This window comes from Microplitis mediator, chromosome 7 (assembly GCF_029852145.1).
Source record: "Microplitis mediator isolate UGA2020A chromosome 7, iyMicMedi2.1, whole genome shotgun sequence".
NCBI classification, from domain to species: Eukaryota; Metazoa; Arthropoda; class Insecta; order Hymenoptera; family Braconidae; genus Microplitis; species Microplitis mediator.
In genome coordinates, this window is record NC_079975.1 from 7902075 (window position 1) to 8032202 (window position 130128).

Here is a 130128-nt window from a genome sequence, read left to right on the forward strand (position 1 = left end):
CTATATATACATATATGTATGTAATACTTTATCTCAAAATAATTTATTTTAAATGAATTTGAATTGCCACCAAAAATTCCTAACAGTATTTTTTTTTTTAATGAAAAAAAAACATTGAAATATTTTGAAAATTTTTTTTGGAGTGAATCGAAATCCATGGTTACTTATTTTATATCCGTTATTAATTAGAATTTACTCCAAAATAAAAATTTTTTTTCATTAAAAAAAAAATACTTAGAAACTTTATTCATAATGTAAATTTTTTTATAATTACATCGATTCAAATTTTTCTCCGAAATGAAATTTTGGAGAAAAATTAATTTTATCTTTATTAAGGGTGACCACTAGTGTGAAATTTTGAAAAAAGCAATTTTATTTTCATATTTCGATAGTTTATAGCTTAAAAAATAACATAGTAAAATTTCTAGTGCGTATCTCGAATAGTTTTTTTGAGTTACCATCTGAAGAGCAGCCGCTTGTCGGTTCTCGAAATTACATTTTTCAAAATTACTGCAGTTATAACTCGAAGACAAATCATCCGATCGATTTGATTCGAATTGCAGCTTCTTTTATATGTTTCTACAGACCATGAACCTCCAGTTTTCCGATCGAATCAATAATGTAATTTTGCCAGGCCAAAAATCATCAAATTTTCGCGCGAAATTTGAATTTTTTTTAAAAACTGCCATTTTGTTAAATTTCAATTTTTTTCGTCGCCCGAGGGTCATGGTACAGAAAATATCTTTTAGTTTAATAAACTTTTTGGTTTTTTTTTATTTCCGGTACTGCGAAGGTCGTTATCACTGCAGTGGGGGGACTTTTTTTTGGAGCGGGAGATTGTGAATAAATCGGTGAATTTTGAATTTTTTGGTCCAAAAATTTAATCTTGTATTCATTATATATCCACAAATATGTCCTTAAAACATTAAAACATTCCATGCAGCAGTTTTCTTTAAAAAAATTCCCAAAAATCATCTTTTTTTTAGGCGGTACACTAGAGGTCCCATTTAAAAAAATACTTTTAAGAAATTTTATTAATAACTTGGTTTTATTTATTTTATTTTATAAAAATCATCGATTCAAATTTACTCCAAAATATAATTTTTGAAAAATTTGTTTTCTTTACACTAAAAAACTTTTTAATCCTCTTCGCTGTAACTTTAGTGCAACTACCAGTTATTTATATAAAAGAATTGTGTTAGCGATAGTAAAAAAAAATAATAAATAAAAATAATTAACTGGGCTTTTGGACATGGCAACGCGCAGAAATTTACCTGGAATTATATTATTTACTAAAGGCCAAGGTATATAAAAGGTATATTATAAAAAGTTTATGTTTACAGCATAATGGTGTGCAGGATCACAGTAGACGAATAGGGAAATCCTGGGTCTGAGAATTACGTATAGAAAAAAATAAAAAGAAAAAAAAAAGTAACAATAACATCTTGCCGAGACTGTTCGGCGACGACCTGATGTGTTATGTGAGTAGACTATAAGTTAAAATCGTTGAGACGAAAGTTTTCAGATGGATGGAGTGTGACGATTTGAAAGTCGATACTGTAAGAGAAAGATAAAAAGAGTCTAAAGATTTTCGGTTCTCTTCTCTTCTCTTATTATTATTTTTATTTATTTTTTATCCAGACTCTGAAGGTTGTCAAGGCACTCCCTTCTCTAAACGATAACGATTTCTCAGTAAATAAATTGTTAACTACCAAATATAAATCAATGAAATATCAGATACTTTTGGGTACTCTGGAAATTTTATAGCTGGACAATTAATACATCATTACATATGTATACGTTTACTATATTGAAGAGCGAGATATAAAGAAAATAAAATATTGTGTACTACAAGTCAAAGATAAACGTCGTACAGTCGAACTTGTCTGCCGTTTATTGTTATTGTGTCATTAATAATTATCAGTATGACTAATATGTAATAACGATATAAATATTTTTAAATATTATATTGAAAGTGCAACATATGATAAGTAAAAGGATGTACTATATAGAGATAGAGACACAGATGTATACTAGAGCGATTCAAAAAAATCGACTATTTTATTTTTTTCAAGGACGCAAAAGTTTCAGTAGGATAAAAGAAGTCGCCTGTTAAAATTTTAACCCTTAATATTAATATAAAGTACTCCCTGATTGCGATGTTTTATTTACTATTTAAATAACATGGGAAAAAATTAATTTTAAGTTTGGAATTTTATCTCGGTAACGACGTACTGTACAAAAACTAGGCTGTGGTTTTGTAGGGAATTTAACGCTTTACAAAAAAGATCTCTTATGATTTTTTGATAAATTCATCTGTTCAAAAGTTATTGGAGCTTGAAGTCAAATTTTTCGTAAATTTGGAGATCTTCTTTCTTTTCCAGCGGAACTATCAGAGTTATCACAAAATGTCATAGGATCTTTTTTGTAGAAAATTTTATTCCCTATAAATTTTATCTGATAAAATTTTTTAAAATTCCGCGTTCTTTTCTAGTTATTTTCATTTTAATGTCAAGCTTTTAAAAAAAAAAGTTTTGATAGATTTCAAGATCTTGAAATAAAAACTAAAATAACTACAAAACAATGAAGAATTTTTACAAACTTTATCAGAAGTAGTTTGTAGGAAATAAAATTGTCTACAAAAAAGATTCCATGACATTTTGTGATAATTCTGATAGTTTCGCTGGAAAAGTAAGAAGATCTCGAAATTTACTATAAATTTGACTTCAAGCTCCAATAACTTTTGAACAGAATTTATCAAAAAATCATAAGAGACCTTTTTTGTAGAGCATTAAATTCCCTACACAATTACACACTTGTTTTTGTACAATACGCCGTTACCGAGGTACAAAATTCCAAACTTAGAATTAATTTTTTCCCATGTTATTTAAATAGTTAATAGAAAATCGCAATCAGGAATACTTGATATTAATGTTAAGGGCTCAAATTTTAACAGGCAACTTCTTTCATCCTACTGAAACTTTTGCGTGTCCTTGAAAAAAATAAAATAGTCGATTTTTCTGAATCGGTCTAATGTATATGTATATTAATATATAAAAAAGGATTTACAATACGTATAATTGTAAATCATTTGGTGTGGTGAGAGTGGGAGGCTCTCAAAAACGATTCAGAACTGGTTACAGGCATTGGAATGTAGCTTTTAACACGATCCACGGGCTATCCACGTTCGGGAGATCCCGCAGAGTGTTAGATACTCAGTCGGCATCTCATCTACTCATTCTATCTCATCTCTTTCATGCTTAAGTTTAACGAAAATAAGCTAAAGAAATAAAGAAAGGTAGATGTAAATAACAAAAAATACGTTATATATATATTCATACATATATATATATATACTTATACTCGTGTATGGGGGTGAGTAAGAAATGAGAACACATCTGCGAGTCCTAGTTTTGTGGCTCGTTAAATTTTAATCGATGCCCTGATTTATTGCACCTGTAACACAGAAGATACAGTCGAATTCCATTAACCCGGACAGTTAGTCTACAGAGGAGTTAAATTTCCTGGAAATTACGACTTATCGAATGCCCCTTTTCCTTTGAAGAGTAAATTACACGCATGCGCTCTTACATCACGCGAGCGATGCAGATATAAATAAACACGGACACATAGAAATGTATAGCATCGGGTGGGAGACAGCGTAGCTCGTAGTGGGGGTCAAGATTAAGGGGAAGTTCCGAATTAATGGAATTCGTCTGTATTTGGCTAAATTTTTTTATTTAAATTAATTTTCCAGCCATTTTTCTCTTCCCGGGAAAAAATAATTTAGATCTATATATGGGGCATTCCATACCAAATCGGCCACTTTTTGGGGTCACCCCCTCCGATATTTTTGAAAAATTTATATGTTTTGAAGGCTGATAAAAAACGCTCTCATGAATTTTTTCAAATTTTTTTGACTATTTGTTTCCGAGATACCGATTTTTTTCAAAATACGAGGTTTTTTTTTTGAAACGGTTATAACTTCGCGAAAAGTACACCAATCGGATCGTTTTTTTTTTCAAAATCTTCGTTTTTGAATGTTCTTTCAAGAAAAAAACACGTTTTTATTCTTAATCAATTCCTTCATTGTTTATTTTAAGTTTGAAGCAAAAAAAATGTTTTTTGGAAATGTATGCCCCCTCCGATTTTTTTGAAAAAATTCTCAAAAAAACTTGGATGAATTTAGAAAATTTTGAGACCAATCCGATCGTGGGCCAACAATTCGTTCTATTTTTTTTCTTAATTCGAAAAAAGTTTTTTTCCCTAAATATTGTTTTTCGACTTAATTTGACCAATGAACATTCTCAGATCGGTCTATTTAGATGCTATGATTTTTTTCTAAATACTGTGCCGTTCGGAGTATACTATTTTTGGAAGTTTTTCTACTCATTCAATAAATAAATTTTAAAAATCAACCAAGAACTACGTATGAGTTATCTTTATGACCTAGGAGAAGTGGTACGTGGCCTTATTGGGACGATAGCCAATAAGGAACAAAAAATACCCAGGAAAGGATAGTAAATGAAATTGATCCGAATTTAAACCCCAAAGCAATAAACGAAGTTTATTTTTTTTTTTACGCTTAAACAATTTGTGAATTTCAAATTCAGTTGAATTTGAGTATTGATTTACAAGTAAACTTCCATTGTCAATTTGTATCACACAATGAAGTTTTTGAGTTCCTTTTGTAATTGCTGTTCTATTAAACTTCATTGTGTGATACAAATTGACAATGGAAGTTTACTTGTAAAACAATACTCAAATTCAACTGAATTTGAAATTCACAAATTGTTTAAGCGTAAAAAAAAAATAAACTTCGTTTATTACTTTGGGGTTTAAATTCGGATCAATTTCATTTACTATCCTTTCCTGGGTATTTTTTGTTCCTTATTGGCTATCGTCCCAATAAGGCCACGTACCACTTCTCCTAGGTCATAAAGATAACTCATAAGTAGTTCTTAGTTGATTTTTAAAATTTATTTATTGGATGAGTAGAAAAACTTCCAAAAATAGTATACTCCGAACGGCACAGTATTTAGAAAAAAATCATAGCATCTAAATAGACCGATCTGAGAATGTTCATTGGTCAAATTAAGTCGAAAAACAATATTTAGGGAAAAAAACTTTTTTCGAATTAAGAAAAAAAATAGAACGAATTGTTGGCCCACGATCGGATTGGTCTCAAAATTTTTTAAATTCATCCAAGTTTTTTTGAGAATTTTTTCAAAACAATCGGAGGGGGCATACATTTCCAAAAAACATTTTTTTTGCTTCAAACTTAAAATAAACAATGAAGGAATTGATTAAGAATAAAAACGTGTTTTTTTCTTGAAAGAACATTCAAAAACGAAGATTTTGAAAAAAAAAACGATCCGATTGGTGTACTTTTCGCGAAGTTATAACCGTTTCAAAAAAAAAACCTCGTATTTTGAAAAAAATCGGTATCTCGGAAACAAATAGTCAAAAAAATTTGAAAAAATTCATGAGAGCGTTTTTTATCAGCCTCCAAAACATATAAATTTTTCAAAAATATCGGAGGGGGTGACCTCAAAAAGTGGCCGATTTGGTATGGAATGCCCCATATATATCGAAAATAAAGATTTCTTTGCGCAAAAAATTTCTACGAGTCCCAACAAATTTTTTACATGTCTCAAAAAATTATTTGCATTATGAATTGAAAACAAAAATTTTCTTGTAGCGAGAAAATTTTTTTTTTAGACGAGAAAATTTTTTTTTTTTTTTGTGAAGAGATTTATATTTTGGGTTTTGCTTGGATCTATACACTAAAAAATTAGCGGATTGAACGCGGAGTAAATCTAGTGTGAATACGAAGCCGCTGTTTATTTATTTAACCCCCTCGGAGTGAAATTTACTTCAAAGGGGAGCTTGAAAATCCGCTTCGGAGTGGAATTTTTATTAAAACTCCGGAACTCCGATTGGCGGAGTGAATTCGAATTGAAATTAAATCCGCAATCATTCCGAATTCACTCCCAATTTTTTACCGCGTATAGATCAAAGTTAAAAAAAATCAAGCTGTAATAGTTCAAATTAAAAAAAAAAACTTCGAAATCTTATAGAGAAAAAAAAATTAAGATTTGAAAAGATTTACATAAATCTTAACGAGTCTATTGATATCAATATAGATCTAAAATTTAAAAAAATTAGATATATGTTAATACGAAGCTAAATATTTTTGCAATTGTGCAAATAAAATTTACTAGAGCAGTCGATAAGAAAAAGCATATAAAGTTGTTGTTTTTTTATATTTTTTTTTTTTAAATTCTAATGAGCAATTAAATACCGGAATGCTGATTACTTGTAAATTATTTTATTAAGATTGTAATTGTACCGTTAAAAAAAAAAAAAAAAAAAAACTAAATACCATCTGCAATTGCCTCGAATGTTGAATTTGAAAAATTTATTATGAAATAAGAAAAAAAGGAAATACTTCAATTATAATTTAATTAGCGCATTATAAGGAAGAAGTATATAAATATAATTAATGTAAAAAATGTCAATGTGAAACGGCAATGATTGACACGTCCGAGTTACGAGAAAGATTGTAAGAGAATTGACGTAATCGCAATAAAAAAATTGAAAATTGCGGAGCAAGTCTGGTGTGAGTCTCATGTCTGGAGCAGAGTTATGGAGATAGAAAGAGCACGCGGAAATGGGGAAAATACATAAACTGGACATTGGGCCGCGATGATGGTATTTCTGGCCATCGCGCAAAATATACAGAGTAGATATTTTACGTATGTCCACGTGGTTTAGCCCACTACCGATCTAAATTAACTTATAGTTACAGCACGAGATATCCTGCTGCTTAATTTATACGAAATGTGAGAGTACGCACTCGACCTCGCAGAATCATGTGTATATATTTACAAAATAATCTATAGGTATATGCGAAAGGATTAAAATCAGATCTTGGCCATCTTGCGGATCTGTAAAAATATTTAATCAGTTATTTGATTGTTTAAATTTCACATCTATATTTATATATGCACAAAATATATATTGGAGTTGAGATAAAAAATATCGATGTTTAAGGGGGACCACTAGTGCGAAATTTTGAAAAAATCATTTTTTTTTTGTATATTTTGATAGTCTATAGCTTCAAAAATAACCTAGTAAAATTTCTAGTGCGTATCTTGAATAGTTTTTTTGAGTTACAGTCACCTGAAGAGCAGCCGCTTATCGGTTCTCAAAAATACATTTTTCAAAATTGCTGCAGTTATAACTCGAAGACAAATCATCCGATCGATTTGATTCGAATTGCAGCTTCTTTTATACGTTTCTACGTACCATGAACCCCCAGTTTTCCGATCGAATCAAAAATGTAATTTTGCCAGGCCAAAAATCATCAAATTTTCGCGCGAAATTTGAAATTTTTTTTTAAAACTCCGCCGTTTTGTTAAATTTAAATTTTTCTCTTAGACCGAGGGTCCTGGTACGGAAAATACCTTCTAGTTTAATAAAATTTTTGGTTTTTTTTATTTCCGGTACTGCGAAGGTCGCTATCACGGCAGCAGGGGGGACTTTTTTTTGGAGCGGGAGATTGTGAATAACTCAGCGAATTTTGAATTTTTTGGTCCAAAAATTTAATTTTGTATTCATTATATAACCACAAATATGTCCTTAAAACATCAAAACATTCCATGCAGCAGTTTTCTTCAAAAAAAATCCTCAAAAATCATCTTTTTTTCAGGCGGTTACACTAGTGGCCCCCCTTCAATAAAAAAAAAATTATTTATGTTTGTATTTTAATATATATTTAAAATTCGATGATTTAAAATATATGATACAATAAATACGAAGATATCTTTAACAGGGTCTGGTTGTTCATCAATTGGACAGCAAAACCTGGGCACACCTGTTCGGTCAGGTATGCGGAGGGTTTACCGTCGTCCATCGTCCGTCGTGTTTTCATCCAACAAGATTCAGTAGTTTTTTTTTTATTTTGCCAATTTTACGTTCTCAAAAATATATTAAATACAGAGACTTAAAAGTGTCGTAGAAAAAGAGTTTACACGGACTTAACACTCGTTTTCTATTCATAAAAATTGAATATCGTCGGAGTAGAGTTTAAAAAAAAAAATAAAACTCTATATTTAGAGGGAAAAAAAAGTATAACTAAAGTGGAATGAAAGACGGATCATAATGATGAGAACAATAATTTAACAGGGTCCGAACTAAAACGGTTTCGTTTTGTGTTGGAATAAGAAAAACTAAAAAGAATAATAAAAAAAGAATAAAAAAAGATGAGAGGATAGCTGCCGCGACAGGGGTCTGCCCAGGTGGATCCAAGACGGTGAAGATGGAAAGACCCTGGTATACTAGTGAAGCCAGACAATAGGACGCCAGAAGATGTTGCTCTTTCTTTCTTACCTGTATTGTCTTTCTCACTCGACAATTCCCCCTTAAAGTTGTTCAGACCTTTATACTCAACTTCTTCTTCTTCTTCTTGGTCTTGGTTCTTGATTCTTGGACCTTGCCTCGAAAACTTGAGAGCCGCGCCGTGTTCAACTCACCGCGTGAAACCATAATTTACGGGTCGTGTTTACGTACGTGGGCATACACCAACCGATTCCATACGCCATGGGGCTACTTTCCTTCACGTACAAGCTGCCTTATAAGCTAAATCCCGCTTTGTACGGAAAAAGTCTCGTGAGGGTTAAGTTGAGTATCCGTGTGACCTGTTCCCTACTTATGGTCTGCACAGGTGTGCACTGACTATTTTATTTATTTATTTTTTTTATCTATCTTTTTTATCCTTCTCTCATATGCGGCTTTAATCTTTATATCCATCACAATATATATAAATATATATTTCATTTAGTTTGGAGTATTTACATATTTATTTAAAGCGTTGTGCAGTTTACAAAATTTTAAAATATTCATTCGCGTTATCGCAGTGCGAATAAAAAAAATTGAAAAAAGAAATAAACATGAATAGTCATAGAGTTTAATCATTGAGCTCAGTGTTTAGTCTATTTTCCATTTTTACACGAATTGACTTCTTGAAACGCGAATGAAACTGCGTAATTACATTAAGTATTGATTAAGTTAGATTGTGATTTGTATCGATAAACAAATGTTGAGGATACGCTTGTAGTTTTTTTTGCACATGATAATAATCCTAAGATTTGTCATTCGTCTAATTGGACATGTCCTGGTTTTTTAAATTCTATAGGCAACTATTTTTTGTTAAATGTCCGGGTTTTTAATTTGTTATGTCTGGAGTTTAAAAAAATTTACTAGGCGGCCCTAGATTATTTATTTATTTATTTAACGCTTTCCGCAATTTACAAAATTTTGCAAAATTCATTCGCGTCATCACAGTGCGAATAAAAAAAGAAATAAAAAATGATCCAAAAAAAAAAGGAATAAACATGAACAGTCATACAGTTTAATTATTGAGCTCAGTTTTCACTCTATTTTCCATTTCCACTCGAATTTACTTTTTGAATGCATTTAGAGACCCACCAAAAAAATTTACCGATTTTGAGTAGCCATTAATTTATTTAAAAATTATATTTCTGCACAGAAAATAAAGGATTTCTTGGCGCTAAAAATTTTTATTCGCGCCAAGAAAACTTTTACTTGCCCTAAGAAATTTTTTGTATTATGAATTGAAAACGAAAATTTTCTTGATGCGAGAAAAAATTTTTCGGCGTAAAAAATCTTTAATCGTCTTAATAAAATTTTTGTTTTCATTTCATAATGAGAAATTTTTTTGCGCCAAGAAATTTTGTATAAATGACTTATTGGAGTATGAAGTTTCTAAAAGTCTATTTTCCTTACGATTCTTATTCGTGATATTGAACTTGATATCTAACAAAATGTCTGGGAAATCGATCAAATTATTTACTGTCTTAAAAAATAATTATTAATATTTAAAATTTATATTAACTATATAAATATTACTTACAAACTTTGTCCTTAATTTATCAATAAAAAAGTTGTTTTATTTTTACATTTAATTTTACATAATAAATATAAGAAATATATGCTTTTATATAAAAGAATGTGAATTGAGCCTTTAAAATAAAAAACCATTTTTTTTAATTCAATAAAATTTTAAACGAAGCAAAAATTAAAAGAATAAATTAAAGTCTCAGATGAAAAAAACAGAAAATTTACTGAATTATCCCAGACAATGATACTTAATATTTTGTTCAAATATATGAGTGAAAGTATTATAAGAGTATCACCGAATAATTACTAATCAATTAATAATTTTATTATGATACGAATCAGACGGTTATAACTTTCACGGAATTTTTCACTCTTATTATCTCTTAAAATAATCGATTATCTAAATCGGTCATCAAATAAAATATTTTTGATCAGAAAGTAAACCAACTAATTCGTCAAAACACTTATTAACTAAGCTAGTGGATATTTACTCAACAATAATCAAATAAATCTACGATATTGTGATAAAAAATGATTATTTTATTTTTATTTAATTTATAAAATATAAATACTTAATGATAATGAACTTATTGTTAGTGATAACCTGATAAAAAAATTGCTTAGATTAAAACTTAAATTTTTTCAAATCTCTGCTAAAATTTAATTCAGTTAAAAAATATAAATTTAAAAATGTCAACTTTACAGATCAACTCACCTGCGCTGGTATTTTTTAAACTACACGATATCTGTAAACACAATAGATTTTATTTTATTTTAAATATTTTTATTAAAAAGTTATTATACTTTTAAGAATAAAATAAATTATTTCTTAGTGAAACTCGTAATCTTTTAAATTAAATTAACTTTTAAAAAACAATTTATATAATTAACAAGTTTTCGTTTATTTTTTCTATGTATTAATAGTAATAATAATATAGATACAAAAAAATTAGTCATGTACATTCTCTCTTTGAAACTTCTAGTCAAAACACATAATAATTACATGATTATACGTTTTTTTTTTCAGCTGTCATCAAATTCTACGATAGTTTACGTACCTGAAGATCGGAAAGTTCGCGCAACAAAATTAAAAAAATTTATGTAATTTGACGTACAGAGGAAAGAGCTCTGAGATACAAAAAAAGGAAGATATTTTTGTAATCTTTTTTTTTTCAGAGTATTTTCTTTATTAAAATTTTTAAAATTTGTGACATTATTAAGCATCATTCCAAGAATATTCTGCTAAATTTTCATATAAAAATATTGAAAAATAAGCCAGTGGTAGTGGGGAGAGACAAGTCACCTTAAAAAAGTCTCGAAGGAATAAACGAAGTATTCATTTTGGAATTTCTGGTAAAGGTGCAATCAAAAATTCTGATTTTTGCCAAAAATTGTTCCTCTTGTTTAATTAAAAAATAAGTAGTTATTGAAAAAAAAAATCCTTCGTTCAAATCTAAGATATACTTATGTACTAAAAAAATCTTTTTGGTTCTTTGATTTCAGATGAGGCAGTCATGAGTTATCCTGCCTACATGGAGACTTTATTTTGAGGTGACTCGTCTCTCCCCACTACCACTCGTTTATTTTTCAATATTTTTTCATGAAAATTTAGCAGAATATTCTTGAAATGATGCTTAATAATGTCACAAATTTTCCGAATTTTAATAAAGAACATACTCTAAAAATATCCTCTTTTTCTGTATCTCAGACCCCTTTCCCTCTATAAGGAATAGTTTGGGGAAGCCTGCAATTTTCGGCTGACCAGCGGAACACCAAAAATCTAGATCCAGTAGATCCTTTACTTTTCATTTCGTTCCGCGAAAAACCTTCTGATCTTCAGGTATATGACAGCTTAGAACTCATGAGCTTTTAGGATAATATTGCCCCCCTCCGATCTTCACCGGTGGCATAAGAGGAAGAACGAACATTATTCCTGGTGGCATCAGAGCTCGGGATATGCCTTGATACTGCAGTGTTATTTGGATATCGCATTCTTCTAAAAGTATTCATTGGTCTTCTCAACGTATCACTTATCCGCTGAGCAGGTGGTTTTTTTGGGTTACTAGATGGCGTATGTACGGCGCAACATTTTATAAAAAGCCCCATAAAAATAATGAAAGCTATTCCCATTAATAAAACTGCCCACCAGTACTCCGTTACCCACTGGGCTACAGTCAAAAGCGTCTCTTTGTTAAAAAGAAGGTTTTTCAACCGAGCCAACGGACCTTCAGCATCAACAGCACGGCATTTAAGGAACACATCACAGTAGCCTTGAAAATTATCACAGGGAGAGCCTGGACGAAGGCTTATGCCGCCTTCTGGTAACCCAACATTCTGTGCGAATTCACTTGTGCTTTGGCAAGTCGACAAGTCCGTTCCATTTTGGCAGGCTAGTTCACATAGTTTTCTTTTATCAATATTAGGAATAATATTACTGGTCAAAAAGCACTCAGTTAGATTCCATATGAGACAAATTGACCCAGTGCATTCGCCATTTATGCAGAGCTGTGTCCCTTCATTGCATCGCGTCTTGTTAGCTCGAGGTAAAGACGGAGGGCACTCTGATGTCATACCATTGCATGTAGAATTGTAACTACACTCTGATTCCACTTTGCATTCCATTCTAGCAGACAACGGAATGAATTGACAAGTTTCGCTTGAGCAACAAGGACCCTGACTCGGACTGCACTGGGTCCCAACTCTTCGGCTGCATCCTTTCGCGGTCTCATTTTGACTCTTATCGTAATCAGATACCTGACGAGGGTAACAACATTTGTCCGTACACTCGACGTAATCATAACCGCAGTCGCATTCTTCACCTGCTTCGACTATTTTATTTCCACAGAACGCACCTGCGGATGCAGTGAAACAGTTGCGCTTCTGATTGCTTTCCATAGCATCGAGAACGTTACTGATGTTTCCGATACTGCACTTTGAAAATTTGCTATTATTTGGGCGATCGCCGCTGGTAGCTGAGGCAAACATTATGTAGTTTCCATGCAGGCCTCCAGGTCTACATTCTGGAGGAAAGTCGTGCGGTGACCCAAAGTTGTGCCCGATTTCATGAGCCAGAGTTAGTTGGGATACTTTTGGCGGAACCCGACTGTTATAATTAACGAAAGTTATGATTCCGGTATTCAATGACCTTTTGGTAGACTGGTACATCCCTTCAATGGTTTCAGTATAAGTTTTATATTTTTCGCATATTCCTCCAGATGCACCAGATGCGGATGCCACCCAGGCCAGTCCGAGTGTACCGCCAGTAAAATCTCGGTAAGTAAAAACGTATGCGAGACAAAAGTCTTCATGATTGCCCAGGGAATGTTGGTTCAAAAAATTACTGACATCAATATTTTCCATACAAAATACGTTGGGCTTTGACTCAAGCGGATGTGAACATGCGGTATCGTTATCAATCTTTATTCTTTGTACCTCAAATTTGATGTTCCGGTGTTCACTTTTACCATCAAATCTAGTGTCCCTGTAGATATAATTAACGGCAGTGACATGGTGAGCTATCAGAGACAGGATTTCTTCTCGTGTTTTCTCAGCGTCGCGTTGTAGATGTTCGGAAATATGCCGCCAAATAAATGGATCTGTTTGAATAAAGAGAGAACACGTGTTTCTGTTTTCTTCTTTAGGTCGAGTTGCTCGCGTGCTTCGACGATGGTTTAAAATGTTCGCTTCCTTGGTGTATTTGTGACTCGGGCTCTCCCATTTTTCACTGGATCCAATATTGCCGTTGGTATTTTTCGTAAAGTTTTTGTGCGGCACCGAAGCTGATGACTGATACGGAAATACAGTTTCTGCCGAATTCTGTACTTTCGACATCCACTCAGCGATTTCTTCAGTGATACCACAGCCCCTGGAATCTCCCTTTCTTATGTTCGCATACGGGTCGACGACATCGTTCTCGTGGTATATAACTGAATGTAACGATTCATTAATAGCATGATGAGGGAAATAATAGTGAGCTCTTTCAACAAACCAGGCACCCGAATTTGATGAAACGATTTTACCATGAAAAACCCCATCACTGATGCTACCAAAGACGTAACTGTTTGACTCCCCTACAAGATGTCCTTCGTAGATGTGTGACGAATCAATATCTTCGATTTCCCCGGAGGGGCCCTCGATCACGAGGTTGTCACTGAATGTACTCAGGTCTCTCTTGAGACGAATATGAAAATTTCTGCTGTGAGCATTGAACTTAATGCTGATGACATTGTTCTGGGTGACAGATCTTTTGGCACGCAGATGACTTTGGTGAATTTTTTCCGTGGAATATGACAGCGGCTCGTAATGACGGATGTATTCATTAAGATGACGGATACTTTCAATCCATGGTATGAATAATATCAAGTAAATTATCACCTGGAAGGCTTTATTTATCATTATATTAACTTTCATTTTTGAATATCGTTATATTTCACTTCACTACACTTTTAAATAAATAATATAATTAATTATACAGTTATATCATTAAATATATTTTATTATTATTTATCACAGTAAAATTATAAAATTATCAGTCAATTCGTCATACATTTTTAATTTTCATTATCGTAATCCACCAATTTTAATTTTTCACGTCGAATTCCCATTTTGGCGCACAAATTTAAAAAAAAAAGAACACAATTTATATATTAGAATTATTTATATTAATTTTATAAATATATCGATTACTATGGGGCCAGTCGCTGTCATATAGAAACAATATAAAGTATGACACATATCAAAATTACTCGGAGACCATTTACACAGACGTCAATTGCACTTTTTATTTTATTGCACTGATTTTATTATTATTTTATTAGTTTTATAAATATATTTATATCCGATTGGATTTATATATTTACATATAATTGTATTAATGTATTTTCATTTAATTACAATCAATGCAATATATTTATGTATTTAATTGCATCCGTGCAGTGTTTCTGTGTGAGGGGCCGACCTCTACCGTGTAAACAAACAAAGTTCAAAAAATACGGATTTAAAAATTCAAAATTTTAAATTATTTTTGAATTCACTGAATTGAAAACTAAAACTTGAGTAGGTTGGTATTTTTTGTAAACGTTTTTGAAAATTTATATAAACTTTTGTGATGTTTTAGAAAAAGTTTACTCCTGCATTTAAAGTTCGATTTTTGAACGTCGTGTGGCGCGAGTTCACTAGACCTTTCTCTTATAATGGACGAAACTATAGAACTATTCATGAAAAATCAGCTGTTTCTCCATAATTTTACTGTACTGATAAATAATTTGCTATAGAAATCAGGGAGCGACTGTCGTTCACGAGACAGAGATAATTTCTAAGTATCCTCTTATCTCTTTGTTTATATACACGCGCGCATGTAAATAAAAAGTAAACTAAAAAAAAATACTTTGTATTGACTATTAATTTCAAAAATTTATATCACTAAATTTTTATCTAAATGGAATTCATCAATAAATTAAAAAATGAGACACTGAATTTAAAAAAAAAACATAAATTGTTGCACAAATACATTAAATGTTCCCTTGTAAAATTTTGAATTTTTTAGGAAATTTTTTTTTTTGTAATTAAAATTCTCAATTGAATTTTAAATGGAGTCGTTATAAAAAATATTGTTTGACACTTATGATTAAAACGAGAAATTCGGTAACTTGGATTGTCATCACTCCTTAGGTTATGTTACATTATCACTTATATCCGTGTACTTACTCTCGTTGAGAATGCGTCATCCAAAAGTTGAGCGGCCGATTCAAACAAACTGCAAATCTACTCTGATGACAATTTCTATTTTAATTCGTAACAATTTTAAAAAAAAATAATGCGCAGAAAATCTAAAAATGATCTGGGGAAAATTTCTATGACCCTGAAGTTAGTAGACAATTAACAATTTTTGGATTTTTTTTTTTCAACAAATCAATTTAGAAAAAGAAAATGCACATGTAGAAAATTAAGAAAACTATAGATGCAATTTTTTTATAATTTAGTTTTAGAAACAAAACAATAAATTATAAGACGTCGGTTAACTATGATACTGAAGTTAGCCGACGTCCAATAATTTTTGGATTTTTTTTTAAACAATAAATTATAAAAACAAAAATATTTGAAAAAATTGCACCTATAGTTTTTAAAATTTTCTACATGTACATATGTTTATTTATATATTTTTTAAAAATTAAGTCATTGAAAAAAAACTTCGAAAATTTTAAACTGTCTGCTAACTTCGCGATCATGTCTAGCTTCAGTATCATAAAATTTCTGAGTTTAGGAAGTATTCAAAAAATTTTTAGAAAGTTACAAATTTTTTTAACGAAGACAAAATCATTTAAACAAATTTCTTGAAAATTATGTCAAAAATTTCAGATAAAATAAAATGAAAAAAATCAGCAAACTAAAAATTTTTGTTACAAAAACAAATAAATTTATTAAAAATTATCTTAAACCTGGAAATTTAAGCAAAAAATTTTTTAAACTTTCTTATTTACGTTTCAAAAAGTAATTATTTAAAATTTTCCCGGGAATTTAAATCTTCAGCCAATGCATCAATAATTTATTATTAAAGTGTACCAGAAAATGTTTTCAATTACACAGCTCGATAGCAGTAAATATCATGATATTTGTATTGTAACGAAATTGTATATGAATTTATATCAAATGATATGAGTAATTATTTATAAATTTATAAATAAAGTTCTTAGTAAATTTAAATTCGCTGAATCGTCTTGTCATTTCTACTCTATTACTTTTCACTCGTATAAATTTGCTGTAGATAACAAAGTAATTTAATTTTATCAATATTATTTACGACTCTATTATATAAAAATATATATGTACTACTATTACTGCTATTACATTTAAATAAATAAAATAATTCCCCAACAAACTATAAATTTTTATGACCATGATATTAAATATTATTGATGTGTAGATATACTAGCAATATTAATTTAAACCCGGTTTGAAAAACTGGCTCTTGTTGATAAAAAATAATAAAAATAAATAGTAAATATCTTTAAATGATTTTTTTTATTGTAAATACTCGTGTAATTACACAATTATAGGTGTTGGTTGAGGTGCATCTTTAGCAGTTTTAATTTCAGAGCTTGGTTGTTGATGAATGACCTCTTCTTTTGGTTCAACAACATTGACATTATCAGGCAATGGCTTCTTAGGTCCAATTTTGCCATTTGGATCCCATGGCAACATGATTTTAACTTTAATTCCTAACACTCCTTGTCTGAGGAGGACGTGACGAGTGGCGGTATCAACGTAATCGGCGGTTGGTTCACCAGAGTGAATCATCAAACCGTCGACGAATTTCATGCTCTTGGCACGTTGACCTCTCAATTTACCACTGACTACTACTTCGCATCCTTTAGCACCAGATTCCATGATGAAACGAAGGACACCATAGCAGGCTCTGAAATATAAATATAATTAGAATAAAAATAATTCATTTATTTATTTATAATAAATTTTAAAAAAATAGTACCTTCTGACAGCAAGACCTCCAATAAGCTTGTATCGGAGTGACTCAGCTTGAGCGATGGCGCAAAGACCACGGGTGGCAACTTTTTCAGCGTACAATTCAACAGTTTGATCTTTGAAGTTGAATCTTTTTTGAACGACAGAAGTCAATTCACGGATTCTACGTCCTTTTTCACCGAGAACACTCTGGGTGTGAGTTGCCATGAGAATAATCTCAGTACGAGTTGGGGTAACTCGTACTTCAACTCCGGAATAACCATCTTCGGCGAGCTCACGAGTCAAAAACTCGTTCAATTCAGCTTTGAAAACTCCATCTCCAACGAACTGTTGAAAAATAATTTTTGTTTATTTTTTTTATCAAATTTAAGTCACATCTTATAGACTTTTGGAATTTTCATGCTCCAATAAGTCATTTATACAAAACGGTCCTACAGAAAAAATAGATTTCTTGGCGCAAGAAAAATTTTCCATTATGAAATGAAAACAAAAATTTTATTAAGACGAGAAAAGATTTTTTGCGCCGAAAAATTTTTTCTCGCATCAAGAAAATTTTCGTTTTCAATTCATAATATAAAAAATTTCTCAGGGCTAGTAAAAGTTTTCTTGGCGCGAGTAAAAATTTTTAGCGCCAAGAAATCCTTTTTTTTCTGTGCAGAAATATAATTTTTAAATAAATTAATGGCTACTCAAAATCGGTAAATTTTTTTGGTGGGTCTCTAAATGCATGCAAGAAGTAAATCGAGTGGAAATGGAAAATAGAGTGAAAACTGAGCCCAATAATTAAACTGTATGACTGTTCATGTTTATTTCTTTTTTTTTGGATCATTTTTTATTTCTTTTTTTATTCGCACTGTGATGACGCGAATGAATTTTGCAAAATTTTGTAAATTGCGGAAAGCGTTAAATAAATAAATAAATAATCTAGGGCCGCCTAGTAAATTTTTTTAAACTCCAGACATAACAAATTAAAAACCCGGACATTCAACAAAAAATAGTTGCCTGGAGAATTTAAAAAAAACCAGGACATGTCCAATTAGACGGATGACAAATCTTACAATTATTATCACGTGCAAAAAAAACTACAAGCGTAACCTCAAAATTTGTTTATCGATACAAATCACAATTTAACTTAATCAATACTTCATGTAATTACGCAGTTTCATTACGTAATTTAATTAAATTCAATTAAAAATATGATCATGTTTATTGTTTTTTTAAATTATTTTTTAAATAACAAATAATAGTGACACATCAATCACTAACCGAAGACCGAGTAATTAATCACTTGTAATCCGAGTGTATAAACAAATTTTAATAACTTAATTATAAAAAAATTAAAGATTAACGTTTATTAATTATTTATTTAAAAGTATTTTTTAAAAAAATTCACTTAAAACTCCAATATTTTACAAACCTTGCGTTTTTTCGAGATCGACCGTACAGCCGCCATTGTGTAGAAAGAAAGGGCGAGATCGTTCACTCTAGACCTCGAAATTCTACTAAACGACGGAAGTTGTGGAATCTAGAGACATTTTCACAACTAATTTGAATATAAATTTATAAATACATCTACTTTATTATTACTTTAAATTGTTTCAAATATTTACTCAATTTAATTAGCAATGATTACGATATTACTTTCAAAACTTAAACTATTTTTATTAAATATAATTATTGGAAACAGATTAAACGTAAAGTGGCGCGAAAAGTAACCAATCAAAAATTATATTTCAAATTAATGTTTAAATGCATAAAAAATAACTTTACACGTCTAGTTTATGGAAATTAAAGGGGTAACTTACTCTGTAAAATATTTTTAAACATGAATTGAACATAAAATGTATTGAATTCGAATAAAAAAAATTTTACTCAATAGAATTTTTTTTTTATTTTAAACAAGTCAAAGTTCGGTGTCAAAAATAAAAATTAACGAGTCTATGACTTAAGTTTGAGCAAAATCTTATTTTCACTGTAAGAAATTTTATGATATTGAAATTAGCCGACGTCTAATAATTTTCGGAATTTTTTCAAAATGATAAATTAAAAAAAAAATAATTAAAAAAATTATACCTATAGTTTTTTTCATTTTTTATTTGTGCATACTTCTGGTTTGTGTTTTTTTTTTGTAATGCACTTGTTAAAAAAAATCCGGAAATTGTTAATTGTCTGTTAATTTCAGGATGATAAAATTTTAAAGAAACTGAAGTTAGCCGACGTCTTATCATTTTTGGATTTTTTTAAAAACTGTAAATCATAAAAAAGCTGCGTTTTTAGTTTTTTTAATTTTGTAAGAGCGCATTACTAAATGTGCTGCAATTCAGCAGCAGACCGTGCAAGTGCAGCGTAGTAGCAACACGATTTTTGCGGTAACTTTTACGTGTTTTTTTTTTTTTTTTAAATATTTCTATCATATTCTGCCGCCATTTCATTTAGACTCACGACTTTCAATTTTTCTCCCATTGCTAATAAGTCATTTTTCGAATATTTAGATTTACCGCGCAAGTTATAAGAATAATTATTAAATTATTGATGAAAATAAAAAATTTCAAGAATACTTTTCAGTCTAATTAATATAATTATTGACACAAATGAATTTTAATAAAATTATTAAATTTCAATCTTGAAATTTCGAACCAAGAAAGCGCTACTGCGTGTCGCTGTATTCGACGTTCAAATTTTTGATAAAATGGGGGCGGTCGAATGATTGAAAATTCGATTGTTTTGTATCAACTGGCGGTCCAATAGCAGCAGTCAGTATCATCGACAACGGCAGTAGAAGTCCAGATCCTTCTTTACGTTTAAATTGAAGTACAGTATTGCGGTTAATTCGCGGAATTATCCATAAAATTTATTACTCATAGTAATTGTTTAATTAAAATGTGGAGTGTTTGTAAAATTTAAATTGTGCAAAGTGTCTGTGGTGTCGTTAAGTGTTGAGTGTTCAGTGCTAGTGTAAAGTGTTGCGAATTGCTGATGCTGATAACTTCCAAGTTCCTGAGCAAAATCATCTGGCATCGTCTGGTGGGAAATAGCAGTTAAGTGACGTTTTTTTAGCTGCAATGCACTTGGAGCAATTTAAATTAAATCTCCAAGTGTATTAGGACACCCTTCTGCATATTATTTCCCCACCAAGGTTTGTTCAAACACTCGCGTGTTTCTTTTTTTAATTTTTTAAATATTTTTCTATCATATTCTGCCGCCCTTTTATTTTAACGTACGATTTTTAATTTTTCTCCCATTTCTTATAATTTATTTTTCAAATATACGCTACAATTACTCGCAGAAAATTTCAGAATGTACCCTAAATGTGCATATTTTTAGTTTCATTTTATTTTTTAAATTGATTTGTTGGAAAAAAATCGGAAAATTGTTATTTGTCTACTAACTTCAGGATCATAAATTTTTTTTTAAATTAAAAAAAAAATGACTTGAAGTAAACAAATTCAAATCAGGTATAAATATAGTTATAGATGAACTTACTTATATACTTTATTTTTACATGACTTTAGATTTCCAAGTCATTGATGCCTTAAGGGGGTATTTTGATCTAGAAATTAAAATAAACGCGTTTTGCTCGTACGATTGTTTTCGATACAGGACATGATATCCCTGATTAACAGAAACGTTCAATTTTACTACAATATAGATATACATTAATTATTGAGTGAATCGTTTTGTTTAATCAGGGATCAGTTCTAATGTACCGATTTTACCTGAAATTTGGCACAGACCCTCTTAATACTATTAAAATTTATCCGGCGTAGGCATTTTAAGAAAATTTTTTACTATTTTTTAAAAATGTAGTGATAGATTTAGATTCAGAAACAGTTATTTTATTAAGTTCTTATATATTTTGTATAAAATTAATATATTCATAATTTTATAAAAAACTTACTTATTACAAATAAAAAAATATAAGTAGTTGCCAATATAAAATAATAAATAAAATATTTTTCATGATAACATCAACTCATACAGTTTAAAAATTAGTGTTAAATTTAACACAAATCACATGTCCCAAATGGTCCACTCAATTATTGTGTTAATTTAACACATTTTACTTGTGTCAAACAATAATACAGGGTTAAAATTTGTTGAGATCAGATAACACATTCAACTTTAGTTAAATTTACGCTTGATGGTGTCAAATAATTGACACAAAATATTTAACCACTGAATTTTTATGCACAAAGACACAAAATTTTAAACTGGTTATGAACAGAAAATATTTTTAAAAATTTTATAAAAATCTACGTGACTTATGTCAAGTATGTGTTTGATATTTTATGTATTTTTTTATGATCATTATTAACAATATCGCAATTACATGAACATGATTATTTCGAAATTTATTTCAAATAAAAAATTTTTATTTAAAAGATTATATACCTGAAGATCGGAAGGTTTTTCGCGGAACGAAAATAAGAAAAAAAGAAATGAAAAGACAGGCCACCCCCCAACTACCCCTTAAGTCGCCTTTAGACACAAATTTCATGAATTATTTTCATCTTCGTTGCGTGAAAAGCGTTCCGATCTTCAGTTAAATAAAAGATTTTAGTATAATATTTTATGTATAACATTTCTATTAATATTTAAAGTTGAAGAACAATCAGAAGATTGAGAATAAAAAATATTTTAAGGGCTGGCACACAGTAAAAAATTTTTGTATTTGTGTAAAAATTATATGTTAAATACTTAACATTTTTGTGTATTAATTTAACATACTGCGTTTTCGGTGTAAAAAAGATTCGTTTGAAAAAAATTCAAAAACGTTCGATATGTGAAACTTCTAAACTTGAGACAGATTTGAATTTTTATAATTTTGATCGTAAAAAAAAAGTTTACCAAAGAATTTAACTTTTCTAATTACATCTTAAATAATTATGCCACTCGAATGATTAAAATTTCACGAAAAAGTTTGTCTTGGACTTTTTTTCGTAAGCTATAAAAACTGCAGTAACAATTAATTGATAACTTAAAAGAAAAGTAAAATTCAAAAATTCAGTTCGTATGGCCCAGCCTTAAAAGAACAAGTAGTCATTTTTTTTCGGAACTTTATATTATATAATAATAGACGTATTCAAATATCTAATCAAACTCGTTAAAAAAATTAAATTATCTCATAATATCTACCGGGAAATTCAAATTTATAAATGAAAGTTTTCCAATATTTAAATATTATTGATCTTTACAAGTAATTTATACATATGTATTATCTCTTAAAAAACATTAACGGAGTTAATATTTTTTAAGACGATAATTAAATCAGTGAAAATTTTACCGTGTAGATTTAAAAATTTTAAATTTATCCTAAAATTTATAAAATTGTTCGCTTTATCTTTAAAATTAACTTTTATTTTTATTACTGAAGATCCAATGTTGATCACCTCATATCCTTCGAAGGAAACGCATGTACAATATCCCAACTAATTGATGTAGCGTCAGACTTCATACATAAGTCCATTATTATTTGTGCGTATTTATTTGCTCGTTTCACTCCTAAGCATGTACCGGTAGCAATGTTGTAGATGGGAGTACCAGTCTAAAATATAAAAGTTTTAATTAAAGCAAAATAAAAATAAAAATTTTATAGGAAATTTTCATGGAAATGGATATGATTTTCTATGATTATATTATCTACTATCATAGCATTCTTAGCAACAGTAAATATTTATTTTAGTTCAATCGTTTATTTGAAAAACCTCATAAGTCAAGAAAACAAAATTTTTCAGGAAACACAAAAAACATTTTTTTGGAAAAACTTGATATTTAAATAATAAATGAATAATTGAATACAATAATGTTAGCGCCTCTGAAAAAGATTCCAACAAGAAAAATTTAATTTTTTAACTGAAACTACTTAAAAAAATTACTTAAAGTTGATTGACTTATGGGGTTTCTCAACCAAACGGAAAAAAAAAGTTATAAAATCATTGTTTTTTTAGATGTTTCCACTCAAATCATATATTACACTGATAAAATGAAGTATTAAATATGTATTTGAACTCTGAAACTCAGAAATTACAAAAAATTACAATTAATTTAAACATTTTAATTAGTCATATAACAGTCAACAATAAAACAACATTTGAAATTAATTTCCCAAAAAAGCGTGAATTTTAAATAAAAAAAAAAAAAAAATTATTTCTGTAAAACTAAAACTGCATATGTTTATTTAGTCATTGACTTATGGGGTTTCTCAATTAAATGAAATTGCTGTCACCCCGTTAATTTTTTTTTAACGCTGATTTGATGCAAATTTTGATTGATTTCTATGGAGGGACATCCAAAGAACCCAAAAAATGCAAAAAACCCAATTTCGTAAGAAACATGACTTATGGGGTTTCTCAAATAAACGATTCAGTTGTTGAAAATATTAATTTATTTAATGCCGTAAGAAGGATCGGTGAAGTTGAATTTGATATTTGCTATTTGCTACTTGCTATTTGCTATTCCTGGTTTCCATTCCTACTTAAATTTATTTACTTGAATAAATATTGACTGTAAATACTTAATATACTCACTGTTCCTTTATGATGCCATTCTTGATTTCCTCCCATTTCATGGCATTTTCCAAGTTTCGGAATCTTCCCACTACCTTCTAGACACAACATTTGTCCCAGGATCAATTCATTTTTATCCGTTTCATACCACATCTGCAACAGCAATATTATTAATTAAACAAAATGTTTTTTAAAAATATAAATATAAATAATTAAATAAAATTACTTGAGACTTAGCACGTAAACAAGGTACTAGTATTAATTTAGAACCTTTCGTCTTAATATCTTTTTCACTTTGAATACAAAGTCCAGAATTAGTTAATCTTATTTGATACTGAGCAGTATAATTTCTTATTCTTAAATGCCATGGCTGTATAGGTTGTTGATTAGCATTACTCCATTTTTCTTTTAAACTCTGCTTATTACCATCCGGAAGTGACAGTTCTGGATAAACTGTTTCTAAATACCAAGCAAAATCTTTACATTTTAATCGGTCACGTAAAGCCAAACGATCTGAAATGTCACCGTAGTCAACTACTTGGATATTTTTTAAAAAATATTCTTTATATTTGTCCATCCAAACGTAAGCAACACGCAGTGAATTTTTCAACATCGTGTCTACCTCACGATCATTACCATAAGGTCGTCGTCGTCTAAACACATGACCAACTCTTGAACAAGGTATCAATTCAATGCTGCCTCCACACATCCATATTCTGAATGATATTTCTAAATTTTCTCCTCCCCATGTGTCCATTCCTGCATCATATTCCCCCATTTCAATGAAATATTTTCTGTCAATTGCAAATAATCCACCGGCCATCGTTGGTGACTTAATGGGTCTTACAAAATCTTGGTCGTTATTTAAGTCACTTTTTGGTACATTGTCCCATTTGAAATGCAGCCCCCAATTAAAACCTCCTCTGACCAGCGGACTTGCTGTGTATTGAAATGTATCGGAATTAATAATATCGATAACTGGCATTGGCAAAATTGTTTTTGACTCGGCAATCCTTGAAAGTAATGGCTCAATCCACATTTTATTTACTTCGATATGACTATCCAAGAAAATAAGTACGTCACCTGTTGCTTTTCTCGCTCCAAATATTTTAGCTCTTATAAGTCCTTCTCTTTTTTCTGTTTTATATAATTTTACTTTGCCTGAAAAATTATCATTTACGTACTTGTTTATTTTATTGTGTAATTCATCACTGTCACTGTAATCGTCGACCAAAATAATCTCATGTAAAAGATTTTCTGGTGTTCTATTAGTAATAGAATGCAGTGTTCTCAATAAAGTCATGTAGTGTTCGTTATAGAAACAAATTACAATACTGGCATTGGGTAATTTATTTGAGTACTTTATTGATGAGCAAAGTTTATTTCGAGTGTCTGGTATTATTCTATTTATTCCAATATTGTCTGATACTAAACCATTGAAAGCGTATTTTTTGTAGCCATCGTCTCTTTTTTTTTGATCATCTATATTTCGTACTAAGCCTAATTCGTCGAGACCTAAATTCAAATAAAACATTTTTAATTAGAAATGGAAAAATAAAACGAATTAAATGTAATAATAAAAGGAATGATACTGAAGTTAGTCGGAATATGATAACTTTTGAATTTTTTTAAAAACGATAAATTATAAAAACAAAAATTTATAAAAATTGCACCTATAGTTTACGACGTCTTTTTGAAGGCGTATTCAAGAAGTCTTATAATAACTTCTTAAAGGTGTAATTTTTAAGAACTCTTGATTAAAAGTTCTTGAAGACTCCATAAAAAAAAGACGTCAGTTTTGTGACGACTAAATGTATTATTTTTTTTAACTTCTTTATGAAGTCAAAATGAGTAGCTCTTTAAGACATCATGGTAAATTCATACTGAAGTCTTATTTGCGAAGTCAGAAAAAAGAACTCTTTTTAAAGACGTCTTACTGAGTTCACTAGGTCGCTCATTCGACATCTTGAGAGCTGCTTAAAGACTTCTTTAAGATGATGATGGGACATCGAAATCATAAGTAGGAACTCATTCAGAACTTATCAAGACGTCATTTTGCTATCTGGGCATATGAATTTGGCATGATGTCAATTCCCATAGGAACCTATGTGAGAATCTATATCGAGGTCTGTGCTGGATTTCTATAAAAAACCATATGGGAATCCATCCGAAAACGCCATGTGAGAACCCACATAGGAATCTAAGCTGGATTCCCATATAGTTCTTTCTGATAGAGTTTCCATCCGTGCAGCCAGATCGTGCGATATTTTTACCCCCTTGTACCATTACACTCCATGATATTTTACCACGAGAAGGGGTAAAAATATCGCAAGATCTGGTTGCACTGGTTTTCATTCTGGTTATGGCCGGACGGCACTTTTTTTTGTAATTGATTTGTTGAAAAAAAATCCGAAAATTGATAATTATCTGCTAACTTCAGGATCATTAAAAATAAATTATTTATTAAATTAATTAAAAAAAAAATACCATATTCTAATCCCATTGCTGATTTAATTGGTACTGGTTGTAATTGTTGAATAAGTTTATCACTATTTTTTTTTATACCAACTCTTCCATCACCAATACTATGGATTATTTTTTGCTTAAATACTGATTCTTCAAGTGGAATTGTGTATTCCGAAACCAACATCGTAGGATTTACTACATTTGAATTTTGAGTTAATTTTGAATAAAGATAGAGACTGAACGCCCATGTTATTGATGCGATTATAATTCCCGAGATAAACGATGCGTATCTGGTTGAAATCATCTGAAAAAAATAATTTTAAATATATATTACATTATTTAATAAATAATTATTGAATATTTATAATAATAAAAAAATTTTTAATTATTTTTTTTTAATTTTGACATCTGTTAAAATTTAATAAAAAAACGTATTAAATAAATAAATTAATTAATTTCAATTTTTTATACATAATTATTTTTAATCAGAAATAATATTTTACCTGAATTAAATAATTTTGTATTTATAAATAACACTCAATAATACAGTAGTGTATAGTAGAGCACGTGCACCTAAATAGCCCCTGTGGCCTAATGGATAAGGCATCGGTCTCCTAAACCGGGGATTGTGGGTTCGAGTCCCACCAGGGGTAAGCTCATTTTTTTATATGCTTATAAATATTATTATTACTTAAAAATGTTAATTATCTTAATTACAACTCAAATTTAACAAATAATAATAATAATTTTTTTTTTTTTTTAATTCAAAATATATATCTTTGTTAAAACATTTATATTTGTTTTGATCAGTAGTTGTAATTTTCAGCAGATTGTATTTCATTCAAAAAATTTAAAAAATATTTTTAACTTTTATTTAAATTTTAGCATCGAAAATTTTTTTCTTTCGATTTAACTAATTGTAAGTAAAATATTTATAATTAAAAACTTCTTGATAATTATATTTAAAATATTGATTATGTAAAACTTAGCATACATTTTTTAAAAATTGATTACTAAATACATTTTACATTACATATATTTTATCAGTCGACTTTATCTACGATACTGAAATTAGCATGAGTGGGAATGTAGCAGACATCAGACGAATTTAAAATTATAAATAAATAGAGTAAATAATTTAAAAAATAATATTTATAAAAAATGCACTTATTAATTTTTAAATTTTTTAAATGCGTATTTTTTAAAAATTTAATTTTATTAATTATTTACTCTTTTTATTAATAATTTTAAATTTATCCGATGTCTGCTACATTGACACTCAAAAATTAGCCGCGGTCTAATAATTTTTAGATTTTTTTAAAAACGATAAATTATAAAAAAAATAATATTCGAAAAAATTGCACCTATAGTTTTTTTAATTTTCTAGATGTCTATTTTTTTAGTTTTTTTTTTTTTTAATTAAACTGTTAAAAAAAAATTCGAAAATTTTTAATTGTCTACTAACTTCAGGATCATCATTTATTTCGCCCATTTATTATTATTTGACAAAAATTAAAGGCACATCCGATCGAAATCGATAAAAAAATTTTATTTGCATATAAAGTTGTAATAATAAAAAATTATTAAATAATTCATAACGAAAAAAAATAAAAATTCACAATTTCAAATTTTATTAAATAAGTATTGAGATATCATAGTAAAATTTATTAAACTTTAAAAAATGGTATATTTTTTTAAAAATATAATGCATATATTTTTGAACGAAATATTCAATTTATAAAATTTAAATTATTAATTTTAAATATAAATTGCAAACATAATTAATAAATTTGTTATTCGAATATTGTAGATACTTTATATTTTGATACATAAACTTAATTTTAGTAAAGACATAAATTATATATTCATACCTTGAAAAAATAATGATATAGAAAAAAGTATGAATTATTTTCATTTTTTTTTCTAAGAAAACATATTTTTAAATTAAAACATAACTACATAAAAATTTTACAATACTGTTTATTTACGTTATTTTTATGAACAGCTGATCGTGTTCTCTGCATCATGCGTAAATAGTCCTGCCAAAGCTAAGTTGTCTCAGTACCCGTTCCATTCTCATGAATTACCCGATTTTACCCGACAGAGAGTTAAGTTTACCCGAACGTTCCCCACTCTTTAAAAACTCTGTTGTCGACAAATGAAAGGGTTCAATTTTCGCGCGAAATTTAAAAAAAAACCTTTTAGAATATTTTTTTTAATATAGTTAAAAAAAATAAACTTTTAATTATTCAAATAAACAAGACATGAAATAAATAACTATAGGCACTATTTTTTAATTATTTTTTTTAACTTCCCGCTAAGAAAATTGTAAATTTTCAAAAATTCGGGAAGTTATTGTTTTCACCCCGATTTTCGAAAATCGAATTTTCATCAGATGTCAACGTTTTGAGGTCCTAAGAAGCTATTCTGACTATTTTCATAATGATGTCCGATTATCTGTATGTATGTGTGTGTGTGTGTATGTATGGATGTAAACTCTTCATATCTTTTTAATGAATTGACCGGTTGAGATGGTTGACGTGGCAATCGATATAGTTTGTTGGCCGTCAACTTTCCTGAAAATTTTAGATCAATCGATAATATAGATTCTAAGATATTAAAGACATACAAAAAAAAAATTTTTTTTTTTAGTTTTTTTTAGATTTTTTAGAAACGGCTCGATCGATCGATTTCAAAATCTAATAAGCTCTGGAACACAATAAAGCACATCGATTTCCACCTCAACCATCTCAATCGATTAATTCGTTCAAGAGATATCTTTGAAGTGACTTATTCAATCAATTCCTAAATCTAGGCAGCTCTAGAATTCAATAAAATTCGTCGATTGCCAGAGTAAAAGTAAAAATAATTGTCAAGAAAAATAAATACATTTTTAACGCTGAAAACAATAAAAAAAAAAAAATTATCATTTTTTGGAGGGGGGGCCTTTTTTCCCAGAAAATAAATTTTTTTTTTTTCAGACTTTCGGCAAAATGTCTACGAATTTGTCAGATATAGGACAAAAGTAAAGTGATCTGATGGTTGAAAGCCACAAAAAGTAATAATTGGCTTAGAGGGGCCTTCTTGCCCCACCCTCCCCTATTACAGCCGACTACTCGTCATAAGCCTGTTTTATTTTCTATCTTATTAAGCTTAATAAAAGTTTCCTCCCTCTCCTATTTTTTAATCAATGAATGTATGATTTTGACGTAAATATTGCATGGTATACCCACATGAAAAAGCAATATATATTGTTAAAATTTTAGAAAGTATATATTGCGGCAAAAATATGTACATTGATATATAGAGGATGGGGGGAGGTGAAACGGTGTACTTGAAGAAATACTAAATTTTCGGGGACTCAAATACGTTAAAACTCAAAATTTTAAGTCCTCAATGGAATCCTACCTAGAATACCTGAGTAATTACAATTTTTACTCATACTATATGTTCCCTTTATCTTCAGAAATGATACCATTGTTAAGGGGATTGGAGTAGAGAAAGAGTCAAGGTTATTAGATTCTAGTAACCTTGGAAAGAGTATAGTATGGGTAAAAGATGTAATTACTGAGGTGTCTCGTGTAGGATGCCATTAGGGACTTGAATTTGGTCAGCAAAACCCGGAACATTTTCTCGTGCCTCCTTGGTGAAAGAGTATCTATCTTAACACGTGTTTTCAAACTTGATTTTAAATTGTTACTTTATAAATTCAATATTTCAACCAATAATTCATCGCTACACATCTAATAAGGTAAATAGATTTTTGTACCCATTAAGTATTTTCATTCATTAAAAATTTTATAGTTTTTCTATGCACTGGTCTCAACAATTGAAGAATATCTGATAAAAAGGCAAATATATTTTTTAATCAATAAATGTATGATTTTTACGTAGATATTTCAGTGTATCCCATTAATATATAAGGGATAAAGGGGGGAGGGGGCGAATACGTTAAAACTTTTTTTTGTAATGATATTTATAGTAAATAAAAAAAATTTTCATATTGTGCGGACAAAATGCGGTAACCTATAAAAAAGTTAAAAAAAAAAATCTGGATATTAAATAAATTTGATTTAGTTAAATTCTCTTGTAAGTTATTTATATGAAGAAAAATACATTTTCGAAAATCGGGGCAAAAAAATTAACAGTAACAGAATTTTTCGAAAATCGTCGATTTTCATAGCGGGTAGTTAGAAAAAAAGTCTCAATAACTCAATGTTCAAAAAAGTTAAAGCCGATTAAAAAAAAAAAAAACAATTTTTAATAAATTTTTTTAGTGTTATTTAGAAAAATTTTAATAAATTCTGAAAATTTTTTTGGATAGGGTACAAAAAGATAAAAATTTGGAAAATCCAAAAGTGCACGACTCATAATACTCATTTATTATGAAATAATAAAATAATAATAAATAAATGGCGGGAAGCACGAATAAATTTAAAATATATAAAATTTTCTTTCCTTAAAATTTGTTGTTTTTTTTTTTTTTAATTATATTAGTATTTTTTTTATGGTTATAAAAGAACCTACTCAAAATATCTCGATTAATAACAAAAAAAAAAAAAAAATATGTAAATAAAAAAAAATTGAACTGAAAAAATTCAGGCTTACCAATTAGCAAAAAAAAAACAGCTGTACTAGGATGGTAATTCGCAAGCGCCCCTGGTGGGATAAATGTACGTATAATGTATAGGTATAGATATATCGGCACCCATGTTAATTTTACATCGATATATATAGATATAGTTATACAGCCTTTTTATTCTTTTATTAATTGTAATTAAACGACACTGAGTTACCTAGCCATTAGCAATAGGGGATCTACAAATCTTTCAAAGAATTTAAAAAAAAAAAATTTGATTCAATTACTGCATTTTTTCGTAAGTTATTGTGTCTACGGGTTTCATACTTGACGGACAGGAATTTTTTTTAGACTATTTTGATGTTTTTTCCATTTTTATTGAACTAAATAAATTTTTGAAAAGTATGGAACTAATCTCCATTAAATTATCTTCAAAATAGTATGCAATGTATCTCAATTCCGTAAACTAACAAGGGTATAATAATTGAAATAGTTGCCGAAGTGAGGCGAATTAAATTTTTCGATCGTAAAGCACATCTCAGATGCTTCGCATCATGAGTCGTGCAATAAAGTTTCAGCAAAATTAAATAGAGTCAGATTCAAAAGTGGTCGATTGTGCGTGAAATGGGCGCATTATATATTTATGTTGAACTACTCCTATTTTTTTACGTACTTAATAAAAGCTTTTCTAAAATTACACGTAATAATTTATGAGTTGTTTTGATGTCCTTTAATTTCTTCACACAGTGTATGATCTCACTCCAATAATATTTAAAATTTGTAAACTTAATAAATTGCATAGTAAAATTTTTGACATGAAATAAAACTAATCTTGCATCTTTTTTTTTTTTTTTTTTTTTTTAGACTTCATCAGGTAAAAAAAGTTCATTTCTCTATCATGAAATAGATAATCATTAAACGTGTCACAAGTACGCACCACAAATATATAAATCGAAAAGGCTAAAATCAACAAAGCAACAGTCAAGCAAACGACAATCGATAATATCCACGCCATAAAATTTCAAGACAAAGATTACATAGATAATGTAACAACTGAAGATATTTATACTAATGACAATTACTTTGATGAGGGAACTCCTCTATATGTAGCAGCGTGAATCGGAAATTATAAAATATTTCAAAAGTTGATAAAAATCGGTGCTGATATACACAAACGAAATCCAACAACTCAAGAAACAGTACAAGATAGCGCCATGAAATCCTGCAATTTCGATATCGTCAGGTATCTTAAGGGAAAAACTGCATTGCAATTTGCCGCCGATGAAGGAACAAAAGAAGTCATGACGTTATTATTGACTGACATAGCTGACATTAATGCTGAATCTGTTGACGAAATCACTCCTATTAGTAATGCTGTTATAGCTAAAAACTGCGATAACATGCAAATATTAATGAAATATGTGCTTGATCTTTTTGGTACATATAAAAGAGATGATGCCACAAAAACAATTTTTGATGCAGCTCTTGATATTCATAAATATGAATATAAAGCGTTAAAGAATTGGTTACTTTCATTTTCTCGTAAGCTTGGTGTTAATCATAATAATAATGTTAATTTTGACCGTTTCTTTAAATCCTTTACATACCAAATGGAAGCACATTACTTTATCATCTTATTTAAACAAGAAATTAAAGACGAAACTATGTTTTCCATTAATGGCAAGGTTGACGCTAATGCTCAGGAGCATATTAACATGCACATTGAAGAATTGATAGCAGCGGGTTTTTATGTTAGTCAACGAAACATTGAATTTGTTAGTAATACGAACAAATTTTCTGATAGTTCAGCTGAATGTTTTTTAGAAGTTGAAAAAATGAAAAAAAATGTGATAGAAGGCAGTTATATCACATTTATAGAGATTTTACAAAAAAATGTGCGATACTTGGCACATTATTTAAAGTTTGTTGATTTGAACAAAATATTGATACGTGAACCTCAATTTCCAGAGTATCCAAGATATAAAAATAAGATCTTTTTTAAATTGTGGAAAGTTCTGATAAGAGTTAACTACATAAAAGATTCTGAGGAAGTTATTTATAATACTTTTTATGAATTACGGCTTCCGGATATGTTTATCAGAGAATTGTATCTCTACTTGTCAAATGAAGATTTAAAAGAAATAGTTCAACCCTCTAGATAGAAAAAAAAATAGCTAATCACTAGCATCCTATAAATTAAAATTAAATGACATCTGTAATCTATTGTCACACCGCTGTTCTCCTTAAATAAATTAAAAAGAAAATGTAAAATAAACTATACCAAAATGTACAAATATACTTAGAATTTTTTAATAAAATTAATGCATAAAAATTTTAATAAATTTAATTGCCAAAATTGATAGATTTATTTTTCAGCAACTTTATTTTTTGATTTAGAGAACATATGTTACTTTAATTAGAAAAAAATAAAGTAATTTAAATAAAGCCGTTTTGTGATCTTACAAATCAAAATTTCCTGTAAGCTGTAATATCTGCGTAAAAAATTAATACAATAAAATTTATTGAACTGGAAAATCGTTTGAGTGTGTGTGTGTGTGTATGTGTGTGTGTGTGTGTGTGTGTGCGCGCTTTTTATAACTTTTAAACTAATCAACTGATTTGGATGGTTAAGGCGGCAATCGAAAGAGCTTGTTAGCCATCAACTTTCCTGAAAGTTTCAGATCATTTAATTAAGTACACTCGAAAATATTGGCGAATTACGAAAAAACCCCGCAAAAACCTCGCAAAAAAAGGCTTAGAATTCACACAGCAGCAAGTCGGTAGCAATAATAATTCCTTTACCATGAGAAATAATCTTTGTTGAGCGGCCATATTGATCAAAAATGTTGCTGGATCTCCGTTTATTATATAATTTATATCAGTTCCATGCCTGTAAAGAATTAACATAATTCTCAATTTTTTTTCATTTAAACTTATTGGCGTCTCGGCACATCTACACTTGTATATATTCATTTTCACCAAGTAATAGATAGCAGTAAAGCCATCATTATCGCGAGCATTTATATCATCTTTACTCATAAGTTTGGCCAAAGATTCTACAATTTGTTCCTGGTGTTTATGAACAGCACACATCAGTAGTGTTCTCTTCGATCAACTTGTTATTTTAAAATTAGCATTATGTCGGATTAAAAGATCTACTAATTGAATTCTATCGTGAAGAATTGCATATGCCACTAAAGTCATTTTGGACCTAAAATCACAACACCACTCATCTTCTGAAGATGAAAACCAGAGTTGATACTTTATTTGAAGATCATCGTTTATTACCTCATTGGCATCAGCAGCAGCATCCAGGAGTAAATCCACAATTTCATGATGTTGAAATAAAACAGCCAACATGATTGGTCGAGCTCCGTCTAAAGCCATTTTATTAGGGTTGACTCTGAATCCAAATATTAGCGATCTAACAAAATCATAGCAACCTTCTATACAAGCAATATGTTACACAGTGTAACCACCAAGTGGCCCAGAAGATTGCAGAGGAGTATTTGCATACTCTTCTTGTTTTAATAAAAGTTTAATAAGATCAAAGTTTTTTGATTTTATATGGCTTCGTACACACGTACACACATGATCTTAGAGCAAACCACGTTTTTACTATTATTTTTGTCTCCATCACCTGCTCTTACTAAACACTCTAGTTCACTAACTGAATTTGAATAAAATTCTGAATCTTGATCCATTTCAAAAATTAAAATAGAGAAATTGTTTGTTTATTTATTTAAACGTGTTGCGAATTTCTGATGCTGATAACTTCCAAATTCCTGAGCAAAATCACCTGGCATCGTCTGGTGGGAAACAGCAGTTAACTGACGTTTTTTTAGCTGCAATGCACTTGGAGCAACTTAAATTAAATCTCCGAGTGTATTAGGACACCCTTCTGCATATTATTTCCCCACCAAGGTTTGTTTAAACACTTGCGGATTTTTTTCTTTATATTTTAAATATTTTTCTGTCGTATTCTGCCGCCCTTTTATTTTAACGTACGATTTTTAATTTTTCTCCTAATTCTTATAATTTATTTTTCAAATATTCAAATTTACCGCGCAAGTAATAAGAATAATAAATAAGGGTGCATTCCGAAATGCGTTACGCTATAGCTGCTCGCAGCGCATTTCGGAATGCATCCACAGTAACACCAATTTGACACGAAATTAAAAAATGATAATTTTTAAATTAACTCAGCGCTTAATTAAGTGTCAAAAATTATTTTGATTACACCCGAAAACATACTGGGTATTTCTGCTTACATATTAAAATTTTTAAAAGCTTACTGTCCCAATGATCATTTAAATTTACGCGGGAACATTGCAACTACCGCCATGTTGAATTACGCACTGCGCAAAGCGGAATTTAAATTCGCCTTTAGACGTGTCATTAAAATAAGTCTTAAGTATTGAGTATGTGTGTATTGTACGCACTGTAGTGACTGTATTGAGTGGATAACATGACATATGTGTGTGTATAGGGTATAGGTAAAACCGATTTCGGATTCGGAGGCTGGGGTGAAAGTGGACGGTGAATAGAAAATAGTTAATCATTATAATATAAATACTTGGTAGTCATAATTAGTAGGTTTTTTAATACCTTTTTGTACATTTATACTGTTAGTAATTAATAATAATAATAATAATAGTAAGATAAAGAATATTGTGTAATTTAAACGATAAAAATTTTTACGCACATCGTTGTATCCATAACATAATATCCATGACATTGACTTTTTAAAAATAATTATAAAATACAATCGCCAAATAATTATAAATTATTTTTTTTTAATATTTTCTTTAAATAATTATCCAAGTGTTAATTTATTTATTTAAATTTTTAGGCATTTCAATTTTTACAATGGGTGAGTTTATTTTATTTTTTAAATAAAAGTTTTTTTTTTTTTTTTTTTAATTATTTTACTGTTTATTTATTTATTTACTGTGACATTTATTATAATTACTATTCATTTATATTTAATATTTTATGGACACAATAATCATAGAACGGGACATTTTATTTTAGTACCGGCTCCAAAAATATAAGAGGCTGTTTTATAATAGATTTTCATAGAGTTTCTTACGTACTTATATGTATAACAGTGGAAATGAGTGGGTACATTGTATGGTGAATGAATCACGAATGCTTATGGACGAGGTTTTGTGGAAGTAATTATTTGCTGATCAATAAGAAATTACGTTTTGTTAAATTAGCATATTTTTTTTTTTAATGAGTAATTCTTTCAATGAAATACCCGAATTAATTTATTTACTTATTTATTTACGCCAATCGGCTGTATACATAACATTATTTACATATTTTAAAATTTAATTTAAAGAAAAACAAACAGTAACTAGAAACGATTACTGCTTTAATAGATACAAAATTATTGCACTATATGCTAATTAATTAGAACATAAAAATTTTTTATGACAGAAAGTTGCCAGACATCTGACAATTTTTAAAATTTTTAAATAATAACGTAAAATTTTTTTAACAAAAAAATTTAAAAATGGACTTTTAGAAAATTCTAAAAATCAGTTGATGCATTTTTTTTATTTTATCAATTTAATTGTTTAATTTTTTTTTATGTAATTTAAAAATTGTCTTATGTCTGCTACATTTACACTCATAAATTTTTTTGCATTCGCTGAAAACGATGATGGGGATTCACTGAAAAAATTAAGGTTCGAAGAGTGCTGATTTACTAGCTTAGCTATTCTGTTCTGTTAAATAAATTATTTGATTAATAACTTTCACCATCGGTTAATTTAAATAATAGACCTAGCAAACATCCGACAATTTTTTTTTATTTTTAAAAATAAATAACAATATCTACATATTTATTTATTTATTTATTTATGCCAATCGGCTGTATACATAACATTATTTAAATATTTTAAAATTTAATTTAAAGAAAAATAAACAGTAACTAGAAACGATTACTGCTTTAACAGATACAAAATTATTGCACTATATGCTCATTATTTAGAACATAAAAATTTTTTATGACAGAAAGTTGACAGACATCTGACAATTTTTTTAATTTTTTAATAATAATTTTTAAAGTAAAATTTTTTTAACAAAAAAATTTATAAATGGACTTTTAGAAAATTCTAAAAAGTAGTTGATGCATTTTTTTTATTTTATCAATTTAATTATTTAATTTTTTTATATGTAATTTAAAAATTGTCTTATGTCTGCTACATTTACACTCATAAATTTTTTTGCATTCGCTGAAAACGATGCCCGTATGAAAAAACAATACATGGTTAAAATATATAAAATCATATATGTTTGCAACAAAAAAATATATGATATATTATATTGTATATTATAAAAAGTCATATAGAGATTTTCGCCGATTTAATATAAAATTATATACAGTAGTAAATATATGTATTCATATATGTTACTTATATGTTTTTTATATTAAGCTATATATACATTTAAATTTACCTTATAATATATTGTATTGATATATTTCCTTTTATATTTAAAAAATATATAATTTTTATATGAAATGAAATACATGGTAGCATATAATTTATATTATATATGGCACCATAAATTTTCTTTGTTATATTTAAGCATATATTTTATTCGGTGTACGTGTATGTATATGGGTATATATATTCGCATCAAATTAACTAATTTTGAAAATTTTAACTGCAATTTAAAGAGTATATTAAAATTTATATCTAATTTAATTGGAGTTAGTCATACGAATAAGAAAGTTTTCTTTTCCAGACACAATATAAATATATGTTTTTATATATGATCAGAATATATTTTTCGTATATGATAGAAATATATATTTTTATGTATGATAAAAATATAGTTTCCATATATGAAAAAAATATATATTTTCATATATGATAAAAATATATTTTTTGTACATGATTGACATATATATTTTATACATGCTAAACATATACGGACTCGTATATGATGAGTATTATATTTTTTAATATAAAAAAAAATATAGTTAAATTCGCCACATATATTTTCTGATATTTATCATATATTTTTACCATATATGTTTTTTTAATACGGGTGATGGGGATTCACTGAAAAAATTAAGGTTCGAAGAGTGCTGATTTACTAGCCTAGCTATTCTGTTCTGTTAAATAAATTATTTGATTAATAATTTTCACCATCGGTTAATTTAAATAATAGACCTAGCAAACATCCGACAATTTTTTTTTTTATTTTTAAAAATAAATAACAGTATCTATATATTTATTTATTTATTTATTTTTGCCAATCGGCACCATAGTAAAAAATTATTCGTATTTGTATAAAGAAAGTATGTGTTAAATATTTAACACTTTTGTGTGCTAATTTAATATACTGATTTTGTGTTGTTTGATCAGTTCATTTTTCACATAAAAGAATTTTAATTGAAACAGAAGTAACAGTTACTCAGTATTACTATCCAAAAGTGTTAACACGTGAATGTGAATGTAGCAGACATCAGACAAATTTAAAATTATTACTAAATAGAGTAAATAATTAATAAAATAAAATTTGAAAAAATGCGCATTTGAAAATTTTTGATATTAATGAGTGCATTTTTTAAAAATGTTAATTTTTTAATTATTTATTCTATTTATTTATAATTTTGAATTTGTCTGATGTCTGTTACATTCACACTCGTGTTAAAATTTTTGTAATATAACTTTAACATAGACCGCGTGTTAATTCGTTAAACTAACACAGAAAATGTGTTAAATTTACAGTCGTCACTTCCCTGGTAGAAATTTTTCGAAATTTTCTCTGAAAAAGTCTTTAGAACTTTAGAACTGAGTTTTTCAGAGAAAATTCCGAAAAATTTCCACCAGGGTTGCTAAGTTTACGTATACATAAATTATTATAAATATCAAAATAACACATAAACGTGTTAAATCAACACTTTACGTGGGTTGCAGATAACATTTGATGTGTAAAAGTATTAGAACCGGTAACAGAATATCACTTCGAAGAAAAATGAGATGTTAACTTGCTTCAAATTTTTATAAAAACCGATGTTCAAAATTAATTTTTTGAAAACATGCACACGAAGTTTTTAAAAAATTCTTCGTATGAATTTTTTCAGTTTTTTTTTTACTAATGTTTTGTTATTTTTTTTACAATAAAAAAAGTTATGGGTATCTGCTGTTTTCTGGTGATTAATTTAATAATTATTTTGTTGAGGAAATTTTTTTAGTTAAAATTGTTGATTAATAATTAATTTTTAGTCTTCATTACGAAAATCAGAATGTAAATAACTTGGAATAGTTTTAGCTGATGAGTATTTAAAAAAAATTTTGAACGTTTATTATTAAGTAAAGACGTCATGAATAGAGAATGTCGAAGTGAAATTGTTCTACTAAAATAGTTACTTGGAATTCAAAAAGCATATGCATACATAGTAATAGAAATTAAAAATAAATATTCTTTAAGGATTCATTCCACAAGTCTATACGTTATGTGTTCTATTTTTAAAAGTATTTTTTTTTTAACCCAATTGTAGTAAAAAAATGTAGAGGAATAATAATTATGATCCTAAAGTTAGCAGACTATTAACAATTTTTTGATTTTTTTTCAGCAGATACATTTAAAAAAAGAAACTAAAAATATACGCATGTAGAAAATTTAAAAAGCTACAAGTGCAATTTTTTCAAATATTTTTTTTTTGTAATCATTTATTTCTAAAACTAATTCGAAAATTATTAGACGTCGGCTAACTTGAGTATCATAGTTAGCAGACAATTAAAAATTTTCGGATTTTGCTTTTCAACAAATTAATTACAAAAAAAAAAAAAAACTAAAAATATGCACATGTAGAAAATTTAAAAAACTACAGGTGCAATTTTTTCAAATATTTTTTTTTTAATAATTTATCGTTTTAAATGGAATCCAAAAATTATTAGACGTCGGTTAACTTCAGTCTCATAATTCAGTTACTCCGTATATAATTCAAAAAATAAAAATATTAATTATTGTTTACTTTAAATAAATAGAATCCCAAGGAGGACTTTATCGTAACTCAGGCCCAGGATTATACGAATTTCTTATGGAGGCTGAGTTACAACAGTATTACACAGGTATTAAAGGTAAGAATAAAAAAGTATATAAAATAAAACAATTAATTTAAAATAATAAATTAATAAAACTAAAATTATTTAAAGGAGATCTAAAAGTCCAATCAACTGCCCAACTAAAATATGTAACCGAAGAAGATTTGACAGCCATCGGAATGAGCAAACCAGAAATGCGTCGTTTAAAAAAATATTTTCAGAAACATTTTCCCCAAAATTATTTATCTAAATTCAAAAAAATGCTTTTGCCTAAACGTGAAGAGCCGCCTCCTGGAGCGATAAATGTATTGTCCATTGAAAAACAAGACAAGCCGCCAATAAAAGTTCCAAATAAACATATGATACCAGCAGACGCCATAATCGTCAACAAAGAATTGGGAATCGGTGAATTTGGTATCGTACAACAAGGAGTATGGAGTAATGACGGAGAAAGAATTCAAGTGGCTATAAAATGTCTATCCCGTGAACGAATGCAAAATAATCCAATTGAATTTTTAAAAGAAGCGGCAATAATGCATGCAATTGACCATGAACATATTGTCAGATTATACGGAGTTGTATTAGATACCAATTCCCTTATGCTTGTTACGGAATTAGCGCCATTGAGATCACTGTTGGAATGTTTGAAACAGCCAAGTTTACGTGTTAGTTTTCCTGTAATATCACTCTGTGATTTCGCAATTCAAATAGCCGATGGTATGCAATATCTCGAAGCCAAAAGACTGATTCATCGTGATTTAGCGGCAAGAAATATTCTTGTATTTTCGAAAAATAAAGTCAAAATATCGGATTTTGGATTATCCAGAGCTCTAGGCGTTGGTAAAGATTACTATCAAACAAATTTTAATGTAAATTTAAAATTACCCATAGCCTGGTGTGCACCCGAATGTATATCGTACCTCAAGTTCACGTCTTCCAGTGACGTTTGGGCTTACGGTGTAACACTTTGGGAAATGTTTAGTTACGGATTTCAACCGTGGGCTGCTCTGACAGGTCATCAAATTTTAGAAGCTATTGACGAACCGAATTTCCAACGTCTCGAGCAGCCAGACTGTTGTCCCAAAGAGTATTACACACTAATGCAACAATGCTGGCAGCATGAACCCGCAAAACGACCAAAATTTTCTGAGCTCATTGAACTATTGCCGGATTTAAAACCTGAACAGGTACAGGCTGTACAGGATAACAGTGAAATTGGCCAGTTGTCGTATCGTCAAGGCGACGTCATAACAGTACTAAATAAAGGACTCAATAATTTACTGTGGAAAGGTGTCCTGAGTAATGGAAAAACGGGATTATTTAGTCCGGCTCACACTATTGCATATTTAGGATCAAATTTACCGAGCAATAAACCCGGGGAATTTTTACGAGGTGATGGTAAAAATGCATTTTCATCTCATAGACGTAAAATTCGTACTGATATGATTTCATCACCGCAAGGTGATTTACGTCATACTGGACATGTTGGTTTAGATGGAGCATATTTTGGTGATATAAGTTTTCTTGGTGGTAAGTATCCTCATTTACCGCGACAAATAGTAACTCCTTATAAACCACATGAAGATGCGGCTAATAATTCTAGTCAAATTTTTTATCAAGAATCGCTAAATCATGAAAATAGTAATCGTGACAATACAAATGTTAATAATAATAAACATTCGTCTTATGATTCACAAACTAAAAATGGTACTTTTGATTTTTTTTTCTTATCTTAACTTTTATTTACTTATTTTATTTAAGTAAATATATGTCTTAATATTATTTATTTATCTTACAGATAATATGTGGTCTGATGCAGCTTCGGGACTTACACATGTGGACATGAGTCATAAGAATGATGATCAATCGATTATATCAATGAATATCGATAATTCTGGGAATAATGATCATGAGTATCATGAGATAAGTGATGAAGAGAACCAAGATAGCGCGCTGAGGTTTGACAAGCCGCTGGATTTTGACTTCGGTCCGAGTTTATTGGATGAAATGGACCAGATGTTTCGGTCACTAGGTACGTAATTTATGTAGATAAATTATGTAGATATATCAGGGTGACCACAAACTGGGAAAACCGGGAATATCGGGAATTATCAGGGAATTTAATGCAACCGGGAAATATCATGGAAATGTCAGGGAATTTCGAATAGTATCCGGGAATTAAATTGTAATAGTTCAAAATTTAAAAAATTTTAAATTATACACTAGTTATAAAAATTAAGGGACATTAAAACAATTTCAAATTTTAAAGTGATTTTCAACAGGTTGTAACTCGAAGGAAAATGGTCATACGACAAAAACAAAAAAGGCAAATTGTAGCTACAAGTGTCTAGTTTTCTGATCTGGTCTTTAAATTTTTTTATTATGTGCGGTTCCGCAGTAATCTTAAGAAAACTATCGAAAAAGAAATTTACCAAATTTTTGCCCGTCTTAAAAACGGTCTTCGAGCTTCAATAAATTTTTTTCGATAATTATCATTGATTTTTGATTGCTCCGGAACCGTGCATAGTAAAAAAATTTAAAGACCAGATCAGAAAACTAGACACTTGAAGCTGCAGTTTGACTTTTTGTTTTTATTGTACGACCATTTTCCTTCGAGTTACAAACTGTTGAAAATTACTAAAAAATTTGAAATTTTTTTAATATCCCTTAATTTTTGTAACCAGTGTATTTTGAATTTATTTAAATCATAAAATTTCTTATTAAATATTTTAACTTGTACATTTTTAACATCGAATAATCAAAAGTAGACAATATTAATTTATTTTATTGCCATTTTTTCTGGTTTCTCGCATGATTTAATTATAAAATTTAATTATTAAAAATGAAAATATAATAAAAACTTTGAATATCTAAATGATACGAATAAAATTTCTAAATCAGGGAAAAATGTGAAAAATTTTACTGGAAAGCCGGGAAATATCAGGGAATTTTTAAATCCTTTCTTTGTGGCCACCCTGATAATAATTGGTATTTAAAATGGTAATGACACTGAGAAAAAAATTTATATTTTCATGAAAAAATGTTTGATTTAAATATTTTAGTTACTTGAATAGTGCCAAGCAATTATTTTCGTCAATCAAGTAAATAATTAGTTTGTTCGAGTATTTTATTTACTTGCTTAAGGGTATTCTCGGACAGTACCCCGCGTTTTTTAAAAATATGAAATGACTTTCAACTGTCATAAGCGTGTTCAAATTTTAGCAATTAATTTAAAAAAAACTAAAACCTTAATTGATAAAAGGACAATTTCGCCGAGAAATAGAATTTTAAACAAATTATATACAGTTGTTATCAGTTAGAAGTCAAACGAAATTTGTTACATAAATTTTAGCCTACACAATTTGAAAACTCGAATTATAAAATTGACATGAAGATTTTACTGAAATTTATTTAACAGATTTCCTAATTGATATCAATTGTAAGTAATTTTTTTTTAATCTATACCTCGGGGAAATTACTACTACGTTGTCCTTTTTTCAATTATGGTTTTAATTTTTTTTTAATCATTGATAAAATTTTGATACCCTTATCACAATTGAAAGTCATTGAAAATTTTTGAAAAGTGGGGGCACAGTCTGAGAATGGCTTTCATACTAAAAAAAATTTTTCATGATACCAGCATCGAAACTTAGAGTTTCAGTGTCTCTACAGCCAATCGAAACAAGATCATTTCAGTCCAATGCCCTGAATTAATATTAGAAATCGCGTAAATTGCGATGCCTTCAGTCAGCGGGCAGAAAAAAAATTGTTTCGTTCCTTGGGAACAAACAAATAATTTTTCTGCCCGAGACCGAAGGCTTTCGCCATTTAAACTCTGATACTCGACATTTGTTCAATAGTAATTTCAGACCATTAATTTTATTTACGTAAATGACACTTTCGTTTTTTTAATTAAGTTTTATAAAAATTAGTGTCAATAATAAATAGCATTTATAATTTCTGCTTAATTATAAATTGCAAATGACAATTTACGCTTATGCTAATAGTTTATGACACGATTGGTCTTAAATTAACTTGTTTCTGACTGGCTGCTGACACTGAAACTTTAAATTCCAATGCAGGTAATCATGAAAAATGTGTGTAACTCAGAATAAAACAAGATTTCCGACTGCGGGTGATGTCAGCCAACTTCACCCTGGTCTGAAATCGTTTTGTTTCATCCCTTGTCACTCAATATACTATTATTATATTTATTAAATATAGATATACAATTACATGAAGTGATTGAGTACTAGTTCCCTGATCGGACACTTGGTCATTTACCGTAATAGTAAAATTAATAAATTAAATTTATATGACAGGAACATCATCTCCTTCATCACCGCCAGGACATCCGACATCTGCTGAACAGGAATCGAGTAATGTTAAGAATGAACTTCGTGAAATGCAATCAAAGCAGAGTAATAAAAAAAAACAAGCAACTGTAAGTTTTTTATTTTGTAGAAAAAAATAAATTTTCAATTTATATAAAATATATATAATTTTTTGCAACAGGTTAAACCAATATCAGCGGCTGATCAAAAAACACTTTACTCTGCAATAGCGATGGCACAAGAATTAACTGCTCGTTCTATGACAGATCTTGAGTATCCACCGGAGTCACCTGTGACGTCTGCGAGTCCATCGAGGCGAAGAAAATTTTCTTTCAAGTTACCACATCAACACAGTCCTAAACCGGACAGACGACACTTTGCTGAAGAAGCTGCGAGTATACCAGATATCCAGGTATGGTATTGTTTATATTTTTAACAAATCATTTTTTTATATCTGCATATTTAATTTTGCTAATTTGGTCGGTTTATTTTTTAAAAATCGAATTTATTTATTGCAATCATTAATTGACTATAATTAAGTTTTTATTACGGTCAATATAAAATAATTAATTTTTTGGTAATTATGCAGTTTTAGTCTCACACATTTTTTAAAGTTTATAATGACGATTTTTTAGCGGGAAATTTTTTTGAATAATAATAAGAATAAATTTTTGAGATAAAAACATTATTTATTAATAATCAATAATTAAGTAAATTTTTTGTAAAAAATATGTTTGTTGTAAAAAAATATACTTCCGGTATCACATACTTGCTAATAAGAAATTTATTTAAAAGTGATGTGTCATGTATGGGATAGTTGAGTATTAAAAGCATGTGGAGGACTTGCGCATAGATACCAAATTTTTATTTTAATCAGATATAAAATAAAGTTTTTATTAAAACGTAAATTTGATATTGAGCAAACATAAAAAAGATTTTTAATAAAAAAAAATTTGCTTTTTCTATTTTTATAAATACAAAGCTAACGAATAAAGGTGCTTTTATTTTATTTTCTGCATATTAAATATTGCGTTTTTTTCCAATAATAAATGCTTTGACAATTTTTTAAATTAACAAAATATTATTTTTACAAAATATTTAAAATAAATTTGAATTTTAATTAAAAAAAAAAAAAAAATCATAACATGCCCTTTTGTTCGTCAGCAACTTAAATTTGATAAAAATATTTACACAAAAATCAATCAAACTTTATATTTTATTGATATATAAACTATCCCTGATGAAAAACTCCAATTAAATCTGATTGAAAAACTCTGATTGGATAGAATCGGGAACTTCCCATCGAATTTCAATCGCAAAAATGATCGATAAAAAATTATTATTTTCCAATTGATTCTGATTAAAATATTTCAATCGGAAACATAAATTACTATTTTCCAATGCATCCCGATTAAATATTTCAATTGGAAAATGATAATTTATTTTTTTCGATTGAATCTGATTAAAATATTTCAATCGGAAAAATTATCGATGAAAAATTATTATTTTCCAATGAATTCCGATTAAAATATTTCAGTTGGAAAAATAAATTAATATTTTCCGATAAAATCTGATTATAATATTTCAATCGGATTCAATCGGGAATTTCCGGTTGACTTTCAATCGGAAAAATTATCGATAAAAAATTAATATTTTCCAATTGAATTCGATTAAAATATTTCAATCGGAAAACAATCGATAATAAAAATGATTATTTTTCGATTGAATCCGATTGAAATTCAGTTAATCGACTCGATCCCTTGCATTTCGATTGACTGATTGAATCCTATAGAAATCCTTTCGAGTTTAATCAGATTCAAACGGAGTTCTTAATCCAGGATATTCTTAAACTAAAACAATTAAAATAAAAGCGCGAAAAATTTCAAATATTTAAAAGTACTATAGCATTTGGTAGTTAGAAAAAAAAATACTAATAATTACATTTTTTTTTTCCACTTATTCCTTATCCTCATCCATCATTATCTTTTAATTTTACATTACCTATACTTTAAAAATAATTTATTCCTTTATTTTACAACCATAAAAATAAAATAACAATTTTTGTACTGCGCCTTAAATTACATATTTTATTTAAAAAGTGGTTATGTTCAAGTTTGCAATCATTGTCATCGACTGTTTCAAGTCTAGAATCACTTGGAGCACCGTCGACTTTAAAATTACCCTTGTGGGACAAAGCTTCAGCAGAATTTTGTTTTGCTAAATCCCGTGAACTTTTGACGAAATCAAATGCCTGGACGACATACATGGACATGGCATTTGACAACCACATGTTAAACAATAAAGCAATGAAACAAAATCTAGTAAAATCAACAGAATTTTTAGAAGCTAGTAACAGTAACAGTAAATCTACTGGCAATTACGGTAATATCGTGTCAGGTAATTCGCGTAATAATTTAACCCAAGGTATTAATGGTAAAGCATCGCGTTTATCAAGTCCGAATTTAAATATTACCAAAGACGCGCGTAGAATATCCGCCAGTTACATCGATCGTTACTTCGAACAATCGAAAAACTACGATACCGATGACGCGTTAGATTGTGCGACTGATGCATTTAATTGTTACAAAGAAAATGTAACAGACAAAGATTTAAAATCAAGCGGGAGTTTAACCGACAGTAATGACGAATTTTCAAATAATTTTTACAAGTACACGTTAATCGACGAGCCTAAATATACATTGACTGATGATCCTAAATATTTAAATCAAATAATTAATAAGCAAAAATTCGATGACATTAGAAATTTACGAAGAAATTCATATATCGCTGAGAGCTTAAACAAAAATTCGTCATCTAATAGTAGTATTTTATCAAACAAATATCAATCTGATGAAAGATTCAAAAATTCAGTGCCTAATAAACGTACTGTAGACTATGATATATTTGATAAATTTAGTAAAAAAAATCTAAATGGCGATGAAATTAAAAATATAAAAGTTGTCGCTGCTGGCACTTCTGCCGGTGGCTCTACTGCGGGTGCTAGTGCGTTATCTAACCAGGATGCAAATAGTGCAGGTGGATTACCATCAAATAGAATGAGCAATTTGAAACAAATGGCTTCAATATCAGCGGATAATTCAAACGATTTCGTTAACTCAGTTCGCGTTAATTCCCAAAATTACCAGAAAAATGAATTTAAAAAAAAAAGTTGTGATTTACTGCCGTACTCAATCCTACACAATCCCCTTTTTATTTCCGAGCCGATAAAAAAAGATATCGATATCAGCAGCAGCAGTGGCTCGGAAAGTTTGAGATTAAATTTTGAACGATTGAGATTACAGTCGGATATTGAAACTAAAAATCAAATTCAATTGAATAGTAAAATTTCAATTGGGGATAATTATCAGTGTGGAATTTTTAACTCGAAAAATGTTAAACATTATCCGGATGATAAGAAACGTTTAGATGATGGTATTAAATTGACGCAAAATACAGTGACAGCGCAATTTGATAGTAAAAATATGGCGCGTAATTCACGAAATTTAGAATTAATGCCAATAATTAAGTCTGATTTAAATAGCGTCGATGTACCGGCAAATGATAAATTTTTTTTATCCAATGAAAATGGAGTCGCGATACGCGATCCGACAAATCGCGCTAATAATATCGCGCAAAAAAAATTAAATGAACCAACGGCCACGGGATTAGAATTACATTTGAATACTGGGGTACGTAATAAAATGGGTATTAATTCTAAAACACAGCAACGATTACTAGAATTCCCTAGACGATGTCGTAATGAATTAATTAATAGGAATAATAAAATATTAAAACAGTCTGGGTCAATAGACAATAATAAAATAGATATAGATAAAAATCCATGTCGTCCGCGTACTTTTTCATTGTCCGATGCTGTAAAAAATACAACAAGAAAAAGTATACGATCATTTTATTCGAGTAGTCAGTGCAGTGATGATTCAGATTCGATTTTTTACTCAGACACAGACATACGGAGTCGATTGAAATTTCAGCGACGACGTAAAAAAGTATCGGGAAATTCTAAAATTGGTTATAATAAAAAAAATCGTGAATCTATTGGTGTATATCCTAATGATGCGACATCTTACCCGAGTATTCAAAATTCGGAAAAATCACCACTGCCTTCGACGAGTTTTTTAAATTCTTTATCCTCACAATTTTCATTGTGCAATCAGACGGTATCGTGGCCTGAAAGCGCACCGAGTTCTAGTCAAACTTTTACAAGTAATTCGGAATTGGACTCTGATTCTAGTTCGGAATATTCAGAATTTATGAATGACACATGAATTTAGATTTTAAATAATTACTATTGATTACAACGATGACGTAACGATATCCGCAATGCTCTAATTTTAAAATGGCCTGTAAAATATTTTTTTTTTAAACGAAAAATGTGAGATTAGACGAGATAAAATTAAAGTAATTTTGTATTTAAAATTAATATTTTTTTTCCATTTAAGGTAAAAGCCCCTATACTCGTTCACTTTTCATAGGAGTGAGATTAAATCACTCAATATAAATTAATGAATAAAATGAAAAATCATATTTTTTTTTTATAGTTATTTTTTGAAGTTTCGAGTATTAGAATGAAATTTAAGTTTGAAGAATAATCTTGATAATTAATTATTATTAATTTTTTAAATAAGCTCCTTGAGTGTACCCATAGTCGCTCACTGAAAGTTGTGATGTACCATTACTCGATCAGCACATGGCCCTATAGTCGCTCACAGACAATATCTATTAAACTATGATAAGTTTATTGATTTGGATAAATAATTTATAAATTATACTACTTTATTCTTTCATAATATAAATTTTCATGAATTTTAAAAATGTATTTAATAAGATATAGTTATAACAATTCTTAACAAACTTGACGTAGCCTAAATTTAATCTAACGAATGAACGTTAAAGTAAAAAATGCCCGGCTGAGCGGGATTTTGAAAACAGTCATTTAATTTAAATTTATAATCTATTATAAAATAATTTGATACATCATGTTTTAATATATTTAGATTCACAAATAATTATTTATCAATAATAATATTTTTAGTTGTAATTTTTATAAAAATTATAAAAAAACGCCTTAAACAGTTAAAGTGAGCGACTAATGGTACTGAGCGGGTATAGGGGCTTTTACCTTACTATCCCTGGTTGAGAAGTCCGATTCACTTCAATACCCAGACAGCATTCAAGTCGGAATGACTGGTTTACTTGAAGGCGTCCTCAAGAAGTCTTATAATGACTTCTTAAAGGTGTCATTTTTAAGAACTCTTCATTGAGAGATCTTGAAGACTCCACAAATAAGATGTCAGTTTTGTGACGACTAAATGTATTCTTTTTTAAACTTCTTTATGAAGTCAAAATTAGGAGCTCCTTAAGACGTCATAGTAAATTCAGACTGAAGTCTTATTTGCGAAGTCAGAAAAAAGAACTCTTTTTAAAGACGTCTTACTGAGTTCGCTAGGTCGCTCATTCGACATCTTAAAGACTTCTTTAAGATGTTGATAATACGGCCAAATCATAAATAGGAACTCATTCAGAACTCATCAAGATGTCATTTTGCTATCTGGGTAGGATCTGATTGGAAATTTCCGATTGAATCCTATTGGAGTGAATCGGAAATTTCCGAAAAATATATTATTTTCCGATTGAAACCTATTGAATCCCATTCAAAATTTTTATCGGAATGAATCGGTTCCAATCGGAACATAATATTTTTATTTCGTTATTATTTTCCGATTGGAACTGATTTACTCTGATTAAAAATTTTGAATGGAATTCAATCGGAAAATAATATTTTTATTTTTGTGCACTTTTTACGATTAAAACCGATTCATTCCGATTATACTCAATCGGAATTCTTAACCAGGGATGGAATTTTCAATTATTAATTTTAAAATTAATTGCACCTTGCCGCGCTTTCTCTTTAGATATTTCTTATTATTCACAATAATTTGGTTAAAAACAAAAAAGAAACTGAGTAATAATTTAAAAAAATAATCAAAAAAAAAAAAAAAAGAAAAGAAATTTTTAAAATTGACACAAAAAACCTTTCAAAATTTGACAAAATTTTCAATAATCTAATACTTAAATAGAGTTACGTAAAAGCAAAGTGGATTTTTCGATGCTTTGGTGATCAGTGTTATTATATGAGGCATTTTTATTAGTATTATTATTTATATATTTTTAGTTTGAATCACAATAGACAATAAGAAGGATAAATAATAAGTTTAATAGGTGTACTAAGAGAAAGTGAAGCATCGGATCGATCTTCACTGGCTATAAACCCCTCAAGTACTATCAAGTACTGCGTGCGAATGGAACGGAAACTGTATTGAATGTACATACGGTGATCATGTATTAAAGGTCGGTGCGGTTTATCGACCCCGGCTATTCATACTAGACCAACAACCGTAAGAAAATAGAATCAAATTAACAATTATACTTTCGAATGTTAATTTTTAATTTATTTTTATTGTTAACTTTATTTTTTTTTAATGATGACGAAAATATTTTACTATTTCCCGGGTAAAAAAGAAATTTATTACAAAAATATTTATGATGATGAACTTTCAAATTTTGGACAATTTTGAACTTGAAGATTTTAAAAATAAAATAATTTATGATTTTGTTATTTTATGCATATGTTTGATTCTTAGTTGAGCTTCTAAAAGTTCAGATCGAAGAAAAAAAAAGTCTCAAAGATTCAAAATTTTTTTTTGAAGAAAAAAATTAGAAAATTAAATGATCCTGAAGTTAGCAGACAATTAAAAATTTTTGAATTTTTTTTTCAACACTTGAATTAAAAAAAAAATATGAACATGTAGAAAATTAAAAAATCTATGAGTGCAATTTTTTGATATATTTTTTTTTTGATTTATCGTTTTTAAAAAAATCCAAAAATTATTAGACGTTGGCTGACTTCAGTAACTCAAAATTATGATCTTGAAATTAGCAGACAATTACAAATTTTAGAGTTTTTGTTTCAACACTTAAATTAAAAAAAAAAATATGAACATGTAGAAAATTAAAAAAACTATAGGTGCAGTTTTTTAAAATATTTTTTTTTTTTTCATTTATCGTTTTTAAAAAAATCCAAAAATTATTAGACGTTGGCTAACTTCAGTAACTCAAAATTATGATCTTGAAATTAGCAGACAATTAAAAATTTTTTGATTTTTCTTTCAAAAAATTAACAATTAACCCTTCGCGAATAAGTTTACAAATAATTTACGTAAGAGCACATGTGCACAAGTTAATGAAATAAATAATTATTTTTATGTTTAAATTCCAAAAAATTTTGAATCGGCTTAAAATTTAAAGTTCAATCTAGATGAAGATTATTGGAACAAATTTTTTTATACGCGGGTAACTTACTTATTCATTCACATGTGAATGCTTTCGTATGTAATATATTAATTTCTAATAAGTAAATTTCTTTATAATTATTTAAACTATTAAAAATAATATTTTAATATTTATTAATTTATTATTAAATTGAATAAACTCGTAGTAAGACTAGATTAGTGGGTTTTATAAAATAACAATCACTAAAATTAGAATAGGTTTAAAAATAGATTCAAAAAAACGAAAAAAAAATAATTTAAATTTTGTTTGTCTGTTGGAGCCGGTTTTTCGAGACGATATATATTTAAACACAATTACCATACATATACATATATATGTGACCATGTTTTACATATATTTATATACGCTTAGAATGATATTATGCTTGTACTATATCATCGATAGTAATCTGATTATCATGTTATTGTGAAATTTTTTATACAATTTACAACTTTTTTACAATTTAAAAGTTGAGGAACAAATGGGCATAATTGTAATTTTGTAAAAATTTTATAAGAATGAGACAATTTTAAATTGAGTTGCATGGACCATTTATATGATATATTTTTTATTTTTATACGAAAAAATTTTTATACATAACTATTATAATTTTTATAATTAAAAATATATATATTTATTTTTATTATCATCAATTATTGATTGATTGATTGGGAATTATTTATTGCATTGAATTATGCCCTTTTGTTTTTTTTTATTGCTCATAATTTGTATGCTCATTATATATAAATATAAAAGATATTCTACAGTTATATTAAATGCAATAAATATTTATTACTTATATCCTTTTCAATATATACTTAATAGGGTGACCCAAAAAAAACCCAGTACTTTTTTTTTCGAGTTTCATATGAAAATTAGTTAATTTTACTTTTTTTAAGAACCCTCTCCATAAACCAGTTTGATAAAAAATTTTGGGCATCTCATGCCGAAGAATACGCCGGTAACTGAGTAAAGTCAGCCTCATAAAATTTAATATTAAAATACAATTCTTTCTGATTGGTCAAAAGTGTCATTTAATATATATTAAATTACTCACTTTTATATTAAGCCACTGAATTTTAGTGAAATGGGTGGAGTATTTCTCTATAGGGAAAGATTGGAACCCGATTGGTTACTGTTCTGCACCCGACTCAGTACGGCGCTAAAAAAAAATGCTCGATTGTGGTGCAGCACCACACTGATTACTGTGCGTGACCTGACTGAGTGATATGCGCACACGATTTAGTCAGCTTTCGCACAGTAATCAGTGTGGTGCTGCACCACAATCGAGCATTTTTTTCCAACACCGTACTGAGTCGGGTGCAGAACAGTTACCAGTCGGGTTATAATCTTTCCGTGTACTCAATAATTCAAGCCAATGACTAATCTATCACTTTTCTCTCTTATGACGTCACTTTGAATTTAGCTGCCTTATTAACATGACCAAAATCTCTAGACTGCACATGCGCATCTAATTAATCAGCACACGCAGGTGTAGATCAATGCAACGTCAGCTGAATTTTATAATCTTGCATATCTCTATTAACTGATACGACATAACACCGAAGTTGACTTTTTTTATTGAGTTCCGCATTGTTAATTGATTAACATTAAATAAAGTATCCAATTTTATAAAGTATAAATCTTTTTTAATAACAATAAAGTCAACTATTTTTATAACTTGCCCTGACAGATTATAATTACAGTCAATTACTGTAATTTACCGCATTTTGCCATAATTTACCGTAGAATACTGGATTTTTACGGCGAATTTGTCACATTTTAGGTAAAATACGGCAATTTAACGAAATTTGCGTTTACCGTAAGTACCGTATGGTTATTTATTTTTACGGTTTTTTACAGTGCAATACTTTACTTTACGGTAAAATACCGCAGATTTGCCGCAATTTTACGGTAAATTCCCGTTCTTTTGCAGCGTATTTGTGGTAAAAATACCGTACTTTGGCCGTAAAATGTCGTAGGTTCACCGTAAAGTATCGCAGTGACCGTATTTTACCGTAAAATGCAGTAACTTACCGTAAAATACCACGATTTTCCCAAATACCGTAAATTGCGGTGATTACAGTAATTTACCATGTTTCGGATCCGCCAGGGTGAACTGCATGAAGCTGACTTTAGAGATTTAACGGAGTTTTTCTTGTATACACTAGTGTTTTTCTTGTATACACTATTGTATACATCTAGTGAAACAGTTTTTGAAACGTCAAATCAACAAATTTTCATATAAGACTCAAAAAAAAAAATAGTAGGTTTTTTTAGGGCACCCTAAAACATAATAATAATAATAGTCCTATTGATTAAATATATATATAGATATTTTCTTTTATACCTGGAAAAAAAAATTATCCAAATTAAATTTTCTGCTGCTTTGTCCTTTAAATATTCAAATCGCTTATATTTACATTGCATACTCGAACATTATTTATAAATAGATATTAGACTGATTCAAAAAAATCGACTGACAATAATCAGTCGAAAAATATTTTTTTTTTTTTTTAATTATACAGAAAATATTGTTCGGGATAACGAAAAAAACAATTCTGTCAAAGTTTGAGCTCTTATTATTAATATCAACAACCGCGTCATCGCAATTCTCGATTGCCCATTTAAATAACATGGGAAAAAATTTTTTTTAAAGTTTGGAATTTTATTACTCATCATCGAATCAGTGTATCGGAAAAATTGACAGACATTTTTGTCGGAAATTGAACGCTCTACAGAAAAAGTCTCTTATTATTTTTCGATAAATTTAATTTTTAAAAAGTTATTCAAGGTCAAAGTTCAATTCATAATAAATTTTAGTATTATTTGAATTTTCCGACGAAACTGTCAGACTTATCGTAAAATATTATATGACCTTTATTGTAGATCATTTTATTTCCTACAAATCTCTTATCAAGTTTCCAAAATTTTTGAAAGTTCTTTAGTTATTTACAATTAGAAGTAAATAATTAAAATTTGCCAGAATACGATTTCTTGGAACAATTTGACATTTAAATTTAAATAACTAAAGAGCTTACAGGAATTCAGAAAAATGTATATTAAATAAGTCGTAGGAAATGAAATAATCTACAATAAAGGTTTTATAAAATTTCGAGATAAGTCTGATAGTTTCGCCGAAAAAGTCAAATAATACTAAAATTTACTATGAATTCAACTTTGACCTTGAATAACTTTTGAAAAATTAAATTTATCAAAAAATAATAAGAGATCTCTTTTGTAGTGCGTTCAATTTCCAACAAAAACGTCTATAAATTTTTCCGACACACTGATTCGCTGATGAGTGATAAAATTTCAAACTTTAAAAAAAATTTTTCCCATGTTATTTAAGTAGGAACCCAAAAATTGCGACCCGGCAGTTGTTGATATTAATATTAAGAACTCAAACTTTAACAGTATTTTTTTTCATAATCTCAAAGAATATTTTCCGTGTAATAGTCGATTTTTTTTTAATCAGTCTAATCTATACATGTTTTTTTTTTTTTTTAATTTAATTTTATAAAACCTAATCAGTATTTTATTTTATTTTGTTTTATTTTATTTTATCCCAAATCTATTTTTTTATTCCCGCAACTTACTTAGGCGACACTGTCAGAAGAGGCTAAGGAAGTATATAATAGTCTGGTTGAGACACCGACATTAGACAATACGACAGACACAAATCCACTACGAATGTTACGATCTGGATTACCAGTAAGACCTCGTGTACGTGGAAATAAACAACTCAGTTTGGGTCTTACTGCACCGCATATTGACGAAATCGTTGGATTATCTGATAACAATAAATTGTCAACGGATTTTTATCACGTTGGATCGTCAACATTTCCAAAGATGGGTGAAATGTCTGTTAACAATTCATCCGTTTCTATTTTTACTACACAATCTCTAGAGCGACACAACTCATTGATGAATATTGAAAATAGTCAGAGCCAAAGTAATATTGAAGAAAATCCAATTCCATTACCGCCGCGTGACAGATCAAGAACATTGCAATCTAAATCAAATTTACCGCGACACCAACGAAAACATCCGTTAATTATTCCTGGAGGTGGAATTTCTCGAACGTTGGCTAAAGCCATTGCAACATCATCAGCTGAAGATCAAATTGATGGAGTGGCTCCTTCGTTCAATTTATCTAATCCAAATGTGTCTTTCTCCACGCCAATGATTTCGACAACCAGTCCAATGTCGAATGCAGCACCCAATAGGTAATTAAAATATTCATAAATATATGACATAACATACATTTTTTATTATAAAACTCAAATAAGAACTTAAATTACTTAAATTAAAAAATATGTAGATTTTTGATAAAGTAAATATATATTAGGGTGCTTCATTTGAAACGAACGTTTATTTTTTAGTGGACACAAGAAAATTTTGTTGTTTATGTTGAGAGAAAAATTCCCTGAAAATTTCAGCTCTTAATTTTAATTTTAAGTATTTCCCGTCAAGCATCAAAGTTTTCCCATTTAAAAAGCATGTAAATTGAATAACTTTTCTTTTAAATTACTATAACTTAGCATGATTTTAAGCTATCGTTTTGAAACCAGTTTTTATTTGTAGAGTATTTGTTGCTTTTTAAAATTGTATGAAACGGTTTTGGTCTAACTCGATCCATGGCGATTGTATCAGCTCCGAAAGTCAATTTTGCACTTTTTTCATTTATTTTTGTTAATAGTGAAGAAACGGCTTATCTTACGGAAAATATGCAAAGGACCAATCTTTTAGGGAATTTTGTTCTCTACAAAATTGCTTATGACACTTATATTTCTAAAGTGCACTGTTCATGAGATACATGCATTTTAACATTTTACAGTAAAAAAGATTAGTACTATAGTAATTTTACAATTTTTTTTATTGTAAAATGTTAAAATGCATGTATCTCATGAACGGTGCACTTTAGCAATATAAGTGTCATAAGCAATTTTGTAGAGGACAAAATTCCCTAAAAGATTGGTCCTTTGCATACTTTCCGTAAGATGAGCCGTTTCTTCACTATTAAAGAAAATAAATGAAAAAAGTAAAAAATTGACTTTTGGAGCTGATACAATCGACATGGATCGAGTTAGACCAAAACCGTTTTATACAATTTTAAAAAGCAACAAATGCTCTACAAATAAAAACTGGTTTCAAAACGATAGCTTAAAATCGTGCTAAGTTATAGTAATTTAAAAGAAAAGTTATTCAATTTACATGCTCTTTAAATGGGAAAACTTTGATGCTTGACAGGAAGTACTTAAAATTAAAATTAAGAGCTGAAATTTTCAGGGAATTTTTCTCTCAACATAAACAACAAAATTTTCTTGTGTCCGCTAAAAAAAAAAATGTTCGTTTCAAATGAAGCATCCTAATATATATTGAAGGCGTTCTTATTAAATCGTATAGAAAATAGATAAATTTTTAAATTTGAAAAAAAAAAAATTTGTTTTTGTAAGAATTTTTTGTGAAGCTTTTATTTTAAAAAATATAAAAAAATCTAAGATACTGAGAAATAAAATAAATTGTACGCAGAAAAAAAAAGATTTCTTGGCGCGAGAAAAATTTTGAATTATGAAATGAAAACAAAAATTTTCTTAGGATGGGAAAAAATTTTTTGGCGTAAGAAATTTTTTTTTCGCATACAAAAAATTTTTTCTTGACTCAAGAAAATCTTTTCTCGCCCCTCAAAAAGTTTTTCTTGGCTCAATAAAATTTTTTTTCGTCTCAAGAACATTTTCGTTATTAATTCAGTTCAAAAAATTTATTAGGGCAAGTAAAAAATGTTTTCTTGACTCAAGAAAATTTTTTTTCGCTCATAACTTTTTTTTTGGTTCAACAAAATTTTTTATCGCCCTCAAGAAATTTTTTATTGGTTTTTATAAAATTTTTTTTCGCCGTAAGAAAGTTTTCGTTTTCAATTCATAATTCAAAAAATTTATTAGGGCAAGTCAAAATTTTTTTGGCGCGAGTAAAAATTTTTTACACGAAGAAATTATTTTTTTTTTGTGTAGGGAACCGCGGAGTCATTCCAGTAAATTAGAAACAAACCTTTGAAATTTATTTCAAATCTTAATTAAAATTTTAAACCAAAACAAAGGATATACTGACGATTTCCGGTGCTATAATGACTGTAGTTTGCTGTGATTTGATTATTTGTAATCATAATGATAAATACATTAAAAAAATGATATCTAAGTCTCTATTTCCTTCTTCTTATCAAACCTATAACTTTATGTGGGTACAAAGAACGAATTTAAATATATAAATTATTTTACAGCCCAGATGAATTCGAACGACGCATCGATTCCGAATTATCAGCTTTAGACTCATTGTCAATAGAAAATAATTGTTTACATCCCTGTGGAATTATATCCGAAGATTTACTTGAAAATTCCGATTTATCAGATGACAGTTTGAGAGAAAATCAGTCTAACGTTAACTGCGATGCTGTTAAAAATTCAAATTATTTTATAAATTCCGATACTCCTCAGACTTTAAGTGATAGGAAACTATCGTTTGATAAAAAAATTGAAAATAATTCAGACAATATAAATATTGCAGATGATAAAAACAATTCAATGTCGATAAATGGATTAGTTCAAGTATCGAGTTGTTCTTTAGCGGCAGTTAAATCTCAAGCATCTTCAGAATTAAACTATGCCGTAAATAAAACGACAAGTTCATTGAATCCGTTTGATTCTAATATGACAGAGAATGAATCGAACGTTGAAAAAACCAGTGAATTTAAAAGTAATACAACAGGTAATGTATCTAAAATTCAAACTACAGACGATAGGCGAGCACGTGTCAGTGATCTTTGTCGACAATCTGACCACGTATCATGTGAAGATTTACTTGAGTTTGCGTGTGACAGACCAAATGTACGCAGAACTCGTGGTCCCCACAATGGAGCACAATCAGATGAGGTTCGTATAATGTTGAAAGTTTTACAAGATCAATCAACACCTGAATCCTGTGTCAGGGCTCTCGATGTTGCCAATTGGGACATATTAGCGGCTATTAAATTAGAACGTCTTCAAGCGTTACTGAAAAAAGAAAATAAATATTTACCTCTTGAAGAGTGCAAAATTATGCTGAATCAAAGTGATGGGGATATTGTTAAAGCAGCTGCTGCAATTAAAAATACGGATGACAGTACTGCAGTCTGATTAAAAAAAAGTTTACGTTAAAATTTATTCATAAATTTTAATTGTAATATTCGATATTATTTATTTACTTTTGTCGGTTGAAATTTCAACTTTATAATCTGTGTTCATATATATTTATATATATATGTATGTATATATATATTTATAATGTGGAAAGAAATACCATTACCATGATTATAAATTACTTATTTATTAAGTTTATATATTATTATATCCCAGGTAAAAAAAACTTCAAAAACTTGGCCGAAAATTTGAAAATTTTCTGTTCTATATTAAGTCGGTTGAAATTTTTCAGTTCTATATTTTTATTTATAAAAATAAAAATACTGCGGCCGGAAATAGGCCGGCTCTATTTATCGGCCTGATTATTAAGACTAATTAAATTTTGGCCAACTTCGGATATTTCCGATAAAATTTTATGGTTACGTGATTTCGGCCGATTTTTTTACCCGGGATCGTAGCGCATTTATAAGGTTATCACTTATATATGACACACGGTAATATAAATGTGGTCATATATTAATTATTGACTTCCCAGTAGACTAATTTTATTTATAGATATACATATTGGTTGTATTTAAATTGTTGAAAGAAAAAAATATTATTTTGGTTAAAAGTTACATAACCTGTTATGTAAAAGTTACAGGTTCGTTGGAAAATGTCCAACATTTTGAGATTATTAATTTTTTTTAAATACACAGAAGACTTTATGGTGAAAATTACCAAAATATTTTAGGTAACTGTAGGATAATCCAATATTCTAAAGAAGTAAACCACTTATTTAAATGATTTTCCGTACATAAAAAAAGTATATGTACTCCAAAAAAAGTGAAATTTATGATTTATTAGCAACATTCATTAATTTATTTTAATATTCACAATAAAAAAATAGAAGAAGAAAATCCGCGTGCCAGGAAATTAAAAAATTCGAATCGTACTGAAATTTGTACTTCATTGCATAGTAATAAAAAAATTTTAGTTCGAGTGTTTTCGTAAATATTCGGCTCTTTTCGTTTATTCTGGAACTAATAAGCTAGAATGAAGCGATTAACTGACGCATTGATGGATAAACAAACACTACTGTATACTTTTCATTATTATTTCAGAATATATATTCAATTAAATATTCTGAATTAGCACCCTAATTATAAAATCCGAAAGATTCTTATAGCTGTGTGTATAAGACCTACACTTAACCTTTAACCTTTCGTTACTCGCGCTATAAGTGTGACGCCGCCCTTTTGACTAAAATTGCAATAAAAATTACTGTATGGGTATTTGTGACTTTATACTTAACCAATTCTCTTTTTGAAATCTATATTTTTGTTAAATATGATTATAATTGATAAATATACATTTTAAATATAAAAAAAGTATATTTATGTATTGCAAGAATGTGAAAAAGCGGCACAGTGCACATTATGCGAGTTAAATCATCGATTCAATTTTTGTGACCACGTTGCCAAACTTACTGTTGTTACTGTAAAAAATAGTCCCACCAAAAACAGATTCTCTGTTATAAGGTCGCGCCAAGTACACGTTCAACATTTATCCCATACTGCATAAAACATAATTTTTTTACAAAAAATACTGAAATCAAAAAACAAAAATACCAAGTAACTGGGATATTGTAAAGATAAAAAAATTTATTATTTTGAAAATATAGAAATAAAAAAAAAGTTATTCCATTCTTGGAACAAAAACTCTTCCATTCTTGTAAAATTTCTATGGAAATTTATAAGAATCTATTTGATTTCTATGAGATTTTCTAAGCAGGGATAATTAACTTTATGAATATTTTTTTTTTAAATTGTATTCGGTATGAAAAATTTCTACATTATCGGTAATTTTCACCATAATTCCATACTGCCGTTATATTACTATTTGCATAGTAATTTTTTAGTCGATTTTTTTCGTTAAAAATACTTACCGAAAAAAACTGAGTGTATTAAAAATGGCTTTAAGGTTGTAGCAAAGCTTGACGATTAAAAAATCAAAGATACTTTATAATTTAATAATACGAAATAAATTTTTAGTTTATTTTTTAAGGGCCATTAGAGTGAAATTAATTTATTTCACGTAAAGTTTATGGAAATATTTAACTATTAGACTTATTGGAGGAAAAAATCCGATCTTTATGTAGAGAAAAGAAAAATATTCAATACATATCTAAACTGTGAGAAACTTTTTATAAATTAGCTTGTATGTTTTTGATAATTCATTTAAATATTTAAATCAATGACAAACAATTTTATAAAAAAATATAAGTAATTTTATATATTTATATGTTCATTGAAACGACTACTTATTAAAACCAAAAAATTAAAAAACAAAATAACTTCTTCCATACACCCGCGTAAAAAAAAGTCGTTCCAAAAAGATTCTAAAAAAGTTTGACATGCAGAAATTATTGATTTATACACTGAAAAGTTCCAAAATCACCACTTTTGGACCTTTTCCCCATATAAAAATCTTGTTCAAGGTTTGAGTAAGCCTGGTCTCAAGTTCGATAGACGTTAGTGTCTTTTCTTAACTATGTGTCTTGCTGCAGATACTTGTGGTTAGATTTCAATAGCAATTCTAGTGTAAGCCTTACACAAGAAATTCGTGTCAGATTAAAATTGCAGTTGCTACAATAGCAGCTGTCGTTGAGGTTACTACAAGTTGGAGTAAAGAATCGCCAACTTCAACTTGGAATAACCTCAACCCCACGTGTAGTAACACCAACAACAATCATCAATGTTTACTAAAATATTTAGTTGTCAGTACTATTTATGTAGTATCCTTTACTACATTTCGGAGTACCCGCTACTACAATGTAGTTACTACAGTATTTTAGTTTGAAAGAACCACAATTTTTTTTCCGTGTAGTACACAAATTTTTAAAATATTTATTATTTGCAATAATAAGCACCGAAAAAAATTGTGGTTCTTTCAACCTCAATATTGTAGTAAAAAATTGTAGTAGCGGGTACTCTAACATGTAGTAAAGGATATAACGTAAATAATACTAACAACTAAATATTGTAGTAAGCATCAAGACTGTAATTGGCGTTACTACACGTGTAGTTGAGGTTATTCCAAGTTGGAGTTGACATTACTTTACTCTAACCTGTAGTAATCTTCACTACAGCTGCTGTTGTAGTAACTACAATTTCTTTTACACCTTATCACAGTACCCCCCCCCCCCCCCCCATGAATGCCAACGTATTTTATGAACGGCTTCCGTCAAACTTTTTTAGAATCTTTTTGGAAGGAATTTTTTGTTACACGGGCATAAGATATTGTGTTATCTATCGTTTAGTTTTATATATTTATATATATAAATATATATTCTAGTTGTGATTGATGCCATATTGTATAAAATATGGTATTTCTAGTTGTTTACTAATTGCTTATGTAGATTTTTTCTGCATATATTTACTGTTTGGTTACGAAAAAAAAAAAATGAAATATATATTTATTACAATTAAATTTGTTTATAATATTAATTTGACTTTAGTGTGAGTTAACATCAATAAGTTTATTTATATAGTTATTAATTCAATGTATTCATTGATTAATTAAAGTAGATTATAGATTAAAAAAACCGGATTTGCCGTTAATTTATGTTCATTGACATTGAAATAAAATAATTAAAGGCTTCCTCAAAGTGATATATCCAGTGTCATTTAAAATTTATTTATATTTAATATTATATGACGAATCATGTCTTTGGTAAATATAAATTTATATATTTTATAGTGATGTATTTATCACTTTCGATGAGTCTTTTTATAAAATTTTTATAACCATTTTTATTTTTATTTAAAAATTATAAAAAAATTATTATTGTGTATTTTATGTACAAGATTTTATATACAAATATATATATATTGGAAATCATACATGTAATCGTTTGTTTTCTTTTTTATTATTAATTTAAAGCAGCCTGAATTGAAACGCATGTTTCTATCCGCTGTATGCACGTACTTGTGAATTCCAAATTTTCTGGTAGTTGTTTGCAGCAACGGGTTGAAAATCTTTTTCAATTTTTGAGCAAGTCTGCTCTCAAGATCGATAGATGCTAGTGTCTTTTTCTACGTATGTGTCTTGCTGCAGATACTTGTGACCAGATTTAACCCTCGAAGTACACAGCTCTGAACAGACCTTAGGAGTACACACGGGGTCAAATTGACCCCATTTCACTTTTGAAGAGTTATATCTCAAAAACTATGCATTTTCTTGGAATACAGGTCATGACGTTTGTTGTATGTAATACAATGCTCTTTCGAATACAACTATCATTATTTCGAATTAACTAATTTTTAACGGTGAAACAATTAATTCAAATCAAACCTAACTTGAGAAATATTTTAGGATAAAAAAAATTCTTGGGTCAAAATGACCCCCAGTGTACTCCGAAGGTTAAATTGCAAGGTAAGTGCAAGCCTTACACAAAAAATCGTGCAAGATTATATCTCGATTTTGGAGGAAGACTACACTGGAGCAAGAAAAAATTTTTTGAGGCAAAAAAAAAAATAGTATTGCGCCAAGAATTTTTTCCAGTCCTAAGAAAATTTTTGTCGTCAAATCAAATGGCAACATAAGCATGAGCTCAAAAACACCGGGAAGTTTTGGGGTTGGTCCACAGGGTTAACCATTTTTAAGATCTTTTTTATTAAGTTGACACAAAAATGGAGTAATTTAAAATTGCACTGATATTTTTTATCATCTTCAGTAGTATTTCATTATCATCAACCTATTGTACAGAGCTTTATTGTCGGGGTTGTTTTCATATTCCTAAGGAAAGTAATAATTAAAAAAGAAAAAAAGATAATTTAAAAATAAACTTTCTAATTAGTGATATAAACAATTAGAGAATAAAAACAAAGACATTTTATTTTTCATTGACATTTTTCATTGTAAAAAATTAACAGTTAACTTTAAATATAATTCAACTATAGGATTATTTATCTTAAATATTTATAGAAATGATATAAAAAATTTTTGAGTATAAAAAAATCTGTAGTTTACTTTTAAAAAATTCACCTTATTGCCGATTGATCGACTGGAGCATGTAAAAAATTTATTACTCTTACAATATCATTATAAATATTTTACTAATTAATACGCGACTGGACTAATTGCAATGGAAGACCGAGGGAATTTATTTCTTCTTGAGTCATTGATGTCAAGTTTGGATAGTAATGGAAAACAACTTCCCAGTAAATGACCGTGAGTTTAGGAATCCTGAGCCAAGTTGAGTGTAAAGTAGAAATACATTCTCTCTAAATAAATTATAATTACATTATTAATTACTCAAACATTAATGTCTATTTAACAATCTTGTTTAGGGCTTGGCGATGTTACAATTACTACCTGAGTAATTACAATTTTTACTCATACTATATGTTCCCTTTATCTTCAGAAATGATACTATTGTTAAGGGGATTAGAGTAGAGAAAGTATAATTATAGTATGGGTTAAAGATGTAATTACTGAGGCGTCTCGTGTAGGATGCCATTAGGTACTTGAATTTGGTCAGCAAAACCCTGAACATTTTCTCGTGCCTCCTTGGTGAAAGAGTGTCTATCTTAACACGTGTTTTCAAACTGAATTTTAAATTGTTACTTTATAAATTCAATATTTCAACCAATAATTCATCGCTACACATCTAATAAGGTAAATAGATTTTTGTACCCATTAAGTATTTTCATTCATTAAAAATTTTATAGTTTTTCTATGCACTGGTCTCAACAATTGAAGAATATCTGATAAAAAGGCAAATATATTTTTTAATCAATAAATGTATGATTTTTACGTAGATATTGCATTGTATCCCATCGTAAAAGATCGATATATTGTTAAAAATTTATAAAAAAATATATAGCGACAAAAATATGTACATTAATATATAAGGGGTAAAGGGGGGAGGGGGCGAATACGTTAAAACTTTTTTTTGTAATGATATTTATAGTAAATAAAAAAAAATTTCATATTGTGCGGACAAAATGCGGTAACCTATAAAAAAGTTGAAAAAAAAAATTCTGGATATTAACTAAATTTGATTTATTTAAATTCTCTTGTAAGCTATTTACATGAAGAAAAATTACATTTTCGAAAATCGGGGCAAAAAAAGTAACAGTAACAGGATTTTTCGAAAATCGTCGATTTTCATAGCGGGTAGTTAAAAAAAACGTTTTAATAACTCAATGTTTAAAAAAGTTAAAGCCGATTAAAAAAAAAAAAAAAAAAAAAAATTTTTTAAATTTTTTTAGTATTATTTAGAAAAATTTTAATAAATTCTGAAAATTTTTTGAATAGGGTTCAAAAAGATAATAAAGTTTCAGCAAAATTAAATAGAGTCAGATTCAAAAGTGGTCGATTGTGCGTGAAATGGGCGCATTATATATTTATGTTGAACTACTACTATTTTTTTACGTACTTCCCGATGAAAAAAGATTTTATATAATTGTATAAAATTATATACAAAAAATGGCCTGATCCATTTGTATACAAATTGTATACAAGTTTATATAATTATATACAATTTTATACAAATTATATACAATTCTATATAATTATATACAATTCTACACTGTAAAAAGAGCGGTGTTAAAAATGGACTCATTTTAACTCCGCCCGGTGTTAAAATAAAATTTCACCGGTGTAGGAGGAGTTATTCATCGGTGTTAAAAATACCGGTGTTAAATCGGGGTAACCGGTGTCAAAGCTGCGTAAAATCGGAGTAAAGGCGGAGTAACCGGTGTAAAAACGGAGTAATGTCGGTGTAAAAGCGGGGTAAGCGGTGTAAAAGCGGAGTAATACCGGTGTAAAAGCAGGGTAAACTGCGTCCGCTTGGAATATTAACTTTAAAGATTATAAAACACAAAAAATGTCAGTTCTTTATGAAAATTAATGAAAAATATCATTTATTAACAAGTATAGTGATCGAGTAAGTAATAATATTCACAAAGTAAAATATTTTAACACCGGTAAAGAATATCTACACCGGCGGCGGCGTTATTTTAACACCGGTCTAGAATATTTACACCGGTGGCGGCGTTATTTTCACTTCGCTTTCGGGGGTAAATTTAACACCGATAATTTTAACGCCTACACCGCTTGGACTTACCCCGGTGATTTTTTACAGTGTATATAATTGCAATATATAGAATTGTATACAATTTCTATAACAAATTGTATACAATTTCTATAAAAAATTGTATACAATTGGGTCGGTCCATTTTTTCTATCCAATTATATATAGTCTTTGTATAGTCTATATATAATTATATATAGTCTATATATAATTGATATATAATTCTATACAATTGTATAAAATCTTTTTTCATCGGGTTAATAAAAGCTTTTCTAAAATTACACCTAATAATTTATAAGTTGCTTTGATGTCCTTTAATTTCTTCACACATGTGTACACTGCGCAGTGTATGATCCTACTCCAATAATATTTAAAATTTGTAAACTTAATAAATTGCATAGTATAAGTTTTGACATAAAATAAAACTAAACTTGCATTCATTTATTTTTTTTTTTTTTTAGACTTCATCAGGTAAAAAAAGTTCATTTATCTATCAACAACTCAAGAAACAGTACTAGATAGCGCCATGGAATCCTGCAATTACCGTATCGTCAAGTATCTTAAGGGAGAAACTGGATTGAAATTTGCCGCCGATGAAGGAACAAAAGAAGTCATGAAGTTATTATTGACTAACATAGCTGGCATTAATGCTGAATTTGTTGATGAAATCACTCCTATTAGTAATGCTGTTATAGCTAAAAACTGCGATAACATGCAAATATTAATGAAATATGTGCTTGATCTTTTTGGTACATATAAAGGAGATGATGCCACAGATACAATTTTTAATGCAGCTCTAAATGTTCGAGTTTTTCCACATAGAGGGTTAAAGAATTGGTTATTAGCATTTTCTCATAAGCTTGGTGTTAATAATAACAATCATGTTAATTTGGACCGTTTCTTTGAATTCTTTGCATTACAAATGAGAGCACATTTCTATATCATCCGATATGAACAGAAATTTAAAAACGGAATTATGTCTTTAATAGAGGGCCCTATTGACTATAATGCTCAGGAGCATATTAACATGCACATTGAAGAATTGATAGCAGCGGGTTGTTATGTTAGTCAACGAAACATTAAATTTGTTAGTAATACGATCAAATTTTCTGATAGTTCAGCTAAATGTCTTTTAGAAGTTGAAAAAATGAAAAACAATGTGATAGAAGGCAGTTATATCACATTTATAGAGATTTTACATAAAAATGTGCGATACTTGGCACGTTATTTAAAGTTTGTTGATTTGAACAAAATATTGATACGTGAACCTCAATTTCCAGAGTATCCAAGATATGAAAATAAGATCTTTTTTAAATTGTGGAAAGTTCTGATAAGAGTTAACTACATAAAAGATTCAGAGGAAGTTATTTATAATACTTTTTATGAATTACGGCTTCCGGATATTTTTATCAGAGAATTGTATCTCTACTTGTCAAATGAAGATTTAAAAAAAATTGTTCAACCCTCTAGATAGAAAAAAAAATAGCTAATCACTAGCTTCCTATAAATTAAAATTAAATGACATCTGTAATATATTGTCACACCACTGTTCTCCTTAAATAAATTAAAAAGAAAATGTAAAATAAACTATACCAAATTGTACAAATATACTTAGAATTTTTTAATAAAATTAATGCATAAAAATTAAAATAAATTCAATTGCCAAAATTGATAGATTTATTTTTCAGCAACTTTATTTTTTGATTTAGAGAACATATGTTACTTAAATTAGAAAAAAATAAAGAAATTTAAATAAAGCTGTTTTGTGATCTTACTAATCAAAATTTCCTGTAAGCTGTAATATCTGCTTAAAAAATTAATGCAATAAAATTTATTGAACTGGAAAATCAGTTTCATCGGAATATTCAGAAGCTATTTTGCGCCTTATAGTCGATTTCGATGAAAAAATTAATTGAATGAATAAATGTAGGAAACTTTACTAAAAAATACGAGTTATATAATAAAAAAATACGTTTATTACAAAAATCGTTTTGTAATAAATGAAATTTGTTACTAAACCTTTATTTTATATCGGTCGTGAGAGTAACAGATTTGGTGTAAAAACAGTTTGAACGCTGATTCTTAAAAAGTTATTAACTTTAAATATCTGTAACTTTTAAACCGTTTTATTTTAACTTTCGAGCTCCCGAGCAATTTTGTTGAGCATCATATTTTCTAAAAAATTGTTGATGACTCAAATATTATTTAACTTCTAATGGAGTCTGACGCTGTCAATGACACTAAAGAGGCATCTATAGACATTTTTTTAACTTCCCGCTAAGAAAATTGTAAATTTTCTAAAATTCGGGAAGTTATTGTTTTCACCCCGATTTGCGAAAATCGAGTTTTCATCAGATGTCGGCGTTTTGAGGTCCTAGGAAGCTATTCTGACTATTTTCAGAATGATGTCCGAGTGTCTGTGTGTGTGTGTGTAAACCTTTTATAACTTTTAAACTAATCAACCGATTTGGATGGTTAAGGCGGCAATCGAACGAGCTTGTTAGCCATCGACTTTTCTGAAAATTTCAGATCATTTAATTAAGTACACTCGAAAATATTGGCGAATTACGAAAAAAAAATTTTTTTTTTTAGTTTTTTATAGATTTCTCAGAAACGAGTTGAACGATCGACGTCGAAATCTAATCAGCTCTAGAACTTTATAAAACGCGTCGATCGTCGCCTTAACCATCTGAATCGGTTAATTTGTTCGAGAGATATCGTTGGAGAAAGAAATGGTAAATGACGGTTTTTTTCGATTATCTTTGAAGTGACTCATCCGATCAATTCTTAAATCTGATCAGCTCTAGAACCCAATAAAACACGTCGATTATCGTAAAGATACATATGAATTTAGTAACCGTTCATGTCAGAAGAGAACTGAGTACCGTTCTGGATGTTAACAGCGACTATTTTGCCAGTAACCAGTCATATGTTTCATGTACTGTGTAGCACAGCACTGGTTACTGTTTAAAAAGTAATAGCACGTGTTAAGCTATGACTCACTCCTGTTCTAATACGAATCGGTCATGTTAAAATGTATTTTTCCCTATATTGTTAGTCGATTACTGTGCAGAACAGTAACCAGTGAACGGAGAAAAATTTATGGTAACAATTATAATATATTATGGGAATGGTCCGGTAACCGATTTTTTTAAAGTGTTGATCATAGGAACGGCATCCATATATATTATAGTTATCATTAGTATAATATTATAGTAATTGTTACCGTAATATAATGGTAGCCAAGACCATAATATATAGAAACCATTACCACAACATTATAGTAACGTTTACCGTAATATTATGGTGTGGTAATCATTACCATAATTCTTTCACATGTGCTAGGGAAACTGTTACCATAATTATGGGAACTACACCCATACTTATGGAAACTTTTCCCAGAAAGTATGGGCCTATATTTTTCATAATTCCAAGTAATCATTGCTATAACGGTATGGGATGATATTTCATAAACGTGCTAGGAACGGTTACCATAAATTTTTCTCCGTGTACTATCTAATTTTTTCCATGTATAGATATCTTGCGTAAAATACATATCCCTGATTAAACAAAATGATTAAAAATGATTTCACACGTTAAATGTCCATAAGAGACAGGATTAGAAATGATTTGAAGGATTAAAAAGTATTTAAAATGATTAAAAAACAAATCATTTTTAATCATTTTGTTTAATCAGGGATGTAGAAAAAGACACTCGCAGCTAAGGGTCTTGCTCGAGATACTTCAGTATCTTGCTCAAACACGTGTTATTAACGCGAAAATTAAATTTTCGATGATGGTATCATGAAAAAGTTATTTTCTAGTTTAACGACGGATTTACTATAATGAGGTCACTGTAGTCGAGATATTAATGTCCGTTTTCGTATTAATAAATCAAGTTAACCTTTGAAGTGAGACACTCAAAAATAAAATCAGTTACTTCAAATAACAATTTAATTCATAATAAGTAATAAAAATTGTGTCAAGATTTTAATTTTATTTAATATTTTAAAAATTCATAAAAACGTTTCGTAATTATTTAAAAAATGTACGCATTCAAGCCGCATGTTTTTATTGAACATTCTTCGAACAATACTACAAGACCTGAAGAAAGAACGAACTCACATATTCAATGTGATGGTGAAAATGTATATATTTACGGCGGTGAGGATAAAGATAATAACATAATGTATGATATGTGGGTCTACAGTGTAACTCTAAAAGAATGGATAAAAATGACAACTGAAAATAGTTTACCAGCTGATCTTGATGATTTAGTTTTTGGTGCGATTTTTGAAGAAAATTATTTAGTTCTTTGCACAATACAAGAACCTTGTGATGACGAACTGCCAAGTCAAGAATGTCGATTACATATTTGTGATCTACATACCGGAAGTGTACGTGTCCGAGGGACTAATGGACAAATTCCGAATCCTACATTTGCAGTTAATTTAATTCATCACGAAAAATATTTGTATACTGTCGGAATCACAAGAGGTCATAAAATGTTTTCGGATGTATATGAACTGAATATAGAAGATGTTAAATGGGAAGTTGTATATAGCTGTCGAGGACTTGATGACAATGAACCAGCCGGTAGATCAGGTCATACAATAGTTTATGATAACAACATGATTTATATGTTTGGTGGTACTGTACTGGAACCACTTGCTTTCGTTGTAAGTACTTCTATTAAGCTATAAATATGCTTATAAAAATGAGTGTTTATGGAAAATATTATATTTTAGGAAATACCAGCCTTTGATTTAGAAGAGCGCTGCTGGAAAAAAGTGAACACTTATGGTGATGAAAATCACATACAGCATTATCCGGCTCCAAGAGAATCATTCGGAATCACAAGTTATACTGACCCAGATTCTGGTGAAATAAATGTTATAATATCTGGAGGACAAGATGTTAATAATCGCTTTAATGATATTTGGAAATTGAATCTCACAACTTTAAAATGGACGTGTCTTGAGAGATTTGGTGCTGTCTTGCCTCATTATGTTAGCAATAATTCGATGGCTGTTTCTCCTGCTGGACAATTATTCACATTTGGTGGATTTATTTTCTCTGATGACATGGAACAAGTATTTATTATTATATTTACATATAATTGTTAATTACCAGTAACTTACAGCAGGTACTTACTCATAGCTTGCTCAAGATCTGTTCAAGGCTCAAGGTCAATGGTGAGCTTTGAGCAGATCTTGAGGAAGCCATGCGCAAACATTTTCAACTGTAGTCTTCCTTCAGAATTGAGCTATACAATATCTTTACTCAAGAGAAGTAGCTACAACTCTACTCACTCACAACTTTACTCAGCCTCAACTTTACTTACAGTTTTTTTTATTCTGGTTTAACTCTACTCAGTTATATCTTTACTCAGCTCCAATTAGACTCAACGACAACTTTACTCAGCTACAACTTTACTCAAAGAATTGCTATTTTATCAATAGGCTAAAATACGTGATTAGAGTTGTAGCTGAATCAATAAAACTGTGAGTAGACTTCTAGCTACTTCCCTTGGGTAGAGATGATGTGAGTAGAATTAGAATTGTGACACTGGCAAGCATTGAACAAGATTGTCATACAGGTATTAATGTTTGAGTAATTAATAATGATATTTTATTTAGGGAACTTGTCTTTCTACTTTACACTCAACTTGGCTCCGAATTCCCAAACTCACGGACATTTGCTGGGAAGCCGTTTTCCATTACTATCCAAACTTGGCATCAATGACTGAAGGAGAATTAAAATCCCTCGGTTTTCCATTGCAATTCCTCGAGTCGCATACTGAGTAGTAAAATATTCCGAATGAATTTGTAATAGTAATAAATTTAATACATGCTCCAGTCGATCAATTGGCAATAAGGTGAATTTTTTAAAAGTAAACTACAGCTTTTTATACTCAAAAATTTTTTATACCATTTCAATAAATATTTAAGATAAATAATCCTACAGTTTAATTATATTTAAAGTTAACTGTTAATTTTTTACAATAAAAAATGTCAATGAAAAATTAAATGTCTGTTTTTATTCTCTAATTATTTATATTAGTAATTAGAAAGTTTAATCTAAAATTATCATCTTTTTTTTTGTTCTTTAATTATTACTGTCCTTAAGAACATGACTACAACTCGTTCTACCCTGATAATAAAGGTCTGTAGAATTGGGTGATGATGATGGAATACTATATTATAGTTTAACGAAGGGTTCACTATACTGAGGTCGCTGTAGTCGAGATATTAATGTCCGTTTCGTATTAATAAATCAAGTTAACCTTTGAAGTGAAACACTCAAGAAAAAAATCAGTTACTTCAAATAACATTTTAATTCATACTAAGTAACGAAAATTGTGTCAAGATTTTAATTTTATTTAATATTAAAAAAATTCATAAAAACGTTTCGTAATTATTTAAAAAATGTACACATTCAAGCCGCACGTTTTTACTGAACATTTTTCGAACAATATTACAAGACCTGAAGAAAGAACGAAATCACATATACATTGTAATGGTAAAAATGTATATATTTACGGTGGTGAGAATATATCTATTGACGGTAGTGAGAATGAAATTGATTACAGATTTTGTGATGTGTGGTCGTATAGTTTAACTGGAAAACAATGGAGAGAAATGACAAATGAGGAAGATTTACCAGCTGATCTTGACGATTTAGTTTTTGGTGCTATTTTTGAAGCAAATTATTTAGTTCTTTGCTCAATACAAGAACCTTTGAATGACGAACTGTCAAGTAAAAAATGTCGATTACATATTTATGACTTGAATACCGGAAGTCTACGTGTCCGAGAGACTAATGGACAAATTCCAAAGTCTTTTCTTGAAGATAATTTAATTCGTCTTGGAAAATATTTGTATACTGTCGGAATCATAAGAGGTCGTGAAATGTTTTCCGATGTATATAAACTAAATATAGAAGATGGTATATGGGAAGTAGTTTATAGCTGTCGAGGACTTAATGCCAATGAACCAGATGATAGATCAGGTCACACTATAGTTTATGATAACAACATGATTTATATGTTTGGTGGACTTAAAGCGGAAGCATTCGATGTAAGTACTTTTATAAAGCTATAAATATGCTTATGAAAATGAGTATTTACGGAAAATGTTATATTTTAGGAAATTCCGGCCTTTGATTTAGAAAAGCGCTGCTGGAAAAAAGTATACACTTATGGTGATAAAAATCACATACCGCACTATCCGACTGAAAGAGAATGCTTTGGTGTAACGAGTTATACTGACCCAGATTCTGGTGAAATAAATGTAATAATATCTGGAGGACAAGAATATGATGATAATCGTGATTATTATCGCTTTAATGATATCTGGCAATTGAATCTCACAAGTTCAAAATGGACGTGTCTGGAGAGATTTGGCGCTGTCTTGCCTCATTATGTTACCAGTAATTCGATGGCTGTTTCTCCTGCTGGACAATTATTCACATTTGGTGGATTTACTTTCCCTCATGATATGGAACAAGTATTTATTATTATATTTATATACAATTGTTAATTGTCAATGCTACCCTAGTAACACATGCATGAGCAAGATTCTGGTAGCAGTGCCATTAGCAAAACCCCTGGTCATTAGTGTCTTTTTCTACGTATGGGTCTTGCGCAAGATCATGCAGCAAGAAGTCGTCATCAAGACTTGCCCAAGACATTGTACACAAGAATATTGAAGATATCTCAGATTCACAGTTAGAAATTTTGTGTTAAATTCAACACTTTGCGTTTGTGTTGATCGTTAACAGACTTTTTGTGTTGAAATTAACTAATAAATATGAGCACAAGACCTGACTAACTCAAGTACACTGGTCTACTCTTAGTATAGCTTATGTCAATTTACCGAACAATTAGTTCGATTTTCTGTAATTTATCTAAAAACCGGAGCTATGAATTATCGTCCCGTAAAATGAGAAGGAAAAAATCATTGAACCTGATCATAAAAATATTCAAGTTATCTATGATTAAATTTAATTGTAAATCAATTATATTCTAAGTTTCCTTGGAGGCAATGCTGCTACAACGCTTTGCTTAGTTATAGTAATAAAGAAACGCGTGGGAGTGTTTAGTTGAACGACACAAATTTTATGTTAATTTTCGAATAACACAAGAAATGTGTTACATAACCAATTTTCTAATCATTTAACATAACGAATCTGTTAAAGTAAAATAACACAAACGGTTGGTGTTGAATTAACAGTTTTCTGTGTTGAAAATCAACACAAAAAATTTAACCAAATAATTTTTTCACACAAATACACAAAATTTCTAACGGTGTACGGTGCATTTAAAAAGTTTTTGGCGCATTCTTGCACCCTTAACTTACGGCAAGCCATGCGCAACTATTTTCAACGATAGACTTTCTTCAGAACTGAGTTATAATCTGACTCGGCTTGCACTAGACTTGCTATTGAAATCTAGCCACAAGTGTCTGCAGCAAGACACATAGGTAGGAAAAGACACTGATGTCTATCGAGCTTGAGACCAGGTTTGCTCAAGCCTTGGGCAGTTTTACAATTCTATTTACAACATTTTCACTCAACGGAAGTAGCTACAACTCTACTCACTCAGAACTTTACTTAGCCTCAACTCAACTCACAGATTTTTTATTCTGGTTTAACTCTACTCAGTCATATCTTCACTCAGCTTCAACTTTAGTCAGCTACAACTCTACTCAAGGAATTGCTATTCTATCGATAGTCTAAACTACGTGAGTAGAGTTGTAGCTACTTCCCTTGGGTAGAGATGTTGTGAGTAGAATTAGAATTGTGACACTTAAAGCCTTGAGCAAGATTTTTGCATAGATATTAATGCTTGAGTCATTAATAATGTAATAATTATTTATCTAGGGAACTTCTCTTTCTACTTTACATTCAACTTGGCTCAGGATTCCCAAACTCACAGACATTTGCCGGGAAGCTGTTTTCCATTACTTTCCAAACTTGACATCAATGACTGAGGAAGAAATAAATTCCCTCAGTCTTCCATCGCAATTACTCAAGTTGCGTATTAATTAGTAAAATATTTATAATAAAATTGTAATAGTAATAAATTTAATTAAAACCAAATCTAATACATGCTTTAGTCGATCAATTGACAATAAGGTGAATTTTTTAAAAGTAAACTACAGCTTTTTATACTCAAAAATTTTTTATATTATTTCTTTGAATATTTAAGATAAGTAATCCCATAGTTGAATTATATTTAAAGTTGACTGTTAATTTTTTACAATAAAAAATGTCTATGAAAAATTAAATGTCTGTTTTTATTCTCTAATTATTTATATTATTAATTAGAAAGTTTAATTTAAAATTATCATCTTTTTTTCGTTCTTCAATTATTACTGTCCTTAGGAATATGAAAACAACTCGTTCTACCCCAATAATAAAGGTCTGTAGAATTGGGTGATGATGATGAAATACTATATTCTAGTTTAACGAAGGATTCACTATACTGAGGTCGCTGTAGTCGAGATATTAATGTCCGTTTCGTATTAATAAATCAAGTTAACCTTTGAAGTGAGACACTCAAAAATAAAATCAGTTACTTCAAATAACATTTTAATTCATACTAAATAATGAAAATTGTGTCAAGATTTTACTTTTATTTAATATTTAAAAAATTCATAAAAACGTTTCGTAATTATTTAAAAAATGTATACATTCAAGCCGCACGTTTTTACTGAACATTTTTCGAACAATATTACAAGACCTGAAAAAAGAACGAACTCACATATACATTGTAATGGTAAAAATGTATATATTTACGGTGGTGAGAATATATATATTGACGGTGGTGAGAATGAAAATAATCACAGATTTTGTGATATGTGGTTGTACAGTTTAACTGGAAAACAATGGAGAGAAATGACAAATGAGGAAGGTTTACCAGCTGATCTTGACGATTTAGTTATTGGTGCTATTTTTGAAGCAAATTATTTAGTTCTTTGCACAATACGAGAACCTTGGAATGACGAACTGTCAAGTAAAAAATGTCGATTATATATTTATGACTTGAATACCGGAATTCTACGTGTCCGAGAGACTAATGGACAAATTCCAAAGTCTTTTCTTGGAGATAATTTGATTCGTCACGGAAAATATTTGTATACTGTCGGAATCACAAGAGGTCATGAAATGTTTTTCGATGTATATAAACTAAATATAGAAGATCTTAAATGGGAAGTTGTTTATAGCTGTCGAGGACTTGATGCCAATGAACCAGCTGCTAGATCAGGTCATACTATAGTTTATGGTCACAACATGATTTATATGTTTGGTGGAATTGAAGGGGAAGCATTCGATGTAAGTACTTTTATTGAGCTATAAATATGCTTATGAAAATGAGTATATACGGAAAATGTTATATTTTAGGAAATCTCAGCCTTTGATTTAGAAAAGCGCTGCTGGAAAAAAGTATACACTTATGGTGATGAAAATCACATACCGCACTATCCGACTCCAAGAGAATTCTTTGGTGTAACGAGTTATACTGACCCAGACTCTGGTGAAATCAATGTAATAATATCTGGAGGACAACAATATGATGATGATCGTAATTGTTATTGCTTTAATAGTATCTGGAAATTGAATCTCACAAGTTCAAAATGGACGTGTCTTGAGAGATTTGGTGCTGTCTTGCCTCATTGTGTTGTCAATAATTCGATGGCTGTTTCTCCTGCTGGACAATTATTCACATTTGGTGGATTTACTTCCCCTCATGATATGGAACAAGTATTTATTATTATATTTATATACAATCGTTAATTGTCAATGCTTCCCTAGTAACACATCGCGTGCCAAAAGGTAAAAGGGCGCATAAATTTTTTTTTCATCGCCAATCGATTAGTAAACATTTTCTACGCTTGAAAATCAAACATTGTTTTTCCAAAGGTAAAAGGGCGTATGTCTTTGATTATGCGCCCTTTAGCTTTAGGAATCCAAAAATTTTGTGACCAAAAGGTAAAAGGGCGTATAAATTTTTTTTCTGAAAAATTTATTAAAAAGCTTAACCGAAGTCTAAAAATGAACAAAAAAAAAAAATGCTGCAGTCGAAAAGGTGTATTCTAACTAATACGTTCTTTTAATATCAAAATTTAAAATATGCTTAGAAAAATCACAACGTACGCGTGATTGTATTAATATTTGTTGTTATGGAATTGGTTATTAGAGTTTATAAAATTATTTTGAAATTCTAATGCTAGATTAAAAAAAAAAAAGACCATTCGCAGCCGAAATGGAAGTAGATTTCTCATTGTTTAATTTTTTTCACTGTTCAAATGAAAGCTAATAATAAAATAAATTTTTTTTTTACATTTTCTTAAAAATTCTCGAGATGATTAAACAAAAAAATCAAAAAATTATAAGTACAATGCCAAAAATTGATGCTAACTAAATGAACTACAGAAGAATTTTTGATGATAATGCACTATATGTTTTGATTTGACGTTATTTAAAGATCCGTATGCATATATTCAAAGTATCGGAACAATGGTATTCCGGACCCCATTCGAAAAACTATGATAGATTATGGTTTTAATGCTCGAGAATTCTACCATAAGGACAAAGGCGATAATTTGCTTTCAATAAAATCTACTAATAAAATATTCTAAGATTAAAAATTGATTGTGATACATCAAAGTGTCATACTTGAAATTAGTACTAATATTTGAAATAAAAAGCCTATTAGAATATCAAACGACGAGTAGATATAGAGAACATTATCATCATAACTAATGTTAATCTTGTTATTGATATATCATATCATTTATACACTGTCGATAAAACAAAATTGTATATACCCACTGAATTGAGATGTTTAGATTTTATAAGTGTCACACTGCGATAATATGAATTTAAGTAGCTCTATGAATGTACTAAGAAGTAGGAGAACTAATGCAATAGCAAAATTTCCATGAATGGTAAAATAAGTAATTTCAGTGGTCTAGGCATATATATAGGCATGAAATTTAAAGCTTATTCGAAGAGCTTTCAGATGAATTTGATATAAAGTCGATAAGTTATCACATTCAAAAGATATTGAAGAAAGAATAAGTAAAAATATGAATTTTGGGCATTTTGAAAATTTTGAAATGTTATAACTTCGAAACTAATCAACCGATTGAGCTCATTTTCAAACTCGAACAAGGTAATCACCCACAAAATACGTATACTAAGTTTCAAGGTGATCGGTGCGAAATTGTGGCTATAATCAAAGTGAAAACCTGCATAAAATTAGTTTCTACAATATTTTGTAAATGTTCAAAACCATTTATCTATTAGAAAAAATGGTCAAATCAACAAGCTGTATAGTCAAAATTGTAGGCAATCGAACGAGCTTTCACATAGAACAAACGAAAAATAAGCTATCTCTTTCCGTTTAGAAGTTACATCCAGTTAAAGCGGCAAACAAATTTTTTTTGAAAATTTTACAAAATTTCAATTAACTATAACTGCTAAACTTATTGGCCGAATTGGCACATCTTCGAACTCATCCAAGGTAATCGTCTATAGAATAAGTATACTGAGTTTCATTAAGATCGGTGTAGAATTGTGGACGCTATCGTAGGAGAACGGCGCGTTATATTATATATATATAAATACATATATAAACTTTTGAACCAAATGTATTTTCTGACTCAGCTCGTCGAGCTGAGTTGAGATATAGCAAAATTTTTCGAAAATTCCATTATGAGGACAAATACAATAGCTAGATTTCTATGAAATCTACTAAAAAACAAAATTTGCAGAAATGTGTAACCGGTTCATTTAGGTACGACTCCCATACCCTCCTTTATCCATATATGTACTTTTTTTTTTTTTTTTTTTTTTTTTTTTTTTTTCAAATTATTCTGATTTATGGCGGATCCATAATAATCCAAAACAATAATTAAAGAAAAAATCAGTAAATTTTTATTTTTTACAATCGTTATAAAAATTTTTATTCAATTGAAAATTTGATATTTTCATTTTTTTTTTTTTTAATTATTTTGTTTTCAACAAATTTTGAAAAAAAAAAGTGTAGGAGTCTGTTTTTTTTCATCTTACTTGTCTTGTGAAACTATTTGTCAGTATTTTATGTTAAAACTTAAATTCGTTTTTATGCGCCCTTTTACCTTTAGGCACTACTTTTCAAAAGCTAAAAGGGCGTATGTCTTGAGATACGCCCTTTTAGCTTATGGATGCCCAAATTTTTTTTTTGCAGATCTTTGCGTATCGAAAAATTTCAAAGCGAATGGCAAAAAAAAATTTTTTTATGCGCCCTTTCAGCAGAATTCCATACTAACCTGTAGCAATGCGCCCTTTTACCTTTTGGCACGCGACATGTGTAAGCAAGATTCTGGTAGCAGTGCCTTGAGCAAAACCCCTGGTCACTAGTGTCTTTTCCTACTTATGGGTCTTGCGCAAGATCATGTAGCAAGAAGTCGTCATCAAGACTTGCCCAAGACATTGTACACAAGAATATTGAAGATATCTCAGATTCACAGTTAGAAATTTTGTGTTAAATTCAACACTTTGCGTTTGTGTTGATCGTTAACAGACTTTTTGTGTTGAAACTAACTAATAAATATGAGCACAAGACCTGACTAACTCAAGTACACTGGTCTACTCTTAGTATAGCTTATGTCAATTTACCGAACAATTAGTTCGATTTTCTGTGATTTATCTAAAAACCGGAGCTATGAATTATCGTCCCGTAAAATGAGAAGAAAAAAATCATGGAACTTGATCATTAAAATATTCAAGTTATCGATGATTAAATTTAATTGTAAATCAATTATATTCTAAGTTTCCTTGGAGGCAATGCTGCTACAACGCTTTGCTTAGTTATAGTAATAAAGGAACGCATGGGAGTGTTTAGCTTATCAACACAAATTTTATGTTAATTATCGAATAACACAAGAAATGTGTTACATAACCAATTTTCTAAACATTTAACATAACTAATCTGTTAAAGTTGAAAAAACACAAACGGTTGGTGTTGAATTAACAGTTTTCTGTATTGAAAATCAACACAAAACTTTAACCAAGCAATATTTTAACACAAATACACAAAATTTCTAACGGTGTACGGTGTATTTGAAAAGTTTTTGGCGCATTTCTTGCACCTTTAACTTACGGCAAGCCATGCGCAACTATTTTGAACGATAGACTTTTTTCAGAACTGAGTTATAATCTGACTCGGCTTGCACTAGACTTGCTATTGAAATTTAGCCACAAATGTCTGCAGCAAGACACATAGGTAGGAAAAGACACTGATGTCTATCGAGCTTGAGACCAGGTTTGCTCAAGCCTTGGGCAGTTTTACAATTCTATTTACAACATCTTTACTCAAGAGAAGTGGCTACAACTCTACTCACTCAGAACTTTACTTAGCCTCAACTCAACTCACAGATTTTTTATTCTGGTTTAACTCTACTCAGTTATATCTTCACTCAGCTTCAACTTTACTCAGCTACAACTCTACTCAAAGAATTGCTATTCTATCGATAGTCTAAACGACACAGAAAAAACAGATATCTTGAGTGAAGAAAATATTTTTGGAAACAAACGTTTTCGGGAACCAAGTCAAGATTTTCTTGAGCCAAGAGAATTCGTCTTGGTTGGAGAAGATTTCTACTTTATCTGAGAAAATTTAGGTCTCCAAAAAAATTTTCTTGAATCATGAATATTTACCTTCAGTCAAGAATTTTTTTTTTTGTGTGTACGTGAGTAGGGTTGTAGCTGAGTAAAGTTGAAGCTGAGTGAAGATATAACTGGGTCAAGTTAAACCTAAGTAAATAAAACTGTGAGTAGAGTTGAGTCTGAGTATGGTTGTAAGTGAGTAGATTTGTAGCTACTTCCCTTGGGTAGAGATGTTGTGAGTAAAATTAGAATTGTGACACTTAAAGCCTTGAACAAGATTGATATATCGATATTAATGCTTGAGTCATTAATAATGTAATAATTATTTATCTAGGGAACTGCTCTTTCTACTTTACATTCAACTTGGCTCAGGATTCCCAAACTCACAGACATTTGCCGGGAAGCTGTTTTCCATTACTATCCAAACTTGACATCAATGACTAAAGACGAAATAAATTCCCTCGGTCTTCCATTGCAATTAGTCCATTCGCGTATTAATTAGTAAAATATTTATAATGAAATTGTAAGAGTAATAAATTTTTTACATGCTCCAGTCAATCAATCGGCAATGAAGTGAATTTTTTAAAAGTAAACTACAGCTTTTTATACTCAAAAATTTTTTATATCATTTCTATAAATATTCAAGATAAATAATCCCATAGTTAAGTTATATTTAAAGTTAACTGTTAATTTTTACAATAAAAAATGTCAATGAAAAATCAAATGTCTGTTTTTATTCTCTAATTATTTATATCACTAATTAGAAAGTTTAATTTAAAATTATCATCTTTTTTTTTGTTCTTTAATTATTACTGTCTCTACAACCGGACGACAATGAAAGGGGCTGTAGAGAAAAGAATTACATTCTAGCTTGCTGACCGAAGATTTTGAGTAGTTTTTCAATGTAATTACTATTAATAACGACGCTATTTCACGTATAACTAACACACGTCGCTGTCCAGTGATTAGTGTGTCTTTTATTACAGTATTTAAAATATTTATTGAATAATTAATAAATATTTTTCTGTAAGTGATAGAAAGTAGATAATTATGAATGGACCCTTAAGTAATCGCTTACGCATGTAAAAATTACAAGTAAATATAAAATCATTGAGGCTACAAGTCTCTCAAATTGAATTTTCTGAACAATAATGTCAAAAAATATTGTATGTCATATAGCCGCGCGGTGGCGATGCAGACAATCTCGATTTTGCGATATTCGCATTATGTTTGTGACGCTATTTTACAAAAACTAGTTTAATAACTGTTAATAAGTGTTATATTTACACTCGTTTTTTGCGAATTCGCGCCACAAATTTCAAGCTCACATCGCAACATTGAGATTGTCGGTAAATCGCCGGTTTGCGGCCTTGTGACGTAAATATCTATTCTAGTTTAACGAAGGATTCACTATACTGAGGTCGCTGTAGTCGAGATATTAATGTCCGTTTTCGTATTAATAAATCAAGTTAACCTTTGAAGTGAAACACTCAAGAATAAAATCAGTTACTTCAAATAACATTTTAATTCATACTAAGTAACAAAAATTTTGTCAAGATTTTAATTTTATTTAATATTTTAAAAATTCATAAAAACGTTTCGTAATTATTTAAAAAATGTATACATTCAAGCCGCACGTTTTTACTGAACATTTTTCGAACAATACTACAAGACCTGAAGAAAGAAAGAAATCACATATACATTGTAATGGTAAAAATGTATATATTTACAGTGGGGAGGATAAAGATCATGACCTAATTTATGATATGTGGTTGTACAGTTTAACTGGAAAACAATGGATAAAAATGACAACTGAAAATAGTTTACCAGCTGATCTTGACGATTTAGTTTTTGGTGCTATTTTTGAAGCAAATTATTTAGTTCTTTGCACAATACAAGAACCTTTGAATGACGAACTGTCAAGTAAAAAATGTCGATTACATATTTATGACTTGAATACCGGAAATCTACGTGTCCGAGAGACTAATGGACAAATTCCAAAGTCTTTTCTTGAAGATAATTTAATTCGTCTCGGAAAATATTTGTATACTGTCGGAATCACAAGAGGTCGTGAAATGTTTTCCGATGTGTATAAACTAAATATAGAAGATGTTAAATGGGAAGTTGATTATACCTGTCAAGGACTTGATGCGAATGAACCAGCTGATAGATCAGGTCATACTACAGTTTACGGTAACAACATGATTTATATGTTTGGTGGTACTGATGGGGAAGACGCATTCGATGTAAGTACTTTCATTAAGCTGTCAATTTCCTTATAAAAATGAGTATTTATGGAAAATTTAACATTTTAGGAAATATCAGCCTTTGATTTAGAAAAGCGCTGCTGGAAAAAAGTATACACTTATGGTGATGAAAATCACATACCGCACTATCCGACTCCAAGAGTATTCTTTAGTGTAACGAGTTATACTGACCCAGACTCTGGTGAAATCAATGTAATAATATCTGGAGGACAAGAATATAATGATAATCGTGATTGTTATCGCTTTAATGATATCTGGAAATTGAATCTCACAAGTTCAAAATGGACGTGTCTTGAGAGATTTGGTGCTGTCTTGCCTCATTATGGTATCGATAATTCGATGGCTGTTTCTCCTGCTGGACAATTATTCACATTTGGTTGATTTATTTTCCCTCATGATATGGAACAAGTATTTAGTATTATATTTATATACAATTGTTAATTGTCAATGCTTCCCTAGTAACACATGCTTGAGCAAGATTCTGGTAGCAGTGCCTTGAGCGAAACCCCTGGTCATTAGTGTCTTTTTCTACGTATGGGTCTTGCGCAAGATCATGTAGCAAGAAGTCGTCATCAAGACTTGCCCAAGACATTGTACACAAGAATATTGAAGATATCTCATATTCACAGTTAGAAATTTTGTGTTAAATTCAATACATTGCGTTTGTGTTGAAGATCACCATCTTTAACACGAATTGCATGTTAAATAATTGAACACTGCGTGTTAAAATTAACTAATAAATTCAAGAACAAGACCTGACTAACTCTAGTATACTGGTCTACTCTTAGTACAACTTATGTCAATTTACCAAACAATTAGTTCGATTTTCTGTGATTTTGATAAAAAAACGGAACTATAAATGAGTCTACCGTAAAATGAGAATAAAAAAATCATTGAACCAGATCATAAAAATATTCAAGTTATCTATGATGACATTTAGTTGTAAATCCACTATTATCTTTGTTTTCTTGCAGGCAACGCTTTGCTTAGTTATAGTAATGAAGAAACACGCGGAAGTGTTAATTGACTCAAGGTCAATTTTAAGCTTTGAGCAAATTTTGAGCAGATCATGTGCAAACATTTTCAACTATAGTTTTCCGTCAGAATTGAGTTATAATCTGATACGAATTTTTTGTGTAAGGCTCGCACTAGACTTGCTATTGAAATCTAGCCACAAGTGTTTGCAGCAAGACACATTGATAGAAAAAGACACTGACGTCTATCGAACTTGAGGCTTGCTCAAGCTTATGCAGTGTTACAATTCTACTCACAACATCTTTACTCAAGGGAAGTGGCTACAACTCTACTGACTCACAACTTTACTCGGCCTCAACTCTACTCACAGTTTTTTTTTATTCTGGTTTAACTCTACTCAGTTATATCTTTACTCAGCTTAAACTAGACTCAACAACAACTTTACTCAGCTACAACTCTACTCAAAGAATCGCCATTTTATCGATACTCTAAAATACGCGAGTAAAGTTGTAGCTAAGTCAATAAAACTGTGAGTAGACTTCTAGCTACTTCCCTTGGGTAGAGATGTTGTGAGTAAAATTCGAATTTGAACACTGCCAAGCCTTGAACAAGATTGTTAAATAGATATTAATGTTTGAGTAATTAACAATGATAATTTATTTAGGGAACTTGTCTTTCTACGTTACACTCAACTTGGCTCAGGATTCCTAAACTCACGGACATTTGCTGGGAAGCTGTTTTCCATTACTATCCAAACTTGACATCAATGACTAAAGAAGAAATAAATTCCCTCGGTCTTCCATGGCAATTAGTCCAGTCGCGTATTAAATAGTAAAATATTTGTACTAAAATTGTAATAGTAATAAATTTAATACATGCTCCAGTCGATCAATCGGCAATAAGGTGAATTTTTTAAAAGTAAACTACAGATTTTTTTATACTCAAAAATTTTTTATATCATTTCTATAAATATTTAAGATAAATAATCCCATAGTTAAATTATATTTAAAGTTAACTGTTAATTTTTTACAATAAAAATGTCAATGAAAAATTACATGTCTTTGTTTTTATTCTATAATTATTTATATCACGAATTAGAAAGTTTATTTTAAAATTATCTTCTTTTTTTTTTCTTCAATTATTACTTTTCTTAGGAATATGAAAACAACCCATTCTATCCCGACAATAGATTTGGGTGATGATGATCAAATACTACTGAAGATGATAAAAAATATCAGTGAAATTTTAAATTACTCCATTTCTGTGTCTACTCAATAAAAAAAATCTACAAATTGGTTGACCCTGTGGACCAACCTAAAACTTCCCTCTTTTTCGAGCTCAAGGAGCTTGAAAACTTTACTGTGAATATATTTTTGAGCTTTTTGAGCTCGAAAATGGTATTACCTGCGATTATTTTTTATGAGCTTTTCAAGCTCTACTGATTTACGTTTTTTGCTAAAGTTTGACAAGTTAAGAATCGAAAATTATTAATGAAAAAGCGTTTTTTATATTTTTATTCCCGATTATGTTCGATGAAATAAATGTATAGAGGCAGAAATCAATGTCAGTGATGAAAATCAAGATTTAAATAAGTTTTGACTTAGGTCAGAGCAATAATATACGAAACATCCGAGAAAAATATTAAAAATTGGGTTTTTTTAATTTTTTGCTAACAATATGATTTAAACTAAAAAAAAAATTAGATGACATTATATGATGATCGAAAGAGACTATAAAAATGAAGAGTTGTTATGATTTCAGACACATTTTAGTGAATTATATTTCGATTTATCCGGAAAAAATAACATTCTGAGTTATTCTTTTAACTTATCACAGTCGATATCTTTCGAACTAATTAACCGATTTTGACGTTTGAGTCGGCAATCGACGCATTTTATCGAGTTCTAGAGCTGACTAGATCCCGAAATTGTTTGGTTGAGTTGTTTCATTGCATTGTATTTCATTGCATTGTAATAAAAAAAATGTAGTTGGAGTACTTTCGTAAATACTCTGCTCTTTTCGTTTAGTCTGGAATTAATAGCCTGGGAAAAAAATGATCATACCTGTCCATGCTTGATCATGCCTGTTCATGTTTGAAGCGTTAAATACGCTCAGGCCTGATCATGCCTGTTCATCTCTGATCCAGCCTAATGTATGGGATTCAATTTAAAATCTTAGTTATAATTATATATATAGCTAACGTATTTATCATTATATATAATTTCATATAACTATAAATCAATAATTAATAAATTATAGATGTAGAATTTTGTTGACCAAGAATTTATCACGTATAAGATTTTGATTACTTGAAGTTCATACGAACCTTACATTTCAACTCAATCTTTTAGGTCAACGGGTATTCCAAGTTGGAGTTGGCATTACTTTACTGTAACTTTAGTAATCTCCACTACAGCTGCTGTTGTAGTAACTGAAATTTCTTTTGCATCTTATCACAGTACCCCCCCCCCCCCCCATGAGTGCCAAAGTATTTTATGAACGGCCACCGTCAAACATGTTTAGAATTTTTTTGAAATTTGTTTATACGGGCATAAGATATTGTGTTATCTATCGTTTAGTTTTATATATTTATATATATAAATGTATAATCTAGTTGTAATTGATGCCATATTGTATTAAATATGGTATTTCTAGTTGTTTACTAATTACTTACGTAGATTTTTTCTGCATATATTTACTGTTTGGTTACAAAAAAAAAAAAAAAATGAAGTATATATTTATTACAATTAAATTTGTTTATAATATTAATTTGACTTTAGTGTGAATTAACACCAATAAGTTTATTTATATAGTTATTAATACATTGTATTCATTGATTAATTAAAGTATATTATAGATTCAAAAAACCGGATTTGACGATAATTTATGTTTATTAACACTGAGATGAAATAATTAAAGGCTTCCTCAAGTGATATATCCAGAGTCATTTAAAATTCATTTATGTTTAATATTATATGGCAAATCATGTCTTCGGCAAATATAAATTTATATATTTTATAGTGATGTATTTATCACTTTCGATGAGTCTTTTTATAAAATTTTTATAACCATTTTTATTTTTATTTAAAACTTATAAAAAAATTATTGTTGTGTATTTTATGTACAAGATTTAATATACAATAGTATATTGTACAACTAGTGCGGTAAGTTGTCGATTGCCCACGAGAGCAAAGTTGAGCGCACGAACGAAGTGAGTGCGCTCATTTGCTCGAGTGGGTAATCGGCAACACCGCACGAATTGAACATACATTTTTTTATTATTAATGCGATATGAGTACTATTTTAGTGCTCGCTGTTTTGTTCCCCAAGTAGCTGTTTGCTCATTCAACTGTTACCGCGACATTTTTGTGGGTTATACGATAATCTGCATATGGCAAGTAAATTTGAGTGCGACAAGTTTACTTGTCGCACTCAAATTTACTTGTCGCACGCAGATAATCGTATAACGCACAAAAATGTCGTGGAAACCGTTGAATGGGCAAACAGCTATTTGGCGAACAAAAGAGCGTGCGCCAAGATAGCACTTATATCGCATGAATGATAAAAATATATATATATATATATATATATATATATATATATATATATATATATATATATATATATATATATATATATATTGGAAATCATACATGTAATCGTTTGTTTTCTTTTTCATTATTAATTTAAAGTAACCTTAATTAAAACGCTTGTTTCCACCTTCTGTATGCACGTGGTGTGCCGTCAACTGATCCCAACAATTTTATACCACGACAAGTGATCTCCACAAATTGATCCCACCGACATCGGATCCTATCAAAAATTTTTTTGTTCAACGGTAACTGAAAATTTCTTCTATTTACTTTGAATATCATTAAAAAAAAAATATTTAGCGTATTTGAGTCCTCGAAAACTTGGTATTTCCTTAAGTACTCCCTTTTGCCCCTCCCTCCCCTATATTTGTTCGAGGTTAATAAATATATATTTTAACCTAATGATTATTGATTTAAAAGTTATGCTGTTAGGCAGCAGCAGCTGGAGTAGTTCGGTGCTCGCCACTAGATCGCGCCCACCATTTGTGGTGTCCCTGGTAAGATACTTATTTCAGAGTTTGTATATTCGCCAGCTTGAAGCCTTCATGGTATGGTTTATCCGCTGAATATTTTTGATAATAATGTACGGGTATCCTGTATCACACTCTGACATTATTGTTTAATAATAATGTTTTTTCTGAACAATTTTTGTCACAGTACGAAAAAAAGTACTTGTGAAGGAAATAAATTATTTTTCTGAGAATGCATTTATTAAACTGTTGAATAAATATTCTGTCATTTCAAAATAATATTTAATTATTATTAATAACTCGTTCTCTATAATGATCACTTATACATTTCATTATGACTCCTTTATAAACTCTACAGGTAATCAATTTGATTTTATGCTTGCTACTAAACGCGTATAAATCTTTACTAAATATTTTATAGTTTCTAATAATTTGTTTTGTTGGTGGATTACAAAAGATTTAGTTGAAACAACCAAATATATGATTGGCAATGGGCAATCAAATCATTTTCTTGTCATAACTAAAATTTAGTTGTCAGGCGAAAATTTTTTTCTCAGTGTACTATTTATTATTATGATATACAATTATCTTGTTTTTAAATTTACCGCTGATTTTTTTTATTTATCATCTATTTACGTCCTTATACATGTGGGCGATCGTAATTTCTTTCCATTTTTGTCTAATTAAACTGTACTTCCATAAATCGTACAGGCCATTATCTTGGCTTGCAGGCAAAATCCCCACATCACATTCTGACCAGTGTATATTTCGCCTAAATACGTTTCCACGAAGCAACAAAATGCTCAAGTCACAAAATGCAAATATTTCAATACGTTGGAATGAAAACGCGCCCACGTAATAATTCGACCAATTGAAAAAATGTCAAAGTTAAAAAATCCTGAAATCATACTTCGCAGAATTCACGATTCGTCCAAGTGACAATTCGTCAAAGTTATAAAATGCCCAAAAAAAAAAAGGGAGAGATAACTTCAGTCAATAAATTAGAATTCTATAGTAAAATTAGGATTATCATAACAGTGACCGGATGATAAATAAAAAAAATCAGCGGTAAATTTCCAAACAAGATAATTGTATATCATAATAATAAATAGTACTTTTTGGAATTGAACAAGAAGTAAATTTATCGGTTGCGTAACAGTTCAACCAAAGACAAAATAACCGCGACAAAATAACCGCGACAAAATAACTGACGACAAAATAACCGAATGACAAAATAACCAAACGACAAAATAACCGCCCTTTTATCACGGTTTTTGTGTGTTATGTCACCGGTTATTTTGACATTTGGTTATTTTGTCGTCGGTTATTTTGTCACGGTTATTTTGTCGTGGTTATTTTGTCACGGTTATTTTGTCGTGGTTATTTTGTCTGCGGTTATTTAAGCCTGACACCAATTTATCATCTTTTATATTTAATAAAAAATTAATTGATTACAGTCATTTAAGTAAAAATAATTATTAAAAAAACAAAAAAAAATTTTTCATTTTATAAATTAGAGTCAAACTTCAAATCTTTAATGACAAATTCACTGTTAACCATTTTTTCGATTTTCTAAAATAATTGTTATAAATTTACTCATTCGAATAAGAAAGATTTGATGTTTGAAGTTCCAATTTTTTTGTAACAATCTCAATAAGTTTTTGATTTGTGAAATTTCAACTATTTGGAAATTAATCATATATGAAATAAAATAACTCCGCCCGGTGTTAAAATAAAATTATACCGGTGTAGGAGTGCTTCACCGGTGTTAAATCGGGGTAACCGGTGTAAAAGCGGAGTAAAATCGGTGTAAAAGTGCGGTAACCGGAGTAAAAACGGAATAATATTGGTGTAAAAGCGGGGTAACCGAAGTAAAAGCGGAGTATTACCGGTGTAAAAGCAGGATAAACTTCCCGCTGTTTTCGAGCTCCTTGAGCTCGTAAACATTGTTGTGAATTCATTTTCGAGCTCGAATATACGTTTGTATTCCATTGTTTTCGAATAAACCGTTTTTTACCAATTCTTTCCCCACGATATCCCGCGAACGAATTAACCGATTGAGATGGTTGAGGAGGCAATCGAAAGCTTTTATCGAGTTCTAGAGCTGATTCGATTTTTGAATTAATCGATTCGATAGTTTCCGAAATATTCACGAAAAACGAAAAAAACGGATTTTTTTTCATTCTTTCGTCGACGATATCTCTCGAACGGATTATCTGATTAAGACGGTTGAGGTGGCAATCGGCGCGTTTTATTGAGGTCTAGAGCTGATAAAATTTTGAAAATGATTGGTTTAGTCGTTTCGACGATATTTGCAAAAAACCGTTTTCTACTGTTTCTTTCGTCGACGATACCTTTTGAACAGATTATCTGATTGAGACGTTCTTGGTGGCAATCGAAAGCTTTTATCGAGTTCTAGAGCTGATTAGATTTGGAATTGATCGATCCAACAGTTTTCACAATATCAAAAAAAAACGAAAAATAAAATTTTTTTAACTTCCCGCTAAGAAAATTAAAAATTATTAAAAATTCGGGAAGTTATTGGTTTCGGTCCGATTTGCAAAAACCGAATTTCTATCAGATTTTGACGTTTTGAGGTTCTAGGAAGCTATCCTGACTAATTTCACGACGATGTCCGAGTGTATGTATGTATGTATGTAAATATTCATAACTCTTGAACGGATGAACCGATTTCGATCTTTGAGGTGTCATTCGACGCGGCTTATTAATATCTTGAAGCCGTAAAAATTTTAACTTAATCAGTAGGATGCGTTCTGCGCTAGAGGAAAGCGATAGAGATATTTAAAAAATAAAATTTTTTCAAAAATGTTTTATTTGGATAACTTTTAATTTGCTCGATGGATTGATTCCAAAGTCTAATCAGCTCTAAAACTTTATAAGCCGCGTCGAATGCCACCTCAACCATCAAAATCGGTTTATTCGTTCAAGAGAAACCGTTGACGAAAGAAATAAAAAAAAAAATTTTTTTTTTGAAATTTCTCAAAAACGACTCGATAAATCAATTTCAAAATTTGATCAGCTTTAGAACTTGATAAAACACGTCTATTGCCGCCTCAACCATCAAAATCGGTTAATTCGTTCGCGAGATAGCGTGGGAGAAAGAAATGCTAAAAAATATTTTTTTTGAAAACAATGGCATTGTTCGAGCTCGAAAATGTACTCACAAAAACAGCGGGAAGTTTTGGGGCTGGCCCGTAGGGTTAATCGATAGACCGATTTTTTTTTTTCGTATTTCTTAAATATCTCAGAGTTTATTTGATTAAATGGTCTAAATTTTTTTTGAAAATCTAAGTTTAGAAGATACCTTTCGAATGCCGCAAGAACCATCTAAATCGGTTCATTCATCAAAAAGATATGAGAAGTTTACATCCACACACACACACACACACACACACACACACACACACACACACACACACACACACACACACACACACACACACACACACACACACACACACACACACACACACACACACACACACACACACACACACACACACACACACACACACACACACACACACACACACACACACACACACACACACACACACACACACACACACACACACACACACACACACACACACACACACACACACACACACACACACACACACACACACACACACACACACACACACACACACACACACACACACACACACACACACACACACACACACACACACACACACACACACACACACATACACACACACACACACACACACACACACACACACACACACACACACACACACACACACACACACACACACACATACATACAGACATCGCTCTAAAAATTTCCGAATAGCATCTTAGCACCTTTAAACGTCGATATATGATGAAAACCCGATTTTTGAAAATCGGGGTGAAACCAATAACTTCCCGAATTTGTTGAAAATCGTCGATTTTCTCAGCGGGAAGTTAAAAATCTACAAAATGGTTGACCCTGCGGACCAACCCCAAAACTTCCCGCTGTTTTTGAGCTCACGGTGCTCGAATGCTTACGTTGCCTTATGATTTGACGACCAAAATTTTCTTAAGACTGGAAAAAATTTCTTGGCGCAATAACTTTTTTCCTGCTCCGATAAAATATTTTCTTATTAGGGGAGTAAAAATTTTTCGCGCCAAGAAATCCTTTTTTTAATCGTAGTAAAAAAATATCAACAATATAAAAGTGAGTACAGCAGGTGTTATATATTTTAAAAATAAAATAATAAATTTAATGACTTAATAATTATAAGATTGAAACAACCGTTGATTTTATAAAAATTGTTTTTCAATATTAAATAATAAATACTACCGTGTAATTACTAATTATAAGTAAAAAAATATTTTTTGTATCACTTGAAATTCAGCAGATGACTTGAATACATACTGAAGTTTTATCGAGGAAGCTGTTTTTTTTTTTAATACTTATTTATTATTACCGAAAGTAAGTCATCTACTATTTTATGTACACAATAACGAGGTAATAATTAAATCTGGAGCAAGCGGAAAGTAATTTCACTTTATCGTCGTAAAAGTTGTTGCCAGATGCAAGCTTTTTCTTGTTCCAAATTATTACCGCGTACATCTGTAGAATATTGGTAATTAACAAGAATGAGGGACCAGATTGTAATAAGTCGAGAGTCTTTCTGATTTCACACTGGAGTCGTGATTCAGTGCAGATGTATATTGCATACATTAACGTTATAATGACAACCTGGACGATTTAAAAAGTAAACCGTCATATTTAAATTGCTTCATTTTTCTTGCGTAATTAATAATATTAATAATGTAATTTATTTTAGTTTAATATTATTTAATAAAATAATTTAAATAAATAAATAAATAGATGTAATGGTTAATTAATTTTATTTTTTCAATCGTATTATTATTATTGTTTGAAATATATCGACTGTAGATCGATCTTTCCATTAAATAAAATTTGATATGGATGAATAATTAATAAAAGAATTTAATTAACCAGGTGTTTATTTAAATAAACAGGCAAAGGAAAGTTTGAATTAATTGTTTTTATAACTGGGTAATTTGTTAATAATTGACGAAACAGATGTTTATTAAAAAATTATGCAATAAAATTTTTGAAATGAAAATAATTATTCTTTAATTTCAAAATAATTAAAATAGTTACCACTCACAAAAAAGTGACTCTATCACGGGTCGGAAAATTAGATCTGTTTCTAAATCAATGATAAATTCAAATATTTTTTATTTAATTTAGATTTTTAAATCGTATTTATTTAATCAGTTTTTGTCTATAATATTTTCTATCCAGGCCAATATTAGACTTGTTTTCGTATTATATTTAGTCTGTTATTAATTGCTTTTAAATTAAAAACAGACTTTTTTGTTATGATTATTAGTCTGTATTCATTTGTTTTCAGGACAAAAACAGACTTTTTTTTTGTACTATAATTTTTATTCTACTTTTAATCGCATTTAGATCACCCGAGTCAAAAAACAAATTCGGATTTAAGTCTTAAAGTTCTCAATGAGGTTTTTGAGAATCAATTTAGAATTTGAAGATTGACAACAGTATAGAAAGTTATCCTAGTTTAGTCCTCAAAGTAGTAGTTACGACCTATTTTACCACTTTGAGGACTAAACTGGACTAACATAATCTGGATTAGAGCCTCAAAATACTCAAAACATAAAGGAATAATTTTATACACATTTGAACCTCAAAAATTTCATTTGACGTATTCTCTCCCCGCCCTTTTCTATCTAGAATTTTTCAAAGTCCAAACTATAACTTTTCATTCGTTGAGGATTTTAAGGGCTTAGTTATAATTTAAAATCGATAAATTATTCGCATTTAGACCTCATAGTTCTCATTGAGGATTTTGAGTACTAAAGTAGAGTTACTTTCTGGGCGCCAAAGGAATTGAGGCTTTTGAGGACTAAACTAGAATTTATTTTTTGACTCGGGCAAAACCAGAATTTTTTTACAAATATAAATAATATTAATAATCTAGATTTATAAATTTATTTGAATTGTCTTGATATTTGAAAAATGCTAATGCGCTTTCGTAATAAGATGTCACAAGAATTTTGATGGTTTTTAATGCCAAAATATTTATCGATTTTATCCAGTTAATAAGAAAAATTTCTTGATATTTTAAGAGTAATTTTATTACTTTTATTCAATATAAAAAAAGCGGCTGAGGCAGCCGTTCGGCACGCGCGTGGCTCGGGCGATCACCGAAGTTAAGTAGCATCGAGCATGGTTACTATTTGGCTGGGTGACCGTTTAGCCACGCGTTGGGCTCGAACAAAGGTCTCTGATCCTTAGGGGCGGGATGAAGAGCCAGTGATCGGTAAAATGGGAATTTTATCGACCACTGGAGCTTCACTCAAAACCGAAACTGTACTGACTAAGGTTTTCTCTGTGGTTTCCCTAGTCACTGCACCCTCCATTATACAAGGGAGGTAGCAGGGCATCACCGTATATAATGATGCAGTACAGTCATAAGCACAAGTCGGGCCACAGCCGCAAAAAATTAAAAAAGAAGCGAGAAAATGGGAGAATTTGAATGTAAAGTCTTGTAAAACACGATGAGTGATACAAGTAAAATTAAAATAATAATACTTTTATTCAATATTATAAATATTCAGTCAAGACAACTAAAAAAAATGTTGGAAAATCCAAAAGTGCACACCTCAATCGCTCAATTTATTTTTAATTATTACTTTTATTATATAATATGTAAATGTATTTTTTTTTTTATTATGAACTTTTATTCAACTTACAAATTATCAATTTGATCTTTTATTTCTTATTTTCAGTTTAATATTTTTTTAATAACATTTTTTTTAAATATTCCGCCTTTTGTCTTAGACGTCACTTTTTTTTCAAACATATTAATACGCTAGTGCTGCCACCAGTAGTTGATAGAGAGAAACAATGAAAAAAATAATAACAACAGTAAAAATAGCAGTTAAATTTTTCACGAATAATCACTTTTACGTCGTTAATTAATTACAATTAAACTAAAAGGATTCATATAGTAATTTTCATAAGGGTTCTTGTGATAAAAAATACAAAGACAATAAAAAAAAAGTTAGGCCGATTAATGGTGTCTATCGGGAGTTATCGTGCTTACGAAGATTCATACGTAACAATTGACGGCACTAGTTTCTTGGATTAAAATAATTAATTTAAAATTAATGAATTAACAAATCGACTCAACATTGGGTTTAAATTATTCCTTCATAAATTATCTGTATGCGAGTACACAATTTAATAATTTTTTGTGCTATGAAAAGGGTGTAGAAATGTTATTCTATGAGAAAAATTGTCAACGAGGAAGAACCGTCAGTAAAGCACCCCTAGCGCTTTTGCGCTTGAGGTGTGCAATAAAGCTGTCAAACTATCATTAACTGGCAGCATTTTCAAACAAAAGACACCAAGTAAATGGTAAACAAAACATAATCAATTCTGGAACTTGAAATAGTTTTTATAAATATTGTCCAAAAATAAAAATATTATAAGTCCATGATTTACTCTAGTTTTGTCCTCACAAATTTTCAGAACTAAAATTTTTCCAAGTTCAAGAATTAATCTATAGTTTTGTCTGTCCGTAACGCGATTGTTTTTTAAAACAATAGATCAAAAAGAGCTTAAAGTTTTGATAAAAGATCAAAAACAGATAAACTAGTTCAAATATACAGACTAATTAGTCCAAATGAATTCCAATTCGACTAAAATCAGATCAAATTTTTCGACCTGGATAATCAAAACTCGTATCATAAACGTTTAAATCCAATCGATTTGTTCCAAAGATATCGTCGGACAAAAATAACTTTTTTGATCCAAGAGTTTTTTTAACTCGACGAGCTCAAAAATTTAAAAATATCGTTTCTCGAGCTCTCTGAGCTCTGAGACAGCGGACCATATTCAACCGTTTTGTTTACATTTTTTTTTGAATTAAATTTTATTGTCAGTTAGATTTAAATTTAATTATTGACTTGGGATTAAAAAAAAATTTTTTTTCTATTCTAAATTTCAAATTTATATTTTAAAAGATCTTAGATACATGGAATATTTAATTTAGTTCTGTGAAACAGATATATTATTTGTTGATGATTACTACTTACGTTGATATGAAGCCAGCTGTTCAGTAAGTTTTGATCCTAGTGATTAGCTTATAATCCACGAATAGGTAAACGGACTAGTTCGTATAGTTTCAACTCGTCATTATGTTAAAGTCTATTATTTATCATTTAAATTTTACCATTGTCTACGTACAATGGAAATTATGTAACTTTCATGTTCATCTTTGCAAATTTAAATTTAATAAATTATTAATTTAGTTAAATAAGTTATTAGAGAGGATACCATATGTACAAATGATAAGCATGCATTCTCCATTGGTAAAATATTATAGTGGATGTCTGTTTGTACAGAGTAAAATTGCTTGGAGACGGTTCAACCACAGACAAATTACATAGTAGTGCGGGAAATAGTAAAATCTATAAAAATTCAAAATTATTACTTATGATGTACTATTATTACGAGCAACTTTCAGCCCTTAACAGTTCAAGTATCACTTAAATATTTTTAAAAATTTAATTATCTATCGCTTCATTTATTGTGAAATTTTTGCTATCGCTAAACATTTATGCGAATACAAATTAGTAATTTTTAATAATTGTATACACTGAGAAAAAAATTTTCTCCTGACAACTAAATTTTAGTTATGACAAAAAAATTAAGACAGCTAAACCGTATCGTTCTGAGCCCTATCTGACGTCACGTGCGTTGCAAATGATATGAGACGTTGAAAAATCTTTATCATTAATAAATAAATGATAAATAAATAATTTTGATTAAATAAAATAATTTATTTATTAAGCGTCTGCAAGCAACAATTATACCCGATACACAAAATCGCCGCGGAAATGGATGCTTAAATAGGTTAGGTGGTGCCGTGTGAGGTGACGACTACAGAAAGTCGTATATACGGAAAAAAATGAACTATATAATTTAAGAACGACAAGTAAAAAAATGATAAAGTGATCAGTAAATACTATCATTCTAAATAGTAATGTTTTTATTTATGATTAAAAAACGTGAATGATTACAGGATAAGTATGAAAATTTATTGTCTATGTAAGAAAAATTACTATTTGTACTTTAAAAATCGTAACTGATACTTAGAAAATTGACGACGCGTAAGTTAAAATTTATTATTTGGAATGTTAAAATTCCCCATATTGATACCCGGGTTCCGGGTTATAATTTCAAACACTAATTTTTAAAGTTTATTTTTTTCCGTGTAGGGCTCATAGCTATCTAATAGATAGTTACTGGAACGATACGGTATTGTTACCATAAGTATACACATTGTTGTGGTAACGATCTACGAGTTGATATACTTCAGATTGTTCGAGGAACAATATTTTTTTCGCCGTGTGGTGAAAATGAAGATAATGGCCTGTTTGATATGTGGAAGTACAGTTTAATTAGACACAAATGGAAAGAAATTACAATCGCCCACACGTATAAAGACGTAAAAATTAGAACGATATTTGAAGAAGGATCTTTGGCGGTTTACTGCATAAGAGATTCGTGCTACGACGAAGAATCTATAAAAAGATTTCGATTGCACGCACTTTTAATTTAAAAACCGGAACGATAACTATCCGAGAGACAAATGGACAAAATTTAGAATCGCTATGTGTCACCAATTTCATTCGTTACGAAAAATATTTGTACACTGAGAAAAAAATTTTCTCCTGACAACTAAATTTTAGTTATGACAAGAAAATGATTTGATTGCCCATTGCCAATCATATATTTGGTTGTTTTAACTAAATTTTTTATAATCCACCAACAAAACAAATTATTAGAAACTATAAAATATTTAGTAAAGATAATTATGCGTTATGTAGCAAGCATACAATCAAATTGATTACCTGTAGAGTTTATAAAGGAGTCATAATGAAATGTATAAGTGATCATTATAGAGAACGAGTTATTAATAATAATTAAATATTATTTTGAAATAACGGAATATTTATTCAACAGTTTAATAAATGCATAATTAGAAAAATAATTTATTTCCTTCACAAGTACTTTTTTTCGTACTGTGACAAAAATTGTTCAGAAAAAACATTATAATTAAACAATAATGTCAGAGTGTGATACAGGATACCCGTATATTAATATAACAAAAATATTCAGCGGACCAACCATCCCATGAAGGCTTCAAGCTGGCGAATATACAAACTCTGAAATAAGTATCTTACCAGGGACACCACAAATGGTGGGCGCGATCTAGTGGCGAGCACCGAACTACTCCAGCTGCTGCTGCCTAACACCATAACTTTTGAATCAATAATCATTAGGTTCAAATATATGTTTATTATCCTCGAACAAATATATATATTTATTCTAAATGAATATATATTTTTGTGTCTAAGTTAGTATTCATTAGAGTTAATATAATAATATTATGCTCTAATATTTGGATTTGTTGGTACTACAAAATAGTTAAGTTGTCCATTAAATAAATATTTTCTTAACTCTATCAAATGATTTTATTATCTTAGAGAGAGAAATATTAATGTCAACCAAATAAGAGTCTATTAAATCATTTGTTAAAAATGACAAAATAGATTATATTGACGTAATAAAATTTTAGTTTAATAGAATTCAACAAAACCAATTTAATTGTCTAAAGAGAATTTTTTTCTCAGTGTAGTTATGGAATACTTCAAAAAATTAATATAGGGGTGGGACAAAACGGCTTCCCTAAGCCGGCTATTACTTTTTGTGGTTTTCAACCATCAAATCAGTTTACTTTTATTCTACCTCGAACAAAGTCATTAACATTTTGCCTAAACTTTAAAAAAAAACTTTTTTCTAGGACATAACGGCCCCCTCCAAAAAATGATAAAAAAAAAATTTTTTTTTTGGTTTTGTAAAATTGTTTTTAACATTAAGAATGTATTTCTTCCTTTTGACAACTATACTTAGGGGAGGAGGGGGAAAAGTAGGCCCCTGGGGGCAAAGTGAGCCCCTCAAAATTTTCTATAGGGGAGGGTGGGGCAGAGCGACCCCCTGAAATTTTGATCAAAAAAAAAATTTTTTTTTTTTCGACTAATTACTATAAATCCGATTTGTTTGCGCATTTTTACCCCTACACATGACATTTGGGGCAAAATGAACAAGCCCAAAATTTTGAAAAAGTGATTTTTTCATATTTTTATCGTCAAATTAAAAAAAAATTATTATAATTCCACATTTCTAGCCCTACGCATAACACATGGGGCAAAATAAACCAGCCGAAATTTCCGAATAAATTATTTTTTCATATTTTTCGGCCGTTTCTCTATGTAAGAGGCAAATTTGGTCACTAAAAATTTATAAAAATAACATTTTTTGTTTTAGTTGATAAATTTTTGAAATAAAGTAAAACTGTAGAATTGTTTTTTTTTTTTTCTATTAAATAACAATTAGTAATTAAAGTAATCGAGAGTGAACGATTTATTACACCTTAAAAAATTTTTTTCGAGTAATATAAAACCAAAAATAACTGTCAAGAGAAAGAAATACATTCTTAATGATGAAAACAATTTAAAAAAAAAAAAAAAAAACGAAAAAAAAAATTTTTTTTATAATTTTTTGGAGGGGGGCCGTTCTGCTCCACCAAAAAAAAATTTTTTTTTTCAGAATTTCGGCAAAATGTCCATAATTTTGTTCGAAATAGGACAAAAGTAAAGTGATCTTATGGTTGAAAGCCACAAAAAGTAATAATTGGCTAAGGGGGGCCGCTCTGCCCCACCCTCCTACGTCAATAAATTCAGACGGATAATAAGCTTATCGAAATTTCTTATATAATGAGGGCTAAAATAGACCACCAAAACTGTTAATTAAATATAATTTATTAAGAAAGTTAAAGATAATAAAATTACGTTTTAAAGTTATATCGCAGCAGACTATTAGAATGATTTTTTAATTATTATAATACAGTTGTTTTATAGTTATTTGCAAATATCACACGTGTAAAGAATCAAAAATATCAAATCCGAAATTTTTTGGAGGGCCAACTTTGCCCCTAATTTTCAATTTTACTGAACGCAGCATAATGAAGTGAAAAAAAGTATCAAGGGTCTAAAAAGAAGTAAATGCGTAAAAAATATTAATGATATTATAATTATTTTTCTTAAGGGTCCCACTTTACCCCCCTCTCCCCTATATATTGTTAAAAAAAAATTTTTAAGGTGTAATAAATTGTTCCCCCACTCTTACTAAGAAAAATAAATTTATTGTAATAATTTTTACACAATTTTTGCAATGCAATTGAATTTGAATTTAAAATTGCCGCCAAAATAAAGGATACAACACCTGGACTTTGAAAAAATAAAATAAAGTTTAAAACACAAAAAAAATTGTTCAAAAGTAAAAATTGTCTTTATTGCAATGGACTTTATTTAAAACTTAAGGAAACATGGATTTAATTTAAAAATTGTAAGAAATGGTCTCATGATTACTGTGCAGGTGTAGATGAATATTATACTGATGAGTATATTTTTGAATACTGTAAAAATTAATCGAATTGAAAAATTTATCAATTAAAAAAAAATTATTATTGTCAAATATTTTTAGTGGCCAAATTTGTCTGAGGCATAGAAACCCACACAGAAAAATATATATGTGACATATATGCATCAATATATCGGCTATATGAGACATATATGTTATTTATATATTTTTTTGTGCGGGAAATCAGCCGAAAAATAAATATTGTAAAATTTTTTACAATTTGACGATAAAAATCTGAAAAAATCTTTTTTTCAGAATTTTTGGCTGGTCCATTTTGTCCCAGGTATGCATATGGGTAAAAATTCGCAAATATATCGAATTTATGGTAATACGAAGAAAAACAGAAAAGCATTTTTTTGATTAAATTTTTGAAAGGGGCCTTCTTGCCCCACCCTCCCTTAGTAATAACAATAGTATATTATGACAATAAAGTCACAAAGTCTGAAGAATTTCGCTAAAAAATTCTAGGCCAATTTTCTAATAATTTTGTCATCCCCCCTCCCTTATAACACAAGAACTTAATTCTCGTAACGTACATTTTTAACAAACAAAATGTAAAAGCTTTTGTGGTTAGCAAAAAGTACAGTAAAGAAAAAAAGAATGGTTAATTCAACTTTAATAACCAGATCTTTTGTCAAAAAAGTACTTAAGATCACACGCACATAATCGCCATAAAAATCAACCTAACATAAATAATTGCATTTAAAAGTCACAATAAGAATAATAAAAGAAATTTTTTTCACTGTATTTCATAATGATATTGTAAACGTATAATCATCATTGAATATCATTACAACAATCAACAGGAATTATAAGCAGGCACACACAGAAAATAACAAAAAAATAAGAAGAACTGTCTGAAAGGAATAACTGTCTCGAATGTAGATATAATTCATTTCCGTTGTGCATACTTACAATTTAAACCATATAAGAAGATGATGTCGACCTCATTATTATCATTTTATATTACAAACGTTTTTCTTACAAGAATCAATAAACGAAGCGCGTTGCTTCCGGTTTGCGGCTATTTAGTGGGCGGGTGACACATCCTGTTACAGTAATACAACAGGAAAGATGGACACATACATGCAAACATACATATATATACATATCTGTGATCCGTCATCGCCTAAATGCCGAAACCGCAGCCAGATGTTTGTACCTTGATGTGGCTCTTCATTTAAGTCTTTTTTTCCTGTGACCAGGTGCTTGAGTCTTGTGCTATTCTTTATATCTTTCACAACAACACATAACATAAGTCAGTAGATATATTTACTGGTCGGTAGGTAGGTAGGTAGGTAGGTAAAGGTATATAGACTAATATATAACCCATGCATCACACACTATAAAACTGCTACTCGCACGCTCGAGCTCACCTCCATGCTACATTTATCAATGGATCTTTGTATAATAAGCTAATCGGATGTATTATAAGGGGCGGCGTTATTCCAACTCTTAAGTATACATTAGCTATCCAAGTTACGGGAAGAGTTAAGAGGAAGGTATGAAGTAAGGCGAGAAAAACAATGAGAGGAAGTCAAGGTCCAATGAGTACGTCGGTTTTGTTCCTTCGATTCCACGGTTTCTGTATATAAATATATACCTTCATATGTATTTTGTATGTGTATTTATAAATGCTCTAGGCGACTGTGTATGTAGAGTAAGAGAAAATGATACTAATGTTTTAGTGTGTATATATATATCATCTGATACTTGCATATATCTGCAATCGCAAGATGCTATGGGTTATTCTTATGCAAAAGCACCCAGGCATGTGTCCTTTTATCACTCACTAGTCGTTGCTTTAATAGTCTGTACTCATGAAAATGTGTATGCATACGATTTTATTACTTTTTCCCATTACCGCTATTCCTAGATATTCGATTGTAAGTTTCACATGCTTAATTTTAATAATGAATTAATTAATTTATAATCTCGTTTGAATTTTATTTTATGCATAATGAGTTATTTAAATTTTTATAAAATTAACTTAATGACAGTGAGGTATATAATTTAAAATATTAATATTTATTATATTATTTATTTATACGCTGGAAAAAATTTTTGGAGTGAATTCGGAGTAAATACGGAGCGGTCGACTGGATATTTATTTAATCCCCTTGGAATAAAACTCACTCCGGAATTAGTTTACACTCACCTTTCATAGGGAAACCGGAAAAAAAATGAAACACTATTTTTAAGAAAAGTAAACTTTTATTGTTCAAAATATTTTTAATTTCATACATTTTGTTAATTAGAGTAAATCGGGATGAAAAGAAATTTCGAGGTAAAGTGAACGACAAAATAAAAACTACTTCGACTTTGAAAACTGAATACATTCCAGATTGTCATCAGCGGAGAGAATTCAAATGTGCTGATGATTAGATACTGATGATCTAAATTATGTTTGATTTTTGTCTTTCAAGTATCAAAAATAGTTCAGTCATTTTCATTTTTTCGTTTGTTATTTTTCATAATTTTTATTTATTTATTGCAAGGTTCGTATAACTTTTTACACTAAGAGAAAAAAATTTTAATTCAAGTAATTATTTTACTTGTTTCCATAAATACTCAAAATAAGTAATTTTTTTCTAAAATGAAATTAATAGTTTTTATTTTTAAAAAACCATTCATCAGTCTTTCATGTATTGCACACTTCTCACATTTGGTCACCACATCTGTCCTAGATTTTTGGCTCGCGCTGCTCCTTCCTTCTCCTTTACTCTATTCTTTTGACTAGAATTTTTTTAATTTATTGCCTTAATGTTTCAGCGTCTGAGTTAGCTTGTATTCAAAGTCTATATCTATACCAAGTCACCCCTCCATTTCTCAATAAATTCTTTCACCTCTTTTCTTGTTTTCCCCAAAACTTACCTGCATTTAAAAATGTGCTCCAGATTCTCTTCTTCATTTCCACATGCCCAGCACGTCCAGTTTATAACCTGTTTTCCCCGCCCTCCCTATATTTCCACACCTTATCCTACTCCACGTCTCTTCAATCCAGGGTAAAGTGCTTCTGTGTATTCTGTTCATGATTTTCACCCTCACTTCTTTTTGTTATTAGGATATGTCAGCCTCTAGCCATCCGTTCTACTTTGTCTCTATTCTATTTTACTCCTGATATGTTATTTAACTTCAATAATTTTTTTGAGATCCGTTATAAAAAATTTTAATATCGTTATTTTCTTTTGGCGGACGATCCGTTTTGCCCGCCTGGGGAAAGATTTTTTAACTTCCCGCTAAGAAAATTGTAAATTTTCAAAAATTCGGGAAGTTATTGGTTTCGGTCCGATTTACGAAAATCGAATTTCCATCAGATGTCGACGTTTTGAGGTCCTAGGAAGCTATTCTGACTAATTTCAAGATGATGTCCGAGTGTATGTATGTATGTATGTACGTATGTAAATACCTGTATCTTTTGAACGGATGAACCGATTTTGAACTTTAAGGTGCCATTCGACGCGGATTGTCAATATCTTGAAGCCGAGAGAAAATTGAGCTTGATCGGTAGGGCTCGTTCAGAGATATTTCAAAAATAAAGTTTTTTCAAAAATGTTTTTTTTGGATAACTTTTAATGTGCTCGATGGATTCATTCCAAAATGGACTGGGCTCTAGAGCTTTATAAGCCGCGTCGAATGCCACCTCAACCATCAAAATCGGTTCATTCGTTCAAGAGAAACCGTTGTCGAAAGAATTAAAAAAAAAAAAATTTTTTATTTTTCCTGAAATATCTCAAAAACGACTCAATAAATCGAATCCAAAATTTTATCAGCTTTAGAACTTGACAAAACGCGTCGATTGCCGCCTCAACCATCAAAATCGGTTAATTCGTTCGCGAGATATCGTGGGAGAAAGAAATGCTAAAAAATGGTTTTTTACAAAACAATGGCATACAAAAGTATTTGCGAGCTCGTAGAGCTCGAAAATGTATTCACAATAGTGTTTTCGAGCTCAACGAGCTCGAAAACAGCGGGAAGTTTTGGGGCTGGCCCGCAGGGTCAACTGACAGACCGATTTTTTTTTATGGCAACTGAAAATTTGGTTTAATTTCTTCAAATGGAAATGAAAAAAAGAAAATCCACCGTTTAAAAATTCACAAAAATCCATTATTTCTTCAGTGGCCCGTTTCGCCCACCTTTCCCCTAAATATAGAACCAATATTATAAATAATAAAAAATATTTGGAATGCACATGGAGTAATCTTAAGCAAATATATTATTAAGGCAATGAACAGATGAGAATTAAAGTTAATACTCTTTATTGATACATACATATTTATAATTATATCCATGTATAATATGTATACATATATAAATATAATATTATATATATGACAGACAGTGAACTGGCTCGGCAAAAAACATTTATCTTTTTTAAACCGTGACAATAAATTATTATTTTTTAATACCTTTTTCATTTCTCCTCACATATTATGTATATACATATATATAGGTATATAATACACTGACAGACAGATGCTACCACTTTGTTAGTATATTATCTTATATGTGTAGTGTTGCCTTAAGGATGATCTGTTAAAGACATTGGTATCATAATTTCTCATCTATTATTCCCCTTCCTTATCGAGGCTTGTTTTATATTTAATGCTCTTTTTTTGTGTTAGTCTACCACACACCAGTGGCGCTCGTGTCATAATGAATCGAACAAGACGGCGAACTGCTTTCGAAGTGAGTTAAATGAACACCTGTGCCAACTGGGGCACATCCGAGAACCACAGACGGACGAAAGAGTGAACGGGTGGCCAAAACAGGTGGGCTCGGGTGCTGGGATTCTATGACCGGCCGGTGCGCATAGCCACCAGGCTGCATATTTAAACTTAATTCATGGAGATTTTCGAGCAAGCGTCACAACTACCCTCCTATCATTCTTACATCAAACGAAAATCAAAAAAGTACACGTGGGTTAAACGATCACTCTGATTATCTTTTTAGATCGTCTTCACAGTATTTTAACCCTAATTCTTATCTTTTATTTCAAACTTACCGCTTATTATATATACAGATATTTACTATTGAGAGCTTTTTTTAGTTAAATTAAAATTATCACTATTTTAAAAATATAGGGGGAGGGACAAAGTGGGCACCTCAAGGAAAATAATTATAATATCATTAATTTTTTTTACGTGTTTACTTCTTTTTAGACCCTTGATACTTATTTTCACTTCATTATGCTGCGTCCATTAAAATTAAAAAATTGAAAATTAGGGAGAAAGTGGGCCCTCCAAAAAATTTCGGATTTGATATTAAAACGACGGAGAAGACAACGATCAAAGGAAAGGGAGAAGGAAAAAGCAAATCAAAACAATCTGTGGATGATATGGCTTGTATTTTTTGTGGCAAATTATACTCAGAATCTTTAGAGCCATGCATTCAATGTGGCCAATGTAAAAATTGGGCCCATGATTCATGTGCCGGTGTTCACAACAAAGTTGTGCAAAGCTACACGTGTAATATTTGCAAATAACTATAAAAAAATTGTATTTTAATAATATAAAAAATCACTTTAATAAACCATATTTAATGAACAGTTTTGGTGGTCTATTTTAGCCTTCATTACATAAGAAATTTTGATAAGCTCGATTATCCGTCCGAACTCATCTACGTATAGAAAATTTTTAGGGGTCCAATTTGCCCCCCCCCCCCCCCCCTTCTCCCCTAATAATAATACTTGTTACACTTGAAAAGGAAGAAACAAAAATTTTTATTGGTTTTTATCATTAAACAAAAGCCACTAACAATTTTCGACAGACACTCGATTTTTGAAATAGTTTAACAATAGTATATTGTGTGACAAGGGATAAAAAACAAGACGATTTCAGACGAGGGTGAGGTTGGCTGCCCGAGCCGCAGGCGAGGGCTGACATCACCCGCAGTCTGAAGTCGTGTTTTATCCTGAGTCACACACTATATTTTTCATGATTACCTGTATCGGAACTTCGAGATTCAGTGTCAGCAGCCAGTAAGAAACAAGTTAATTTCATGCCGATGATGCGGAGAACTGTTAGAGAATGAGAAATCTGTGATTTACAGTCATTTATTAAAAACCCGGGAAAAAAAGTTCTTATATGATCATATATAAATCATATAAAAGTGACTCATATAAAATCGTATAAAGTTTTATAATGAAATTGGTCCTATAAAAACTTATATGACTTTATAAAATCTTATATAATCATATAAAATCTTATATAATCAAATAAAATCTTATATAATCATATAAAGTTAGATATACCCGGTAAAAAATGATTTTACCTAATCATATATACAATAAATTTTATATGATTAGATCTCAAAATTGGCAGGATTTGATGATATATAATTATATATAATCATGCATGAACAAAAAAAAAAAAACATCTATCGGTTAACTGCTATTTTGCCAAGGGGTCACCCATCCAACTAATGTTCTGCCTCAATGCTGCTCAACTTTGATGATCTCTTGATTGCCGTCTGGTTCCCTAGTCTGCTTTACCCTTATAAGTATTTGACAATCTATAGCATTACTTAAATCAAATGATCAAATTGATACATCCTACATTAATAATGCACTACATATGATCAAATTTTATCACATTAGTGTTTTATATAAAATTATAAATTTCTTTAAAATAACCTGCTCATAAGACCATAGAATTTTATATATAAGAATCATAAAACTATATAAACTTTTATATAATCATATATGATTTTATATAACCGTATTAAACTCTTTTGTACTTATACAAATTTATTTCTAAATTCATATAAAATCACATCAATTTTCATTTATTATCTGAATTCGTAGAAGAATTTTATAAGGTCATATAAGATTTCATATGATCATACATGATTATGTATAATCATATAAAACGTGCTCTTGTAATTTCACAATTTTATATATAACTTTATATGAAGTTACATCGAATTTTATAAAAATTTTATAAGATTATACGAATTATTGTAAGAATTTTATAAGATCATATGAGTTTTTATATAATCATATATGACTGCATATAATGTATAACATTTTATTTGGTAACGTTACAAACTCATATATAACTTTATAAAAAATCATATCAACTATTATAAAATCCTTATAAAATTATATGAATTCTTATAAGAATTTTATAAGATCGTCATGAGCTTTTATATGATCATATATGATTATATATAAGCATATGAAACTTTACCTGGTATTGTTGTAAAGTTATATATAACTTTATATAAAATCACATCAATTGTTATAAAATTCTTATAAGATCATATGAATCCTCATAAGAATTTTATAAGATTATGTCAGCTTTCATATAATCATATATAAACACATATGTTTATATATGATTCTATAAGAAATTTTTCTCGGGTTTATATAAAATCACATCAATTTTTATAAAATCCTTATAAAACTATATAAATTCTTATAAGATTTTCATAAGATCATATGAACTTTTATATGATCATATATAATTATATATAAGCATATAAAACTTTATCTAGTACTTTTATAAAGTTATATATAACTTTATATAAAGTCATATCAATTTTTATAAAGTCCTCACGAGAGTATATTAATTCTTATAAGAACTTTATAAGATCATATAAGCTTTTATGTAATCATATATAATTTTTATATATTTCTTATATGATCATATATAAATTGTATATGAACATATATGTTTATATATGATCATATAAAATCTTTTTTTCCCGGGAAGTAAATAAGACAAAAATATTATTTTCACTCATTTTTTAGTAATTTTATTTGGTTAATTAAAACTGTCACTTGAAAAATGAAATGAGTAAACTGAAGTGACAAGTAAACAAATGAGAGTAATAAGGCTACAAATGAACATTAAATATAATTGACACCGCTGTATGAAGGTATTTTTGAATTACGAATTCGCTAGCAGTTGTTTGCAGCATCGGCTTAAAATTAGCTTGTTTTGACGGGCTGTAGAGACACTGAAACTTCAAATTTCGATGCGGGTATCATGAAAAAAATATTCAAATTATTGCTCAATTATATTCACAAAAGTGATTTTGGAATGTTTAAAAAAAATTTTAAAATTAAAATTTTTTTAAATAAAATTTTTGGGGTACCCCGTTTTGCCCCCCCCCCCTCTTTCCCTGCATAGTATCGAAATGATTATAATTACGTCCGCTATTTTGATAATGACGCACGTTAGACCGCCGATGCGTCAGTTGAAGAAAACTAATTAAGATATTACCAAATTTCGTTCGTAGTAATCATTTGACGTCACTAAAGTGATAGATAGTAATGTAGTAAAATTTAATATTCCGCAGAAATTGAATCATTTAGGAAAAAGTGTGCGTCAAATATAAATAACTAATGACGTTATCTCAAAAATTATTAGTCTAAATTTCATATAAAAGGGACTCGAAGTGAGCATTAGTTAAACACAACAACAACAGCTGAAGTACCAGTCTCATTTAAAAATATTTAATAACTTTTTAGTGAAATAAAAATGATGGCTAATAAATTGTCACTCTGCGCTCTACTCTTCGTCGGCTTATTTGCTCCGGTAAGTCAAAAAATATTTAAATATTGTAGTGATTGGTATCTTAAATTAATATCACGCATATTTTGTCGCGCATCTATAAAACAAGAGAAGAAGGCATTTGTTTTCTAGCTATTCAAATATTTTAAAGATCAGTTTCACATTCGTTACAATATTAATTATCAAAGCTTCAGTAATAGGACACTACCAAAAAATATATTTTTTTTTTTTTTTTTTTTTTACGGCCACGCTAAATTTTTTGATTTCTTTCTTATACTTCAAAAATATAAGACTAATCGTTAACTTCCGTTAAAAAAAATTAAATTTCCCGTTTTTGGGCAAAATGGCGCATTCTCGAAAAAATTAAATTTTTTTTCTTAAATCTGTTAAAAATAATTCTGGACATTTTGAAAAAATTTTTGAATCCATTATTTGGCGCTCTTATATTAAAAAAAATATATAAGATAAATTTGAATAAAATTATAGTTATGAATAAATATTTTTTTGCAGGCATATCTATCACCAGCCGTTCATTCAGCGTGTTCACGATTTGAAACTAAAAATTCCGATGGTACGACGAAGATTTCTGATATCAATATGTTTATTCCATTCGTCCAAGAAATGAAATTTCAAAAAGAAACAGACGCGTACGTATATCCGGATGGCAAAGAAGGGGCTCAATTGACAAAGTATTCTTATAAACAATGTGGTAAAGAAACAGTGTTTTTAAGTGTCGCAGAAGTCGACGAATTGATTAATTTCCTGCTCGTCCGTAAAGAAGCTGGAGTGCCATTGTTGCATTTTAGCGTCATCAACTGCCCATCATTAGACTATCCCTTAAGATATGAACTGTCTTCTGGAATAATTGTTTGTCAATTTAACAAAAATTAATTTATTTCATTGATTTTAATTACTAATTTTTTTGTATAATATTTATAATTTTAATCTGTGGCCTTATGTTTGTAGTATAAAATATAAATTATTAATAAATTTTTTCTGAAATAATAATAAAAGTGTACAGTTAATTTATTTTAAATTATTCATCTCAAGGGAATCAATCACTTTCAAAATAATATCGACTTCTAACTTAGCAACAGACGTCGAAAATCTTTATAAAAATTTTTTAAGCTAAAAAAAAATTTGTTTTAGATTTCAAATGAGAAAATTGTGCGGTAAGTAAACTTAAGCATCAGTTCTTGGAAATTCACAAATAATTTTTAACTCCGCTATGAAAATTTTCCAAAAAATCTGAAAACCGCCTGACCCTGCGGACCAACTCTACCGAGTCAAAAAACAAATTCTAGTTTGGACCTCAGAAATTTCAATTTTTTTGATCTTTTATTTAGCGCACGATAAACGATACGATATTAGTAATCTAAAATCTCAATGAGAATTATGAGGTCTAAATTCAAACTCTTCATCGGTTTTAAATTCTAATAAAACTCTCAAAGCCCTCACAAAATAAATTACAGTTTTCTGGACTTAAAAAATTTTCGAGACAATTGCAATAAAGCAATGTTATTAGAAATTTTATTGTCTTGCAGACGATTTAAATTTTATTTACATTATTTTATATCTTAATGTGTGTTTGTTAATTCAAATGAAATACATCATTTCAAAACCAAGTATAAATAGATATTAGTGTTGCAACAATTGAATGAAATAAGAAATGTTTTTGACAAATTCTTTTTAACAATCAGAATGTGATGTGGGGATTTCGCCTGCAAGCCAAGATAATGACCTGCACGACTTATGGAAGTACAGTTTAATTAGACAAAAATGGAAAGAAATTACGATCGCCCACACGTATAAGGACGTAAATAGATGATAAATAAAAAAAATCAGCGGTAAATTTAAAAACAAGATAATTGTATATCATAATAATAAATAGTACACTGAGAAAAAAATTTTCTCCTGACAACTAAATTTTAGTTATGACAAGAAAATGATTTGATTGCCAATCAAATCATATATTTGGTTGTTTTAACTAAATTTTTTATAATCCACCAACAAAACAAATTATTAGAAACTATAAAATATTTAGTAAAGATAATTATGCGTTATGTAGCAAGCATACAATCGAATTGATTACCTGTAGAGTTTACAAAGGAGTCATAATGAAATGTATAAGTGATCATTATAGAGAACGAGTTATTAATAATAATTAAATATTATTTTGAAATAACAGAATATTTATTCAACAGTTTATTAAATGCATATTTAGAAAAATAATTTATTTCCTTCACAAGTACTTTTTTTCGTAATGTGACAAAAATTGTTCAGAAAAAACATTATTATTAAACAATAATGTCAGAGTGTGATACAGGATACCTGTATATTATTATCAAAAATATTCAGCGGACAAACCATCCCATGAAGACTTCAAGCTGGCGAATATACAAACTCTGGAATAAGTATCTTACCAGGGACACCACAAATGGTGGGCGCGATCTAGTGGCGAGCACCGAACTACTCCAGCTGCTGCTGCCTAACACCATAACTTTTAAATCAATAATCATTAGGTTCAACTATATATTTATTAACCTCAAACAAATATATATATATTTATTCCAAATTAATATTTTTTTTGTGTCTAAGTAATATTTACTAGAGTTAATATAATAATACTTTGCTTTAGTATTTGGATTTGTTGGCACTATAAAATAGTTTGGCTGTCCATTAAATATATATTTTCTTAACTCTACCAAAAGATTTTATTATCTTAGAGAGAGAAATATTAATGTTAACCAAATAGAGCCTATTAAATCATTTGTTAAAAATGACAAAATAGATTTTATTGACGTAATAAAATTTAGTTATCCCAAATAAATTTTAGCTTAACAGAATTTAACAAAACCAATTTAATTGTCCGAAGAGAAATTTTTTCTCAGTGTAATTATTTATTTTTGGGTCAATTATACTGAGATTCTCAGTCTTAAGTATCAATTTTTTCGATTGAATTAGATTACGTCATTTGAAAAATTGAGACCTAAACCTGGAGTAATCAATTTTATTATGTTATGAGGATTGTGAGGCCCACGCTATATTTTTTGAATACCAATTTAGCTGTCAATTATGTAAAATCGCCCGTAAGGACAACATTGGGGCCTAAAATAGAATTACTTTCTACACAGTTCTCAATCTCCGAAGTCTAACTTGTCCCTCAGAAACCTCACGTTGTATTTTGTGGTCCGAACTGGAATTTGTTTTTTGACTCGGGCTAAAACTTTCCGATATTTTCAAGCTCTTGAGCTCGAAAATATTATTGTTAATACATTTTTGAGCTCTTCAAGTTCGAAAATAGTAATGTCGCACCTTTCATTGCGAAAATCTAAGTAATAAACAATAACAAAAAAAATTAATGAAGTAAATCTTTGTTTTTTGTATCTTATATCGACAATATATCTTTGGAAATAATGGACCGATTTTGACGTTCGATGAGATATTTGACGCATTTTTTTGACTTCTAACATTAATACAAATTTCAAGATCAAAATATGTATTAAAAAAAAAAGAATTTCTTGACGCAAAAAACTTTGACTCCCCCTAAAACAATTTTTTAGTTGCCCCAAGAAAGTTTTTGCATTACAAATTGAAGACAAAATTTTTTAGAGCGATAAAAAATTTGTTGCACCAAGAAATTTTTTCTAGTCCTAAGAAAATTTCTGTATTTATTTCATAATCCAAAATTTCTCTTGCGCCAAGAAATTATTTTTTTTTGTGTGTGTATATCAAGTCACATAAAAATTAAATGTTTATTTTTAGATAAAAAGTCTATTAAAAAAAGGTATATCTTTGCAGATAGCTAGACATCCATAATATTATTTATAGACGAACTATACCTGATATTGAAGCTTTTCTACAGCTTTTTTTAATCGTATAAATGGCTAGTCCAACATTACGTACAAGCGCGAGTATATACGCTTTATTGATCGTCTTTTGATTCTAATATTCACAAGAAAAAAAAAAAATATTCAACTCTTTATAAATCGTTTTTTAAAAATAAAAATAACTGCACATATTATCTATTATAGAGTTAACAGACGTTTTTATATATTTATAAATATTATTACATAATGTATAAAATTACTATGATAATTTAAAGGAATTAAAAAATTGGTAGGAAAAAAAAATTATAATAATATTAATAAAAATATTTTATTTTTTATTTTTTACAAGACCCTCCCTCCAGGAATATTTTTTTTTCTGCAAAATTAAAAAATGTGTGTCCTCTTTATTTTCCTCTTCATAATTATAGATGAATATTTAAAAATATGAGTAATTGAGTGTGCAGCTCAACATCGTTATGGGATTTCCGTTATAAAACTCTTTCTCTGAATTTTTTAAAAATTGTCTGGAATTCTCCCCCACCAATCACTTTATTTACATTTTGTGTCCAACCTTAGTTATAAGATTAACTTAAAATATGTCAAAAATGTAGCAAATCTCTCTTTTACATACATAGAAAAAAAAATTCTCGACTGAAAGTAAATATTCTTGATTCAAGAAATTTTTTATGAAAACCTCAACTTTCTCGAATTCGAGATTTTATTATAATAAAATAGAAATGTCCTCAGACCAAGAAAAATTCTGTTGGCTTAAGAAAATCTTGACTTGGTTCCCGAAAACGTTTGTTTTCCAAAGTATTTTCTTGACTCAAGATAGCTTTTTTTCTGTGAAACGAAGCATCTATAGCCTTATAGCGAGTTTCGAACGCAAAAAGCTGTCGAACATAATAATGATAAGTAAGGGAACCTCAATTCTGAAAATTTTTTATTCTATTGTCCTGACAGTTTTATAACGAGGTTGGACTAAATCATTCAACTCGAATTGAACGAGAGTCGAAGAGTCAACGATCGTCGACTACAAAAAAATATATAAAAATTTTGAATGACAATGAAGTAACTTAATTTGTTACAAAAAAAAGTATAACTTGGCTTAAGAATTATATTCTTGGTCGAAGAATCCTTTTTGTAATCTAGAAGAATAGCCAAACGCTTTTCCTCGAACTGACAAAATTTTTGCTTCCCTTCTGGATTGCAAAAGATATTCTTAGGCCAAGGTATCTTTTTTTCGTCTAATACTTGAATATACATTTGAATGTAAATTTGAATTTATTTATAAAACCAGTTTACTTTCACTTAATTTTCAACTCGAATTATTTATATAAAGAATTTTTGACATTGTAGGCATGGTAATAGAGAAACACTTGATCAAATAAAACTGCAGCTACTGAATTTGTATAGACTATTTTCATGCAGATAGTATAACAATATAGCCTTTTTGTGTAAATATATACAATAAGTAAATACATTTTTTGAATATTATATAAAAATTTACTAAACTATTATACTAGATGAGAAATTTAAAAAAGGATTAAAATTGTTTTATGTATATATTCAATTTTGAGCACATATATTATTTTATAGGGTCGGAGGGGGGGGGAACAAAAATTCAAAATAATGCTCAATTATATTTACAAAAATGATTTTGGAATGTTTGGAACCCCCTCCCCCCTCCCTCTTTCTCTATATTTTATACATATTAATATATATTTTATATTAGAAAATATTATAAAAAAGTTTCCTTTCCAAATTGTCATCATTATTTTCTCACTGTATATTTTCATTTATCGTGTTATAAATCTTAAGATTTTTCTCGAGTATATATACTTGAAATTCAAATGTTGCTCGATTGAAATATTATGTTACTTATAGTACAAACGCTTATATTATAAATATCTAGAATAAGCTTATTCTATCATGGATAACAATAGAAAGCAATCTACTTGTATAGTAGTTTTTTATAAGTAATTGATTAATGATTTCTGTATATTGTTTTGAAGAAATAATTTACGTTCAATTTATGCAAAACGGAAGAGAAAACTCTGCATAAATTTTTTAAATGAAAAAAAAGAAGTAACTGTGAACCTTAAAAAAAAAAAAACTTAAATTGAAAAACGAATAAAATTTTTTATGATATTTCTTATTAATTTCATATGTTATTAAGTTATAAGAGAAAGATTTTAATGATTTTAATATCCTTTCCTATGGAATACATCGATATAAATTATTGCATTATTAATTTCATATCTAGCGCGCATCAAAACTTCTTGAAATAAACTTGGGTCTTTCTTCAATCAAGAAAATTATTTTGAATGAAATCTTCAAACTCTGGATATGGATGTCAGGCGTTCTGAAAGAATGGCAGCGAAAAGAAATAATGTATACTTTAAGATGCCAAATTTTGCCACGACTTATTATGAGTTTTCTTTTGTTGTGAGCGCTATTCGCCTTTAGGAAGAGTTACCAAAGGATATAGTACACTGATAAAAAATTTCACTTGATTCAAGAGCGAAAATCTTGAACCAAGAATATCATTTTGAAGAAAATGATATTCTTGAGTCAAGAGAAAAAATTCTTGAGCCAAGAGAAATTTACTTGAACCAAGAATAATTTTCTTGGCTCAAGAATTTTTTCTCTTGACTCAAGAATATCATTTTCTTCAAAATGATATTCTTGGTTCAAGATTTTCGCTCTTGAATCAAGTGAAATTTTTTATCAGTGTATAAATGTATCTAGTATTGAAGTTTTCAAAAACAAAATTTATGATTATTTGTTTAACCTGGACCTTTAATTAAATTAAAATGTCTAGATGATTCAGTTAAATCATATACATTATGTTAACAAATGGTTTAAATTATGTGGATATAGTTTTTTAATGTAAAATAAATTAAATTAAAAATTAAAAATTTTAATTAAAATTATATTAAATATGAAATGATATAAAATTATGGTTACTTAAGTGATTATATTGCAGGCAATATTATTTTTATTTACTGTTATTTGTCTCTATCTACCTATCAAACTCTTGCACCAAAAATATATTAGACTTGAAATTTAAATTGCGTCTCTTAATTTCAACCAATAAGGAATCGTGGACCATATCCTTGCGATAATTCAATACTCAGTTAACTTCATAACTACTCTCTAAATCTGAAACAGTGAAAACCACTAAAAAATAGTGTATACACACTATTTTACAGCTATAAGTATACTACCTGGTATACTTATAGCTGTGAAACAGTGAATAGTCACTGTTTCAAAAATTAAGAAAGTATTTTGAGCAGTACAATATTTTTATTAACGCAAATTTATTATAAATTGCACTTTCTTCATATGAATTAGTGAATATCCATTTATCTTCACTAATTCATGTTTAAACAGCACGTTTACACGCTTAACAGTGTGCACATTTCTAACTCACACCGCCTAAATTTAACACGATATTTGTTGTAATTTTCACACCAAGATTTTTACACCGAGTTCAAAAATTTTCTACACTGTATAAATTTTAAGATTGCCCGCTCTCTTAAAATGAATCAGTGAAAAGTGCTTCAAGTCAGTGAATATTCACTGCGAATCAGTCCAAGTATACCACTGATTCAATCAGTGATATACTCGAGACTATTTATTCATTGAATATTCACTGATTGGAGCACTTTTCACTGATTCATTTTAAGAGAGCGGGTATTTACATTTTGAGTTAAATTAATATTAAGTAAGTCAATTTGGGGAAAATCAACTTTCTAAAAGTGCTCTCTAAAAACGAATTAGTGAAAATCACGTGACATTCACTATTTGGCAGTGAATAGTCACTTATTGCTAGTGAAAAGTATACCACTTTTTTAATTAGTGACATACTTTTCACTAGTAAACAGTGAATAGTCACTATTTCCACTGTTTCAAATTTAAGAGAGTGAATTAGCAAAATTCACCGACAAATAGTTAATATTCACTAATTCAGAGTCATAGTCATACCACTGTTTGGAATAAGCGACTATTACTCTGAATTAGTAAATAATCACTAATTTTCACTAATTCACTTTTCGGGAGAAGTCAAAATCAAATATTTTTTCGACTTGCTTTTGGCTAAGTCGACTTACTTAGTATCGATGTAAATAAAAATTCAAAATTTGAATTGGTTTTCGCTTAGTTAAGTCAAGTTTAGTTCAAAATAGTCAAATTTAACTCATCTTTTTGATCCAGGGGAGAGGAAGATTCTAATATTTTGTTAAATGAAAGTACGCACGCGTACTGAAATCAAGAAATTTATTGATTCAACAAACAAGTTGTAATATTCTGTTAAAGAACACGGCATATTGCTACGTATATTAAATATACGTATATACATATATAGATATCTGTGTAAATCTGTATAGTATAAAACGTTATGTTGAAAACTGCTAGTTTTCTTTACTACACTCTCTTGCGTTTATATTATGAAGGCGTGGTATATTACGTAGGCGTTATTCACGTTTCATTTGAAATACAAGCTATCCTATTGGCCAGTTGTTTTCAGAGGTGGAGCTTTTATACTACTTTAGCTATGCATGATTCAAACAAACTACGCAATCATCACACAATTCCAATTATTTTTAAAAATACCCACTGTTATATATTGCATATATTACAATACGCTTGAGACTAATCCGTAACGATGTAAAAAATTGATAAGTCTTTACTCGACAGCTTTAAATAAAAAATATACTTTCAAAAGACCATACAGTCTAAGTTATTGCTAATTATAATTATTATTTTTTTTAACTTCCCGCTTAGAAAATCGAAGAATTTCAAAAAACTCGGACTGTTATTGTTTTCATCTCGATTTTTGAAAATCGAGTTTTCATCGGATATGTAGACGTTTTGAGGTCTTAAGAAACTATTCTGACTATTTTCTTATATTGACTCCTGTGTTAAAATTTTAATTTTTTTTCAAATGATATTTTTATTTTATCTGATCATAAAAAATTAAAAATAAATATTTTTTGTTTTAATCGAATAAATTTTAAAAATTAAAAAAATTATTTAATTGAAATTCAAGAAAAAGATCTTGATTGGTCAAATATTTTTGAAAAAGAAATTTTTGAGGACGAGTCAATATTTCTGAGAACTTTGTAAGTGAACTATAGTATACTTTAAGTAGAAAATTCTAGGAGTTACGGAATTTCAAGGTCAGCCTTAAACCATATCTACTTAAATATATATATATATATAGTATATATACGGGTAATAATTTTTCTGAATGAATTTTTTGATCAATAATATTGTACTGATTAATTATTAAATTAATTACTTTTTTTTGTTATAATTTATAATAAAGAAATTATATTCCGAACACATGTAACCAGAAAAAAAGAATTTTTTGGCGCAATAAATTTTTACTCGCCCTAAGAAAATTTTTACTTGCCCTAAGAAACTTTTTGCATTATGAATTGATAACGAAAATTTTCTTGAAGCGAAAAAAAATTTTTTGAGCCCAAAAAAAAATTTTTCAGGGTGATAAAAGAAATTGGTACTAAAAAATTTTTTCTATAGGGTAGAAGTACCATTTGTGGCCACTGTTTCATTTTTGGACATTTAATACTTTATTTTAAGTAATCAAAACGTGTTAAAAAAAAATTTCATTGCAATAGTGTGATAAAAATATCTTTAGACACATTTAAAAATAATTATGTTGTTGCGTATTTTACAAATTATTTTATTCAAAATTTCTAAGTGGCCAAAACTGGCCCTATAGTGGCCAAAAACGGTACTTCTACCCTATCTAAGAAAATTTTTGTTTTCCCCAAGAAAATTTTTACTTGCACAGAAAAAAAGGTTGACTTGGCCCAAGATAATTTTTGCCTTCATTTTTTTATTCTTGGGCTGAGTAATTGGGTTTTTTTAATCCGAGAACATTTTCTTCGACTAATATTATAAAAATATTGTGTCAAGAATAATTAAATTTTACTTCAAGTTAAATAATCTTGATTCAAGAATAATTATTTTAAATCAAATTTATTTTGTTTCCAACCAAGTAAAAAAAACTATCAAAACAAGATATTTTTCTGTCTTGGTTGGTGAGTATAGTAAATTGTCACAATATATATCAACATCTCAAACCAAGAACTTTTTTTGCGTGGCAGAAGAACATTTACTCTCAGTTTGAGAAAACTACATTATCGACTCAAGACAACGGTCTATTGGAATGAGAGAATTTTAATTTTGATTTAAATAAATTATAATCTTAACTTAATAAAATAACTTTTCTTGAATCATGCAAATATTTACTTCACGGAAGACATAAAATTCTCCCATTGATGATTTTTTTTCTTGACTTAAAAAAAATGTAGTCTCGATTCAAGAAAATAAATGACTCTACTTGAAAAAATATATCGTCCCATATTTTTGAGTGAATTTAACCTAGTATAAATATTAAATGTTGTGAAGCAGGAAATTATATGTGTATATTCAGAATATCACGATGCGGCAGTAGAGGGGATAAGAACTAAACATCCTCGATTAATGGTTTATGAACAACTTAAGAAAAAATAAATGGTTTGCTCATGGTAGGAATCGAACCCAGACCGATTCGGCATCACGCGAGAGCTTTACCAGTTATGCTATTCGATCATTCCCTGAACGTTCGTTTACTTTACCTATATCCAGTAAGCACACTGTACAATGTAGAGTCTACACTACCGCCACTTTAGTATAGTACAGTTAGCTTTCCCAAGAGAATTTTTGCGTTGGGCCGTGAACGCAGTTGCTGTTGGTTCAAACGTCTACGCTCACTCGCCGCAACACAACAAAATACTTGAACCAAGATATTTCTTACCATTGAGTCGAGTACTTTTAATTCTTGACTCGAGTCACAAATTATCTCGTTTCAAAATAAATTATTCTTAAACAAAGAATATTTTACTTTTCGGACAATTGATTATATATTGGGGCAAAATATTTATTTTTCTCACTTTAAGAAAATATTTCTTACTTCAAGAAACATATATTATATTGGGTGAATAAAAAAAAATCTTATGCCAAGATGACTAAATTTAAGAAAATTTTGTTCTTGAACCAAGAAAATTTTCGTTTTCATTCAAAATTGCAAAAAATATTCTTGCGGCAAGAAAAAATTTCTTGCGCCAAGATATCCTTTTTTTCTGTGTGCCATAAGAAATTTTTCGCTTTAAAAATTGAAAACAAAAATTATCTCGGGGCGAGAAAAAATTTTCTTGACGCAAGAAATATTTTGCATTAAAAATTGAAGAGAAAAACTTTTTTAGGACTAGAAAAAATTTCTTAGCGCAAGAATTTTTTTCTCGCCCTAAGAAATTATTTTTTGCTCCAATAAAATTTCTTATCACCCCAAGAAAATTTTTATTTTCAATTTTTCAAGCAAAAAATTTCTTGTAGCAAGTAAAAATTTTCTTGGGGCGAGTAAAAGTTTTTTGCCCCAAGAAATCATTTTTTTTTCTGTGTACGGTTAATATATAAGACTTTATAAAGCAAAGATGAATAACTGTTTTAAATTGTTAATTTTTTTGTTTTTTTGATCAAGTTCGTGAATATATTTACTCATCAACCGGATACCGGAAGATTGACAAACAGTATATGTGTATAAAATAATAAAAAATAAAATTAAAAAGTATGGGTAAATGGATATAAGTCGAAGGAAGTGAAATACTGACTAACCGGAGCAACAGTATTTAAGAAGTAACATATATATGTATATGAAAATAAGGCAAAGCCGGAAAAGGGCGTTTGAAGTGCGTATGCGACGATCGACACGCAATATAACTGCTCTAATTTTAGATCTTGTCACTCTGACGCCAGTTGGTACTCCTCCCCAACCATTATGTACGTTTACACACGTATTTATACGCACGATGAGACGGTCGCACTGGGTAGTTTCGCATTGATGACGACGGATATAATAATAACGAAAATATAATAGCTATTGGCAAGTTAAATTATTGTTGGTAAACTTAAAAAGCACCCAACTACGGTTATAATTTGTAAAGAAAAATTTTCCACTATATATATATATATATGCACACAAAATAATTCATGTGAAAAAAATAATAATGTAAAAAAAAAAATATAAAGCTAAAAACAATTCAAAATTCTACTCTACGATAGACAAATTTATTGGATATTAATAAAATTTTCATACCACCTGCATTGAAACTGCAAATTCTAATTTCTGTTTTGCCAGTCGAAAAAAGCCAATTTCAGACTAATGCAATTTACTGGGCAGAAACTGATCAGATCCTTCCTTGCTCTCTAAAAGTGAATTAGTAAAGTTCACTAGCAAGTACCCATACAAAAAAAAAAGAATCGGCCCACTACTGGGTCATGAATAGCTGCCAATTTTGAAGCATCGGCCGAAGATCGGCTAAATATCGGATGATAACGTGAGCCAAGCATGGCAGTCGCAAGCATTGGCCAATCGTGGCAATCGATCATCGGCCAAAGCTTGGTATCAAGAGCACTCGATCAAACCGTTGGCCAACGAACGGCGGTTAATTGTTTGCCGTTTTTATAATAAAAAAGACGGCTGTCAATGATTCATCATGCACGGGTCAGTATAGTTAGCCATTTATTGGCCAATCATTGCAAACCAGGCATCGACCGATCTATGGAAAAATTTCGACGCTCGGCGACTTTGTATGGATAGTGAATATCCATTAATTTCCACTAATTCAATTTTAGACTGTAGGGAAGTAACTCATTAAATGCTGACTTGACATCAACTCTATCGGAATTTGTTGATTGTACTCTATAAATCTGAAACAGTGAAAACCACTGAAAAATATTGTAAATATACACTATTTCACAGCTATAAGTATATCACTCGGTGTACTTATAGCTGTGAAACAGCGAATAGTCACTGTTTCAGATTTAGAGACTAAACTCCTAAACATTTATGTAGTTTTGATAACCGACCGAACTGACAGTTGAGTTACAAAAATTAACAAAATTATATGAGTTCGAATAAAAAAAAATTATTAAATCAATAAGAAGCTTTTATTTTCTTTGTTAGATTACTTAAATTTGCTTATTTACAATGAAGTATTATTTTTTTATTGCGTTATCGCTCAGAAATTGGTCTGCTTCGACTGGCTCCAGACATTAAAACTCCCAGTATCAAAGCTGATGATATAAAAATTATGGTGATGGCACGGGATAAAAACACGATTCCAGACTTCAGATGATGTCAGCCCTCGTCTTCGTCTTAAGCAGTCAACGTCGTCTGTCTGAAATTGTCTTGTTTCTTCTCACGTAGTATACTATTATTTCGAGGAGTGGGACAAACTAAGACATTTTACAATTGGTGTCGAAAATATTGATTTGCACGCACTGACCGGACTGATTTATTGGTTCCATCCTTTTTACAAATTTAACTAAGTATTTTTTAACAAAAATAATTTTTTTTCATTTTAATAATTGCTGTCTTACGTTCTTCCACTGTATTGTTTCACTTTAGTTTTGACTTTTTCGCCTTAAATCGTGACGAAGCAAGCCAGTTAACTAAACCAAGGCGATAACTCAACTCTCTAAACATGAATAAGTGAAATAAGTGAATATTCACTAATTCTGGGTGCCAACCGAACCGCTTTTTGAAACTAGTGGTTCGGTTTGCACTTGGAATTAGTGAATAATCACTCATTTTCACTAATTCATGTTTAGAGAGAATGTCTTTCATATCTACATAAAAAAAAGTCGAGTTTGCTTTGTAAAAAACGGCTCTAAATTTCGACTTGATAAACCAGCCTACTCTCTAAATCTGAAACAGTGACTATATAAGTATACTTATAGCTGTGAAATAGTGCCCAGGTAGAAAGTCATCAATGGAATTAGCTTGTATTAAGCTAATTTTATCAGTTTTAGCCTAAAATTAGCTAACAAACTATGGTTAACACAAGGTTAGTTGGTAACGCTTTGTATCGCTAACATAAAGCTTGCAGTTTTAGCTCGCATAAACAGTGACAATTTAGCTTACTATAAGGTTAAAAGGATATCTTATTCTTAGCTTAGAATAGATTTGGTAATTTAAGCTTGAAAACATGTTTACAGAGAAAAATTTTTTATTATTTTTTTTTTTGTAAACAAACATCAGATATTGGGCATTAAATGTGTAGTGTTATATATATTTTCCCTAGTGGTTTTGACGTCACCGTATAAACATTTATCTGAAAATAATAATAATATTTATTTCAAAACATAAAATAATTAATAAGACGATTTGAGGTTACGCATTACCTTAGATGTAAATCAACTACAAATACATTTCAGAATTATTCTAGTCACATTCAATAGAGAAAAATATATAAGTTTTATTAGTATATAAATTATAAATTAACTTTTGTTTGTTAAAATATTTTAAACTTACCCTAATAATAGTGCAATATAAATAATAAACTTTGATTATAACTTGCAATCAACCTCTGTCTAACAAACAAGCTTCCAAGTAGATGGCACTCTTTACTGCCGTGACGCTAAATTCATTATTAGTCAGTCAATTACTTATTAGTCAGTAAATTTATTCAAAGCTACTGATCTTTCAGTAAATTTTGTAACCACTGAAAAAATCAGTAACATTTTTACTGATTTAACTTAAGAGAGTAAGGACGTTCTTAAAAATTCAAATTTTTTTTATTATGAACATTAAAAACTTGTGATTCAATAAATTAAAAAAAATCAAAACTTACTTGCTTAGTAAATATTTTTCTTTATATATGTTGCAAATAAAATTGAACTTATTTATTACTTGTAAACAATAACACAAACTCCTAATTAACCTCAAACTTTAGTTTTCAATGTACGCTTGGAGTAATGTTAGCAGATAAGGTAGTTTTAAGTTTAGAATCCAAGCTTAGAACAAATCTTATCATACGCGTGGAAAAAGAGCTAACAGCAAGGTATATTTGAAGGTTAGTTACACTCTAAAGACTTGTCATAGAATTCATCCTAATAACAACCTAGAATAAAGCTTACAAAATAAGACTTAGATGTTAAGCTAAAATAAAGCTATTTTGAAGTTTCAAACTTGTCCGACTAAGACAATTTTCTACCTGGGTGTATATACACTATTTTTCAGTGGTTTGCACTTTTTCAGATTTAGAGAGCAAATTAATACTTATCTTAAACCAAATACATATAATTTTAATGATACTATAAGTAACCGAATCGCTACTCTGATGATATGTCATTTGAAGATATATTGGATGATCTCTAAATCTGAAAAAGTGAAAACCACTGAAAAATAGTGTATATACACTATTTCACAGCTATAAGTATACACGAAGAAAAATATTTGCTCAAAACCTACCAATTGCACGACTCATAATGCGAAGCATTAGGGAGTGCTTTACGATCGAAATTTTTTTTCGCCTCCTTTTCTTCAACTATTTCTGTTATTATCGTGTTATTAGGAAACAGATACATCTCAAATGATGCACCATTTTACAGATAATTTAATAAAGATTATTTCTGCAATTTTCAAACACAAATTCAGTGGAATAGAAACGAGAAAATCATTAAAATAAACTAAAAAATTTTCCCGTCAAGCAGTAAAAAAATTTTGTAGCTTGAAAACACAATATCTCGAAAAAGAATCCATAATTTAACTCCATTTTTTTTTTAAATGACTCGTCTTGCCCTAGAAGGATTTGCTTTCGAAAATGGCTATCTAACTTTGTGTTATGCAATTGTAATTAATAAAAAATTAAATCGAATTTTCTTTAATTTTAGCCTAAAAAATATGTGTGGACATTCGTCTTAACAAGTGCGCATGCGTGGTATTTTTTTTCTCATACTATCACCCAGTGTGCCTGCGCCATACTTTTAACCGATTCATTTGGCGCGGGTATTTCGAAAATAAAAATATAAAAAATTGAGATTAGACGAATAAATAAATAAATAAAAATAATAAATAAACAAGTGAAAAATAAAAATAGAAAAAAAAAGTAAAATTTTTCACAGATCGTACGGCGAAAAATTTCGGAATTTTTTACGTTTGAAATTTATTATTATTTTTTTTTTATTTTAAATAAAATTATTTTTTTTATCATTTTTATATAAATAAATAACATTTGTCCTTCAAATTTTATTTATTTTTATTTTTTTTATTTTGCCTGCGACATTACCCTTTCGGAATATTTTAATGTTTACGATCAAATAAGCATTATGAGTCGTGCACTTTTGGATTTTCCAAACTTTTTTTTTTATTATATGCTGTCGACAAACTTGAAACAGGAAGTGAAGCATCCAAAAAGTTGTTATGTTCTTATAAAAAATTACTATACCGCATCACAATTATTATAATCTACAGTGAAAATAAGATTTATTTGAGTCAACTAAGATTTACTTGAGTCAAAGATATCATATTTGGATATGGCCAAATAAATATTCAATTGTGAAAAAGATATAATATTTTTGAGTAGTTCCATTGCGTGAAATAAGTGATTTATTTGTGGTAAAGAAATGATCCAATTGCTACAAATAAGTAAAGGCTTCAAATATATGTATAGTCTCGCTAAATTTTTGGTTATTTGTCACAAATTTAATATCTTTACCATAAATATATCAATTACTTACCACAAATAAATAATATATTTCCGTCAAATTATAAAATTATTTGAATCAACTGTCATATTTAGTTGTACCAAATATGTTTATTTGTCATTGAGAAATATTAAAAAAAAAACTACAAATAAATTGATTTATTTGGGACAATATTTCTTTTTTTCAGTGTATGAAAATAATTGGTATAAAAGCTTATGGATAAGTTTCTCGCGCGTAGTAAGTATTGTGATACAGCATAATCATTTTTCGTATGAGCATAATAATTTTTTGGATGTTTTACTTCCTGTTTCAAGTTTGGTCGACAGCATAATAAAAATTGGTAGGTTTCGAGCCATCATATTTCTCCGTGTACCACTTGGTATAACTTATAGCTGTGAAACAGTGAAGAAGTCACTGTTTCAGATTTAGAGAGTGGTCATTATGACAACATTTTTCTGTCTGTGTAATAACAATTGAATAAGTAGTAACTCATAAATTTTCATTCAAATTTTTAGCTATTATTTTTTTATCCAAAGTATTTTAATTTTTTATATTTCCGACTGTCATGATTATATTCAATTTTTACCCCCATTTTCCTCATGTATTGTGATATTTTTTTTTTTTGATTTATTAATATTTAATTAATTAATACAAATTTCACAGTCTACGTGATTCATTTATGTATAAAATTTGCGGAAGAATAATAATGGGAGTTTGATGAACAAGTTGCGATGGTATTCATATAATAATAATTTATTTAACATAAAAAAAATTATGCAGAGATTTTTATTTGCTATTTCGCATATAAAATGAACAGATTGTTTTACATGTATAGATCTGAATCTCTTATTCTTCCAGAATATATAAACTTTTTAATTGGGTACTTAAGAAATCTAACCGATGTGACTTGTTATTTTATGAAAAAGAAGCGGCGATACAGTACGTTGAACCAGAATATCACTATTTTACTTACTCTATGCAAATTTTTAAAGGCGACCGCAGAAAATGGCGATTCGTAGAACAATATAATTTAATTGCGCGTATACTTACTCCAATGACTTTCTTATTATTTGTTATAAATCAAATAGAAATGTTTTTCATCCCTTTTTAAACAATAATTGACAAAAAAAATTGCATCTAATTTTTATAAATAGTTTTACGGATTAAAAATTCTTCAGTTGTAATCAAACTAATTATAATTACACAGAAAAAAAGTCATCTTGTCAAGAAAATATTTTTGAAGACACGCGTTTTTGGGAACCAAGTCAAGGTTTTCTTGAGCTAAGAGAATTTGTCTTGGTCAGAGTAAATTTCTGCTTTATTCGAGAAAATTGAGGTTTGAATCAAGAATATTTACTTTCAGTCGAGAATTTTTATTTCTGTGTAGAAATCGGTTAAGAAAAAAAATTTTTAAACTGTCAAATTTATTAAAATATTATTGTGCATAAAATACAATATATTTTTGTGGGCATAATTTTACAATGAACAAAAAATGGCTGAAGCTAAAAAAAAAGCAAAAAGTTAAATTTAATATTTTCAATATAAAATCGCATTGATACATTTATAAATATAAATTCTAAGAATAAGAATATTGAAGAACAAGTTTCTGGGCTTGGAGCACTCAAAAGGAGACACGTAAAGTTAACCGCAATAATGCAGTTGAAATTACCTCTCATGTATCATCATCGTCATTCTTGATTGTAAGATCACTCTCAATATAATGGTATTATTATAAACTGGATTGTCACGATATTTACTGAAGAGAAAGTATAAATAGCATATGGAAAAAACTCAAAATTTCTGTAGAAATAGAGCCATGTTATAATGTATGTTACAATTACAACATATAATAATAGACTTCCGTAAAAGTTGTATATTACGTCTGACTCATCGAGGGCTTACCTACTGCAAAAATCTTTATGAGCGACAAATATTTTTGTTTATAAACTGTTTTTATTATTTTTGTTTTTTTGTACTTGCATTGAGCAACTTACATATATTCATAAAAAAGATATTAACGCAGGTGCACAGAAGAAGGGTTTTAAAATATGCAATGAAATTTTAAGAAATTATGTATTTTTTTTTTGGTTTTTTATAATTCTCATACCTTTTACATGAAGAAAACTTACAAAATTAATAAAATCCCTATATCACGTGAACGAAGAACTTGAGCCACTTAAAATAAGAGGACCTTCTTTGTAGAGAATCAAATTTCCCAAAAAATATATCTGCATTTTTACTGTAAATTTCGTTATTTAGTCAATATCAACTAAAGACTCAATTATCATTGAACAAATGATTTTCAGAACCAATACAGAAAAAACAATTAGAGTCTCAGTACAATTACTACGGAAACTTTTGAAGAGTATTAAATTGTCTACACTGTAAAAAATATTGTGTATTTGTGTCGAAAACGGTTTGTGTTAAAAATTGTAGTGTGTTAAACTAACACAAAGTTTGTGTCACTTTATTTTGTAACATAAAAAATGTGTTATACACTCTTTATTAACACATTCTGTGTGTTACTGTGGAATTCTTTGCGCCCTCTTGTGGCGATATTTCAACATAATCTTTGTGTTAAAGAGGGGTTACACAAAGTTTGTGTCGAAATTTCAACACAAATTTCGTGTCAACCGTTTTTAACACACAAACTGTGTTAATTTTACACAATATTTTTTACTGTATACAAAATGCCGCAAACGGCGACCTGATGACATGAAATGCGGCTGCGTTATAGAGAATTGAAATAAATCCTAACTTCCCTATGTATTTTAAATGGGAAAACTTCAAAATCAAATGTAAAGAACTTAAAGTTAAAATTAAGGTCTGAAACTGAACCACCCTAATCAATATATATTTTGGTAAGAATAGACATTGACAAAAAATTCCGAAAACTAACACATTTTGAATAGTTGTCTGATATCTAGATAAAATGTTATTTTATTGCATATGAAGAAAATAAGTTTTAACTAATCGTAAATGCAATGAAAAACTATAAATAATTATACCTTATTACAATAATAATTACATCACGTAAGGTCAATGTCAATTGCAATTATACTTGGAGGTTACCTTTTATCAAGCACACAACTATATCTACATGACAAAGTGATTTTAATGGAGTTAGAAATATTTAATGACAAACAACAAATGCATTGCGTGTTTAAAAATAAGGAGATATTCATTTAATTAGTACCCAAAGAGATAACCATTGGATAATGGCACTTTTAATAAGCATTTAAAGTTAGCCTTTTGAATTATTCTGCAATAAGGTCAAGATCGTGTATTGAAACATATATAGTTTGAGTCATACACTTACGATAAATAATTCTTAAGACTTGAAAAAGCAGTATACAGAAAAAAGATTTCTCGGCACAAGAAAAATTTTGCATTGTGAAATGAAAACAAAAATATTTTTTTAGGACTAGAATAACATTTTTCGACTCAGTAAAAAATTTTTGGACCGAGAAATCCTTTTTTTTGTGCGTATGTAGATATTTGTTTTAAAAGAACTTGAGGTTTGAGGTGACATCTACTGCAAATTTATCAAATGAGCAGCTTTGATACTCTTTTAAAATGAATCAGTGATAAGTATACTGCAAATCAGTGAATTCACTGCGAATCAGTTCCAAGTATATCACTGACTGAATTATATAGTGATATAACTTAAGACTATTTGTGCAGTGAATATTCGCAGTGCGAATTAGTGAATATGCACTAGGAACCAGCTGTAAGTAGGGAAGTGGGGTGAAAATTGGCCACCCAACATTTTTGTTTAATTTAAATGATTCAAGAATAAGCAACCATTGCAAAGTCCTACATTAGATTGTCCTACTTTCCTTGCTTGTTGTGTAATATACTATTAAGATGAAATGAAATAATAACCGAATTTTAGTAGATTTCTTAGAGGGCCCATTTTGCCCCAAATTTTAATTTCTTATTTTTGGAGCATATTGATTACGAATACAGGGCAGAAGACTAAATAAAGTAAAAGGGCTCATTTTGCCCCAAATTTAAAGATTTTTAATTTTGAACAGATGCGGCATATTGAGACCAAAAACATGATAAGGGGCTAGAAAGAAGTAAATCAATGATATAAGCCCTTTTTTCTTAAGGGACCCACTTTGCCCCCCTTTCCCCTATGATCGTTATATTTGTTTCATGATAAAATATAAAATTATCATGAAGTATCGTTAGGAAACCGATTAAAGAGATGAAAAATTTTGTAAAAGAGTTATTTTAACCTCTGTTCATATAATTATCGAGGGTGAAACCAGAAAAGCTTTTAAAAGAAACGAAAACTATATATTTTTAAACTCTTTCAGTCAAACCAGAAGTCAGCCCTCGTATTTTCATAATTATTATGTACATACCAACTCTAGATCTTATCTGTTTTCAAATCTAGATTAAGATATATTGACCAGTATACATCAGGTGTACACCCATACATTTGCTTCAAGTATACATATATTTTATCGAAGTTAGTCAATTCCTTACTAAGTATATACGTATAACTGAAACTAGCATTTAAGATTTCAAAATTTTCAAATATCTAAGTCTTTGCGCCTACTTTATCCTCCTTAATTATTCAAAAAATATTTTATTAAACAATTCAAAAATTAAATTTTGATATATACACGGAGAAAACGAGTCTTGACAATATATTGTAATATTTAATAAATTTTAGTGAAAAACACTAAT

The 130128-nt window shown here is 29.2% G+C and overlaps 10 protein-coding genes and 1 non-coding gene across 15 annotated transcripts; 8 read left to right on the forward strand and 3 right to left on the reverse strand.

Moving 5' to 3' along the window:
* Positions 1-11347: 11347 nt before the first annotated feature.
* Positions 11348-15566, reverse strand: LOC130670950 (disintegrin and metalloproteinase domain-containing protein 10). The gene has a single exon (XM_057474594.1). It carries the CDS (start codon positions 14332-14334, stop codon positions 11794-11796), a length of 2541 nt encoding a protein of 846 aa, XP_057330577.1. The 5' UTR covers positions 14335-15566; the 3' UTR covers positions 11348-11793.
* Positions 15567-16925: 1359 nt separating this feature from the next.
* On the reverse strand, positions 16926-18978 carry LOC130670951 (40S ribosomal protein S3). Its single transcript, XM_057474595.1, has 3 exons — positions 18821-18978; positions 17411-17730; positions 16926-17338 (listed from the first exon to the last, which is right to left on the reverse strand). The coding sequence occupies exons 1-3, from the start codon at positions 18854-18856 to the stop codon at positions 16966-16968; spliced, it is 729 nt and encodes a 242-aa protein (XP_057330578.1). The 5' UTR covers positions 18857-18978; the 3' UTR covers positions 16926-16965.
* A 2239-nt stretch (positions 18979-21217) lies between these two features.
* On the reverse strand, positions 21218-28426 carry LOC130671618 (polypeptide N-acetylgalactosaminyltransferase 35A). Of its 2 annotated transcripts, none has more exons than XM_057475623.1 (5): positions 28364-28426; positions 26397-26679; positions 24136-25424; positions 23931-24062; positions 21218-22948 (listed from the first exon to the last, which is right to left on the reverse strand). In XM_057475623.1, the coding sequence occupies exons 1-5, from the start codon at positions 28400-28402 to the stop codon at positions 22790-22792; spliced, it is 1902 nt and encodes a 633-aa protein (XP_057331606.1). In that variant the 5' UTR covers positions 28403-28426; the 3' UTR covers positions 21218-22789. The 2 variants fall into 2 exon arrangements, with proteins under 2 accessions (XP_057331606.1, XP_057331607.1); XM_057475624.1 differs by having other exon boundaries at positions 28247-28420.
* On the forward strand, positions 26956-27028 carry Trnar-ccu (transfer RNA arginine (anticodon CCU)). Its single transcript has one exon. It is a non-coding gene; the product is annotated as a tRNA-Arg (tRNA).
* Positions 28427-29932: 1506 nt separating the features above from the next.
* On the forward strand, positions 29933-33278 carry LOC130671301 (uncharacterized). Its single transcript, XM_057475104.1, has 2 exons — positions 29933-30126; positions 31819-33278. Exon 2 carries the CDS (start codon positions 32169-32171, stop codon positions 33114-33116), a length of 948 nt encoding a protein of 315 aa, XP_057331087.1. The 5' UTR covers positions 29933-30126; positions 31819-32168; the 3' UTR covers positions 33117-33278.
* A 2131-nt stretch (positions 33279-35409) lies between these two features.
* Positions 35410-62747, forward strand: LOC130670836 (activated Cdc42 kinase-like). 4 transcript variants are annotated; one of them, XM_057474403.1, is made up of 8 exons: positions 35417-35827; positions 39969-40061; positions 40137-41555; positions 41646-41732; positions 41824-42057; positions 44348-44469; positions 44541-44771; positions 46459-52470. In XM_057474403.1, exons 1-8 carry the CDS (start codon positions 35824-35826, stop codon positions 48643-48645), a joined length of 4377 nt encoding a protein of 1458 aa, XP_057330386.1. In that variant the 5' UTR covers positions 35417-35823; the 3' UTR covers positions 48646-52470. The 4 variants fall into 4 exon arrangements, with proteins under 4 accessions (XP_057330385.1, XP_057330386.1, XP_057330387.1 ...); XM_057474405.1 differs by lacking the exon at positions 46459-52470 and adding exons at positions 55313-55938; positions 57990-62747 and having other exon boundaries at positions 35423-35827; positions 40137-41732; XM_057474402.1 differs by having other exon boundaries at positions 35410-35827; positions 40137-41732.
* A 7048-nt stretch (positions 62748-69795) lies between these two features.
* LOC130671368 (kelch domain-containing protein 10 homolog) lies at positions 69796-71967 on the forward strand. Its single transcript, XM_057475220.1, has 3 exons — positions 69796-70644; positions 70714-71058; positions 71605-71967. The coding sequence occupies exons 1-3, from the start codon at positions 70012-70014 to the stop codon at positions 71770-71772; spliced, it is 1146 nt and encodes a 381-aa protein (XP_057331203.1). The 5' UTR covers positions 69796-70011; the 3' UTR covers positions 71773-71967.
* A 248-nt stretch (positions 71968-72215) lies between these two features.
* On the forward strand, positions 72216-75209 carry LOC130671376 (kelch domain-containing protein 10 homolog). Its single transcript, XM_057475227.1, has 3 exons — positions 72216-73044; positions 73114-73473; positions 74849-75209. The coding sequence occupies exons 1-3, from the start codon at positions 72394-72396 to the stop codon at positions 75014-75016; spliced, it is 1179 nt and encodes a 392-aa protein (XP_057331210.1). The 5' UTR covers positions 72216-72393; the 3' UTR covers positions 75017-75209.
* A 263-nt stretch (positions 75210-75472) lies between these two features.
* LOC130671459 (kelch domain-containing protein 10 homolog) lies at positions 75473-81335 on the forward strand. The gene is made up of 3 exons (XM_057475361.1): positions 75473-76303; positions 76373-76732; positions 80958-81335. Exons 1-3 carry the CDS (start codon positions 75653-75655, stop codon positions 81123-81125), a joined length of 1179 nt encoding a protein of 392 aa, XP_057331344.1. The 5' UTR covers positions 75473-75652; the 3' UTR covers positions 81126-81335.
* A 731-nt stretch (positions 81336-82066) lies between these two features.
* LOC130671479 (kelch domain-containing protein 10 homolog) lies at positions 82067-84902 on the forward strand. Its single transcript, XM_057475396.1, has 3 exons — positions 82067-82869; positions 82939-83298; positions 84530-84902. Exons 1-2 carry the CDS (start codon positions 82240-82242, stop codon positions 83269-83271), a joined length of 963 nt encoding a protein of 320 aa, XP_057331379.1. The 5' UTR covers positions 82067-82239; the 3' UTR covers positions 83272-83298; positions 84530-84902.
* Positions 84903-108778: 23876 nt separating this feature from the next.
* On the forward strand, positions 108779-109981 carry LOC130672163 (uncharacterized). Its single transcript, XM_057476515.1, has 2 exons — positions 108779-109060; positions 109547-109981. Exons 1-2 carry the CDS (start codon positions 109004-109006, stop codon positions 109925-109927), a joined length of 438 nt encoding a protein of 145 aa, XP_057332498.1. The 5' UTR covers positions 108779-109003; the 3' UTR covers positions 109928-109981.
* Positions 109982-130128: the final 20147 nt, after the last annotated feature.

Bases quoted from the DNA above. Each gene is read 5' to 3' on its own strand.
- LOC130670950 (XM_057474594.1), bottom strand. From the start codon at position 14,334: ATGAAAGTTAATATAATGATAAATAAAGCCTTCCAGGTGATAATTTAC.
- LOC130670951 (XM_057474595.1), bottom strand. From the start codon at position 18,856: ATGGCGGCTGTACGGTCGATCTCGAAAAAACGCAAG. The intron at 17,731-18,820 runs GTTTGTAAAATA...ATTTTTCAACAG, and splicing joins CGATCTCGAAAAAACGCAAG to TTCGTTGGAGATGGAGTTTT. The intron at 17,339-17,410 runs GTACTATTTTTT...TTTATATTTCAG, and splicing joins GGAGGTCTTGCTGTCAGAAG to AGCCTGCTATGGTGTCCTTC.
- LOC130671618 (XM_057475623.1), bottom strand. From the start codon at position 28,402: ATGATGCAGAGAACACGATCAGCTGTTCATAAAAATAAC. The intron at 26,680-28,363 runs GTAAATAAACAG...TATTTTTTTCAG, and splicing joins CAGCTGTTCATAAAAATAAC to ATGATTTCAACCAGATACGC. The intron at 25,425-26,396 runs GTATTTTTTTTT...ATTTGAATTTAG, and splicing joins AGCAATGGGATTAGAATATG to GTCTCGACGAATTAGGCTTA.
- LOC130671301 (XM_057475104.1), top strand. From the start codon at position 32,169: ATGAAATCCTGCAATTTCGATATCGTCAGGTATCTTAAGGGAAAAACT.
- LOC130670836 (XM_057474402.1), top strand. The intron at 42,058-44,347 runs GTACGTAATTTA...TTTATATGACAG, and splicing joins CCAGATGTTTCGGTCACTAG to GAACATCATCTCCTTCATCA. The intron at 44,772-46,458 runs GTATGGTATTGT...TTATTTAAAAAG, and splicing joins CGAGTATACCAGATATCCAG to TGGTTATGTTCAAGTTTGCA.
- LOC130671368 (XM_057475220.1), top strand. From the start codon at position 70,012: ATGTACGCATTCAAGCCGCATGTTTTTATTGAACATTCTTCGAACAAT. The intron at 70,645-70,713 runs GTAAGTACTTCT...ATTATATTTTAG, and splicing joins TGGAACCACTTGCTTTCGTT to GAAATACCAGCCTTTGATTT. The intron at 71,059-71,604 runs GTATTTATTATT...TATTTTATTTAG, and splicing joins TCTCTGATGACATGGAACAA to GGAACTTGTCTTTCTACTTT.
- LOC130671376 (XM_057475227.1), top strand. From the start codon at position 72,394: ATGTACACATTCAAGCCGCACGTTTTTACTGAACATTTTTCGAACAAT. The intron at 73,045-73,113 runs GTAAGTACTTTT...GTTATATTTTAG, and splicing joins TTAAAGCGGAAGCATTCGAT to GAAATTCCGGCCTTTGATTT. The intron at 73,474-74,848 runs GTATTTATTATT...TTATTTATCTAG, and splicing joins TCCCTCATGATATGGAACAA to GGAACTTCTCTTTCTACTTT.
- LOC130671459 (XM_057475361.1), top strand. From the start codon at position 75,653: ATGTATACATTCAAGCCGCACGTTTTTACTGAACATTTTTCGAACAAT. The intron at 76,304-76,372 runs GTAAGTACTTTT...GTTATATTTTAG, and splicing joins TTGAAGGGGAAGCATTCGAT to GAAATCTCAGCCTTTGATTT. The intron at 76,733-80,957 runs GTATTTATTATT...TTATTTATCTAG, and splicing joins CCCCTCATGATATGGAACAA to GGAACTGCTCTTTCTACTTT.
- LOC130671479 (XM_057475396.1), top strand. From the start codon at position 82,240: ATGTATACATTCAAGCCGCACGTTTTTACTGAACATTTTTCGAACAAT. The intron at 82,870-82,938 runs GTAAGTACTTTC...TTAACATTTTAG, and splicing joins ATGGGGAAGACGCATTCGAT to GAAATATCAGCCTTTGATTT.
- LOC130672163 (XM_057476515.1), top strand. From the start codon at position 109,004: ATGATGGCTAATAAATTGTCACTCTGCGCTCTACTCTTCGTCGGCTTA. The intron at 109,061-109,546 runs GTAAGTCAAAAA...ATTTTTTTGCAG, and splicing joins TCGTCGGCTTATTTGCTCCG to GCATATCTATCACCAGCCGT.